The 115,854-nt window shown below is 39.5% G+C and overlaps 1 protein-coding gene across 1 annotated transcript; it reads right to left on the minus strand.

Moving 5' to 3' along the window:
* Positions 1–16,351: 16,351 nt before the first annotated feature.
* On the minus strand, positions 16,352–105,572 carry EIF3H (eukaryotic translation initiation factor 3 subunit H). The gene is made up of 8 exons (XM_065629100.1): positions 105,425–105,572; positions 83,534–83,690; positions 33,216–33,383; positions 31,601–31,700; positions 30,056–30,205; positions 21,991–22,111; positions 19,250–19,382; positions 16,352–16,612 (listed from the first exon to the last, which is right to left on the minus strand). The coding sequence occupies exons 1-8, from the start codon at positions 105,542–105,544 to the stop codon at positions 16,515–16,517; spliced, it is 1,047 nt and encodes a 348-aa protein (XP_065485172.1). The 5' UTR covers positions 105,545–105,572; the 3' UTR covers positions 16,352–16,514.
* Between the last annotated feature and the right edge of the window lie 10,282 nt (positions 105,573–115,854).

Genomic DNA, 115,854 nt, shown 5'->3' on the forward strand with positions numbered 1-115,854 from the left:
TCATTAAAGAAACCAGCATCTAATAATTGCTCAGATGGAGAAAAAATGTAGTTCAGGGGTTTGTTTTGGTTTTTTTAAATGACCATTCATTTAAAGAAAAGATGTGCTTTTTTTCCCATTTGTGTGCAGAACCAGAACCAGCAAGCTCCCTGTTTCTCCTTATTTGGAGCTAACATCAAAAAATTGCCTGACAGTTTTTCTTAGAGCCAAGAAAGTCAGCTAGTAATCATGTGGGGTTGTGTGGCCAAAGGTACATAAACTGACTTCACGTGGGACCCACAGTAGATCAGATTGCATTGGGTGGAATGAAATAAAAAAATCCCAGAAGTCTAGTTTCTTTGGAAATGTACCAAAACTGTCTCACTACACCAACCTGGCACATCATATGTAAGAAAGTGACTATTTCCTAGTACAGTATATGGGGTGTTTTATAGAAGTCAAAAAATGAGAATGGCCTTAGTTTGACATCGTAAACACAATATACTGTAATGTCATTGAGAGACTACTTGTTAACCTACTTGTCCCAAGATTAAATGCTGAAATTGAGCATGCAGACCTACCTACAGCTTGCCTCCAAGCACAGACATGCCAGAAAAAAAAATCTCTTTGCCATACAGCTTGGAAATAATTACAGTAACTACGTAATAGTAGAAACCACTTCTGTTTAATCCTGATATTATTTACATCAGCCCGGAGAGTTTACAGCACTGAAAAGCAATGCTATGAGAATGACACCTTTCTGTTCAGCAAATATTCTCCCTATCTGCATCTACAGATGTTCTCCTGCTTGCTTTGAAAGCAGGGCTGTGTTTGTAGCTGCAGGTCATCCCTCCTCCCAGGGTGTTGCTCCCCACAAGGGTCTGGGGCAGCGCAGCGGGGACAGGAGCCCATCACCGCTGCCCAACAAACAGGTCTGCAGTGGTCACTCCTCAGACTGGGGTGGCACACCTGGTGACCTCCAAGATTTTTTTTAACTCAAGACCAGGCCTGCAATGGCAAGTTTGTAGGTTAAAAGGTTGCAGAGGATTAACAGGTGTCTATGCAACTGATGGAGCTTCAGCTTCAGTTGACAATGAACAGAAGCATTTGCTGCACATTGGGTGCAGTTGCAGGCAGGATGGAGGGAGCTGTCATTGAACCCCATGACCCCAGAGTCACAAACTTCAGTTGTTAAAGTTAATGCATAACCTATTAATGTATTTAGCAAGATTAGACTATCTTTTTCAACAGGCTGCACTTTGTATTGGAGTTAGTACATCATTCTTGCTGAATGAGATATGTTGTCTCCAGTGTAACTTAGAGATCACCAACAGCCTGGATGCAGGGATTATTTTGCTTTCAAGAATAAGAAACAATGATAATTAAAAGGTGTTGCAGACAAAAAGCTAATATGATTTTATGCAAATCAAGTTTTTTAGAATGTAAACCAGTATTTGTTAAGATTATTTTATCATAAATTGCCTTGTGAACTCCAAAAGAAAAATAGGATGCCTTCAGCTCTCATGTGAGATGCCTAGCCTTTTTAGAGATATAAAATATAAAATTGAACAACAGCAGCTTGATCTGATGATGCTTGCTCCAGATGTTAGTCACTAGGTGCCCATGGGCATGTAGACAGCAAAAAAAGTGAGAAAGCACTAAGAAACCAGTATGATCAACTGACTTCCTAAGTAGCACAGGACCTATACCTAGAAGTGTCTACCCACAGCTCCTGTGTGCCTGGCTTTCAAAATAACTTTCTGTAGTTGCATCCAAGTGAGGGCAAATCAGTCATGCTTGTAGGAGGGTTGCTCCCACAGTTAATGGTTAATGAACGTGGCCTTCCTTGCAAAAGTGATCCGTGCTATGAAGAGTCTGAATTCTGCTTACGACACTTGCTCCTAAAGTGAAAAGGTATTTCTGAAAATGGGAGCCAGACACAAAGATTTACACACTCTTTTTTTTGCCTTGTATGGTTATTAACATGCAGCAATTAACTCAGTCGCATTCTCGTTGCTGCTGACGGTCCCCAGTGAGCGTTACTGGGTCTCAGTTTGCTCTCATTGCTGTGTTCCTCAGCTGTACCAGATGTCGGTCCCTTCCTTTTGGAAGGGCTGAAAGCCCATTCCAAGAGAGAGAAAGTCCACAGCCTCTTTCAACCTCCTCATGGCTGTCTTGGGGTTTTTTCCTTCTCTAGTCATGAAAGGGCAGAACCCTGAGGAGCTTAGCTCAGTACAAGGTTATTCGGGTTATCTGCTTGCCATTAGGTATCAGTGTGCAGCACTGAATTATTTATTCCAGCTTCTTAGGCAGGTGTGTGGCAAATTTCCATACAGCTTTAATGGGAATCAGATTGTCAGCTTCAAACCCAAATTCTTCATCTGCACCACAGCAGGACTGTGAAGCGTTACTGAGCAAGGGCGGGGTAAACAGCTCTACAGGAACAGACCGCATGGTCACAGCTGGAAGAAGTATGTGGGTCTCACTTAATAAAACTTGATAGAAAATATTTGTAGCTATACAAAAATACCGACAGAGCCGGCAACATGATACAATTCATGCAACCAACACGATTCTCTCCCTACGACAGGCATGTTCCATATTTCAAAGCTTGATTATCAGTGGGGACTCGATTTTCAGAGCATGCAGGAGCACATGCAAAGCACCTGCTGGCAGATGTAGCTGAGGGTGGCACAGCTCAGTGGGGACACTCCTCACATGTGGACTTGCTCTGGTCCCATCTCCAGGTGGAAATTCAGAGTAGTACATGCCCAGGATGAGGAGACAGACCTCATCTACACATAAAGGGCATATAGAAGATATGGATGAGCCAGGATAAACCAGGTGGGACCCTCAACACTGATGTGATCTTGTTGGAAGTACCAGAGGCTACATTCATTTGACTGAAGGTCTGACTACACCTGAACATATAACCCTGTGCCTGCTATGCAGTCAGCAGAGCTCAGGACAGAAACATCTCATTCAGAAGTAGGTGCTGACATCTGGTCCCCTGACCACTGCACACTTCACTGGGAGATGCCCAAACGATCAGGTCCAACACAGGCAGCAGAAGCCACTTGAGATAAATTGCGCCGTGGGTGAGTGATATACAAGCACCCTTTGCAGGTGGTAGCCCCTAGATGAAAGCCAACTTGTGTGGCCTCATCAAAGTACTTGCCCAGGCCAGCAACCCAGGTGGCATGGCAGCCCGGATCCTGGTGGTACCGGTACTGCTGGATCTGGTCAAGGAGTAGGTGGTGGAGTGCTCCCTGGGTGGTGGCTCCTGGCAACACTTCCCCTGCCAAGTCGATTGATAAATATTTATCCTACCCAGCCTACAATTAGGAAACTTTTTTGAGGAACTGTGAGATGCACTTTCTGCAGAGTACAGTGCATACCTACATGTCAGGAAAAAAAAAAATCATCTTGTTTCACAGGGAAACAACAGAATGCTTTTATTAGTCGCCTGCCAATGCTAAACATGACTCAAAGCCAGATGTTAAAATAAAATGGCCTGATTTTTGCTGCCATTACTACTTTGTGCTGATTTTAATAAAAATTAAAACCCCTTAAAAACGACAAAAAACTGCACAGCTCTAGAACAAGCTAAGTGCAGAAGAACAAAAAGTTGGTACAAACTCACAGTGTCTGAATTTGTTTCTTTTAATAGATAAATGCCTGTGATTATCACAAATGGGGTAGAGCAAGCAGTTTCACTGGAGTCCTCAACTGAAGGGTCCTCACTGTCTCCCTAGGCTTGCAGAAACTGAACAACTGCAATGCCAGTTTATCTGCTTGCCTTGCCAGTGCGGCACCGAGGGATGGCTGAGAAGCGATGGTCTCAGTTATGGATGGGGAAAAGGACAGCTCTGCCTGGACAATAACTGATTTTGTGATGCCATAGCTTGAAAAGTTACAAAAGATGGAGAGGGACTTTTTACAAGGGCATGTAGTGATAGGACAAGGGGTAATGGCTTTAAACTAAAAAAGGATAGATTTAGATTAGATATAAAGAAGAAATTCTTCACCATGAGAGTGGTGAGGCACTGGAACAGGCTGCCCAGAGAAGCTGTGGATGCCCCATCCCTGGGAGAGCTCAAGGCCAGGTTGGTTGGGGCTTTGAGCAACCTGGTCTAGTGAAGGTGTCCCTGCCCGTGGCAGGGGGGGTGGAACTAGATGATCTTTCAGGTCCCTTCCACCCAAAACCATTCTATGACTGCATGTCAATTGCAGGCATACCATTAGCACAGCGAAGCAGACAGAAAAATTCAGTACACCTGAAACCTCCGAGCTGTCTCAAACAACCACGTCTTTAAATGAATTTAAAATGCCTCTAAGGTGGCTTCTATGGGTCCAGCTGCAGTGTATCATGCAGCCTCAGTTGAAACAGGTACTTGGGGGCAACCTTACTCACCTAAATGAATAAGAAAATAAAATGGAAATAGAAAGAACAAGGTAAAGATCCGTTTTGGTTATTATTTCAACACACAACATGGAGTTCAATACCTGCTGTTGTCAAATCTGAATCCATCTCCAAATGAGATGTTTCAAACCGTGATAACTACCTTTGCAAATTAACTCATTGAGTTGCATAGTGAAAATAGAATGCAAAAGTGAAGTGGAAGCTCTGCAATGCTTTTAAAGCTTATTCAGAAAGGGACTTGCACACGTAAACAGGAACAGCAACCACTGGACAAGACAGGATGGTACCAGGAGATGTGATGGACATGGCAGCTTGGAGAAGGGGCTGGGCTCCGGTTTTGCAGATCTAACTGGTGAGGACACACTCCGATTCTCCAGAAGAAATAGTCATCTGTGAACTAAATAGCTACTACCTGGGAAAAAGTTTCCTATTCCATCAATTTTATTTCCATTTAGCATCACCTCTGCTCAGATCTTTACTTTGTCTTCCCAGCTCACCAACATTGTCCAACTGCTTGCAGAAGACTGCTCATCTTTGGCTCCAGTCTGTTCACGTTTATGATTTTGCTACCAAGTTTCAGCTTCCTCCATGCAGCACACCTCCCACTTAATGTGAAAATCCACATTTGCATCTGCCTTTAATGTCTTTCTCACATACGAGCATTTCTTCAAGTCAGTCAATTTGCTAGGGCAATCTGTGCCATACTCATTCCTCCTCTTCCCTCTCCCCCACCAAAAGGCTTTCCGAAGTCACCTATTCTTTGCTTATCCTCTCAATGATCAGCTTCCTACCTGTGCTTTCGAAACATAACCTGTTTCTGAGTAGGCCTCTGCACCCCCATCTCCGCTGCCCTCCGACATGTGGGCCTGGCCAAAGCGCAGGCGTTCGCTTCCCCCAGTCCTCCCAGTACCCCCCGTGTCCTCCTGCCACGAGCACAATACTCGTGAAAATCCAAATCCAGAAACATGGGCCTAAAGCAGGTTTTTCAACCCTTCCATGTCAGAAAAGACCAATATTATCAAATAATCATTAACCTTCTTATACTTTTTTTATAACGTACAGACTTTTCACTTCATGTCTTTGGCAAACCAGTCTTCTCAAGGCAACCTGTGATGGGCATTCAGCTTATTAACCGCAGTAGGAATCTTGGTTTGGAGACGGCAAAGCTCTTCACGAACAGTAGGGACAAAATCACCCCTTGCTGAAAAAAAAAAGAGGAGTTCAAAACAAAGGCCATTAAATGAAAATTTCAGGGGTTTTTGTTTTGGTTTGGTTTTTTTGTTTGTTGTTGTCATCGGCTATTTGTGATGGATTAGAAAAGGCCCGTTTATTCCTGTACATATCGCACTTCAGAGACAAACAGAATTCAGGGCTGAAAAGACCACAAGACAACAGAAGACCAAGGTATTCATCTTCATAAGATGGATACAAGAGACGAGGTACATATTTGTCAAGAGGTTTCTCCTCTCGTGGGATGGGAGAGGACATCTCCTCTGGCCACTGCCTCTCTGCTTGCCATCAGCACAGTCCACCCCTCAAAAACCACCCTCTTTTACAAGCTGCCTGACCTGAGCCCACTTTTGACACTTGGGGAAACCCATCTTTTTATCCCATCAGTTGCTGGCACCTATTCTTCAGGAAAGTGAGCCCTCCTCGCTTCTATAAGCCCAGTCCTCTCCTGGTTTTCCCACCATCACTCTTTCCTCTGCTCATATTTAAAGATCCTTTTTCCCATGTGCCACAGCAGCTCATTCCTTGATGTGCACACACACCTTCTCCAGGTGCCCCCTTCTGTCCCTGGCCTCCCTGCCCGGGGGAAGTGCTGAGTACAGCTGGGTTTCCAAAAGTGATGGTAAATTGTGCTGAGAAACAGAATAGCCCTACAGCACCTTCTAGAACTCATAAGGAGAAACAATACAGAAATTGGTGAAGCCTACAAGATTTAAAAAAAAAAAAAAAAAAAAAAAATAGAGGTTATCTGTATCAGGCTTCTAATGACTCTCAGGAGATGGGTCCTGCCTTATTTTTTTGCCATGCTGAGCAACAGAGACGGAGAAAAGTGTGAGTGGTCATCTCAGGGCATGGCACAGAAGAGGCAGTTATGATCTTGAGATGCGAAGACTCCATTCAAAGGGACAAATAGAGTAGTGAATTAAGGCATCCTGGTGGCAAAAGGGCTATTACACTTGAAATAAACAACTTTAATGAGGTTGTAACCCTAGATTTATAGTCTCATCTCCATGCGCAGGACTTCAGGTGCGTAACTACATTAGCACTAATGGGACGTGCACAATTAAAGCCCCACACACCATGATGAGACTGCTGCTATTAAAATCAGCCACAAAAAAGCCTCAGAAGCATCTTCCTGTTTAGCTCAGCAGAGCACTCCAAGAGAGACATGCTCATTTGTAGCTGATCTGATCACTTTGCTGGATAGTCAGGTATGAGCACACACTGAATTCTCTGTACGATGGATACGAGCATGTGGATAGTCTGTCTTTTTTGGATCAGATATTACTGCTGTCCCTGCATATTTTCTGGGACATCAGCTTTCCTCTGCCAGGCATAAACCCCTGCTCTCCAGGCATGGTCAGTAAAACTCTTGACTTCAGTCATCACCACCTCTCACTTTCAAATTGGGGAGGCGGCAGCACAGATTTCCCACCTGAGACGTACTGAAACCTCCCACATCCTTCTCCACTCCTTGGCATGTTGCGGGGAATGAAGCACAGGCTGAGCAGAGTGGCTCAGCTCACAGATACCTCACATTTTGTCTGCAGGGATTATCAGACTGAAGGTTGTCTATTTATGAGGGTGGTAAAACCCTGGCCCAGGTTGCCCAGAGAGGTGGCAGATGCCCCATCCCTGGAGACATTCAAGGCCAGGCTGGACAGAGCTCTGAGCAACCTGATCTGGTTGAAGATGTCCCTGCTCATTGCAGGGGGTTGGACTAGATGAGCTTTGAAGGTCCCTTCCAACCCAAACGATTCTATGATTCTATGCATGGCAGAACAGTGCAAAACTACTCCTGGTAGTTGGGACGTGACAGAAGCCCAGTGAGGCGAGTTATCTCATCCCACTGAACCACTTGCTCTGGCCTGGCCCATGCCCTGGTACAGCAGTAGTTAGCTCTGAAAAAAAAACCTCTGGGAATTTGTAAACCAACAGGAAACAGCATTGAAGATACTCTAGACTTAAATGAGGACAAAAAAATTGGCAGCAGATACGAAATACAGGACAAAATAGCTCAGTATTTTAAATCATAAATATCTCACCTGTACTTAGGCGCAGAGCACATGTTACTACGCCCAAGTGGCAACACGCCAGCTGAGACCCTGGGATGCTACCTGTTTTCTTCTATTTAATAGTGGCACCAGGCAGAGATCACCAGCTGAAAGTGCAGGAGCTTTATATTATCCTGGTTTTTAGCAAGCAATGCAGACAACATTCTTGGAAGGGCTTTCTTGTCAGTGAGTGGTAAAAGCTATTTAAATCTGAATAACAACACAGCATATCTGAGGGTGATGGAATAAGATGCAGAGACTGCAATCAGAACTACAATGATAAAACATTAAATACCAATATGACTTTAGACATTATGTTATGCTCTCCCGAGAGCTGTAATTCTTTGGATACAAGAAGCATTCAGAAAAATAGAATTGAACCCTTCATCACACATTTTATTCTACATTAACAATGTAATTTTACCAGAAGCCATGGGGACTCCTATGTTCTTAATATACTTCAAGATTTTTACAAGCTAACATTAAAACTAACTGAAATGCCATACACTTTCTTGTTCACACTTAAGTCTGTTCTGAAAGCTATTCACTTTAATTTTGTATTGTAATGTCTTTATTCTTGTAGTCTTAATATTCAGAGATTTCAACAGTACAAAATTCTGACATCATTCCTGAAAAGTCCATGTTCACACAGAATCCAACAGTTTCACCATCAGCTCTAGTGGCAGCAGCCTTAAGCCCAGAAGTCTTAAATGTGATAAACATTAAAGATGGAGGAAATTTACTGGTTAATCTAATTTAGCTAGCACAAGAACATTCTCTACAAGGCCAAGGTTATTAATGGCAGCACAAGTAGCCGCATTTATGTGGAAGCTACTTAACATTTTCCATTGTAATACTCTGCTTCAGGATAACTTTGAACAATTCAGGCTAAACATTCCTAATGTTAGCTGTCTGACTAATAGGATCTTTTTTTGGGAAGCTTTTGCTCAAGGGATTCAGCTGTTTCCAAGACTGAGGTTACAGAAAAAAAAAAAAGGGGGGGTGGGGGAGAAAAAAACCTACAGTTTCACATGAAAAGCTCTTGTGCTTCCGTAATGTAAAACAAGAGTTTTGATTGTTACCCTGCAGATAATTCAAAGAATAACCAAGGAGGAAAACTGAAAAAGAGCACAGAGCATGGCTGAAAACAAATAAAGTGATAAGCTAATCACAGGATTAGGAGATATAATAAATTAAAAGCAGGTGCTAAGACAAGACTAGGCAGAACAACCTTATCTGGCTGGTAGGGTGATGAGGACAGGAGTGTTCGTCGCATCTGCGCATTTTGGCCTCAACGCTGCTTTGGTGTCTAGTAAGTAGCAAACAAACCCACGAGCACCTCTCTGCTGTCAGGTACGGACAGCAGGGAATTGCATTGTGCTGCTGCTTTCTACTCTCCGCTCTGAGAGAGGGGAAGTGTGCTTCCAAAGCAGCCTCAAAAGACAGCTGGCATGGCAGCCTACACAGATTCGTACGATAAAATCTTCTTTACTAAACTTTGGAAATTTGAGCCATCAAGAGACAGGAAAAACTTGAATCGTCAGTGCAATCTTCATCCAGTTAGTCAGCATACAACCTTTTAATGGCCTAATCATGTCCTATTTTCTCCATAAGATGCAATAATCAGGCAATTATACTTAGATTCTCCAAATGATATCAAGGACCTGCTGGGCATGTGCTGGACTGAGCACATCAAGCACTTTAAATACATATGACAGACATGGCATCTGTCTTAAGGAGATTACACTCTGAAATACAGAAGACAGAGAATCACTGCTTATTGTGCTGGGACTCAAGGACCCACTCAAGAGGTTTATCCAGATCCAGAATCATAGAATAGTTTGGGTTGGAAAGGACCTTCAAATGTCATCCAGTCCAACCCCCTGCAACGAGCAGGGACATCTTCACCCAGATCAGGTTGCTCAGAGCGCCGTCCAGCCTGGCCTTGAATGTCTCCAGGGATGGGGCATCTACCACCTCTCTGGGCAACCTGGGCCAGGGTTTCACCACCCTCATTGTAAAAAATTTCTTCCTCATGTCTAGTCTGAACCTCCCTTCTTTTAGTTTAAAACCATCACCCCTTGTCCTATCAGAAGAGGCCCTTCTAAAAAGTCCGTCACCACCTTTCTTAGAGGCCTCTTTAAGTACTGAAAGGCCAAATCCAGGTTCAGGCACAGGATTCCCCGCTGGGCTCATGTCTACATTGCCAGACTGTTGTCAATGATGAAACAGCTCATGTGCTTCCTGTCAAGAAGAGCTGCTGTTTACGTAAGGGAATTATTCACCTTTATCTACCAACGTCACTACTTCTACCAGTGCCAGGAGTAGCAAGTTCACAGTTAGGGCCTGGGCGGCAGGCAGAGATGGTGACAGGGGCAGCTCATGGCTAGAGGGCCACCAGACAGGGACAAGCTTCCCTCCAGGCACTGCGGTTTCCTCCTTCAGGACTGCTCAGATCACAGCCCAAATCCCCTTTCACCTCTTTCAACAAGGAAAGTCCTCCTATGCTTTGTAGGAGAAAAGCAAAACCTCGGTTGTCCCAGGAGAGGAAGCAGCAGCCACCTACAAAGGGGATGAGAAGTCTCAGATAGATGCCAGATTTGTACCACTTCAGTTATTTTAAGATAGCTGAAAAATACCGTAAATATACAAAAAGAGTATCTTCTAATAATGTTGTGATCTAATGAAAATTCTTACGATTTAAGAAATATTCACACCAACAAATGCTGTAGGATTTGACTTTCAAGCCAGCGCATTTGCAGGCAGCCACAAGCCAGTGACTTTGTGACCACATAACTAGTCGTGCTCGATTCAGAAGCCTCTTTTATTCTCGTAAATCATCTTATTTCCCTTCTACAGATATATAAAATTAAAATGTCTGCATCTCCTTCCCAAGTAGGCAATTTTCCTTTCAGAGTGGGGATTCATTAAAGATTCATTGAAGTCTTATGAAAATCAGTTAGCAAACGGAGAGTTCTTCACTTCCAAGTCGCTCAATTGCGATCTGTGTTATCCACGCAGAACAGATGCTGGTGGTCCACGCAAATCTTCTTCTTCACACACACCCTGCAACATGCGCAACCGTTGATATGGGCCTAAGTAAAGGGTTATGTTTAGTTTTTCTGAAGAAACAGGGCTTATACAGTTATGCTGTTGCTGAAACTTCACTCTGGTAACTTCTAAACTCATTGGCCAAGTTCAACGAGCAGCAATGGAGCCCCTGGAACAGCCTGGCAGGAGCCGGGCAGAGCCCTGGGCCAGCGCCCCCTCCACAGAGGGAGCTGGAGATGTAACGTGGGAGTTGTGTATAGGAGTCATTGTGAACGGCTATTTGTGGCTGAACTAAAAAAGACCAAAAAGCCACAAGAAACCAAGTCCGTGACTACTTGTGCTCACATATATAACTATAGAAAGTGCTGTTCTATAAACTGATAGGGCTTCCCTCCCCCCACCCCATTTGAGACCCTAATTACAATAGAAACCTAGATTGTCTTAGAACGTGACCTCAGGAGTCATGTTAAAAATTATTAAATCAAATACAACCTTGCAGTCCATGTAAACAAGTTGTTAACATCATTGAAGCTCATAATTGTTAATCCTTTTTGGAACTGTTTTTTTCATAGCTGGTAACAACGGATTTGCCTGACTACTGTTAAATGTTACAGCAATTAATATGACCATGCTTTTTGTGCAAGGTACACTAAAAAAAAAGATTTAAAAAAATTAAAACTCTGTGTGGAAGACACATATTTGGTCCAAGGCAGAACTGCTCAAGTGTTACAATCTGTCGTTAAGATGGATCAGCCTTGATCATCATATTGCTATTTATCTTAAAATATATATATTAGTCATTATTAGACTTCACTTTCAGGCATATTTATTACCACAGCCTGAAACAAACAAGCCTGTTGCCACTGGTGCATTCCAGTTATATCTTTTCCTGCCTCAGATGCAATCTGCAAGCTACTAATTAAATTTGCTAACATTAAAGAAGCCAAGTGAAAGACTTGTGAACCAAAATAATAACCAATTTTGAGACAGACAAAAGCTTCTTCAAACCCTTCAGTGTTTTGTTTTGAAACATCAGGATATACAAGCAAGTAAACATTGCACATGGGATGAAACTTCTGAATCCTTCATTTGGTTTTCTAACCTGTTGGATACAAGTCTCACTCCACCAGTTTTACTGAGCAACAAAAGATGAAATCACACACTGAATGATGAAAACAGGATGTTTTTTTTATGTAAGACTAAACACACATTGCTCAAATCCATTAAAGAAAGATCAGAAGATTGATGTATTGTATGATATTTAAGGAACACCATCCTCAGTAATAGTGACAGATGGATAAATTGATCATTTAAACCAGAATGGAAATCCTCATTGTACACATTCTTTTCATCTTAAAAAGCTTTTGAAGACTTAAACTGTGTTTCTGCTGGATAAAGACATTGCTAGCCTTCCTTGTTTATTTTACTGACACCCTAATGCCTTTTAATATAATTGTAAAATGGATCTGGCCATTTTTCCCACATATAAATGTTAGCTTTAATTTAAATAAGACATTGACTTTTCTCTCACTAAGGAGCATTTGCCAAAGCTGTTGTTTTTAATACCACCCTCTGTGTGATTCGCTGCCCCTCAGCGTATGGTGAGTTGTGTCAAGAGCAATCTGGTCCGTCAAGTAAAAGATCAAAAAATAAAACACAGACCCAAGTTTGTGTAAATCTCTTTGCAGTCGTAAAGCTTGTGTGTCATTCCCTCTGGACTCACCTCAAGGAGCAGCCCTGGGTCTCCTGAGCAGTGTCCATGTGTTCAGTCCCAGCAGCTGAAGACCAGGGGCAGAAGAAAGTCAGGACCATACCTGACACCAGAGCAACCAAAACTTTCACCACGAATCCAATGTTCAGTTCACAAAATTTGAAATATCTTTCCAGTTGCAGACAAAGTTTTCTAGACGGAAAAGCACATAATGACAGAAGGCACTGGATTTAGAGCAGCATGGGTTTTTTTTTTTCTTAAAAATCAACAAGTTCTGGGCAAAACCTGAAGAAAACTAAAAGGAAGTATAAAACACAGGGGAAGCAATGCACAGGCATGGAAAATCATGAGGAACATATCTTTCTCCCCACGGCTGGCAAACTGGATGAGAAGCAGTTCTACAGAGAGCAATTCAATTCCTCTTACTGCACACATTGCACATATTTTGGCTGGTGATATTATTTGCATCACTAGCTCCTAACGACTTCTTAATAGAGCACCAGGACTCCTTTGACTATCAAGTGAGAACCATTAAATAGTGCTCGCTTCTTAAAGATGTCTCAGATTGTCACCAGCTATTTGTCATATCAGACAGTTATCAGAGGGCAAAAAATCAGGCAAGACTGATCGACGAGAAGATTAACGAATGACTCCATACTCTGGAATTTGGAAAGCATAAAGAGCATAAACACAACGACGCTGGATGCTCTTTACAAGTGTTACTGGTTTCCACCGCCAATCCCATCCAACATCTCTTCTAGCACCTAAAAGGGCATTTGCAACCTCACCCAGACCTTCTCTGCTCTGTACTCTGTGTACCTGCTCACATCTGCACAAACGCTGCCCATTCCCACCTGCACAGAAGTCCAAACTTTGACAGGATGCAGAGGAGTAGAAATTCAGCCTCTAAAATGTTTAAGTATTTGGGGGAACATTGTGTGGAGCTGTGAAGAAAAAGGACACGATAGACTGTGTAGAAGTGGGGACAGCACCCGAGCTTTCCTCCACGTGGGCAGTCAGCAACAGAATGTCTACAGTTTAGATGGAGTTTGGTCCGACTTTGTAAACACCAAAACGAGAATGGCAATAGTGCATTGTACCTTGATGTTGAGATAAGGGCACAACAAGTATGTTTGGATTACAGAAAAGCTCTCCCATTTGGTTCCGTTTTCCTTAAATATTAATATTAAAGGTTAGTCTGACAACAACTGTGGCAGTTAACCACGTCTGAGGAATGACACTTAGTTTTCTCAGTTAAGCAAGTAGATGGTCCAAAGTTTCACATCCTTTCCTATTGCCTGTCCCGAAGACAACCTCAGGGCTGTCAGTACAACCAGACACATTTCAGACTCTCAGAAAGGCTGAGATGAACCTGTGCGTTGTGACCGAGGAGGAGCAGGTACCGCCCATTGCTGTGGCTCCTCACTGAGAGCACTACCTCAAACTGCAGGAGCACTAGCTTTCTAACTATTTATGCAACGCCAAGTTGCATGCACCCCACTTTGCACCAGCAAAGCCCCTTTTTTTTGCCTGCACATGGAAAGGGAGTCGGGACAGAGGATGGCAGCCTCTGGTGAGCAGGCAGTCGTGGCACTGCGACCAACCTCCTGCTACGATTAAGGAAGATGGCACCTCACATCCCGCACAGGCTTAAAGTATCACTACAATTAGCGTATTTTACAAGTAGCACTGGAACAGAGGCAGTAAATGTCACTGGTCAAGACTCTAAGTATTGACGAACTAGGAGAAATACTGTTCCACCTTTCGCATCGAAACGACAGCTTGACGTGGACTGTGTATAACTGCTGACAGCAGGGAAGGTTTCCCCTCACGTGCACATTTTGTCTCCTGTCTGCACCCGTTACCTGTGGACACGTGATGGAGATGGAACCGCAGGGCAGAGACCTCGCTTTCCTCTACAGTGACAACAAACTCACTGACCAAAAAGAACTTCTTTAGAGGTGACTTTTGACTACTCTAGTGTCACTACTTTTTTATTAGTATACAGAAAAGCCTTCCACAGCCAAGAAAGGAGAAAAAATAGGTAGTGCTATCACAATTAGAAATGGAAAGGACACATCTTATGGTGGACGAGCTGCCAGCTCACCCACATTAGGATGAGCAGATGTAAAAGTGAAGTTCCAGGAACACAAAGGTAGTGGAGAATGCTCATACCAAGGCCAGCATGGAGCCACTCGCCCATCCCTTTTAATTCCTGATCTCCACAGCTGTTGATTCTCATTTATAGACCAACAGCTTCAACTGAGCTTCAGGGAGGCTCCCTTTAATTATCTCCACCCTGACAGAATACCAAAGTGTAATTCAGAACAGAATATTCAAATCACCTCCAAAGACTACTTACACCTCACCTACTTTTGTATCTTGTCTGACTCAGACCCATACCTTTAAAAGATACAAATCCCTACTCTTCATGGACTTCAGTCGACACTTAGCACATTCGATCTAGCTATATAAAATTCACCAATCTTGTTAAACTTCAGAACAGCAGAATATTACTGCCCTCTTTCTCACATTTCCACCCTCAACCTTAAAGAACTAATCCAAAACACACAGCCTGGTTTTAACCCCTTCCAAGTATTTATTTTGCTAGCACCTCCTCCGCAGACCTTCCAGTATGTATAAAGTTACTGCTGCTTCCTTCAATACACAGTCACTACAAAGTTGGTCTTCTGTTCCCAGTTATCCAGAAGATCATTTTTGCTATCTCAAATGTCTCATCTTAGTATAATTATCTGCTCCTACTTCTGTTCCCTCGTGCTTATTTTGGTCCTTCAGAAAACTAGAAAATTAACACAGTTTGAATATTATTTGTATAGGAAACGAAACTCAATCATGTGGCACTGCAGCAGGATACTTCACTAATCTTTGATTTCAGAGCAGTTCACTGTACGAAAGCTAACACAAAGGTGCCCAAAGTTTCCAAGGCAAAAGGTAAGACTGGCAATTTGCCAGATATGTGAGGGCTGAACAAAATTTGCATCCATATTTACATAAATACCGCAATCACTATAGTTTAGACTGGAAATGAATACGTTTTTAGTCTAATTCCAGTTTTCACACACTTCTGACTTTCCAAAACATTCACCTCGGAGGCTGAAATATCCCATGCTAGGTCCATATTTAGAGGATGTTATTTATTTTAAAAGACCAAACCACACTCCTGCACCCATTTTAGGCTCTCAGAACTCATCATCACACAATGACATGCAAGAAAGAACTCAAGAAAAAAACCCAAAACAACAAACGAATCAATGTCAGTAACATGTGAATTGTGATGTATTAAGCCTTTAAAATGACACTCTCGTTAAAAGGATAAGTAGCCTGAGTTCAGGAACGAGGGCACATCCGGATGGCAAAGTTAATACAGAGCAGGTACGGTGGCCGTTTGCACCACACCAGCTGCGCCAGGTTTAGCTACTGCTACAGCTTCTGTCACAAACACTTCAGCAGCATCACTGGATTCCAACCCAGTTGGTGGCAGCAACAGAAAATGGGAACACAGCTTCACGTGATATAGTGGGGACCGGTCTCCACATAACACGAGTTTTTTGTGTTCTGAATGTGAAGCCTATGAAATATTTGTGATGTGGAAGGTCCGTCGCACCAGACTGTCCAAACAAATTAAAGTTCAGTAACTGCTCCAGGTGACTAGCACCTTATGGTTTTAAGTTCTCAATCAAAACTGGGAAATCTGAAATTCCTTCTGCGAAGTCAGCTATACCGAACATTTGTAATAATTTGTTTTTATTTCAGATCCCAAGTTAAATAAAACCTGTATTATTTGCTATGACTAAACATCAATAATTGTCCAACATTTAGAAAACCTGAGTGACCACAGAAAATGCCAGTCCAACAGGGCCAACAAATAAGGAAATACTAAAATATCATTAAAATTTGCCTTTATTTTTCTTACAGGAGAATTCTACACAAACCAAGGTGACTGTTTTACAAGACTCTTTTCCCAATACACTAAATTTTCAAGAGGATCATGAACAGCATAAAACTGTAAATAACTTTTCCTGTTGATGGCTACAGCAAAGTTTCTTCAGTTGTTGTAATCTTGGAGAGCCTGAGCCATGAAAAGCTTCCCTAGGTTCTGTGCATTGAACTCCTTAATATTCTGGCAGTAGGTATTAATTTGACCTGTCAACAAGAAAGAAGAGTAAACGCTTGTCAGTTTTGAAATTCAGAAAGATATCCTAGAATACCATTTTTAAAAAGCCAAATGTGCACGAAACATTCACGATTTATACAGAGGAGCAACCAAAACAGCTCAACTACTCTACACTTAGGAGTTTTACACTTTCAGTATTCCCAGATAGCTTCGGGAAGAAGAGGAAACTAAATGAGCCGAACAGGTAAACTGGTATGCTCAAAAAAACCCTTAATTTTCTTACAATTCTATTACGTACCATTTCTGAAACGACATATAACAATAAAGAGAATAAACAATTCTTGCTGCTGTATTGGAAGCTTAATCAAATTAACTGTTCAATTTAGTTGCTCTAAAAATACTACAAGACTGAATTTCAGTTCTATTCTTATGGATCTGCTGTCCCTATTAAAATATTTGTAACAACTATTTTTCAGTAGCAGACTAAAAATTGTGGCATTCCTGTTTGACATTTTGCTAGCCTTTTTTTCCATCTAATATTATTAGCTATTTCAAAAATCATCGGGGTATGAAGACTTGTCAGTGCTTTACAAATCAAATGTGCCCATCAAAACATTTTTATACACATACTGCTACAAGTTATTTCCCTTGTTAGCTGGGAATAGCAAAACATGAAGCCAGTTTAATCAAAATCATGACTGCTTAGAAGGCAAATAAACTCTCAATTTAATGCTCTATTTGAAAAGCTTTTAAATGCCTCAGAAACAAAAGAGTGAAGTTTTATTCTTTATCCACAAACTTCATCTAAGTTGAAGTGGATGCTTTCAATTCTTCCCTTGACTACGGTAAAATAAAAAAGGAAGAGAGTGCTTTGGTCAAAAATTGCTTTTTTCCTTTAAGTATAATAGTTTTCAATTCCTGCTGTTATAAGAGATGATTCATCCTAAACTATCACTTTCATAAAGCACACATGTACACACATATACAATTCTGTTGTATTTTTAAGCTATGCTAAAGCTAAATGTTTAAATACTTTAATGCTACTAGGAGTCATTAACTGGTTAAAACTATCAAACCAATATATTTTTTTAAAGACTCCAGAAGGAATAATAAATCAAAAACATTATTTCTTCTAAAACCAGCACTTATTAGCAGTGTGAAACAATATTAATATTAAAATAATAATCTCTTGGTCACTCCAAAATTTGAGAGTGGTAGTTCAAATTTACTTTTTTTTTTAAAATGTCAAAGCACTCTTTTCTGTACACTAAATGATCAGGACTTTGGTTTAATTTTCTCTCAGTGCAAAACAAGGTGATAGCTAACAGATCCAAAAAGCCTGCTACAGTTAAACAATTTGCATTTTTCTGACATTTTCCAAATTTAGACTATTTAGCAGGGCATCTAGGGTTTCTGCTTTGTGTTGCCATTGTGAGGTCCCAGATATTTTTATCCTCCCAGGAGGCTCAGGACAGGCACCGACTTTTGTACCAAACTGCGGCCATGTACTGCAGTGTACCAGCAAACTGAAGCAGTTGGGAAGGTGGCATCTATATCTATGCTTCGTTCTCATTTACATTTTCATTCACCTTGGGCTGCAGGAAAATGGGGATATTTTCCCTAAAATTCTGGCTGTAGAAATCAAAGACATTATCTCAATCCTCTGCGAAATTAAAATCTCCTCAGCTGCTGCAACAGTCAGTTCAACCCTTTGGGATGTTCTTCATAACTCGGGGCTGTGGAGAACTGCTCTGCTCAGAATCGGAGCCCAAATGTTCCAGCCCAAACAGCCTGGCCCTGCCTTGGGCTGCTGGCCCAGGTTGCCCAGAGAGGTGGTAGATGCCCCATCCCTGGGGACATTCAAGGCCAGGCTGGACAGGGCTCTGAGCAACCTGATCTGGTTGCAGATGTCCCTGCTTATGGCAGGGGTTGGACTAGATGAGCTTTGAAGGTCCCTTCCGACCCAAACTGTTCTTTGATTCTGTGATCTTGGGGCTGTGGGAGGGCTGGGGTAGGGGTGCAGGGAGCAGCTCAGTGACCGCCAGCGTCCCTACAGCCAGTCCTGCAGAAAACCTGCTCCCTGGGGCATTGCTCCCACTCGCCTTAAAAATCCCATCTCACCTTCTCAGAACGGAGCCAGACGAGGCTCTGGCTGCTGCTCCTGCCCTTTCCCACCAAGCCAGGAGGCACAGATGGTCAGCCAGGAGCTCGGTACCATGGCAAAATATGAAATAAAGGGAGAAAGTCTCCATACAGCAAGTCTAAAGCTTTATGCAGCCATCCTGGTTAAACACAGTGACTTGCTTTCAAAAAATTACATATGTTCACCTCTGCCTGGGTAACATGGCTCTGACACTTACCTAGACGGCTCGAAGTTCTTCTACGTGTGCAAGCTGACTTTCTAACAGAGGTATGGGCTGCATACTAGTGTGTTTTTCCTTAGCTAATTTTTTTTTTTTAAAAAACTTCAGACACTAGGGCTGTACATCACAGGTTGAAACTGCTGCCTTTGACCAAATGAAGGACAGTATTTGGAATACTACCAACGTCAAAATGTCACACTATAATGGCAAAAGTAATGAAAAAATTAAGATGCTTTCTAAAGTAACAACTGCACTTTTTCCCATATACGAAAAGATGAGTTGAAGAGGCTGCTAGAACGTTACCCGCAATAAGGAGTGACTCCATTCTTGGAGGCGGCTGCGGTGGTTTAAAAAGTTTATTGATGTCCTCCTCAGGAAGAGGGGGTTCTCCTCGGCTTTGACGCTGCATATTTTCCTGCTGACGTCTCTGCTGGTACTGAAAATAAAGAAACAGAATGAAACAGAACTTCCAAAGCAGCAAAAAGTTTTTCTTTTCAGATGCTCTTTACCTAACCCGCAAGCATGTTTTAAAAATTATACTTATTCAGTGCAATACTGTTAATTTCAAATAATGCAAACGCAATTCACAGTTTCTTTCAATTCACTGGTAACAAGCATTTCCCTCCCCAAGTTGGCACCTAAAATAAGTGAGGCACTGGAAAATTACGTGGTACTGGGGTTAATTTTTAATTTTTTTTTTTCATAGAGATAAACACAGATAGAAAGAATACTGCATAATAGATAAAGGCCTCCATTTCCCCATGCTAAAAAGGAAAACCAGCTTGGAATATGTAGGTATGAGAAGCCATTAGCTCAAATAGTTAAATAGTTATACAAACCAGAAATACTCAATTTTATGCTCATTAAAGGTCAAGACAATATTAATGTGAAAGGGGAAAAGAACCTGATTAAACAAGGTATTTTAAGCCAAAAAATATTAACTCTAAACTGAGAACAAAGTGGTGGCTGAAACAAAGCATAATGGTTCATTTATCCGTTCCAGCAATTTAGATATTCTGCCACTTCAATGCCATTTCTTTGTGGGTTACCAGAGGATATACCAGAGTAGTAGTTTGTAGAAATTATTCTGCCATAAAAAAAAAGGCAAGAAAAGACAAAAAAACAACCAACAAAAAAACCCCCACAAACACCACCACCACCACACGGATTTCTTTTCAGTGCTTCCCTTTGTCATGTAGATAACTCAAAAAAGACAAGGCAGACCATTTCTTCAGCTATTGAATAAACATTTGTTCTTGCAGAAGTACATACATTCCAAAGAACATATGTGAGATTTTGTACCGTATGTCACAGCCAGAGATTAGTTGTAAGGTTTGTCTATTGAAGCCTTCATATCCAACACAAATCTTGAAAATAAAGAGGCCAAAGAGTACAGAGTGTTTTCTCTCACTTACTTAAATGTATCTGTGCATAAGAGTCTGAAAACAGTTCACACTTGGTGGCATACTCAAATGAAGTAATTTTTTTTCCAGTAGTAGTGACAAATTCATGTTTTTGGACAATGTTAAAAATAAAATCTTAAATGCCCATATTTGTATGTGAATTGCATGCAGTTTCTTCTTTCTTTGCATTACCCCATTCGCTTCTCAGCAGTCTGCCTATTATTCTCTATTGAAATGGTTTGCTCTTAATCACAATTGCTCCACTTTAAAAATGAAGTTAAGACCACTAACTATGCTGCAATGAGCCACTACTAAAGCAGCTATAGTTAGTAAAGAAATGAAGTGAGACACCATGGAACCTACTTTGCTCTGCTTTTCAAAATAAATAGATCCCCTTGTTAATAACAAAAGCCTTTGAAGTGGATGCCATCTTTCTATGCAAATTAGGCAGCAAAGGAAAACAAATTTTCTGAAGATAACACACATGAAGCTTCTATGTCCTCCTGAATTACAAAGCCCAGAGAGCCCACTGCTGCACCACTGTGCTGCTTCCCTGAAGTGCTCCCTGTTCAAGCTACGCTCAAGTGAAAAAACCCAATTAAACTTTAAAATAGTCAGTGATGAAGCATTTCATATGAACCACAGGTGCTCTTTTTAATAATTAGCTACTTTGTGTAGCAATATCTGCAATATTTTATCTTTAAAGTGGCCTGGCCCATTTTCAGTTGGCCAATATTAAATCTTGTCATATCTCTGTCTGCTAGATTAAAGAGTTCAAATTTATTTTTCATGCAGGTACTTCTTGAGTAAGCAAGTCACTCGTTAACTTAATTTATCATGTGAAGTGAATTGCGTTCACCAAGATCTGCTTTCCAAGCTTTTAAATCATTCTCACAGTGCTTTTTTCTAATTTGCCAGCATTCTTCTATAATTAGACACGGTATTGCTTTATCAAATGCAGCAACAGCAAATAAAGTAATACCGCCCCAGATCACAGAGGGGTTGAGGCTGGAAGGGACCTCTGGAGGTCACCTTGTCCAACCCCCCTGCTCAAGCAGGGCCACCTACAGCCAGGCTCCATACCCAGTATTCTCTAATCAGACTATTTTGGATTTTAAAGAGGCTCTTTGGCATCAGGAACTAAAAGTCAGCACCATCTGGACAGTATCACTATTTACTGATACAAAATATGACTAAATTGTCATTTCCAATCAGAGAACAGTGCGTTGTCTTTTACATATGGACTATGTTCCTTTATTTCTAGATGCATGGCTATATGTGATGCTATAAAAACACAGTTTGTTTTGGAACAATTCACTTGTAGTTTCAGCTCTTTCATTTCATTTACTAAACCCCTAATCCCTGTGTCCACAGCATATTTATCAATGATTTTGGTTTATCATAAATCACTAAACCCATGTAAAATAGCAAAGAAAGACCACTCCACACTACACGTCAGCAGAAGTGAATGCATTTGATTAATTCCCCACTGACTAGCACATTTGATAAATCTACTTAATGGATATGTTTCTGTAAGAATTTTATCTTGCTTAAATCCAGATTCATCTGCCTTAGACAACACCACCCAAACCATATTTTGTGGAACAAAATCCTCTCATTCAAGTTTTCCATGTTACTAACCTGGTGTTTCTGCTGCTGCTGTTTGCTTACATTCCTCAAGTAGGTATTGTATTTAACAATGTCTTGACTCATCTCATCCACTCTGTCCATCAGCAGCTGCAGACTCTTCCCTAGGTGATTACTGAAATACAAGAAACATTCAGGAAAGACTGAATTTATTAAAAACAAACAAAAACTTCAAGTCACTTGACCAGCATTTTTGCACTAATGGCACAGTTTGCAAATTTTCAAGTTCCTCGTTATCTTTGTTCAAATATCTATTTGACGATACTTTACATGGCATCTCCTCCACATTGCAAATATCACATTTGAGTGTTTTCATCTTTGCAGGGAACCTTATAGTTATGAAAAAGCAATGCCTTGTATGAATTTACTGATACTGCTGATGCAGGTCAAACATTTTAAAAAAAAAAGTCCGATGCTTTTGTGACATGAGACCCCGAACAATGTTCCAGGAGATGTGTTCAAAGAGTTTGGTTTCAAGTTACTGCTAGCTTTTTCACAAATATTTAACTATTCCTCTGCAGGGATAGTTAAATATTCTTCAGAACTCCATCTTGTTAACTACTCTATCAATCCGTGCCTGGAAGCTCAGCAGACATGGCTCAATCTTGGTGTTGAGAGGAGCGCTGTGTCCAGCCCAGCCAGCTCCACATTCCGTACCGTAGGCACTGGGGAAGCCGCCGCGCTGGGCGCGTCCAGCTCCAGTTACGCGATCTACTGCCTTGGCCAGACAAACGCAGTCTGTTAAATAACTTTTATTGTACCCATTTTTAGCAATGGATTCGGTATTTTGCAGGAGCGTTCAACGTAAGGTATAGCTTCCAAGTTAAAGTTTTGGAAGTTTTTAGGTTGGTGCCCATGGAGACGGTATTCATCCGAAATGGTGTTTACAGGGTAGTGCAGTGAAAGGAGGACACTCGCTGTTCTCTATTGATCCCTTTGATCAGAAGCAAGTTTGTTGGCTGAAGATCAACAACTTGAACGGCTAATTCTCCATCCTTCTCCTCCTCAACTGAAATGCACCATTATTCATGAGAGTTTCTTTCAAGTAAAAAGTTTGGAGCACTTCTATGTCAGAATCACGTCCTTCAGCCACCACTTCTCCACGTTATCTGAGATTCGTTCTGCCTTTTACAACACATTCCCACCATCCTACAGCCTATGGACTGGGAAAACTCTAACTGGAAGAGATGGGCATGAGCTGAAAAGGGAACCACATAGCATAACACTATGCATATCCCTTTTTAAGTATAAATTATTCCCCAAATCCACAGAACTCAGAGCTGGAGACAGAAGCTGGTAGGGCACTGAGGCACTAGAGGACACCTGCTGAGAAGCTGGCTGTAGACACCCTTACCTTCGAAGCTGTTTCACTAACTTCAGACCACAATTTATTTACAAGTTAGAGTTTTAAATCTCAGCTGCACACAGGGGCAGATGGTGGGGAGGATTTCAGCTACACAGCAGCAAAAAAGGTACCACTATGATAATTACTTTTAAACTTCTTGGGGTTTTTTTGGTTGACCATTTCAAGCACATGATGTTTATGATTGTGGAATAATGTCATGGCCAGGGGGTATGCATATTTTCATTTTTTTATAGAGTTTATATTCTACAGTTAGTGGTAGAACTGGATATTATCAGAAATGCCTATGTAGGTACATACTAATAGCCTTATACAGAATGTGGACATCAGGAATACCTAATTATTTTACAGATAGTGTCCATATGAAATATAGCTGGTTACAAAGAATGATTTTATGTGAATCTCTTTGGGACCAACTTAGTACAGCAGAATAAAGAAACAGAGAGTTATTGTTAAAAATTGCAGTAATATAGTGTTTGCTCTCATTGCCAGGGAAACAAAAAGCTAAAACCAGATAACTTAAGCAGATGTGAACTGAGGCATGAAGTGATAAGTATACTGCAAATACAGGACCAGCTTCTTCCTCAGTTCTCATGTGGTTGATACGCTTTTTTGCTCCACTTCTTAAAAAAAAAAAAAAAAAAAAAGCAGACAGATCAATAGGAAGAAATTTGTAAAAAAAAAAAAAATATATATATATATATGAAACGTTTAAGCAAGTTTTATTCGGCTGAAGTTTATTCTGGTGAGATTTAGGAAGTTAAATTGCATAAGACTCGTCACAGACTTAGCCCAAAGGCTCTCTCAGGTACCTCCTTACCTTGTGCACTCCCCTACAGAACATCTCAAAGATCGCCCTGCTTGGTACCTAAATGCCTCCTACGCATCAATGGAACTGAAAAAATTAACATTTAATGTGGGTTTTTTTTTTCAAACGGGTGCCAGTAAATACTGCTTACATCCTCATCAAGACCCACTTTCCTACAAGGCTCTGTGGTAGTCAAATGTAGAAAACGTGGAGCTCTGTACCTGCACTTGTCCTGAGGGTGTCAGTAATAAAGCAACTGCATTTTCGATGGATTCATTTCAGCCAGCTGATTCAGCAAAAGAGTAAAATAAATCCAGTGTACATTTAGGTTAGCAAATAGTGTAGACCAACAGCAGCAGTCCTATTGAGAAACCAATGTCCATGCTTCACGTGTTTCAGGGGGTTTCTTATCTCTAGTTCTGATGTGGTCCAGTGGCCTGAAAGCCCATTAGTGGCCGGACCACAGCGGGCACCCTCCTAAAGCCTATTTTCAGTTTAGTTTCATCTGAAACGAGTCAGGTCTGAGATCGCCCTGTGTTGATGACCTGAGCACACTCTTGAATTGAACTACAAGACATAGCTCCACCTTATGATGGCACCAGAGGTCACCACACCTCAGCCATCGGTGAATCTTCATGGTGGAAAACATCAGCTGCAGAACTGCTATCATACTAAGCATGAGAAAGTCATATGACATAATCAAAAATACCAAAAAAGGATGAATACATACACACTGTCACAGTGAAACTGTCAAAGCCTGCTTAGAAATAAAAACAGATTAGAAAGTATACTTGATCCTTCACTCACAAGGGCAGATATGAAATGAAGTCCTTGACACATGGATTACTTCTGATTCCCTGTTTAACAATTATTAAATACGAAGGTCAAATAATTCCGAGGGTGAGAAGCAGAAACCTGTGAAGAGAGTAACCCAACCTGCAGGTAACAGCCCTGGGCCTTTCTGCCGTGTTTCCCGCTGGCCAGCCCTGCGCTGGGGTCTGGCACCACAGACGCAGAAAGCAACAACTCGACAGTAACTGAACTCATGGATCGCTCGCTACGCGGGGGCATCCTGTTGGGATACGGATCTGCCTCCCTCCTCCCGAGGGAATGCTCGGACCACTGGAGCCTCCCTTTAGGGATATATTTTAAGGAAAGCAAAGGTGCAGTTTGCTGTTGCCAGCAAAGCCAGTTTAAGAGGTTCCTGCATGAGCATCTTCCTGCCTCCCCCTCCCTCTTTGCACAGGGATTACAGCACTCTCAGCTGGATGGATTCAGCTGTTTGCGTGGGCACACTTCAAACCCTTTCAGTGAAACAGTCTACTGTAAATGCAAAACCACCCTGTGATGGGGTTTCTTTTTTTTTTTTTTTTTTCAGGAAAGCTGAGGGAAAGGCTGGAAGGGAAGAGTGAGAGCCTGACTTTTTGACTTTTTCCACCAGACTATTCCACAAAGCTATTTGTACAGCCATATTCCGAAACAGATGAGGGAATACAAATCTTTGAGGGTGGGAAGAGTGTAGAGATGAAATGGGGGTAGTGGGGAGGAATGATGCAAGCAGCTGGGGCTGGAACCTCAAACTGGCTCTGCTTCTGTAGGATTCATCACGGGGAGCTACACATGAAGCCCACATTTACTTCAGCATCTTTAATCAGGAAAGGACTCCAGACACACACCCGCTAAAGGTCTTAAACATCCAAAATGCGGCCCTGAGTCAGACACCGAAGCTTCAAAGAGAAGCAGCAATTCACGTCGTTCTCAGCTTCCCGTGTCCTGCTCCTTAGTTTGAGCTGTCTCTACACGGAGCTCACGGGCCTCAGCTTCGCTTCTGGAGCAGCCCCGACCTGCACTGGCCCGGGAGGGACCAGGGGAACCCAGACTCCGAGATCAGAGCCCCCAAGCTCTACCAAGGCACCTGATTCTGGGGTATAACAATTTGAAGCTGGAGGTGTCCGAAAAACAAACAAAAAAAAAAAGGTGGTCCCCTAAACTTGCCTACAATCACCATAAACGGACTACTTATTTAATTTTATTTCGCTTGCACCCGGGCTAAGGAAGATGAGAACAGGGAGCAGCTAGAGGAAGCGTCAGAAAGTGCTGTATCTGCTGCTCGGTTTTGTCACTTTCCATCGGCTCTACCGAGGCCCCTCTCAGAGTCGCTGTATTTCAGGAAAGGTGCCACCCTGTGCAGGGTTTCTGCTCCTGGTGGGAACAGCTTTGGGTGGATTAGAGAGGTACCGCTGGGCAAAGCGCATCTTTTTGATTAAATACTTCTAAGAAACATTCCCACTGCTTAGCAGAACTTGTTTACATCTCAGCATTTCAGCCCGAGTTCAACCTGTGCTCTTTTTAAGAGGATTTTGTTTGAATGAGATATGTAAGTCAGGAGTCTTGAGCTCCATTCCCTTTTCTGCTCCGACTTTGATGTGTGCCTTTGGGCAACACACTTACCCTCTCTGTGTCAGCTTCTCCCATCTGCAAATTAGAGACTTGCATAATTACCTTAATAATCCGTTAAGCACATTGAGATTTCTGAATAAGCAGTACAGTGTATAAAGGTTAATATTGTTTTCAAAAGCCAAAGTAACCCTTATGTCATTTTTGCAAAAATACTGCATCTGACGTTTGAAAAATATATCTGCCAAGTAGATGTTATTGCCGTAAATGTTCAGCACATGTTTGCTTCTACTGACGCACACTATTAGAAAAATTGCTTGAGACAAATTCAGATATTATAGAACAACCCTATTATGAAGCTAAACCACAAAAAAGCTTTTTCTAATTTAAAACTAGATCATCAATAGAATAGGGAAGAGATGGATGAGAATGGGAAAGTTGGTTGCAATTATTCCTCTGAAGATCTGGAACATTATCTGACAGGATTTTAATTCGCGAGTCTCTATCAAAAGACTGGCAGTACTCCAAGGTCTTCAAGACATTCTGGTCCTTAAGGGTAGCAGGAGGATAACAGCCCGAGCAAAAGGCCTTTGCTTGCTATTACTTGCTAGCCTTGTGCTAGTCTGCCTTCAACTTCTTTCCCTAGAATAGTCCAGTCAATTCAAGATTTCACAAGAGAAGCACAAATGTATGCCCCCCAAAAGTAAACTACTCTATACAATTATCACAAATGTACTTCAAAAGGAGAAAGATATTAAGGTGCAGACAAAGTACCTCAAATAGGTACAGCTTCAAACTCAGACAAGGTGGGTGGCTGAACACGTGAGAACCTTGATGAAACAAACTCTCCAGAGGAGAACTCTGGTTAAATCATTTCATTGCCAAAACCATTGCTTCAGAAGATTAAAAAGGGTTCAGAGATGCTCGCAAAGGACCAAAAAAACCCCCAAAAAAGCCCAGACAACCCCAAACCCTAAAAAAAAAAAAAAAAAAAAATTCTACAACAGCAAAGTTAAGTGAGGAGGATATGCACCAAAATTAAAGTTGATATCTGAAATGTTTTAGCCACAACTATTCGAAGACAAAAAAAGAAATGCAAGGTGAAAATAAAACTCCAGAACAGTGGGGGTTTGAACTCCCCTACTTCAGGCAATGTATTCTTTGACAGAGAAATCTTCATACTTTAATTCAAGTAAAAACTAGTTAAATATTTCAGCAGGCGCCATAAGTCACAGTACCTTGAATAAACAAGAATTAAAATGTTTTAATTTGCCAGCTGCTGAGTTATACCAATGTAAGATATCACTGAACATATCCTGCCTGGTAACTAAAAGCAGCTATCAAATATTTTTAAAAAGACACATACAAAAACCTCCAAATAAACCCACTGGGGCAGTTTCCAAAACTTTCTCTCCCTCAAACCAAACCAAGCATCTTAAGTTCCTCAAACAGACCAGGTGATCCCGAAGAATGCTATTGGAGACATAACTCAGAAACACCTCTGAAAACTCATGAATCTGCAGAATTAATTCTCCATTAGTGGGAAATTCTAGACTTCAATAAGCTCAAGAAATTGCTGCCTGTATATAGGACAGTAACTGGGTAAGTTCAAAGAAACATGCTTAACTGAAAAGGCACTTTTAACCAGGTTTATCAAGAATCTAGTTCTACCTGTGTCATTGTCAAGAGCAGCACCGTGCTGCTCCAACACCCACTGAAAAGAAACTTTGATTCACTAAAAAAAGCATCCCTTTTTTTCCCTGTTGTAAAGGACTCCTAAACACAAATGATGAATTTTCTTTTTTCTTTTGGGATCATATTTTTCTTCTTCACTTCTTATCCCATTTACTGATATGCAGACCAACACAAAAGCCTGTCTTGCACCAGGCTATTAACACTGTCATTCCAGAAAGGAAATTAATTTGTACAGTCCTTATCTTTTATCTTGAGTCAGGGCAGTGGTGCGGAACAGTTACTACGCAAGATGTAAAGCTGATGAAAAACTTCAAGTGTGGTTTGTGATCTGTTCAAATTAATTTCCATTTCCAGAATTGTATTGCGTGCCTAGCAGCAGCCCTTGCTGGGTAATGCCAACCCTTTTTTTACGGGAGCAAACCCAGAGAAACAATCCTGGGCAATGCTGCCAGGTCACCTGGAAATCAGCTGTATCCTCGGCACAGTGCTCCTTTTCACAGGAAAGTGGTAGAACTGATGAGGAGTCACTGTCACCTCCTGCATCCAGTGTCCCCTCGTTCCTTGGGTGCAAAAGCTTTGTGATCTTTGCCCAGGGAAAGAGCCTCGCAGAAAGGCTGCAAAGTCAAGCAGACTGAACATCCCAGCAAAAATTCTTGACTTCGTTAATTCCAAGGTGCAAAGTCACAAATTTACTGGACAAAATTATTGACTAAGTATCTTTTGCAACATGTGTAAATTCCCTGGCAGAGTTCAACCTGTTCTCTCTTGACCCATTTCTTTAAAAGCGATCAGCTCCATCAATACAACCACATAAGCTCAAGTAAAGAAAATAGAGGGGAAAATTTCTGCTAACTCAGGCAACGTACGGACCACTAGCAATATGGGCCCATTAACAATAGCATTACATGATGGAGGACGGGAAGCAGAAAGAAAAGAGGCTGCAAGTTACCCAGCTAACTTGGCTGTCGGAGTCGGGGGGGATCAGAATCTTGGCAGACAATACCTTGAAATAAAAAGAAAGTGCTACACCCCAAAAACCTATCAGTGAATACATCCTAGTTTCTACATAAGAGAAACTGCATCATTCTTCTATATCTGTTTTTTTTTGGTCAGCCCAATAATAATAATCCAATTAATTGTACTGTGTTAAGATTTAATTTCTGATCATAATGCTAGAGGTCATGCCTGCTTTGTTATCACAAATGAATTTTCAGGGCAAAGTGCTACAAGAACAGAAAGTTATTCTTTGATAAAGCTATAGGAAGATCATTCTAGAAACTCTTACACAATTTCTAACATCATGAATGCTGGCTGTCATGACAATCAGTCAGAGCATTTTTGCCAGTTTCTCAGATAGAGGCTTTATTTTATTTTATTTTCTAATGCATCCTGCTACCAAAGTAGAGCAAATGTGATTTATTTTTTATTAAAATAATTTATAGATTTACTTGAGGCACATTTAACAAAACCAATTTTTATTTCCAGATCTGTTTGCCTGAATTTTCTGAACGTCAGTATTTTCTTGAAGCAATATACACTACTGAAAAGATTACACGCTTCAAGCAGTACAGGTATATGTGGATTACAGTCTGACTTTAGTCCTTGAATCTAATGTTATAGTTTTACCATGCAGTTTTTCCTTCAGCAAAAGAACATGAAGGGTGAAGTCTTAACCCCATTAAAAGTCAAGGCAAAGCTTCCATGGACTGTAATGAGACTGGGATTTCACCCAAGGTGTTAAACTGTGGTTTGGGAAAGCGAATAAAAATACATCCATTATTGTAACAAGTACTTACCTGCTAGCCAGACTGAGCAATTCATGTCTATCGGCTACTGCGGACTTCTTTTCCAGTTCCCACAACATCACATTGATCAGGTATGAATTCTTAATTACAATGGGCACTTCTTCAAACATGTTTTCATAACAAATATTTGCTTTTTTCAAGCTGTGAAAAAAATTAAAAAATATCTATCAATATAACCAGTAACTCTCTTGTTCTTTTTGTTGAATTGTTGCTCCAACAATTGGCGATTTTAGAAAAACTCTTGATTTTCATAGTTCCACAATCAAACAAGAGTCAAGTTTTGGTAAGAGAGCATTTGCATGGCAAAACCTCACATTTACAAAGACCAGGAAAAACTGCTCTAGGAAAAATTCTCAGAAGTCAAGCAGCCGCTTCGCCTGGTAATACATTACTTACATGAAAAAGCCTCCAGCAAAAGACTGTACTGACAGGATTAACTCTGCCCCTTCCAAAATATTTTACTGATTTCCCTGCCATCCGTGTTTCTTAAGTAGAAGTGAACAGTTACTTACCGAATGACACTGAAATATCTTTAAAATCATAACTACTACAATGAAAAAAAATTTCCCCAATAGCTGAATAATTGAAATTTTTACTGAACAAAAAGGAGATTGACAAAACTGTGTGTTTTGGAATACTTAAATTCTACAGTGGATATTAAAATATAAATTCCCAGTGTATATTTTTTACAAGATACATAAAAAAACGATTGTTATTGCTTTACAATAAAGTACACAGTAATACCTTTCATAAAATCTGGAAATAAAGGTATGATCCATAAGCTTCTAAGGAAATATATCCTTAACTTCTTTGTATGCCTATTGGATTTTGGAATAACAATTTTTGCTTTTTGCCTCCCCCCCCACCAGCTTTTTTTTTTTTGACCAAGCACAAATTTGTTTGTCCATCATGGAAATGTTTAGACACCAAGCAATGAAATGATTCCATTCTTCCTCAAGGAACAACTTCAACAAGTGCATGTGTTTTTGCCATGGAAGACTAATCTGTTTGAGGAAAAAGATGACAGCAAAGGCCTACATCTATTACAAGCAGCTAATCTTCTGAAACAGAGTAATTATCCTACTTTACTCCAGAAGTCTGCGTCCACACGGGGGAGTTAATTTGGAATAAATACAGAAGAACAGCTATTCCAGAATACCTGTTCCATTTTCCTTCTGGAAAAAAAGAGCTTAAAGGCAGACCAGCTATTTCCCCTTCTCTGTGTCTTTTTTTATATTTTTGACTCTGTTCCCAGCTACTGCTATGTTCACCATGGTCCCTACAGCCAGCCCACTGACCATCTTCAAAATCAGCTCAAGTTCTACCGCTTCAGCCCTTATTTAGATGCCCAAAGACAGACTTTGACGCCTTCTCAGCCCTCTGCACATCTATCGCTACCCATATACATCCAGTTTCCCCAGTACAAACTATAACATGAGATTTTAAAATAATACAGTATTTCATCATCCTGTGTAGCCTTCTGCCTCCCAAATAATCCAGCAAGCCTGTAAGAAAACACTGTTTTAAGTTACTTACGCCTCTGGAGAGAAGTCTTTTTCTTTGCAAACTTCCATCAGTTTGGGAGTCAGTCTATAAGCCTTTAGTGACAAAGACCCTTGGGCAGTCTTAATGGGATCTATAATTAAAAATGGAGGAAGCATATTATTACTAACCTCAGATTGCCTTTTTTTTTTTTTTTTTTAGTGTCTGAATGACATAAACAGGAGGAAAATAACTAAGTAGTCATACAAAAAAAAAATTAAGATAACCAACACAACAAGACACTATAGCGAAAGTAACCCCGTCGTACTGAAATGTAAAATATATCCAACTATAGAAAGTGAAGCTAATTAATTAAGCTTGGAGAATATGGGGGGGATCTAGACCCATTCTACTCACAACATTATTTCCACATTAAAGGTCTAATTCACATTTTCTTTTCTTTCACATGAACTATCCACAGAACTTATGTAAGATCTACCTCATTTAAATAAAGATTTTCCCCTCCGGTCATTATGCAGTAAATTAAAATATTCATTAAGCTACATTTTATGCAAAAAAAAAAAAAAAGTAATTTTAGAGTAGCAATAAGCTAAATTCAGATCAAGTTGCCCTGCTGCTTCATGCATAACAATGTAACTGGTATATAAAAAGGTTAGTTTTGCTTTGACATACTCTGCTGAATTTAGGGGGAAATTTTCTAAACAAACTGTTACATTCCTAGGACAAAGAAGCTTAACACTTGCTGCATGATAACGGCTGAAGGATGCCAACATGAGAATAAAAGCTGTGTTAACATTCATGTTGTCTGAAACTTAACACAGTAAAACTTTTAGCAATCGGTGATAAAATGAGAACCAAAATAGACTGAAACAAGTGGAAAATTCATCAAGGTCTGATGATGCAATGTTTCCAGCCAATATAAGTATACTTTAACAACTTGTTCTTTACTGTAATCCAATTGTTAACATACTGAAACAATTTCGGGGCAGCTCATAAGATTGATCGTATTCATTAGTATTTTTTCTGACAGATACTCAGGACGTTACATTTACTTCTCAGCTGGAAACTATATGCAAGTCTGCCAGATACGGCAAACTGTGAGTGTTTGGGGAGGGGGAGGCTATAAAGCTGTTAAATTGCCTACAGTTCTGATACAGCACAGAACATCTGGTCTGGAGAGCTTGAGGAAACACCATTAAATAGGCAGAAAAGAAAAAAATCTTTGTGCTAAGAAACAGTCCAGGTTTTGTATGCTTCTGTCAGAGGTATAAAAAAAAAAACTTGGCAATTCGTGCGATGATTGGTCAGTCACGTACAGAGCCAGACACGCCAGCAAGCGGGGTTTGTTAGACATCTGGTCGGGTTCCACCAGCCCCTTCCACCAGGGAGGGGAGATGAAGGAATAAAAATGAAGCAGCTACTCCAGCATTCCAAAACGTACACATCAGGGCTCTGATAGCAAGAAAAATAAACAGAAAGAAGGAAACCCTGTCTAGACTTAGCTGCTGCTGAGGCTGCCGTAGACACAGGGTTGGTATTTACTCGAAAAGGCCTGCCAGGCTACTCTTACAGGCAAAAGACAGAATACAAAAATAGTAGTAATAATATTAAGAGGGGAAAAGAATAATAAAGGAAACCTCATACTAACCGTAAATGAGAACTACAGACTCCTCAATTGCGTGCTGGTAACTGAACTGGGAGTCCAGGAGGGCACGGGTGACAAAAGAGCCATAGTACGTGGACTGGTACCAGCCAACGTGGAGATGATCAATGTTTACGTGGCGAAGGCTTCGCATCATTTCCATCTGGTATTGAACTAGATTCAATAAAAAAATACGTTTAAAAAGTAAACTTACGCAATCTGTGCTATTTTGAGAGCGAGCTTGATATGAAATGAGTAAATTGAATTTTTATTTTCCTTTTTGCAACTGTGCAGAAGTTTGTTTATTCACTGCTGGACTGTGGTCGTTAAAATCCAGAGCTTCCTCAGAGAGTGAGAGTAACACTAGCCTGAGTAAGCAGACTTTTTTCAGCTGCAGTTAATTGCTAAAGTGATCAACAAACTGTTACACGTCATTTACAGTGTGCGTTACCTTGCTCATTCATAAAAAAAAATCCGATACTGGCTTTCATTAAGCAATAATATTTTACCATTTAGTAACAAAGAAATATTGTGATTTAAGCTGCAATACTGTCCAGAATTATATAACTTTCGGAATCAAAAGGAGAATTACTTAATGAGTATATGAAACAGAAGACAAACTATGTCTTTTTCACAATGTAAAAGTACATTTTCATATCAGAGTCTGGGGGACAAGCCATAGCTGTCAGATGGTTATGACTGCATTTGTCTTCAATTTTTCAACACTGTTTCTTTTTAGATGTACATGAATGTGTAAGTATGCATGTATATCTTATACATAATTCACACACACTTATAGACAGTAAGTTACCTTAAACAGTAGAGAATATTTTTTGTCAGTCTTTTTACACCAACAGCTGTAATGTTTCATTGTACCAACGCATAAATGCTGTTTCTACTAAATGCTTCATTCAAACAGATTTCCTTGACGGAACAGAATTCTATTTGGGAATGTTTAACATAATGCCATGGAGCAGATCAACACACCTTATCACTTATCAGACCTTTTAAACAGATGGACACTGTGCCTGCTGGTTAAATTTAAGGAAACATATTTCAGCATGATTATCAGATGAACCAACACTCACAGCCAATGACAGGACATCAAATGCAACGACGCTGCACAATCCCTAAGTTTTGCCTGCAGCTGCAAAATTCGCAAAGATAAACAATCCCCTCCTATGCATTCATTTTTGTTAGGTCTTTTTTTTCAAGGCTTCTCCTTGAGCAGATGAAAATACGATACTCGTTATAAAAGACAGCAACATAAATTGATTAGAGAACAGAATATGCTACGTTTTCAGACCTCACTTTGTATCTTTTCAAGAGGAAAAAAAATCCAACCACATTCTTTTAAGATATGAGGAGACATTTTTCAAGATTGGACAAATATTTTTCCAAACTTATCACACTTAAAGCACGAACTACATTCTGCAGTCTGCTGGCCCTTTTCATTAAATTGCCATATCTTACTGATTGCATTTTTAAAGTAATCTACATACATTTATATACACCCTTGCAGACTTTTTCCACTGGCATATGTTGGTGATTGCACCCAATTTCATAATATCTTAATAGAAACGCCTTGCAATTTGTGTTCCATCCAGAATACCATGATAATACAGCACCCCAGCCCTAACACAGCAAATCCCATAACACGAGTGAGGAAAAGGCACCACTTGGCTGCCTCTAAACCAAGGCCAATCTAAAGCCACCACTGCACTCTTCAGGACAGACAGTCAGCAGAAGTGATCAAACAGCTGGTTTAAAGACAGTATGAAAACCTTCCCCCTTGCCAGATCAAAATGAATTTTAATCTCACTTTTAGTGCACAACTTCCAGAAATAGTGGCCAGCTTCAAGCATACTCCCTGCACAGTAACCCGAATGCTTTAGGTAGCGTCTCGATGTTTCTCACAAAAGGAAAGCTAAGATCTAGTTTTTCAAAGCAGCTCCATCCTTAAAGGTTTTGTTGGTTTTTTGGGGGGAAAAGACATTAAGTTTCTAAATTTTACAATTAAAAGAACACAGACCTCCCATGGAACAAACTAAAAGACTCCTGCTGGGACCATGATTCTGAATTGAAAAATCATACGATGCATTTATCAAATGTAGCTAGAATAAACCATTTTGGTTCAAAGAAGCTTTTAAAAGATATATCTGTGTGAAAAACAAGTAAGACTGGCTCTTGACATGATGTGCTACAACATGCTAAAACATGAAATTATGGTTAGATCCTCTCTAGCCAAATGAAGTCATGAAAAGGAAAAACTAGAAAGGGATTTTCAAAAGCAGCTGAGAGAGATAAAACATTTTTTGAAAATTAAGTAAAATGTGGGTTTCTAGACAGATGAACTAGACTTGTCCTTGCAGTGGCAATTCTCTTGTAATTGAGGACACTGTCAAAGTAGAGGTGGTCATGCAAGGATGGGAAAAAGATACTTACATATAGATTCTTATGAAATCATGCGGCTGACCCATTCAGATAATTTCTCCCCTAAGAGATGTAATGTTCAACAGAGGGAATACCCTAAGAAAACATTCAGATCTTTTACAAACTTGAATAAAGGTATATCGCGCTCTTAAAAGTGTTCACACAAGAGGTAACCGGTAACCGAGTTCCAGGACGACTTCTTTTCTTAAACACGGTGTGTTCAGTTACATATTGCTGGTTGTAAGTGCAAGCAGTATCACCTAGAGGAAAAAGGACTCACTGAAAACCATCCAGATTTCAAGTCAGCAATTCCTCCTCTCATGACTGTTAGCGGTTAGATGATAATGAAGGCAACAGCAGAAAAATCTCAAAGAACCAATAAAGCATCAATAGCTAACATCTCTGCCTTGGGAAAACAACTGCAGAAATTAAAACATGATGCAGTCCCCACCAGGGAGAAATGGAAACTCTTTTAACCAAACGTATATATATTATAACATCTATTAGTAGCTAGATAGCTCCAACAAGCTGCCAACTTGCACAAATGGATAACAGCCCCCAAGCTGCTTTTGTTGGTATTGTCACCACTGTTTCTTTACATCTTTTGCCCAGTCTACGGAACGTCTTTCTACCTAGAAGTTTAGCACAGACTAGGCAAGAGCTCTCTCCTCTACCCACTCCTCAGTCTGCTAGGACTTGGGATGGTCACACACCTCTTTCCAATGAGGAGCTCACTATCTCAAGTCACAGTCCTTCCCAAGCCACGTGGCAAAGGTGCCACTCAAAAGAGCCACCAGGTCTGAGAGTGCCCAGAACTGAGCTGAGCAAGGAAAAGGGCAGGGGAACAGCCAGACGATGATGCTCCCCCACTCTCTCCCACATTTAAACAGTGTACCTATATTTTTAAGCAAATTATTTGTTCAGGAATGTCCTTACGACGAGGAAAGCCAACAGTCACGTTTGCACTCCCCAGTGTGCTGCCGGCACTCACAGCCTCTGTCTCCTGAGCCAGTACGCATCTTCTGAGCATTCAAAAAACCTCCTTCCTCTAAAAGACTGTTTTATTAGTTTGTAGACAAACACACAAACTGCTTCCCTAACAGCAGCTAGAAGGTGTTACTGCAATTTGTCTAAAGCCGAAAACATGCAAAACTATACAGTATGGGTGTTTTGCTTGAATATGACTGACTTGTGTGAATTTGTACTAATAAAATCCCTTGACTGAAAACAGTAAACCCGATTACAGTAGTTTGGTGGGTATTTTTTTCTCCTGAATTGCACAACGTCTTAACAAACTTGTAAAAGATTAAAGAAAATACTAAAATAACGTAAGTACTTTTTCCTTTTGCAAAAGGTATTGGCAACATTAGAAACTTTATCTGGGCTTAAACATATAGGAGGTACATCCCCTACCTTTTCAAGAAGAAAATAACATACTCAGAATTATATAATAAATCAGAGACAATGCCAAGAACTGAACACTAATGTGATGACCCATTCAATACTGGAACAACTCGGCCACATTGTCTAAATACCTTAAAATATCCTCAGTCAATAACTTCACTGCTTGAAAACCTAATTTAACAATAGGTCAAATCAACTGAAGCACTGCAAAAAAGGAAAAAAGGTCCTTGTGATGATTTTAAAATGCAAACAAATCTAAGACACCAGAGTTTACAAATGGCAAATTCACATCCTTCGTGAAATCACAGCGTATTTCTGAAACGCTTCCAAAACAAGCGTTCTTGTAGCACCCTGATACATGACACAAGTTAATTTATCGTTAAAACTGTATTATTATTTTTATTTCTTTATAAACAATTCATTAAATCGAGCTCTCAGGGGGTCACACATCAATGTACGCGTTGCCGAAATTTAGTCCTTAAATAGTTACCGTTACCATCAGATGAGATGCGTTTCAGCCTGGCCACATTCAGGCTGCTGGTAAATGTTACGACACATGAAACCCTGACCAAAGGTGGCCTGGAGGCAATATATCTGATGGCACCTCAGATGCTCAAGGCCTTAATTTCCAATCTTCAGTTGATACGCTCTAAGAAATCTGGTTTTAAGAGCAGCAATTAACGTGCCTCCTTAAAAGCCAAGCCCCACCAAAGTGGAGGAACTTCGTACCCAGTATCCCGTGCCAGACTGGTTTTATGTTGCTGGAGCACCCACTGGCCACAGGAGGACAAGGAGGTAACAACCCACTCTGTGCTATGAACCACTAATATCCGCACAGCCTTCGGTCTGGATTTTACAATTAAGGGTTTGTCTTGACTCACGTTTCACACATTTGTCCTTAAACTATGAGCTCACACGGCAGAAGTGACACACGTCCTCATGAGGACAGGTGACTGGTCCCAGAACAAGGTAAGGCCTCACCCACAGCAGCCTCCTCAAAAAGACTCTCGAGCATCTGAGGCTTCACATTGTTTCCTTGCAGAATCTTGGGTATCCAGAAGACAAATGACCTAAGCCGTGCAGTTGTCACTAATTAAAATTTACTCAAATGGGGTATATTTTCCAAGAGGCACAGAAATCCATCATAAGAAACACGATCCAATGTCTGCACTAACACTCCTCTGAATTTAACCGGCAACATGAACATGGCAAATTTTGGTTATTCGGGTGAAACAATATTGAAAAACAGCTCAAATATTCCTTTTACAGCACCACTACTAACGTGGATAGTATTTTTAAGGCAACAATTTGTCTCTTTTGAAGTGCTACCATGTGGTAGCATGCGTACTGAACAAGTGCTGTACACTACATGGGACTATTTAGCAGCACAAAAAAATTCTGCTTTTTCTATACATATTAAGCTTTGCCAAACCACATATATGCTTTAGACAGTATCTTCAATGACTAAAACAAGTTAGCAGATGCTAGTTCAAGGAACCAGCGTCTGCATTTGAAAAGAAGGAAAATTGATTTATTTAATTTAATTAGAGTACAGAGCATTATGGAGACAAGAGTTTAATTTGTTTCCCTCCACACACACAATCACAATTAATTGTATAAAAAACTATGAATCACAATGACTGCATCTATTGATAACAATTCCAATTGTGAAGATACAAATATAATTAGTACCGCAAGCAACTTATTCTGGTCAAAAAATACAAATAAAAACAATGGGTAAAGAGAAACAAGAATTCATAGTTAATACCAGCAAAGGCAATGTTTTATCTGAAAAAGCCTTTAGACACTGCCAAAATATATTTCTTAAGTTTTAACTGTGCAACACACATGCATGCACATATTTGCAGATTTGTATCTATATCCAACCCCCCACACACTTCTCCCAAGACAAATGCACAGGCTCAGTAACTCAACAATTCTCCTATTCAGGGAGAAAAAAATTAAAAGTAAATATTGCCTTCCTCAATAATATTCATTTCCTCCTCTGAAATATCAAGTCAGGGTTACAAAACAGTACTCTTATTTTATGCACTTTTGCTATACTGGGCTGAAAGCACCTGATCTCCACTAAACTTGGAAGTTAAGCAGACCAGGGCCTGTGAGGAGCTGGATGGGAAAAAAATCACCTGAAAATAGGCAAAAGTCCAAAAGTCATAGTCAACCATAAGACCACAAAACTAAAAATGAGTCAAATGACTTAATTCGACACCATTTTAATTGCTAAAGTCAAGGATAAAAAAAAAAAAAAAAAGGGCCAAACACATTTGTCCAAAGTGGATTACATTTTTCTTAAGGAATTGTTATATTTTAATAAGTTAGCAACTGTGGTGGAAAAACCGCACACCACCTGAAAAGCATGCTTTACAAATCTGGCTTTTCTTTATGGGCTATATTGAAAAATAATCTGTAGCAATCACCTCCATCTATGCCACCGATGCTACTGCTCTAGGAAGAACAAGCCCAACCGGCTTCTCTGAGTAGATGCTCATTGCAGCAACTGAGGCTTTGCTGGTGTCTCAATGCTTTCTAAGGCAAAAAGTCCTTCATTTTATGAGTAAGAAGGGGAGAAACAGTAGAAGGAAAACTCTAATGTAACTATTCATCGTGTACGCTCAGTGAACTCATTAATTTTTAACCTGATTACAATTCAATGTTAGTTTTACTACAGCACTGTGTAATATTAATTGTGCCCTGCAGAAAAAGTATGGGACACCCAGAGGAGGTATCACAAGCAGCAGGTGAACAGTGAAAAGTGACAGGAACATAATAAAAATAAACCAACGTGTTCGGACTGCTTCTGTCTGGAGACGCTTACCCAAGGTGCAAGCAGGTATCTCTAGACTGCTCTTTATGATATTATCAGTTTAGACGGCAGCTGCCCACACGGAGTCTGTACCAGAGTCGCCGACCAGAGGTTTGGCAGTAGGGGCAGAGTCACCGTCCTGGAGCGTGGGACACGCCAGCGCAGGCAGCGACCGCCCATCGCTGCCTTGGTGCTCCACAGAGGTGGTTCCAAGCCACGGGGCAGCACAAGGACACGTGTCCTACCGATGCAGGGCAAGGCAGGGAAGGGAAGCTCTGTGGCTGGTGGGAATAAGGGAGGATGAGGACAAGATTTCAGAGACAAGGAGTAAAACAAGGGGATGGGGAGCACGGGGATGTGCGTGACGGGACAGGGGGAAGCGGCAAGTGGAAGCCACCACTTCCTGCACATGTGCTGGCACCCACCCAGTGTCTGCTGACAGAGAGCAGGGGGCTCAGGGCTACGCACATGTCCTCTGAATTAGGAGGCAATCAGACCAATCAAGCTGTCATTTCATTTTATTAACACATGAGCAAACACTCAGATGAGCCTTTGGACAAACTAAATAAACCTCACTGACCACACGATTCTCTACACAACTCAAGATAATGGAAACTGGCGCTGTTTTTAAATAAACACACCCCAGCCTCAAGAATAGTCTAAAGATGATCGGCAGGACTGTCAAGACAACTTGCAGAATTGTCTTATAAGGTATGCAACATTATTGCAAAGGGTAAAAGCATTATAATACTATCTTCCAGAAATATTTAAACACTTGAGTCTTCTAAAAGCATTTTTTAATTCGGAGATCCAATTTAAACTAGCATCTAGAAATTAAAGTTGAAATCATACAATATAATTTCACTATTTTGTTGACAATGATCTTTAAGAAGTAACTATCAGAAGAAAATGCAATGTATTTTGAACATTTTCTGCCATATATTTGCGGTAGTTTTCTTGGAATTTATATAGAAAGCTCCATCTTCACAATATCTTACGAACACTCACCACTTAACCCTCAGTCTCCTCCTATATGGCAGGTAAACATTATCCATACCTAAGCATTCATTTAGCTTACTACACTACTGCTTTTATGTTGACCGAAGATGGATTTGATACAAGATTAAAATCTTTATCAAGGAAAAAAGTTTCAGTCAGCCTCCATTGTCATGACAGCAGTAAATTAAACTACTAAAAATGCCATCTGGGCAACTTAATTATTGTTTTCCTTGTAAAAGAGCAAGGAGATGCTATCTCATTTCCTAATAAACATCAAACGCCTAATGAAAGCATCAAATGTTTTCTATTAGGAATGCATTCTCATGAACTTCAGCATCTTCAAGTCTTTACTTATAAAATTTTGTCCAGTGAACAACATTCTAGCAACTAAAATGCAAAGTAGGATTAAAGGCACGAAAAGGAACCAGAATGGTCAAAAACTGGTTAGAGTAACCTCACATTTGACTAAGCACCATCTTCAAAAACAAACAAACACCAAACAAACAAAAATTTCTAAAAACTGAGCAAGGTTTCCTTAAGTTTCTTTACTGGCCATGGATTTTTGCTTGTTGCTTGTTTACTCTAGTGAGGCTACATTAACAGGTAAAAGCTCTTTTTTGCAATATACTATTGACATATCTGCCTTAGCGCTACAAGTTACAAAGCAATTAAACACACAATAAAACAAGAATGTGTGTTGAAAGGCTAATTCCCTTCCTACATAAATATCTATCAGATTACTATATTTTTATGGAATTTTATATTACATGCATGCTGAGAGAGGTTATTAAATTATCTGCAAAAAAAACCCTGGAAATGTCTGAAGATTAAGGAATTACACGGTCATTTTTACTTTTTTAATTTAATACAGGTTTTCATATTCAACAATTTGAAAGTGGAATGGGGACAGATGCTGAAATGGAAACATCTGAGCAACCTCTGCATTTAAAAAAAAAAAATCAGTAATGTCATAGAGTACACACCACAAAAAAGTCATTCTCATATTATTAATAACTTTTCAGAAAGTGAAATAAAACAAGAATGACTTCGCATAATAGATTTCTGGACTTCTTTCCACTTGAAAACCAGAGGAAGATTTTTCTTTTTTGTAAAACTTCAACATCTGGGTACTTTGTACAACTCTTAGTGTTTGCATTGCAAAAATTCAAAGGACAGGGGGACGAGAAGGGGCATCTTCAACAGCTTACTTAGAGCCAAAACACCCGTCTTGGCTTACCAGATACAACGAAGCAATTGGCTTTCTGATGCCTTAGGACTGAATATCCACGTGTCTGCTTTGAAGAATCTTGCACACTGTTCGTAAGTTTTAAGCTCACAAAATGTTACCCAAACACTGAAGCAGACGCAACCCCCACAGAACAATGTTCCTGAATTGTCTTTATAATAAATCAGGATTCATTAAAAGAAAAATGATTGTTACAGACTGTTTCTTCAGTTGAAAGTTACACAAGCTATTTGTTTTCTGTGACCTCCATCAGCTCATCATGTAGGGATAACACTGTTAAACATTCGGCAGGGAGAATCAGTCAAGGGAAGTTCTAGTTTTTGGCAAAACAGAAGAAGATTGCGGTAGCTACTCCCATAAACTCATCTTTTGAATCAAAATTACACAAACATCTAGCTTTCAAATGCATCAAGTGCACCTGTGAAAAAAAAAAACACAAACAAAAATTCGTGCTGAGCAAGATCTCCCTGTGTGGCAGGAAGGTTGGAAGCAGTTATTATAACATCCTCTGCTCCTTTAGTTATTATAACATCTACTGCTCCTTTAAGGAAGATAGCAGGACTCGACACAACCCTCAAAATTCACATTGGTTTTACAAAGTCTACCAGTTTTATCTAGCCCAGGTGCTGTTACTCACTGATCAAAGAGCAGTAAAATGCCATATTCATTTCTTTCTGTTCAATAAGAACAGCGCTTAGCTCTCACTCATTTAAAGCAATAACTAGGAGCTTTGCGTAATGCCTACATGAATGCAGCGTCACCAGAACATTTCAGTGTAACTCCTAGGACACGTACAACACCGCCTGACACCTGTCCGTAGCACAGCCCATTGAGCAGGCAGTCATTTAACTGTCTGTGACACAAAGAAAGACTCAGACATCACATCTGACCGGCTCAGAGAGCAACGGCTAAACCACGTGAAAGCTCCAACCAAGGGCAGCTCCACGTGGAGCTGTGCTGCACCACCGCCTGTGTGCACTCCCAACACCGTCAGCCCGTCCTCGAGCCATGACCAACATAACTTTTAATTCACACAAGGTATGAGTAAGTCAGAATCCAGGCAAAGTCCTACCCAGATCCAGGGTCAGCCATTCTCTTTGCTGACTTTCAGATAAAATGAGTCCTCTTGCTTGAGAGCCCTGCCACAATAAAAATCTTTACCCTTCTTTATCCTGCAGGCAGAAAGATCTGAGAGTGACGGGTTCCCTGCTGGTTTGGCTCTCGAGCTACAGATCCAGCCACCACAGAGGAGACAGACATATTCAACATCACTTACTATCACTGGGCAACTCTTTGAAAGAGAGGGAAAAATCAACTTTTACTGTCCTAGTGCTAACACAAAAAATTCTTAACATGCACGTTTCTAAAAGGATAACTAAATGGTCCCTCCACCTAAACATTTCTATAGATGACATAAAAGGCTTGTGTTGCACATGTGAAGGCTGTGGATCCACACTGAGCTGATGCCTAATGAGAGCCAGAACTGAGTATCTGAAATAACTTTTTTTTTTAAAATATATTAACATATTCATAAAGGATACACATTACACTAGCATTTTATTGCAGCATGTTGGTTACCAAGAGCTGTTCCCAATTATCTCTTACGATAGTTTAGGGTTCGTGAAACAATATGAAGGAAACTCAAGATTAGGGCTCAAGAGTAGAAGACCCTGATGAACATTTCCTAGAGAGCTTGAAGGAAAATACTCAGTTTTGGAGGAAGAATAGGACCTGTGGCTCAGACCTTGGGAAAGCATTTGCCCAGAAGACTCCTAAATTATTGCAATTAGATGACGAGACATTTTCACACCTCATGAAATCCTATGCCTTTTTATTAGGTCCTCCCTGCCAATGGCCATGGCACAATCATTTTGGAACCTGCTGGCTGCACCAAGAAGTAGCAGGTTAAATCAAATTCTGACAGAGCCAGTGTCTTCCTGCATATGAAAACCAACCTCCCTCGATTCCTGAAGCCAAATAATATTATATAAATGTCCACATGACAGGTGATAGCATTAGCAGGGTATTGGAGATGCAAAGAGTTATTCAGTGGTCATGGATGCCAGCAGGCAGCAAGGGCTTACCGTAATGAGGGACGTGACATTCTGACCAGAAAATCATCATCCAGAAACAATGGCATCCAAATTTTCAACACATCTCATCCCATACAGCTTAGCACGTGTGTGAGAGGAAAAACAATGTGTTAAGAATTTTGGAGCTAATCAATCGAGGAAGTATGTTACGCTTCATTAGGTGAAACATTGCTCTTCTGTCAAATCCAACAGAGATGTTCAAGAACATCACTCCTATATTGTTGTACTGTTTCCTTACCTGACTGTTACCACAACAGCTATTGATTAAGTAGCATATGCAACATTTACTTAGTAAAACAGTATTAAGGTAACGTTTTAAAAGCGCAAGGTTTCAGGCATAACAGTACAGATTTCTAAATAATTCCAATATGATGCTTTAACACAGGGTTAGCAACTTACAACACAGGTGCCGTGGAAAGCCAGCAGGCAGTTTTGAAAGGTTCCCTGGAAGCAATCACACCATTTTGACACAAGAACCATTAAACTATTTTTTTTCCCAGTTCCCACTAACTTTCTACCAGAATGCTTACTCCTTAATCTGGGGAAGAAAAATACAATTTAGCATGCAACACTTGGGAGGGAGGGAAACACCAGTCCTTGTTTTAACACACAAGAATCTACCGAAGTACTTAAGCATTGTTTAGTCTTCAGAGGCTTTCCAGACAGATGTGAGTAAAGTAAACAACAAATTGACATTTCACCTGGCCAAGACAGATCCAGCCCAACTGTGCTGATGCGTTAACATTCTCCAAATCCTAAAACTATTTTTCTGTCAGACTTCCAACCTTGTCTTGAACAACCTGAATAGTTACCTATTACAGGTCCCATTTTCTTCCCAAGGAAATCAGATTTCTCAGCATCACTTACTGCTTCCTTGTTTTCGCTTATGTGTGTATGTATGTGTACACACATACACAGCACTGGGAGCAGCAGGAACAGAGAAAATAACAACACCTATATTTAAATATGCATTTTCCCAAGATTTAAGGTGGATACCATGGTAAACATTAATGCACATGGCCCTACTTTTATATACATCGAAAAAGGGTGTTGTAAAGCAAGTTCAACAACAAGTAATGGAAAAGCAACTTCTCAGTAACAAATGAGGCATAGAAACAGCCTTCCAGTACCTAGAGGGGGCCTACGAGAAAGCTGGAGGGGGACTTTCTACAAGGGCATGTAGTGATAGGACAAGGGGTAATGGCTTTAAACTGAAAGAGCGTAGAATTAGATTAGATAGAAGGAAGAAATTCTTCACCACAAGAGTGGTGAGGCACAGGGACAGGTTGCCCAGAGAAGCTGTGGATGCCCCATCCCTGCTTGTTCAAAGCCAGGTTGGACGGGGCTTTGAGCAACCTGGTCTAGTGGAAGGTGAGCTCCAACCCATGGTCAGGAGGTTGGAACTAGATGATCTTTAAGGTCCCTTTCTAACCCAAACCATTCAATGATTCTATAATCTCTACCCACTCCCTACTCCCAGAAAAAAAAAAAAAAAATATATATATATATATAGGATAATAACCTGGCAGTTAGGGAATTCAGACCACGGTAACTCAAAACAGAAACCCCCATTTCATTGTGTGTTAGTGCTGCAGTGAGGAGCTGTAACACTGAATGGCATGACCACTGGTATTGCTCAGCAGAGTTTCTAAAGCCCAGGCTAACACTAGCAACGCCTGTCGTTAGTATAACTTCTTCAATGTGTCCTCAAAGAAACAATGAATTCAGGCCACTTCAAAGAGTCGTTTCCATTGCACAGCAAGACGAATAATAAAAACAGGAGTGGTTAGATATTTGAGGTGGAAGACAGTCATGTCTTCTCATAAGCAGCCTTTGGCATCTAAACAACTTGAGATCATGCACTGTGTTTGAATGCAAAAGATAGCAAACAATTTAAGCAAAACTAAACCCCTCAACAGTTCAGGAATATTAAATTTAGAAAATAAAGCTCATGGCTTTTCGATCAAGCTACACAAGGCAGAGTTAGGGAGAATTTCTCCCCTCTCTAGGGCTTATAACATCATATGGCAGGATTCTGCAAGCCAAAGCTAATATTTCAGTAACATAGCACTTGCAGTTTTTATATCTAACTGTGGCTTGTTCTTTTAAAGTAGCCAAGAACTAAACTCACACCCTGTTTAAACAGGCAGAAAAAGTGCTTTGTGCCAAGGAGGAAGTTATAAACTTAAAGCAAGTTTTGTACATGGGAAACAAGTTGGGAAGCCCAACTCTGTCCCTCTGACGGATCCACTGCAATCAATTCTCTAACGAGTAAGAGACAAAGCTCAGTGTAACACGCGGTGCATGGGAGCTGGAGCCAGCTGCTGCGGTTCCACTGCTGCTCAGCTGAAGGACTCCCTGATGGGGGCTGGACAAGTCAATTGCTTCCATTCCTTCATCTTCTCTGAAGATTATAAACCCTTGGGATGGCATTCACCATTTACTCTGAACATAGCCCCAAAGCAAAACAGCCTCATTTGAGGAAAAGATGAATCATTGAATCACTTGGTGGTACCTCTATTTCACTGAGTGCCAAAATGCCTTCATAACTAAATTATATTTACAAACCTAAAGTATAGCTGGAGGAAAAAAAGATAATCAAGATTAATACTACCCAAACAGACTTCAGATAAAAGACAAAGTGATGATGAGTCATGCAGGGTTGGGATCAGTAGCATCAGAGTAGCATCAGTAGCATCAGTCCATCTAGAGGCCAGTCATCAGTGCTGTGCCCCAGGGTCCAGTACTCTTCTGTCATCTTCATTAATGACCTGGATGATGGGACAGAGTGCACTCTCAGCAAGTTTACAATGATACAAAACTGGGATGAATGGTTGATGCACCAGAGATTTGTCCTGACATCCAAAGGGACTTCAATAGGCTGGAGAAAGGGGCTGACAGGAATCTAAAAGTTCAGGAAAGGGAACTGCAGAGTCCTGTCCCTGGGGAGGAATAACCCCGGGCACCAGCACATGCTGGGGCTGACTGGCTGCACAGAAACTTTGCAGAAAAGGCCCTGGGGGTCCTGATGGACACCAAGCTGCCCACGAGCCAGCAACGTGCCCTTGCAGCAAAGAAAGCCAAACGCTCTCCTGGGCTGCATCGGGCAGAGCGTTGCCAACAGGTCGAGGGACGTGACCCTTCCCTCTGCTCAGCCCTGCTGACACACACCTGGGTGCTGTGTCCAGTGCTGGGCTCCCCAGTACAAGAGAGACACGGACGTACTGGAGGGAGTTCAGGACATCAAGAGACTGCGGACTGGAGGCATCTGTCATACAAGGAGAGATACAAGGAGAGGCTGAGACAGCTGGGGCTGTTCAGCCTGGAGGATAGAAGGCTCAGGGGGATCTTATTCGTGTTCATAAATACTTAGGAAAACCAACTTAAACATAAGAGAAAATACCTTTTTTTTTTAATACTGTGAGGATGGGCGAACTCCACCACAGGCAAAGCTGTGCAGCCTCCCTCCTTGGTGATTATCAAAACCAAGTGGACAACCTGTTGTAGCTGATCCTGCTTTGAGCAGGGGGATTGGACCAGAGACCTCCAGACATCCCTTCCAACCTCAGTTGTTCAATGAATGACTCTATGACTGGAAAAGATGGTTTAATAAGAACAAAAAAAAAAAAAACCAAAAAAAACCAAAAACACACAAACAAAAAAAACCACACAACACACCAAACGTTAATTCGAATCACATAAGAAAATTATTGGATAGTTTGGGGTTTTTTTAACGGGGCCAAGATCCCAAAAGTTCTGCTGCACACTAAAGAAGAATTATGGCAATCTAAGTAACCCAAGTTTAGTGTGAGTAAAATACGAGCTTTTAGAAACAACCAACCATAGTGTGAAATTTCATCAAAGGAGACTTTTTGTGTTTCAAAAGCAGTTATTTTCATTCTGCATTCATCTTTTTGTTAGTTATTGAAAACGTTAAAAGCAATTATGCAGAGCACTATATAATTCTCAAAGGATTCTGCCTAAATACTTTTTCAAATGCAAACAAGACACTAGTCATAATAGGTACAAAATCTCTGGTTAAAAACCACAGACTATTATTTATTTAAGCCACTCACACTGAATGTAAAAAAAAAAAGTAACAGAAATGGTTTCAAAAAATTAACATGGGTAAGCCAGTCTGAAAATATTTTGTTTCACAAACTGTGCTTAGATTTGCGACTGCAGTTCAATATGGTAAGCAAACATTAAAATACAGAACTGTCAAAGGACAGAAAGGAAACAAAGCCAAGGACTGAATAACACTGAACTGCAATGTCAAGAGGACTTGAAAAGAGAGGCCTAGAGAATTTATGTTGTTCAACAGATGAGGAAACATGGCAGAAAAAAAATACAAATTAAAAAGCATTTTAGTACATTGACCATGATCTCCTCTGTTTCAAATTGCACTTAAATCAAGAAAATTGAGAAATATTGTTGTAGCCATCAACAGTAAAGTCAGTAAATTCTCCTGAATAATAATATAACTAGAATACAATCTAGATGAACTGGTGAAGATCCTTTCTCTGCAGGATATTAAAAAGAATGCTATTTTCTGAAAAACAAAAATTTACATGTGCCACAGTTATACATTCATATCAGAAAAGAGTTCTGAATAATAGAAGTTTAATGAACTCAACAGTGGCAACTGAGGTATTTGGCAATAAGCTCAGTATCTGTTTACTTAAAATAATTATTTTAAACTTCCCAATTTATTTTATATTTTGTATCACAAATCATAGTATCAGGTGTCAGCATGAAATACTGCCAACTTTGTCAAAAGTTTTCTCTGCCGCAGGAGAAAGATGTTTATATTGTTCTTAGTCTCCAAACAACTACTTAAAAGCTGCAGTTTGTGTTCCCAACATCATTTCCATATTTTATCATAAGAATATACTCAAGGGGACTGGGGGAAAAAAAAAAAATCCTTTCTGTGGGAAGACTGTGAGCCCCAGTGCTGCTTATAAAAGAGCATTAATAGACACAGAGCTTGTGGTGTGTGTGCACAGTCCTCAGCCATAAAACACCAAATACGTTATGCTGGTTGGTAGCATAGTAAAAGAAGACTTTTTTCTGCATAGTAAATTATTTCAGTTACTGTTTAGCCTAAGAGTCTAATACACTGCTTCTACAAACAGTCTTGAGTTTTTACACTTAGAGTTGAGGGGTCTTGGAAACCATGTCCCAATGGCCTTAACAGAGTCCTGCGAGTTAGAAACACTCAGCAAAGTGACAATTGCGCGACCAAAACCTCCGCATGGGAGAGTTGAATCCACAAAGATTTCACAAACCCAGACTTCAGTGGGGACTCAGCACAACCCAGTGCACAGGAAACTACAGCATTTCTACAGCAGACAGCCCTTCGATGAGGTTTGTAGGCAGGTGGCTAAATTAGCTGTATGATCACGCCAACACAAGCCAAACTTTGCCCGTTCCACTCTTGTATTTTAAAGGCGATGTGGAGCCCGGGCTGTTCTCCCTTCTCTACTCCGCTGTCACCACAAGGCCATATGGCAATGGAAGGCTCTCCTCAAGGCCTCCTTTCTTAGGCATTACTTTGGAAGCACGAGAAGGAACAGAAACACTATCCCAGACTGAAAGATATGCCAATTAGCTTTTAAAATAGACTTGCAAATTCTGTTTTGGAAAGCAATTGCTGATCGCATCACACTGGCTCTGGTAGCCAGCTGTTGTTTTAAAAGATAGCTATAAATAAATGAAATACTCTCCTGATATTACTTTCCTGTGCAAGCAATTGTAGCTGTTATAAGGAGGCTATGTAATTGTAATTAAGTCCCAAAGGGGAGAGACATTTGCACAGCCACAAAGGAGAGATCTACCAATGGAAGAGTACATAAACAGAACAGTCTTTGTTAAGACCTGCTCCATGTTACACAAGAGTTCACAAACTCTCGATCCAATGTGTTTTTAAAATGACGGTCTCTACTTCTTCTTTCAAGGACAAGAGCAATAAAGAACTTGTTTTCCAATGCTGCATTTCAAGTGCAAGAGGCGTACTCAATCTTTGCTTGATTTTGCAAAGTTGGACAATTTTTCTCCAGGACTCAAGCCTAATATTCAGATCTACAGAACAGAGCCAGATTTAAGTGTTTACTTGTTTCCTTCTTACTGTCTAGTTGAAGTTCAGTAACAATTCACTCCGTTTTTTTGGTACGTTTGCCGCTGGGGTATTTCTTTTTCGTGGAACTGACATGGTGACAAAAGAAAAGACAGAGGGTAGAGGCGGTGCCTGATGAGCGACACCATTAGTTGTGCCTGATGAACAACAACAACAAAAACATCACAAACCAGACTTTAAGAGACATATCACTTGCTGTCCCCTACAATTTTCACTAGTAAAACCTCCCAAAATGTGTTTTTGTTGTACTCCTGAACCATGAGTCACAAGTACTGAAATTTTTCTTAACAGATACCAAACACACACCAGCTTTGGGACAATCTTGTAACTCAACCATGGCAAGGACAGCGCACGGTTTTAAGCCCGTGAGCAGGTGCAGGAACACAAGAGCTGAATTTCTGACCTCCCGTCCTGCACAGAGGCGATGGCCGCTGTGCCAAGGCAGGGGCAGTGAAGCCACAAAAGTGTCCCAAAGATCAGTGCCCTTCCACAACTACCAACCGAATCAGCCTAAGGGCTATCTTCTTGCGATTCACAATTACTGCTGAAAATGCTGAGGCTTCTTCAACCAAAAGATTATTTTAAGGTGTAAACAAATTTTAAACAACAAATATGTAAGATATGAAATGGCATGAATTGTTAATAAAGAAACAAAAGTAGGTAATGAGCTTACATAAACAAACAAAAGCTGCTCAGTTTGGGTTACATTATCTTTACAAGCATGCTTAGTGTAAATAAAAATAGATCAATACATGAAATTATAAATTATCTTGTTGAAATATAGTTCAAAAGAAAAATATATTTAATACGAGACATTACAATGCTTCTTCAGGTTATAAAAGGGTTCCTTTATCTCCAAATACCCATAACATGTTTAAAATACATTCAGAATTTTGATTTCTCACAGTGTTTGATATAAAAAACAAACCAGAAGGTTGCCCTAAAGATAAATGAAACATCTGGTGAAACATGTAATAAGCTTCAGGCTCACATCTGCTACTGAAGTTAGTACTCCCGCACCACAGCTACGAATTCTACGCAAAGCTCTATAAGAATAACTGAGAACAGGGAGGATTATAGGGAACACATTCCTCAATCTAAATTGATATTTCCTCTTCCATCTGAATCAACATTGTGCTTCCACATGTATGCATTAACGTCCAGCACTAACCCTCAGCGGAAAATAATTTCTAAAAGTTGTCTCATTTAAAACTTATCCTATTATTTTATACCATAGGGGGTTTTAGGCAGTTTTATACATGTGCAACCATTTATTTAGGCATATTTACATACACATATATATGTATGTATATCTAGACAAAGCTAGATATACATACATATAGTTTTCACTAGTCTTTGACCACAAGCAAACTTACAACAATTGATTCATCCATGTCATTACATTTGACAAAACTTATTTATAAAAAACAGGAGTAGACAGTAAAAAGCATAGTTACTGTAATTATATAAAAGTGAAACCCCAAGTGTTTTCAAGCAGTAACTGGTAAAACCAAATGTAAGATATTTCCTAAGGAATAAACTATCTGTAACTCGCATTTCTGTTTCTATAAGAAGGTTGCTCAATATTTATCTTTTTTTACCCATTCGCTCCTCAACTTTCAATTTCTTTCATAAACAATGACAGCAAAATGTTTACCTTTAATGCCAACATAAATTGCTTTGTATTTGTGACATTTTAAAAAGGCCCTTTTGTGCCACAGAGAGTTTAGAAAAAGGCAGATATCTGCACAGCGGGGAAAAAACCCACTTACATTTTGCAACAGCTGTGAAAGATCAGTCCTCCGGAGTAACCGAAATCAACGGCAAACTGCGAAGTGTTTAGGAAATAAAATGTTTCCATCACCTCATACTATCATTCACTTCCATTAGTACTGATGAAAGAGAGACTGGATTTTACACAGTGTTATAAATGGTAGGAACATTACTGACAGTGCAAACAGAGCTTGGTCACTAAACAATCCTAACATCAAACCTGGGACAAAAATCAGAAGAATAAATACCCTAGTGGGCATTTGGTTAGTCAAACTTAGAAGATGAAGAAGTGATATCCAGAGCCAAAGTTATTTTTTCTGGATAAAAATTTCATGGCAGAACAGAAAGTGATTAAAATGGTTAATGCCATCACAGGAACACTGAAACTTTTCCACAGAGCAGACCACACGTTAACACAAACTGTGCTGCAAAGAACTCCCTCAGTACGGGGCCCTTTTCTCCCACTTACCTTTGCATAATAGCCTTTATTATAATAATAAAAAAAGTTTTACATGCACTTAATGCAAGACCTGAGACAAAAACCGGGAACAGATGAATTTAATATAGCCAACTAGGGAAAACAGATTAAGAACTGGCCACGGAAAATGTGGTTAAGCGAGCAGTGTCATGATATAAATCACGCATGATACCAACAATCTATCATGCAGAAATCAAATTGTGATATCAAGCATAATAAATTATTAGGTGTTGATATTAGGCTTGTGTCCTGCTCCTTGACACCCTGTAGAAAAGTGACGAAAGGTTCCAGGAGAAGAATGGATGAAGAAAGGGACCACCTCTGGTACAATGTGAACTGAGAGGCTGCGGGGAGAGGCACTTGTGTTTGTTCGGTTTTAAGAAAAAGCAAGCAAGCTTCAACTTCTGTTCCAAATAAATGCTGCAAATAGTCTACCTTGCAATATAACTTCAAAATACTTGAAGACAAGTGTGATGCAAAAGCTTTTCGTAACTCAGACCAGCTGGGAATTGGAGCAGGCAGGGGGAAAACATGAACAACATCCAAAAAAAACCAAAACGAACCAACCAAACAAAATCAAAAAAATCAAAACCACCAAAACCAGTACAAATCACTAAAATGTTATTCTAGATGGATATTCCTATGAAATTTGTATGCTAGGGTCTATAAATCATTATCTGTTTACCTTATCTGCATACAGCTGTTTGGAGGAATATCAAGCAAGGTATCAATAAAAGACAAACAGTCAGCTAACCTGTCTTCGTGAGCTCAAATTTATGTCTTCCTTTAATGAGAAACACAACAGTTGCTCAGATTTTGTACATGATTTGACAAATAAGTCTACAGCTGTGATACAGATAATATTTTGCTCAGGTTTATTTCAGAATTACTGTGGCTAACGTGTTATTTTGATATTTAGTGAAGAGTAAAACAAGTCACTCCAGTAATGTTTACAGCTCTTGATCATTTTATGATAAAATAAAGTCCACTGTGTTAACAGACAACAAAGTAAAAAAGATGGGAACAAAAATGATGCTGTTTCATGCTACACTCAATCCTTTACCCCAAAATGCTGCTGAAAGGGGTGATTGCTGCTCATTCCTCCTCTTCCTCCAGCTACATGAGCTGCACCAACTTGTTTTGGGTTCCCTCTCCAAGGGATCAACAAACTGATCCGACTCACGTCGTGGACTCGCGATCGCTGGATCCTGCGCTCGGGGGGCGGTAGGAACACGAGGAACAGCCAGGAGCCCCCCCAGCCCTCGGCTGCTGGATTAGATTACATGGATTATGAAAATTCACCCACAGACAACAAATCACTCTGAGAATGAGCAGCATCGTAACTAGAAACACCCAATCTTTTTTTTTTTTTTTTTTTTTGGTTATACATCATTCAAAAAACCTGTCCTACTGAAATAACAAAGAAGGGCTAAATTACATGTTACAACTAATTTACCATTCTTGAAACCATCCAACTTAATCAATACGCTGCTGCTTTCAGGCCACAATATAAATGTCTCTATTACCTAAAATTTGCTTTGGTGGGGAGTGAGCTCTGAATGACAGGTGCTTGAATTACAAAATCTAACAGCCAAGAGACTGCTGTAAGAACATATTCAAATTAAACACTACATACAAAAGTCTCCCTGTAAAAATGATCATTTGCTTCAGCAAAAACTGTCTGCTCCTGGCAATGAGCACACTAACAAGAACAGTAACTAATTAGGAGAATCACAAGGAATAAACTTAAACAGCATTAAAATGATTTAAAGTCATCCAGAACTTACAGAGTTTAGCAAATAATACATACGTACAGCCTTACTATGTTTTTCACATATAAGAAACTGAAAAAATATTGTAAAACTCAAAGCGAGACAAATCCATACTCAGAACGCCCTATGTATGGATACAGATTTATGCAGTGAATGATTAAAAAGGAGTGTCGTAATATCATAAGAATAAATCTTTTCTTAAAAAAAAAAAATCTTGTATATAAAAAGCTGCGTAAAGGGTAAGCACATGCTTTGTCGACTAAAACAGATATTTTGGGGGTAGCATGTATCAATACAGAAAGTACTCTAATGATAAAGGAAAGCTCTAAAACAGCTTGAAATAGAAAAATATGCCATAGAATAATGCATTAATATTCAAGGTCTACTGGCTGCTCGGAGTTAGAATTACTGATTTGAGTATTTTTATATGAAATTAAATTATTAGGAAATAGTTCCTCTGAAAAGTTATATCACCAAGTAGAGTTACAGAGCTTGGAAATGTTGACATATCTTGCTTTAAGTCATTCTGCACTTTCCTCCCCATCCCGCAGCGCAGGCAAAACCATTCCCCCCATACACACAGCTCTGTGGTGCTGTTGGCAGGTTGAGTAGGATCAAATTATGCAGAAGAAATAATGGTACACATTGTATTGTACTCTATGACAAATTATAACAACAACTACATGAAATAAGTCAAGACAGGAATCATCAAAGAAAATGTCTTCCCCTCTGCAGAACTTTATACCGACAAGATGAATCACAAAGAATATTATTCAAACTCCAACTGTGAAATGCATTTCTTGTGAGACAGAGAGAAAATAGAGATTTCTATTCTTGGGAGACCAGTAAAATAGCAGAACAATTAAAAGGACTGAAGCATATGTTTAATCTTGCAGCAAACACAGGATCAAGTCCTCAAATTGAGTTTGATCCTTCAGATTAGATCACAACAGCGTGAGTTTTCGCACAGCACCAGCAAACAGCTCCGTGCCCTTTCTAAACAAGTGACATCTTTGAGCACCTTCCTCTTGAATGAAATTCTGCTCCACCAGCTCAGGCTTTGTACCAACAGTCTGAGTCATCTTTGCCCCACTTCTCAAAAACTCTCAATTTCCTCTCTGAATAGGACACCTGATAGAAACTAGCCAGTATACTTTCTTCCTCTTCCTTAGCTGGCCTTCTTCCTTAGATTGACATTCCCTACTGATTATTTTCTTGTCAATCCAAGCGAACTTTACTTATTGAAAAAATCCAACCTTGGAAAACATTTTTTATTGATACCTAAAGCTCACTAAATACACTGCTTACAGTCAGCACGTGGGGATCCTCTCAAGGTCTATCCTAGATCCATCCTTAAGAGACGTCAATCAGAACTTAAAACAGTCATTCCTATGTACAGGAACAACAAATGGGCAATTAAATGATCCAGTCTCTTGATACTTTCTTGATTATAAATCTGACATTTGTGTTCCTTTGGCTTTGGCCAGTATAATAATAATTTCTTTTATATCAATTTACAAAGCTGATATAGACAGTTCTTCTATGCAACGCCTTTAATACACTCTAATCCAGCATGAGGAAGTATGGAACAGAAGGGAAGAGGGGTTATAGTTACAACAAATGCTTAAGTTGATCTCTCCACTTTTAAGGCTTTTCTCTGCCTTTCCATTTTTTGCATGTAAATGGTCATTCATTACTAAAAGGCTCATTTCCTTTTTGCTGTTCCACACCCCCTATGCTTATCCCCACTACCTTTCCACAGTATTTCAATTAAACTTATGAAGAAAAGCACAAACAGTGCCCTTTTTGCTTATGAAGAGCTGTCCAAAACCAGCTGCAAATCCTTCTCATTATTCTTTGAGAAATCACTCCTCTGTCAGGATGCTGAAGAAAGTTTGATAAAAGTCTATTAATTTATCAGGTCTATTCTAATTCCCATGCTGAAGTCGCTAATGCTTCCCAGCACGGAAACACAGCAATTGGTGCATCACACAAATGCAGCGTGACCACGTTTTGGTTTGACAAATATGTTAACACAAATAAGCAATCGTACAGCAACCCCTTTGGGCCCACCTTTTTAATATCGGCTTTAACAGCACTGAATGGATGTTGCAGGGAGGAGTACACCTTCCTATTCACTTAAGAACTGAAGGACCTATTTACACCTTCTGAGTCATTTAAATGTAATTTATGGAGAAAAGACTGAATTCTGTGAAAAATTAGTGAGTACTTTATGAATTACTGTAAAACACCTCTGAGACATCCAGCATTTAGGCACATAAGAAACAGCAGAGAAAACATGCTTGTGTTTGAATGGAGATAGTTCATTAAACTGGATACTGGGAAGGACACAAATAGTAGAATATTTTTTAAAAACTGCTTCAGTATATAATTAAAACAAAACAAAAAACACTCTCTGATGCAGTCTCCTCCATCTCACCATAACATTAAGTGCAATTACAGTTTAAAACATGTGAACTCATGAGGGATTTTGCAAAAAAAAAAAAAAAAAAGAAAAAGAAAAAAATCAAAATGTATCAACTAAAGCACAAGAAAAACTTGATTAAAAGCTAGTACTTTGTTTTAAAATAAATGGTGCTACACTGAGAGTTTGTTATACCTTAGAAAATAATTCCTGTCTTTGTTAAAATACCATATACCCTACTTTATTTTGTCTTTGCTTGCATGTCTGTGAGGATGTAACATAGAATCATAGAATGGTCTGGAAGGGACCTTAAAGATCGCCTAGTTCCAACTCCTCTCCATGGGCAGGGACACCTTCCACTAGACCAGGTTGCTCAAAGCCCCATCCAGCCTGGCCTGGAGCACTCCCAGGGATGGGGCATCCACAGCTCCTCTGGGCAGCCTGTTCCAGTGTCTCACCAGCCTCATGGTGAAGAATTTCTTCCTTCTGTCTAATCTAAATCTCCCTTCTTTCAGTTCAAATCCATTACCCCTTGTCCTATCACTACATGCTCTTGTAAAAAGTCCCTCTCCAGCTTTCTTGTAGGCCCCCTCTTGGGGCCACAATAAGGTCTCCTTGGCTGAACAACCCCAACTCTCTCAGCCTGTCCTCCCAGCAGAGCTGTTCCAGCCCTCCGACCATTTCTGTGGCTCCTCTGGCCCCTCTCCAACAGGTCCATGTCTGTCCTGCGCTGAGGAACCAGAGCTGGACACAGGCCTCCAGGTGGGGTCTCAGCAGAGCGGAGCAGAGGGGCAGAATCGCCTCCCTGACCTGCTGGACACGCGCCTTTGGATGCAGCCCAGGGAGTGTGGCCAGCAGGCTGAGGGAGATAGTGCTGCCCTATAAACTTGGAAAGAAGAATTATCACCTCTTTCAGTAAATACTGTCAACATTTAACAGGTTATGCGCCGCTTTAAATATTTATTTCTACCATTTGTTGTTTAATTCCATTCAGTGATGTGCCTTTATTATGGCCAGATCAAATATTCACCTTCTCATTCTGAGGTAAAATGTCAGTTGAGATCTTCCCTGCCACCAAACTAGACACTCACTTTGAGATTCTCCCTCTCATAAATGAAAAGCAAGCCTATAGAGATCTGTCTCAACAGAATAAATTGGGTCCCTGAGATACTGTCAAGGGACATTCCTGAGCTGCTGCCCCATCCTTCCTCCACCTCTGTAACCTGCTCCCTTTGTCTGCATTCACCCATCACTCCCACAGCAGCTATCGCTGCCAAGACACCCAAAAGACTAGAAGGACCACAAAAACCTGCATGTTACTTAAAAGTAATTTAAGAAAGTCAAAAAAGGAGTCTGAAAAACAGGAGGATTCCTTCTGTCCACAGCGTTAAGTGTGACTAGATTAGGGACAGTTCCATTTGCCAGTGTCCTTTTGCTCGGTTATCTGAGACTAGTAAAATTTTCAGAATTGGGTAGGTAGATGTCTTATTCTAAAGGAATGCTTAAAAATCCTGCTTCAATCCGACCACTGCAAGGAGCAGTTACCAGATTTCATTAATCATCTTTTCTGGAATTTTATACAAAATAACTGAAAATCTGTTGGTTTTATTTTTTGTTTTCCATTAGTTGCAATTGACTTATACAAATAACATGGGGAAAAAATAAGTCATTAGTTACACTTAGAAAAACAAGATATTAAAATATTTCTAAAGATTTTACTCCCCCCGCACCCTTCAGTATCACAGTAAGAACCACAATCTTTATTTATTTTGGAATAACTTCTAACCCATTTTCTTCTAGCTGGTTATATTGTCCACTGTCTTCTAATAGCTGTGAAGCATCATTTTTTTCCATAAAAATTACACAATCTGTTAGCAGGTCAGTTGTTTTTCTTCCTTTTTCAACTTGCATGAAGGCCATCCAGCTATAGTAATTTACTGCAAGTTATTCTCTTCTTACTTGTAAAGAAAAACTCTTCCTACAAAAAACAGCAGACAGAGAAAACTTTAAATACTGTGACTGATATCTGTTCAGGTCTTGCTCTCCAGTTGGTTTTACAACATAGTTAAACACCTCAGACAAAATTTTTTAAAAGCGTGTTTCTGTTGGGGGCGGGGGGGGGGGGGCGGTGGTGAGGAGCACTATATAAATGCCCAGTTTCCAGATAAATTATGTTTAAAATAAAATCTGGCCCGAACATCAGAATACTACTAAGTATGGTGTGCCAAAAACACGTACCACCATCTGATGGCACCTCAAACAGATTCATCTAGTCATTAACTTCATATGTATCCTGAAGTGACAATATTTTGTATAAACAGCTCTCTTGCTTAAGAAAATAATCTGGTTTTGTTGAGTTGAGGCAAACATCTTTCCTAGTACATAGACAGATCACATTCCGTAACATCTATGCAGTACACTAAGCTTTCGTAATCTGTACTTTATATGTGTTTATCATTAAATACGGTCTGCCATGATGGAACACACAATGATAAAGTATTTTTATTAATTTTAAAAAAGCATACAAAGCACATTGGTCTGAACAAAAGGTAGGGGGCTGGTATGCTTTAGCTCTTCACATGAAGAACTACTTAATGCTCAAGAAATGGGACATTTCGCAGCTATTTCCTTCGGTTTTAGAAAGGGAAAGCCATAGTTTAAGATGAAGGAAACGAATTAGTCCATGAAAGTCTAAGGAAAAAAAATTTAGAAGTATTTTAACAGAAGACACAAACTGAAAATAGAAATCACTATTAAACAAGAAATCACTAAATGTTCTAGAACAGAGGCCCACATTTCAATTTTGTAGTGTTTACGTAACTGAAGAACTGCAAATCAGATTAGGTGATGCAAGGCAAAAGATTACTATCCTCTTCTATCCAAAGCACAGATTATTACCAATTTATGGTGAAATACATTCATTCCTGTCCGATGTTCAGCAGTTGTGTTACTGGGAGCCACAGAAAAGCTGACATGAAACACCATATCTGCATTTCTGGCACGACTAAGAGAACACATATATTAGGTTTCCATACAAAAGTTCTCTCTTTACTTAGGTTAGCAGCAGGAGTTATTTTAAAGAATTACACTTTTTCCTCAACGTCAAAAACTTGAAGGTCCTCAGGGTCTCTCGTGGAGGTAAAATAATCACTTAGCACACAGTTCATCAAATTTCCCCGGTGCTGTATTTATGCACTGAATCAAATCCTTTGGTTTTTACAGCGTAGGAAGCACACTACCCATTTTAGCCTTATCTTTATGAAAAGAGAGACTATGCTCAAAAAGAAATACGAATGCTTTGCCTTATAACTTCTACTTCCCATCACCATTTCACTCTCAGTAACACCAAAATACAACTCACACCACAGTAAATACATTATTTCTTCATGCATAAATTCTCATCTCTGTCCACTTATTGCTGTGATCTCTCTCTTACCCAATTTAAAGCCCAAATTTCTTTCCACTGTCCCTGCTGCTTAAGCTTTCCTGTTTACTTATGCAAATCTCATCGAGTAAATACAAAAGTAGTAAATTATTATCTGGTAAACATAAAAGTAGCAAGCTATCATCTTCTGCATTTCTCTTAAGCATTACTCTCCGATATGTTTTGCCAATCTTTCTTTGCCTTTTTATTTACCATGGGGTACGGGGGCTAATCCATCTAAAATTTTCTCCAAAAGCCTATTAAAGACATTATTTTTCCCAGTATAAATTGGAGGTAAACATTACCTAGTAGCCATTTACTACTTAAAATTAATAACCTACTTGGCGTGTTCAAGTCCCAGTAGGTAACTGTTTGCTGTGCCTCTATTCCTCAGCAGAATGAATTTGTAATACTGTTTGACTGCCATGCTATCAATTAATTACCACAAAAAGTCTTCATTATATAGAATCATATAGCTTCCATTGCATTATATAAAAATTATTTATTATCAATAAAAATAAGAACATCTACTTCTAACAGCAATGTTTCTTAAATAATGAAAATGTATTTATTTTACAGTATAAATTAATAAAATGTAATCTTCAAATCAATACTGAGCTGCAGTGAGATTACTACTATCTTACTCTTCTTGTGAGTAAAATCTAATTTACTTGCACTAAAAGTAGCCAGTTCAGTTTATTAAAAAAAAAAAAAATCTCCTCCAGGGCTGAATCATTAAATACTAAAAACTTAATTTCCAGCCTACTGTGAAGGGAAACAGCAAATACATGTTTCAAATCGGTCAGCTGGATTATTTTCCATAAAGACAAAAAAACTACCTGCAAAGAGGTACTTTTCTTGGGCATTATTATTTTGCAAAATCTTTTGTAGAAGAGGCAAAGCACATAAATAAATCTCTCCTTCAAATGAGCCATCCAAGCCTTTAAAAGAAGTCTCTTCACATTTCTGGGGTTTTCTGCATCTTTTAAAAATAATTGCGTAAAGCATTTGGGAGGCCCTACTACTTAGCATGATACCAATTTAAAAGAAGGAAACAACGTGTTCTTTTGCCAGATTCCAAATCAACTTGATGTCCAGGCCAGGAACAAAGAACCATGATGCTCTCAGATAACAATTTAATAAAATTTGTGGCATTCAAAGTAGCAATCTTTACCTCAGCATGATACTCACAGGCATCAAATTTAATAAAATGACCCCAATAAAAGTTAATCAGAAGTGTTTAAATGTATTGGCAATAAAACAAGTTTTATGGCCAGCAGTTATCTTCTGCGTGACAAATTAACTGAGCACTGAAAATGGGTGACACATCAGTACCATCTGAACAATGAAAGTACCATTTCAACAAGGAAAAATGCATGTAAGTCACTTGGGAGAGAAACCCCACACAGAAGGAGCACGTAAATGAATATAAGCCCCACGCACCACACATTTTGTATTACACAGAAAAGAAACCAAAGGTGTTTGTTTTTCTTCAAGACAACCATAACTTGACTGAGGCTACAGCAACAGGTACTCCAGTAACACCTGCTCTTTAATTACATCCCCAATGCAGAACAAGGACCATTAAATACCAGAAGAAAACAACCATGGTCAGAGGTTTGCAGGTAGGAGACAAGGGATTAACTCTGCTGTCTATCATGCCAGTTTGAACACTTACCAACATGAACCTCCGATATTTGTACCAGACCTAATGTGACCCTAATTAACTTTCTTGGAGTTAGGATGATAAACCAGAGTGATCCAGTTAATATTACATGTACACAATACATTACAGGAGTAAAAGCATATTTTTTAAAAAAAAACCAGCATCAGCAGATGCATCTAGCTCAAAACCATTCAACTTGGTTTTTTTTAACTTAAAGGTGGTAAATTTTCTCCCTGGAAACAACCCATTACCTTTCCCATCACAACAGCCCCCCTTGCGCCATATAAAAAGTTTCTAAAACTGTTCACTGTAACAAAGACAGGCTTTGTACATCTGTTTCAAAAGATCTCTCTTTACGGAACTCGTGAAATTATGTGCAGCTCTAGTTGCTTTTATTTTAAGGAAGAAGTACTATACTGAGACACAGATCAGAAAAGTAGAACTACTAAACAGTAGGTTTGGGGTAAAAAAAACAAGTAAATAACAAAAATATTGTCTACCTAGAATACTTGACTTGATGATTTTGTCTTGCAGTATGAGATCTATTAATGCCTATTAAGAAGCAGAAGAAAAAATGCTTTATCTTACGAGGCAACAGTAGCTAAAATGAAAGATTAAAACGAATTATCAGTCTTGCCAAGTCTGCAGTATCTTAAGGGAAAGTCCTGTTCACTTTTTGCTTTTGCTTCTCCAAAGCCGAGGACAAAAAATGTGTTTTGCTGATTCAGCACATGGCTAATACCAGCTTTCTTGTGCCACCTCTCACTGTCCAGTGTCTTAAAACCAGAAGAAAGTCACTACTAACAAGAACTGGTACACATAACAAGGAAATCACATTTCATGAAGTTGGGAGGTGTAGGGGTGTGTAGACAGTGTCCATTTTCATCCATGTGTACTTCAAACCAGAATATAAATTGTCATAATTCCAAAAATATTTGAAGTACTTTTCTATCTTAAGAATTACTACTCCCAGTTGCCTTTCTAAAATAGCTTTTTATAGATACACTACTAAGAAGGATGTAGCCTGTAGCACTGTTTCCCTAAAAGATAAATTTAATTTTCATACTCCAAAACCTCTTCAACCAAATACCCAATGTATCCTTTCCTGGCATATATTAAATACTACATACTCCTGTCTGTATAACACTATAGACAAGGAGGAATTTTATACAGACATGGTTAAAATAATTAAAAGGACAGCTCTGATTATTTTATCCCTAACGTGAAAAAAGGTCAATTAGGAATACACTGTGAAAGTTTTCTTCAGGCCACAGAGAGGCACGTTCATATGCTAAAACAGAAATGGAATTTTATGTAATGCTTTTAAGTTCTAACAGAGACAAAGCCATACCTTGCCCTAGCATTACTAGTTAGTCATGTCTAGCTTGCCCGGAATTGCCAGACCATCCCCAGTTACACACATTTAGCGAACGAGCATGGTAACGGGCACTATGGGATTACTGGTTTGTGGCTTCTCTGACAAGGACAACAGGGAATATAGGGAGAAGCTTTAAGACGGCTCTACGTTGAGGAGAATGGGAAGAAAGTCAAAAGACTTGAGTTCTTTTCATGGAAAAACTCTGCTCTGCAGCATCTAAAAAAAGAGGGACAAATTGCAGCACCCGTAACTCTCAGTTATGAGGGAACTTTGCTTCCCCTTCCAGCAGTTCCTACAGCCGCCACCTGTAAGGCCACAGTTCAAAGGAACACGGGAAAAACATACAGGAAAAGAACCCACACAACTGAAGAGCTGGAGGAGCAAGAAAGAGCGAGAAATCAGTGACTACCTTTTGTTTAGGGAAATTCAGTGTTGTGAGGTTAGGCATTCCAAAATTAGCATGAGACAAACTTCACAGGTTTCTCCCACAACTACCCAGCCATCCCAAAGAAGTTACTTAAGTTCTTCTATGCATCAGTTTCTTTAACTGGTGATAGTTTACCTCACAGAAAGGTTATGAGGCAATTAACTGATCATAAAGTGTGCCAAGATGCTCAAATGAAAGGTGCTATGCAAGTGCAGGGTATTAATCTCACACTCCAGGTACAAATCATTCTCTTATCCCACCTTCTACCTGGTGTTGGCAGCTTTACAACCACGTAAACTCTGCTCCATAGGCTGGCTGGGTTCCCCGCAGCAGACATCGCAGACACAGCGCACTTTTGTGGTTCGGCTACCTACACTTTCCTGCATAAAACAGGGCATTCGGTTCAAGACATCTGCAGCTTCAGGTAGACTGCCCAAATACACAGCCTGCGAGCTGCCTACAGACACCGAGGTTTTGGCTGCGGTTCTACAAGATCCGTGAAACTTCTGTCAGCTGCATGTAACAGATATGTTGTCAGATACCATCTAACTTGCATAAACGCTGTAGTGTAGGAGGAGCGAAAGGATCACTGGCCATCTTTGTAAGCCTAACTTTTAACCGCATGCTTTTCAAAACGTGCATTGGATCTACAACCAGTTTTAATGCTTACACTTTATTTGTCATAATGTTATTTAAATAATATATTAGATGGAGATTTCCCTCTAAATTAATAAAACAATCTTAACTTTGGAGCATGCAGTAACATAAACACTGGAAAATTTGCAGTCACGATTCGCTGGCGATACGGATCCAGCAGACACAGCAAAAAGGACGGTGCAGCAAACAGATTGTGCTTTTATCAGCCTGGTCTGCAGGTCAGAAGATCAAGTAGAGAAAAGGTTTCAAAGCAGGAAGGGCAGGAAAAACGAACAGTAGAGCAAGCAAGGGCAGATCTGCTCTATGTTAACAGGACAAGCTGGGGGAAAGAAAGAGAAAGATCAAGGAAGAGCGATGAAAATAGTCATAAATCAACTGTTACTCTAATGCCATAATCTGGATGGGAGATGAGAGGGACTTTAGAGGTGACAGTAAAAATTAATTTACCATAAGGCTAGATTCCATACAAAAGACGGAAGAAAAAGCAAAACACTTTGGAAAGTTAAAGAAAATACAGCATTTGCAGTGTTCCAGATAGGACGGAAGAACAGCAGTTTCGGCGTCTGCACGTGTGGGTGACATGGTGACAGCCAAGCCGATTCAAAGACAGCCTGGTGGGACACTACGGAGGAAATGCAAAACAAACCATAATGATGATCAAAGTTACACAACACTGGCTATATCCACTCGAGTTCTGCATTTACTATAGCTTCTCATCATGATTTACTAGTATAAACAAAGCCCTTTTTTTTTTTTTCCTCCTTCCAGCAGCTCAGAAGTGCTTTGCCGTTCCCCAGGCCTGAAACCGAGGTCCTTTTCCATTCTCTTCTTCCAAGTCTCCTTTGAATATTTTTCCCTTTTCACCGAGCCAACAGCAATAGTGTTTTATAGATGTTCAGTGCGCTATACACCTTTCTGCTATACAGAGACAAAAAGAAGCACGCATATACATTTACAGAAGTCCTGACTGGAGAAGAAAAGTATTCTGGGAAAAAAAATACCAACGGCACTTCTAAGGATTTAATACTTTTTAAATTAAAAGACTGCTGAAGTGTTTAAAAACACCTGATCAATTACGTTGCTCATGTCACAATATATTAATTCTATTCCTACATAAAAAATGGGAGTTTTTGTTAACTTGTAAGAGTCTGAATGCGTTTATAGACAAAATACAGTTAGTATGAGTAAACTTCAGCGAAAGCTTTAGTTATTCAACCACATCTGCAATTCTCTTAACACTTTTAGCCATTTCTTGATAAAACAAGAATGGTGATCTCATTTTTATCAAGATATGAGGGTGATCTTCCGTGACAGTGGAAGTTGTGTTACTTTATTGCCAGAACTTTTAAAGAAACGGGGATGGGCCTTTAGCTGAGCCAAAGATCTGCAAGACCTTGCGAGGAAACGAAAACAAAGTCTACCTGAGCCGAAGGCCCAGAATTCAGCAGCACATTTCCTAACAACGGCTTATACAAAAGTGTGCTGTTAAAAGTACCTACCACAATTTTAATCCATATTTACAATAAACAAGTCATTTGATCAACTAGTTTCCATACTTTAAACACATACATTTGGCAGAAAGACTTAAGAGTATCGTGGAAGCTGTGTCGCTGTTTCAGCTAACTTAAAAAAAGAGTTAATGGGGATTGGGAGTGCATACTAATACTATGCTTTGATGCTTGAATACAAAAATTGACCACTACTCTTTGCATTATTTGGTCAATATCTTTTCAACATTAAGCGTAGGACCACATCTGAGAACTGAACCAGACAGCAATAGACTCATTCTGTAAGAATCTGGAAGGCTCTAAAATGCACGGGCTAGGTCCAGATAACCACGGGCAGTGGCAGATCCACGCCCATGTATTCAGCACTTTCCAGGTCACTGTGTCCAGGCGAGGGCTGCGGATTTGTTGGGAGCTGCCGCTCAGCAAAGGGACCCCCAGGACCCCAGCCCGCTGAGCCCCTGCCCCTCACAGGAGCAAAACGGGCAGCAGCTACAGCACTGAGCTCCACACAAGTCCCATGGACAGGCTTGGAGAGGTTTGCTTAAGCTCTGAAGCGAGTTGAAGGACAGTGACACAACGAAGAGAACTTCTGAAGAAAGGAGACATGAAATAAGCCGGAATGGTATATACACACAGCATGCATATGACCTGAAAATACAGACCTGCTGCTGTTCTAATGAAGATCGCAGCATTTCTTTTTATGAAAAAAAAAAAAAGTCTACATTAAAACTAATTAAATATTTAGCTTAACAATTAAACTTTATTTGTTCTGAAAAGCATGGATTAAACAGTTGCTTGTATATATTTAATGAACTTTAAATTTTACATGCAAATTCCTAAAAAATGTCAAGGAAAAAAACAGATTTTACAGGAAAAAATATATACAAAGACTTTAACTTTTGAATGCAATCTAGAAACAAGAAAAAGAAAAATCAAAAGTGGGGAGGATTTGCCCTATTTCCCATCCACCCTGCCATTCTCCTCAAACAACATGTTCTTTTTTTAAACACACCCTGGATCTCAAAGACATTTGGACATTACACTGTGCTTACCGTGTTCATATCAACTACCTTCCCGTCAAAAGTGAAAAAAATGCAACACATACAACCAAGTAAAATGTCAAATAATGAAAAGTAAAACATTATTTCTTCTTTATAGTGTTCTGAGACACTTGAACTACAACGCTTAAGATGTTTTCATATAAAATCCAGTTTTCCATTTTGTAACTCGTTTCAGGGAAGTCAAACCACCTTCACAGCAATCTCTTCACAAATGAAAACTGCCACATATGGAGGGTGGGGTGCGTGTGCAGGGAAAATATTACCACACAACTTGATCACATCGCAGATGGTGAAACGCATAGATTTTGGTAATTTAAGTCTTTTTCGAATTCAGGATAAATAGGATACCAAACTCACAGCGACAGAGCTAGAAGTCATCTGATAGCTGTTTCCTCCCATTACACACTGTTTGCAGCCAGCGTTGGGCTAGCGTGTCGGTGGAGACCCCCCCAGGCTTCCCTCGCCCCACCATGCGTACACCACCACCCCCGCACAGAGCTTCTGCTCCTCGCTCACATAACCCTCCCTTGATAAAAATAAACGCACTGCTGCTTCTTAGCCATCTTAGACATACACGCACACACAAAAAACCCCACAATACACCACTGTTGTTCTTCTGCAGAAACCTTTTTCTTAAAGGAGACTTAATGAAATGTCCCTTCACCCCGTCTACTCTGAAGAACTCCAAAACACACAAGAGAAATGAAGGAAAGCCTAATGGAGAACTACGGCCATCCTTATTATTAAACATTAGCAGTTATCCTGTTATAATCTATTAACCAAAAAAAAAAAAAAAAAGAAAAAAATAGTTATGTTCAGCAGCAGTGCTGAGTAACTGATAAACTCTGCACGAAAACCAGTATCGTTAGAGGCTGAATAATATGCTAAAGTATCCACGACTAAGCCAAATACACAGACGCTATCAAACAAGCAGCTCTCTTAACTCTGCCAATCTGCAAAGCCTCAAAAATTTACAACCTAGACATTTTGTATAAAGTGATGATTTTATTTCATCTCTGCAAAAATGCCTTATAGAATCATAGAATTCTTTAGGTTGGAAAACACCTTTATGATCATTGAGTCCGACCATTAACCCAGCACTGCCAAGTCCACCACTAAATCGTGTCTTTAAGTGCCACATCTTTTAAACACCTCCAGGGATGGTGACCCCACCACTTCCCTGGGCAGCCTGTTCCAATGCCTGACAACCTTTTCCATGAAGAAACTTTTCCTAAAATCCAATCTAAACCTCCCCTAGAGCAACTTGAGGCCATTTACCTCTCATCCTATTGCTTGTTACTTGGGAGAAGAGACCAACCCCCTCCATGCTACAACCTCCTTTCAGGTAGTTGTAGAGAGCAATAGGGTCTCCCCGAGCCTCTTTTTCTCCAGGCTGAACAGCCCCAGGTCCCTCAGCCGCTCCTCACCACACTTGTGCTCCAGACCCCTCACCAGCTTTGCTGCCCTTCTTTGGACTCATCAAAATTTTATTAAGAATAAAGAGAGATACTTGCCACGTTCATGTTATTAAGATGGATCAGAATTTATTAATTTATTAGCAAGAAAGAGCAGGATTAGACGACAGACCCAAGCGTTCCTTCTTTCCTGTCAAAGTCACTCAAACGTGTGAAAGGAAAGCAAAGGAAAATCATAAGGAGCATGTCTGCATCGTACAAGGGGCAGCACTGGGAACACGAAGCTGGACCAGAAGCCGGCCGCTCCACAGGCAACACAGAGCTGCGTGGATGGTGCTGCAGCCGCGCTCGCTCTTGACAAATTCCTGAGGGACACGGCAGCAGCAACACCAACGCACACACGGCCCCATGGAGTCCACCCTCATCCCTCCACCCAGGACAGCAGAGCTCTGCTCTGCTGCACGTGAAAACCTGTCTGCTCCCAGCAAACCCGAGTCATCACCACTGCTCTCCGCAGCATCATGCAGATGTGTCCCACATCTGCTGAAAATCATCTTCTACCCTACGTTCAGCTGACAGGGCTCATTTAGCAGGTGCTCTTATTCCAAAGTTGGTAAACGGACTCGCATCTCTCCCATACCAACTTCTGATTTGAGCACTGCTTTGGTTTTGGCAATCCTTCTTTGTATTGTGTCAGATTAAAATCTAAATCACAGCAATGATAAGGAACATTGACACTATAAACAGACAACTCTTGAAATAAAGTTGTGATCAAAGCATCAAGTAGCCTAATAAAACCCAGGTGGCTCCAGCTTATCATATGCCATACTCATTATTTCAAGTGGCCCATTTAACAGACTGCCAGGTGACAACAAAACAAAGTTTCTTACCAGTTCTTTCATTTCTGGCTCTGCTTATATATCTGGTGCCTTTTGATAATAAAGTCTAATTAAAACAAAAAAGTTAAAAAATACTTATTTTAGGAGTCAGGCTTTTTGCCGCAGTTGGCAAAACCACAGAAATCAATGTGGCTTTGTATTGTACGCTATCTATATAAAGCTTAGCTAATTACAAAGGAGATACCAAATGACTCATGTTTGCCACAGTTTTTTGTAGGTCAGTGTGTTTGTCCTGGAGAGTCCGAAAAATTTAATGGCAACTTCAAGGGACTTAGCCTGCTAGTTTCAATTAAAATAGTCAATATTTTCAACTACTTTTAAAAGTTTTTACCTTTAAAAGGAGTATAAGCTCTGACAGCAAGCAGAGAAAAAATAAAAAATATAATTTGACATTTATTCTTTGTTTTAACTTCGTGCTTTATGCATCCAAATACATCAACTAATTTTTCACTTCAAACATCGTTATAAGAAAAGTGACTTGGAAGATTCAGTCAAACATCACAGAATGGAGCACTGACTAACAAGAACCCATTTTCAAATGTCATTTTAAAAAGTAAAACCAAGAGCTCAAATTTCTACATTTGAGGACGGAGAGACTTTTTGTTTTTAATTCTACACCATTGCATCAAAGAAGAATTTTACAAGGAACTCTGTCATCCCTCACCCTGCCATTTATTATTTCAAGCAGTGTCTTGCTTTTCCTCCGCTCCAAGCATATTTTAATTTCTGACCCACTATTTCAATTCCTCTTCAAACAGAGTGGATACATTTTTTGCATGGAAATCAGATTTGGAAGTCTTGCATTCTTCTAAATGCTATGGCATTTAGCGTTCCAAAGCCCCATTTGCCTTTCAGTTATAACCGAAATTTCAGTTTCCAAATTAGATAGGTAGAGATGCCAATATTCCACTGAAAGCCATTAAGACCTGGACACCTAACCTCCTGTGCCATTTCGAAAATGTTTGAGCAAACATGTGTTTGTACAATGTTTAGGACACTCAGAGCCAGCTGACGCCTCCAGGCATGAGGACAGTGAAGCACAAATCACGTTGTGCGTCCCAGTTCAAGAGCTACGCAGCTCTCAGGATGGTCCAATTTACACCTAAACACTTCTTATTCCTGCTCTTCGCTCCGTCTCTCCAGCATTTCTTTTATCTTCAGTACTTGCTACCTATTGGAATCCATCACTATATGCCTCCAGTTCTAGTTTCTTTAAGTCGATCAATCCCCAACCATCTTTTCATCTGGTTTTCCATCACCAACATACCATTCAATGATTTTCGACACTGTACTATTCTAACAAGCACATGACCAAAAGACACTCCCCCCCTCCAAAAAAAAAAAAACCCACACCAAACAAACAAGACTTGCAAAGAGACATTTCATTCCTTTTTTTGTTTGTTTGTTTCAAAATCTTTCTTCCTATTCCTGAGGAGAATTGCCATGTTTGGTCTAGTTCCTGAATACTTGGTGCTGCAACCTTGTCTTTCTTGTACGTGATGAGAGCTACATACCTAGAGAACAACATACCGAGTTTAGAAAAATCACTCTCAGTAAATCAAAATAATATTTAAAAAAACAAAAGCGTGCCCTTGTAGCTTTAGTTACTCCTTGTAGGACTCAGGAATATGTTTTTCAACTAGAAGAACCACTTGGCTCAGGGGACAGAGAACTCCAGAATTTCCTGAGTAACAAAGACCTCCATTTTTGAGAGCGCTCGTTGCTCCCGCGTGAGAACGGCTTTGGAGCCGCAGTGCGTACCAGGAGTGGCACCCAGTGTCCAAACTGCATCCCTACAGCAGCGGCTCCAGCTCCCTTCTCCACCGCGCTTCCCTCCGTCCTTCCTCCCAGGCTGCAGCCACAGAAAATCAGCAGCTCTGTGCTTGAAATGTACATTTCATAAAGTAGCCTTGAAGCAAAGCAGTTTACATAAAGCTTTTGCCAAGCTGTTTGAATCAACAGTGCATACATGAATCAAATTTTCAACTATTTAACGTGGAGAACAACTATGAAGTCTGATAAAATTCTTCAATTAAGCCACAGAGCTACAAATTTAAACCCTGAATGAAATCAACATTTGTGCAGACTATGGTCTTTCAACTGTACTCAACAACTGCCTTAACAGCCACAAGCTGATTTATTCCCAATCACTGGTATTGCTTTAATAGCCCACACCGATTTTCCTAAACACGCTTTGTCAGAGCGGAACTAAAAATCACTTAAAAGAATCAGGGAAAAAAAAAGTATTTTCATGTTTTGCAGCTACACGGGATTTTAAAGATCATCTGTTGTGCTTGGCTAAGACAACTGAGTAAAAATTAGAGTAACAAATCCAGCAAATAACGTCCTTTTGTTTCCTCCCAAAATTGATCAGAGGAATAAGACTTTGGTTTAAACAAGATTCAACACCTGGAGGAAGATATAAAGTAAGCTGCCCTCAACCTGCTGCAAAAGCTACAATTACTATTTTTTTTTTCTTTCACAATCACTAACAGTTCAGAGTTGCACAAACTGGATTAAGATAAAACACTTAATGATTAGAACGATTATCCAAAAGCATTAAACAGGTATTACTCTATCAGTAGGTAAGAACACGGTATGAGGCAGTACAAACTGCTTAAAAAAATAAAGGAGGGGCAAAAAAAAAAAAAGTGGAAGTCAAATTGCAAATACCCCTTTCAGTAATTTTGCTAGACTTCAGCTGGTCAGTTTTCTTGTTTTACCACTATCAAAACCTAAAACTCACCATAATCTCTCTCCCCTCCACAGCCAAGGCTGGTGTTGCCCATCTCGCTACCTGCTGGTTTGCGGAACTGCCCATGCGCCTCTTCAGGAGTCAAACACCTGACAGCCGAGTGAAATTCTGAGTTCGTGAGAACGTAAAAGATCAGATCTCAGCTATACTGCAAAGATCTGCCAAACGGCTTTTCTTTCTAAACCAGAGGCACAAAGCTCAGGCACATGGTTTATCGAGAACTCTGAAATCCTCACCTTCAGTGTCTGCAGTGCCTCCCTGACTTACCCTTCTCATTTCTCTGCTGCAAAAATGCACACTGCAAAAGCTTCAACATGTATTACATGGATTAGGTTTTTATACATATAAAAAATACACACACACATATATATTTACAATATATATTCACATACACATATTGAATAGCATGTTCAAATCTTGCCGAATTTTCTCTCTATTAAGATTTATTTTGTTTCAACAAGACTTCCACTTGCAAAAACATGCACACATTGCACAGCAAATATATCTCTGTTAGGTGACTAATATCACCAGGGAAACAATTTTGATTATTCTGTGCCCGCTTATGCATTGTCCTACAAAACAATACGAGAGAACAGCAAGAAACTAGCAATTAAGAGAGCCTGAATGCACATCAGGAATCACTAAAATCTACACTAGCCAAGTCAGGAACAATATGACTGATGAATAGGCCATATTATATTAGGATTGTTAGCAAGTGTTAAAAAATTATCCTTAGCAGATGTCCCTTATGACCTAAATATATCGCACAAAGAACATGCCTGTCTTATTTTCTAAAAGTTTTAAGAAATCTTTCCATTTCTATTATTGAATAAAACTCCACAATGCTCCATGTTGGCTATAAATATGTGCAGAGGATTTATCACACTAAATCTACAAAAACATACGAGCATTCTACTGAAGAGTAAACAATCTATTTTAATGTGTATTTTTCTACTGCATGAATTTACGCTGAGCTGAAGCATGTAATCCAATAAAAGAAATCAAACTGTGTATCAGCAAACAGTGAAACAAAAGAGAAGCTGCGTACTCCAGCAACTTCTCGACCCACACACCAAAAACCAAAATATAGTAAAAGTCTTGAAGTTAGATGGGTAGGAACAACCTTATCTGCAATAGATACATTTTTAGATACAGCTGATAAAGAATTATATAAATTTAACCTACTACACACTACTACATGTGCAGCTGTGCACATCCTGCTCATTTTCAGTAGAGCTTTCAAGAAGTTTTTATTTCTTTACATTTTGCCTTTATCAAGATTCTATACACTGGCTCACCACACTACAGCTAAATGCAAGATTTGCTCAGTTTGAGCTTTTTCAGCTCATCACTGGATTTAACAACATATATTAATCATAAATAAATAATGCTAACATATAGATCTAAACCTTAAGTGTACTAAGGATTTTTCTCTTTTCTATCAAAGACTAGTATTTCTCAAGAAAATCTTTAAAATTTAGTAATATTTATGAATCAATTTCTTATCCCTTCAACTTCACTGCTGCAGTAGGGTTCCTATTAGCAAAATAGATTTCGAGTCTGTTCCTCAAGTATTCAATTCAATATTCAGTATGGAACCTCGAGCCAGCAACACATCTCTGTCTTTCCATCAATAAAATAAACGCTATAAACAAAAAAGGTGCAACTTGGGTTTAATGCGTTCTACACCTCGCGTATGTATAATTTTCTTCTAGAAAACAATAATGCTACAGGATTTTTCAAGATTATTCAGTTGAGAAATCCACAAAGCATTACAGAGCCAGAAACGAGAACCAAAAATATTTTTCTTAATTTACTTCTTATTTCCATCAGTTTCTACTATTTTTTACCCAGACGTATTTATTTGAATTGTTGTTCGTTAGAACTATGGGCATTTTCTCTATTTTGGCTCTCAGAATAAAACGTTAGCACATGAAATTTGTTCATTTTGCTGGGCTTTTCTTCAGCTCCCTCAAGTTTATTGCAGCATTCTTCAGGGAAGGAAATGGCTAAATACTTGCATTAGCAAAAAAGGAAAGGAGGGGGAATGGAAAGCGGTAATAAGGAGGTGTTAAAAGAGCACTCTCTTCCTCTTGGTTCAGCCACACTGAGAGAAGTGTTACCAAAAGAAAAAATAAAAAAGAGCTAAAATAACTGTCCAAAGCTACAGGGGAACGAACACAAGGACCACAAGGAATCGGCCACTTAAGAAGGGACATGCTACAGACCAAAACACACAAAAAGCAGAGAGAGAGATCTGGGCAGCCCAGTGGAAACAGCCACTCCTGTGCCTCAATGAGACTGACGAGTCATAACCAAGGATGAAGAAGCTGAAAGTTTTTAGCAGAGCTGACACCACCATCTTTCCAGGGTTTGGGCTTCCCTCTGGATGAAGCTTTGCTCCCTCCAAACACAGAGGCAGCCTCGAGCTGCTGCTTCTCCAGCTCCAAGGCGCCCAGCTGGGGGAGAGGACACAGGACACACCAGGACGTCTATCAGACCTTCGGCGATTGCCTGAAAAAACTCTTTCCTTAAAATACAAATGGCTATATCCAGACTTTCTTCCCAGGCTGTAGTACACTACAATTCAAATGCTCAGTAAATAGAGTACTTCTGCAGAAAAAAAAAAAAAAAAAAAAGCCAGCAAGTTTCACCTTTGCCACATCTTCACAGCAATATCTTTTCATAAACTAATCTGTAGTAGAGAAGCTAAAAGAACTACTTGACAGTCTCTGCTTTTAATAGAAACTAGCACATTATATATTGTTTACCATAACAGTTCCACAAGTTAATGACAAAATATAAACAGGAGGTCATTTGCATCTGTGTGATTCGAAGTGTTGGGAGATATAGAATATTTTCATGTTTCAGAGTTCTTCCATATTCCTGAACCCAAACAAATGCATTAAATTAATCTGTAAAAATCAAATAACCTCTAACTCATCAAAAATCGTTTTTAAAACTTTTGAGTACCCAAAAGTACCTGTACATTTTCTCTCCCCTAATAAACAGTAAGAACAAGGCTTAATGTTTTCAAATCATTATCACAAACTATAATATAGGTATAAAATTCAGAGATTGATGCCTGAAATCAAAGAACAGATATTAAATAACTGAATATCTTTTATTATTTAATTGGTCATCCTCTTTTGCGCACTTTAATGTCAGTAATCAGAGTTGAGTTGATTATATTAGTAAGAAAAATAAAATTCAGAATAGCTCACTTCTAGTATTTTACCTAAATTGGAGAAAATTAAAAAAGAAATCAGGGTTTCATATTGCTGATTACATAAAAATAAATGAGTTTCTGCAAATTTTACAAAACTACATGAAGTATCCATATAGCAAACTTAATGATCATATCTCATTATCATAAACAAAGAATACAGTTAAGATAGAACACGAAGTAAAAAATCTCCCGGCTTCAAGTTCAAAACTTGCATATAGTGAAATGGCTGAATGCAAAACTGAGCTGGATCCAGGATCTTCCAGCTCCTTCTAATGCTGCTACAAGATAGTTACATACAGCAAACTACCTATCACTTAAAATAGATGCTTCTCTAACTTCATTTTTAGGATTACTAAATTATTATTCTTAAGCATTATTTTCAGTAAAGTTTAGCACAAAAGTTTATTAGATATGTTAATGTCCACTGCAATAGTGGATTATTAAAAAAAAAAAAAAAAACAAAACACCACACCAGAAAAAAAAAAACACGACACAAACAACACTAGGACTGAATCTTTCAGAACGTAGGCAGCCACAAGGTTTTTAGGTTTAAAATTACTCAAGGAAAAACGACATTAAATTTGTTTTCAAAAAAAAAAAAAGTAGTACAGCATTTCTGCTTTTAAAAGCAAATTACACTAACTTCTTTTGCAGCGAAATCTTAATGGAACTGGATTTAAATATATCTTGAGTATGCCTTCTGCTTTAAAAAGCAAAATTATTTCTCTTCTTTGATTCAAAATTAGACACTGAACAAAAAGATTTACCTACCACTTTAAAGCATTGCCTCTACAGGAAAAACCAACTGAAAATCCAGAAATGCAATGAACAAAGTTTTTCAGGCATTTCACACAATACTATGAGAACAGGAATAGTTTATCTGTAGTTTTTAAGTCTGCCCAGTCCAGCAGTATAAGCCCACTTAATAAGCTGTCTAAGAAGATCCCTCCAAAGTGCTCTCTCTCCTTTCTTAGTTACACATGGTAGAATTGGGAAGTGAAGAAGAGAACCTGCAAAACAAGAAAGCTCTCATCCTGCTTTTAGGATACACATACACACACAAAAGTCTCTGAATCAAATTCTACCAACCTACATAGTTTCTTGGAACATCCAGCACATTTCAGCTGATTTAAGAAACGAAAAAACATTGAGTCAGTAGAGCTGTATTTAATTCAGTGCCCTTTGTAACACATTTTTGGAATTCGTTTGTATAAAATAGTATATGAAGCTTATCAGATAGATGTAAATATTTTCTGTCCCTGCTGTGGCAGCCCCAGGTCTGCGGGAGCGCCGTGCGCTGGGGACGAGTGCCCTCTAACGGGGGCTGCACCCACCCTGCAGCCCCAAAACTGCCTTAAAATCCAGATGGGACACACACACGTACCCTTCGCATTCCCCTGTGGCATTTCAGATAATTAAAAGCACTTTTTCATAGGATTTATATTACAAAAACATACTTTGGGGTATGTTGCTGCATCTGATGCAGACAGGTCCACGTATCCACATACACACGGCGCTTTGGACGCTGCCATGAAAAGTGGCCTTTTACCTGAATTCCTCCTTCTTTGCCCAATAAAGACAAAAACTTCCAGCAGAGAGAAGTCTGCACAGTATGAAAGCTTATGCAAAACATTTAACATGCTGTATGCCTGCTACTGCACTGAACCATTACAACTACAAGAACATTGCCAGGATTAGTTTCTTTTTGGGAAACAAATCAAGAACTTGCACCAGTGGCAGGTAAAGTACAAAATAACTCAGGTGTGATTAGCAGCTTTATTAAAGAACCTTGACTATATGATACATCTTATTATGTGACAATTAAGTAGACCTAATAACCAGCCTCTCTGTCAATCAGTATATTCCAATATCAGATCTGGCAATCCACAAAAAAAAAAACCAACCAAAACATGGAAGACAAGACTGTTTTGCATGTTTAATAAGCGACCATCCACTCTATCATTATCATTTGAGTTCCTTACATAAATTAATCCTTAAAAAGTCCACAGACTATTTCATGAATCTTTACATCCAAATGATAATGAAAAAAATCCAACTTACAAGTCAATATTCTTTTTACATAGAGCATGAAGTGAAACTTCATAAATGCACACACAAATCAGATGGGCTTTTGCCAGCACTTAGTAATTGAAAAGTCAACATTTATATAGTATAGCTTTCTTCTTAAATCACGATTGGAACTTCGGAAAAACACAGTTGAGGAATTCAGATAAATGGACTACAGCTGGAGCCAGAACCAAGACTCTGATTTAAGAGCTTTTGGGTCATCTGTTCTTGTCCTTAGCGAAATAAAACTTAAATTCCATATATCTGGATTTCTGCATTTCCTAAACGTTCCATTTTCTTACAATAAAAGACAATACACATGATCTTCTCTATTTTTACCAACTGTTATACCTAAATAAACCTAAATTTAAAAAAATACAGAAAAAAAATTCAGCTAAAATTGCATCTGCCTATTCATAATAAAGAATAAACTCATAAATAAAGAATGCAGTTAAGATAGAACACGTTCTGCCCTGCAACAATACAAGAGAAACAAAATATATACCTACAATGATAGACTTTTGAGTTATAATACTAGCAGATTTTAAATAGGAATAACTGGAAGTTGCTTTCACAAGAAAAACTGACAAAATTTAGCCTTGGCAGAAGTCTTGACAGAAAGGAGATGAATCAACACAAATAGGGGGCTGTGATTTAACGACGTTGGAACTTCTACAGCCATCCTAGCAAAAGAAATGACCCTTCACATAGTCCACCTGGTCCCTATAGGGACATACATACTCTCTGGGAGATTCTGGTTTGACCAAAAAGCAGTTTCAAGCAACCCTTACGGGTTCTCACTACCTTGCCAGTTGTACTCAAAGCTGTTTGTGGAGCTACGCAATTATCCTAATAAAAGAGAAAACATAATTCTAGAAGACAGCAGCCTCCATTGGTAAAATGCATCTTAAAAAGCCAAACGGCTCCACCAAACACCACCACGCTTGTGCACTGAGACAAAGAATGCTGGAAAGCGCAAGAACTCACCTGCCTTTGGACCTGAAGCCCCTAGAATGTCACACCACGTAGCAGACCACGGGCTTCACCTCAAGGACAAATCTTCCGATGACACAGGAAGGGCCTTAACGCAGCCAACGCTCACCTCATTTCCACCGCAGGAGGCAACAGTTCAGAAGCACACACTTGGTCCACTGCTTTACCTTAATTTAACTTTTCCGAGCATGTTCATTTTAGCTACCTGAAGCCCTCTGCTTCTGCAGGGATCACATAGGGCAGGTCACTGTACTGGCAACACTGGAGATAAGGCTCAGCAGTACGAACTGCTGCTATCTGGCCAATTAAAACCCTGAAAAAGGACTATGTAGGAGCTACAACATGTTTCTCAATTTGCAACTGCCTTCACTTCAGGCTAAACGGAAGCCACGAAAAATGGTGTTTTTATGGAAATACTGCACTATGTTATTTCTAGTTGTTATTTACTGATGATACAACTAAATACAGCCTACAGCACAGAAAAATACAGGTATTAGAATCTTTAATCATCCAGATACTTCCAACTTTAAAACTGAAGAACAGAATTAACCTTCTCTGTTAAGAAAGTAAAAGTCATGCTGGGGGTGGCGGGTGTGAGGAAGCATTTCAGCAGGAATCTAATGAAAACTCTGTATAGTTACCAAAAAAAAAGAGTTACAGCCTTCTAGAACTTATTTTGATGTATAATTATGTACCTGTCTCAAAAGTTTCTATTGGCACAATTACCACAGCACTTAATTTACTATCCCAGTTTTGTAAATAAAGTACAGGTTGAAATAAGGTTGAAATAAAATGTTTGAAAACACTTTATCAAAGTAACATCTCACATGATCTATGAATAATTACGAGATGTATACTACATTTTTAACTATTGCTTTCCATGAAAGGAAGATAAATTCCCTTCAAACAGGAAAAAGATCTACTCAATGCATAGCACTGAAGATAAAAACCATCAAGTGCAAAGGATTGAACATAACACGTTGCTTAGAGACACAATTTATAGTCAAAAATAATACATTTATTTCTTAAGAAGAAAATGTACCTCATGCATTGCACTTTTTTTGTAAATCTTAAATAAAGCAAAACTATGCTCAGACAAAAGCCTAGGAATGCCCTAAAGTGAAGGTATCAGAAAACTACCCTCGCAAAGATGAGCTGGGGTACGGCCTCATTTCAGAGCAGTGCCTACGCCAAAAACCCTTACAGCAGAAATCTGATTTTCCCTAAACCAGAGTTGAATCCATCGGGTGGAGGATGAGAGTGAGCAGGGGCACAGGAAGAGGGGCTGTACATGTAGATAACTGAAGGTACCTTCTTAAAATTAAAGATCTATGTTTTAAGAAATAAAAGCAGCACCTATGAGGATTTAAGTGCACTACTAATAAGGAAATACGGTTATCTAAAAAAGTAAACGCCTGCCCAAAATCCAGAGTGCAGCCCCAGAATATCAAACATTCATGTTGAAGAATCTCTTGCTGAAGACTCAACTACAACATATCCTTGTTTGGCAGTTTCCCTCCATTAGCTCACACATCATCAACTCAACTTCACCCACGGATTTCTAACACTGAGCTGGGTTAAACCCTCCCACCCCTCCAAAAATCTTGTGCTGCAGCAGGCCAGCCTACGTGTTTAAGACTTCCCTGACAGGAAAATCTTACCAAAAAATTGCACTTTGTAAAAAGAATCATAGGAAGACGACACTGCAGGAGAAACTTTCTAAGATGAAAAACACCTGTGGATTCATAAACGGTAGACAATCCTTCCAGATTTATAATAAGAATTACTTGAAGCTAAAAAACAACTCCTATTTTCTGTAGTTTCTAGAAATTGTCCAAGTCAAACTGCACTAAAGAATGTTCCTGCACTAAAAGAACAGGTTTGGGCATGTTTGTTTCTTTTAAATCAAAAATTTCATTTTTGAAGGAATTCTGTTGCAGCAAATACTCAAAATTTAGTATTATCTCAGGCATTAGCAGCAAGAGACAAAATGGCACCGTAACAAAAGCGTATCTAAGCATATCTGAAGAAAGGCTGTTGCTAAAAAGTTAGAAATCCATCTTTATCAAAATGATTCTTAAATGTCATGCATACCTATTTCAAGTTCAAATTAAGGATGTTTTCTTAGCACCCTCAAAAATGTGTTTTATTTTACATTTGCTCAGTTTAAAAAGGAAAACGTTAGCTTAAATGTCTCTTGCCAATTATTCAACAGTTTGTTTGCTCAAATATCACCCTCCTGTATGTAAGTTCCATTCACCTAACAACGATCACCTCAAGACCACCAGGCAAATGAGTATTTTTCAGGTGACCTGTTCATAAAGCTCCTGCAAAATGATACAGAAGAACAGAATTTTTCGATGTATTCATTCAATTCTCAACACAGCAGACTAGGAGTTTGCCAAGAGATAACCATACCACGGTTTCTCCCCGTTTCTTCCCCTCAGGAGAAGGGCAGCTGGGGTAGTGTGGCAGGACAATAGTCCCTTCATTGACACAAGATCGAGTGTGACCAAAGTCTGCTAGGAAACGCTTTCTGCAGGCCCAGAAACTTGGAATCTCAATAGGATTGTTCCTATTCCAGAATCTTAGACAAGGGGAAAAAAATATAATTTAAAAATATATATATACACACTAAGCAAAGACGACAATAAAATGCTATCCTGACCAATGAGAATGCTAAATATCATTCTGGGTGATGAAGGCACTGAAGTGCCAAGACCATTGTACTTTCCTTTCATATCTCTGGACCTGATTTCGTGCATATACATAAAGCCAGATGTGATACTGATGTAACATACAAGGCTTTGGGGGAGGGAGGTGCCCTGTTTGGCTTTTAACATCTTGAATTTTAAGGTTCTAGTATATAGCAAGAGACTTCTTTGCTGGAATATCTGTATCTAGAAGAAAATATAATCTTTTGAAAATCTGGCAGGATGCTTGCATAGGGAAACACAGCTCCAGGGAAAATAAACAAGGAGTATTTATAAAATATTATTGTTTTTCACATTGGCAAAACAGAAACCAACTCAATATAGAGCCTAAAAAGGTACCTAATGCTCAGCTGGCAACCTCAAGAGCCATTTTGTTTGGGTTTTCATCTTCCACGACCTTCACCACATAGGTCAAGGAGCTGAACAGGCCCCACGTAAAGGGAACACAGCATGAACACGAGCGCTGTGCGTTTCCTAAACGGTTCAGTCTATTTAAGTGTATTTTTTTGAAAAGAATGTTGAGAGAACCTCTCTGTGACCCGGGTGGCAGAGGCTGGGGAAGATGAAAACCAATAGAAAATGGCTCTTGAGGTTCGCTTACACAGCTCAACTACCTGAAAGGTGGTTGTAGCATGGAGGGGGTTGGTCTCTTCCCCCAAGTAATAAGGGAGAAAACAAGAGGAAACGGATTCAAGTTGCATCAGGGGAGGTTTAGATTGGATATTAAGAAAAATTTCCTCACAGAAAGGGTTGTCAAGTATTGGAACAGACTGCCCAGGGAAGTGGTGGAGTCACCATCCTGGGAGGTATTTGAAAGATGTGGCGCTTAGGGACATGGTTTAGTGGTGGACTTGGCAGTATCAGGTTAACGGTTGGACTCCATGATCTTAAGGGTCTTTTCCAACAAAAATGATTCTATGACTCAGCACAGACAAGCTCCCTGACCTGGCTGCAAATTCGCTGTCCCTGCTAGAGACGCACACATCAGCGCCACCGTCGCAGGTTCACTTTCCACTCGGGCCAGAGTTTGCTCTGCTTTCTGCGCCTGCAGCCTGGGAACAGAGGGTGGACGAGCTAAGACATCCAGGTGAGAGAATGTCCACAAGCATTGCCTTTTGCACCTTACTTAATGCCAGGATTAAGGCCTATGTGCTAAAAAGAAAGACTGGTAACAAGAGTCACTCTTTTGGAATAAAGTTTTTCCCAAACAGAAAGAGTTGAACCTGGCATACAAGATCACAGGCCTACAGCTTCAGCATGGTAGTCATCACGTGGTGAGATGAATCCATCCTGGAAACCAAGAAATTCATTTCACTCCTTGCTTGCCTACCAGCTACAAGGAAACAATTCAGCCGTTTTCTACAGTAAAAATTGTAGCAAGGGCTCCAATTAAAAATTTAGATTACTCCAGTCCTTTGAAAAGCTCCAGAAGAAAAGGAATCTTTAAAAGATCTTTTAGGCTTTAATAAAATATAGTTCTGACTCAAGCACCATGTTAATGTAGGACAATTAAGATTCTCTTTTGTTTTGCCTTTTTTTTTTAATACAGCAAATTGTATAATCCCACAACAGAAGCAATAAACAGCTAAGAAACTTTACCAAGTTCCAAAGATTTCTTAAAATGATCTGTTTTAAAGGCAGAGTCCAATATTCTTTTATAATAAGATTAAATATTTATTTAACAACAACTAACTTCATTATAAGCAAGAAAAGGCAGTTTATACTTTAAGTAATCTCGCTTATACTGAATTATCAAAAATAGATAAAATCAAGCTTCCAACTGCAACTACTTTGACTACGTTGCCTCTTCAGTTACTCTTGAAATAAAACTCTCTCTTTAAGCCCCAGCAGAGAAGCATTTCTCCCACCATCATTAAACACACATATATATTACCAAGAGTACAATTCTAAGCCTTTCCAGTTCACTTCATAAATTTTACACCATTCTGTGCCAAGTCAATTATACTGACTTTCAGTGGCAGTACCAAAACATTAGCAGGACCAGCAAGGAAACACCAAGACAGACAGAACCCACCAATGCTACTTGTACCTAACTTGGAGAAGCAAAAATATCACCCAGATTTCACGTTAACCAGTGCCTCTTAAACTTACAAAGCTCTGCTCTCCAGGCTTTCAATAACTACTTAACACCTACAAATAAATCTACAGAGATGCAGTCTATATGCCTGACTACAGACTCACGTACATGTATGTATATATACACACACAGCCATTTTCATAAAAAGCTTTAAAGTCTATATGAATCACAGTCTGGAAACTTACGTAACTTCCTGTGTGGACGGTCTTACTCTAAAATAAGTGTGTCCATATAAGACAGGATTTATAACTTTCCTTACATAGACAAGATTTCAGTTGGATATGCAGGACGGCATTGTGATAACCCACTGCTATCTCAAGTCAAATAAAAACACTCTGATCATACACAAACTTTTGGTCATTATGGAAAGAAAAAAATCCTGGTTTGCACATACGGATTTTTGGATTTTTTTTTTTTTAACCTAAAGTTTTGCAAAACTGCAATCATTACCTTCATCGAAGTCTGCATCATCTTCTGTATGCTGAGGGAAGGGGAAGCAATTTGTGATTTCAAGTCTGTCATCCACCACAAGACCCAGCAGCACTCCCTGGACCACTTCATTCCCCTGTCCTTCTTCTTGGTAATGTTTAATGATCTTTAACACAACCTAGAACACAAACACAAGAAAACTGGATTATGTAATGGGGTTTTTTGTCCTCATACTATATATTGGAACTTTTAAATTGCTGAAGTGTTACATAAATGAGAGCTGCAAACCAAGTGTGCTACTGGCTTAAACACCAGCAATTTTAATACAGGTTGAAGAACAGGCGCTATCCTACTATTACAGGAGAATAAAAAAGACCATTAAATGAACAGTCAAAATGCAGTTCTAAACCAATTTTCTGAAACACCCTTCTGAAATGAAATATTGATCTTTTCTAGTTTACCTTGTTGCTGTAACTGTTAAAAGCTATTTTGTAGGGGCAATAAGCTCCCTCCTGAGGCAAACATTGTACAAGAAACTATCAAAACATCTTTAAAGTAAGGACGCAGACATTGGTAGGAAAATTTTTAAAGGCATAAAATGCATCAAATTTCAGTTGCATTAACCTTCAAAATTACACCTCATTGCAATTTTACTTCAGATGATAATGTAATTTATATTTTGTAAACTATGTGTCATAGGACATTTAAGAATGATTAATAAGAAATAAAAAACAGACCATGAATTACTCATCATATTTTTAATATAATTCTCACTTCCTTCCCTAAATGTGAATAATTCTCATGAGGTGATACTGTAAATTGGAACAGTATGAACAAAGACACTCAAAAGTAGCCAATCGTTGCCAGAAACACTTGAGAAAAATTTTACACTTAAGTAAAATTTTATGCTTAACAACAAGAACCAGATCAAGATAAGACACTAACCACGAACACATACTTGAAAGAACTTATACTTTGTGCAGCATAAGTGGGTTTTATTTCACTAAATCCTAATCCATCCAAGCAAAATGCACCAGAAAACATCTGATGACCACGTTGTCATTAAAGCAATAGGACTGTAATGTCTGTTGGCAAACAAACTAGTGTGACGGATTTCAGCTCAACCACCCTGAGGACAGACTTTGTACAAATACTGGTATTTCGTGAACATTCTACAGGTGAAAAACCAAAAAAGTTAAGCTCATATTTACACATCAGGAACATACATTTGTGCCTAGTTTTCTCCTTGGCTCATTAGCAGAACTTTGTCACAATTTTAAAAACTCCAGTACCACAATATAGGTTAAATGGAACAAAAAAGTGACTAGAAAATAAATCCTTTACAAACACATTGCCTTCTTGGGGTAAAATGGGAAAACAAGACCTTCATATATATCCTGCTTGAATATGAAGGGTGGAGGAAGGGTGGAGGGAGAATGGAAAATAACTACCTTTTTTCCAAGTAAGTTGGGTATAAGTATTGAACGGGACTAACTTTTACTGATTCTTTGTTTATTCACAACACAACTCACTTCTGTGTTCTGTTGCATCCAGATACACTCACACTGAAGCTTCTCAGTCATGAGTCGACAACATTGTTTCACCCCAATACACACCCACATCTGTCCCTCAAGTCCCTTGAAGCCATGACTCTCTATTCAATTTGTTAAAAGAGGTCTACAGAGCGGAGAGACAAAGAAATGCTTTGGTTATATCAATCTCATTTCATGTGAAAATAGTAAGGAAATTAAGATCAGTGGGCAGCAAAGTAGAATTTAACAATGCTGAAAGCAGTACAGCAAACACCAGCTCGAAATCACGTACATGTAGAAGATGGATGCCTTCTACCACAGAGCCATCATGTAAATAATATTCAGTCTCCGTTTAGTGTGTCAAGTTAAGGTTTATCATATATTTGCCATAAGCTCTGTCTTCTACAGTCAGGGGATCCGTACGTAACCAGACAGATCAGAGCACAGTTGCTCTCTGCCTACTGCACAGCTATTCTCAACAGCTTTACAGTCTTGTTAAGCTTCACCTTTCCCAGTATTTTTCTCCCCATTTACTCTTGAGTTTTCTATGCACACTGACTGTGCACCCTGTTTGCCTCTTGGTTCTGTTCCAGGAGCATTTGTGACATGGTGCCAATTTTATCACGGCATTTCTGATGATAATTGCTCACAGAAAGCAGCAGCAGATGAAAAGTACATGGGGCTGCCATGGAGTATCAATGGTTTTTCAGGAAGATAAAACCCGGAGTTCAAAACTCTTGCATGCTGACCAAATACAGAATGAAGTTATTACACAAGTCTGCAGTTTTCAGCATCCGGCCTGAAGACCACAGCAGATATTATTCAGATAGATACAGGCCCCAGTTCAGGCCTACCCGCAAGCTTGTGTTCATACCGAGTCTGAGAAAGGCAGCAGAGAAGGTCATGAACTTGCTAACGGGTGTGAAATGTAGAGGAGCAAAAGCTGCAGAACTTCAGGTTTATGACTGCCCTGGAAAATACATTAGCTACCGAAATCATTTATTTAAAGATAAATGAACAAGTCTGAGAAATGCATCCAATGACACATGATTCTTGTTTTTATTTTGTTCTTTGCTCTGGAGAGTTTTATTCAGCACATAAGACACAAGTCTTTAGTTTAGCAGGCTCTTAAAAGTGGATTGAAAAACCTGCCATCAAAATACTACCATATGACCAAGAGGGAAACATGCACTGGAACTTGTGTTTCAGTACTAAAAACAGACCTTTGAGTGTAAAGTACAATTATTTCTCGAGTGATAATAAGACCAGTTTCAAACATTTAAAATGTCATTTCCATTTGTTTGCTACAGGAAGAGCTGATCACTATAAAAATGGCAATGCCAAGACATTTCCTGATCTGACTGCACAAACCAACACTTCATACTAAATAAACCACACACACACACAAAATTAACATTAACTTGTATCTAGACTTTTCCCAAAAAAGGTGTTATGTTTATGAAGCATCAGAACAGAATCAGAAGACTTTTATTGGTCTGAAAATAAATGTAAGAAGTGTTAATGTAAATAATGTAACTAACACAACACACTGAGAAATACAAATCAATTTTTCCATATGACACAGTAAAAAACATCCCAGAGAAATCTAAATGAGCACGAGTATAACCCATCTTTCATCCAATGCTGATTCACTTTCCAAATACTATTTACAATTCCCATCCACCTATTAAACTGAGATACTGCCTCTTTGTACAAACTATAATTGGTTTATAATACCCTTAGACCCTTCACTGTTATATCATTGCTGCATGAAATTAACAGTAACCAAAAACACATTTCAACTGTTACTGTTATTTAAGTAACGTAGCTGGCCAACCAGGAAAGGCTATGTACTCAAGTGAAAAAAAAAAAATGTATCAAGTAATTTGACTTACTGTTAAAAAAAAAAATCCGATTTCTAAATTCTGATACCTCAGAACACACAAGTCAATAACAGCATGCAGCTTGATTTAGTAAACCCAATTAGTATGTAAGAAATATTTAGGTACACAAAGGCTGTTTAGAAAAGGATATACAAATTCAGGAGTCCCCAGTGTTCAAAATACCAAATCAATTTAATTGCTTGGAATAGTCACTTATCAGATTTTAATGGCCATTAAACCTCAACTAACAACAACAACAAAAAAAGCTCACAGTTCAGCAGTGTTTCTAGTCTTCAAATCTGCAAAGCACTGCTCAAACATTAAGAATGAAGTCATACTACGGAAAAAAAGAACCATTCTAAAACTACTAAAAACTTCAAAGATACATATTGTAGCTGTAGGAGTATAATGCCAAATTTTAACTTTGGCTACATGCTGAAATCACTGCTGTTAATTTCAAAAGTTTGTATTTCATTACAGAAATACCTATAACACGAAGTATCGTAAGCCCTGGAGGGTCCTGGGAAGATTCTGCTGTAAGAACATGAATATGCCAAGATGTACATTCCTGTATTTCTCTTAAGAGAGACACCAGCAAATGAAAGCACAGAAGATTCATTTATGAACGTGTTCGAGAGCTGACAGTCACCACACTGAAAGCAGATTTGCAGTACCTGTGCTCTGTCTTACAGATGTGGCATCAAACAACAGGGAGCTTCCGCGAGCCCACTAGATAACATGATGTAACAAGCTGATTTACAGTCTTAAATCAAGTATTTAAACCTTTTGGAATGCTTAACATTCTTTCCCACCCAAGAAAGCTTTGTCGGCACAACCACAACCACTAGCACCAATTGCCAGCATGTGGGGAGAGGCTGGGGACAGAGTGTAAATAACTGTGTTATGTGGATGTTTTTCAACCAATCGACAAGGGCACCAAATGTGGAAGGTGCTGCGATGTCCACATCCTCTCAACATTAAACACTACTGATTCTATGATTCCAATATTTAGCTTGGCAAAAAAATTTGAAAGCTATTACTGCTAATAGTGTCCAATACATTTCAAATAGCTCCATATGTGATACGGATGTTTCTCAAACTCAAACCATCATGAACTTCTACATTTAAGTGCTACTGCATGAGCAATTTTACCTAAACTCCTACCACAAAGTTCAAGAGAGAACTGTTAATGTAGTTTTGTAAATAGACAGATCTCAACTATCATTACTAACAACAACTCATGCAAAGGAGTTTGAATTGTGCTAAACTCAAGGATGCCTAGAAGCAAGACATCTGTGTGATAAATATAAAATGCATATATGGCACCTCTGCAAAAAGTGAGCTGGTTATCTGTTTAGTAATATCCAAATGAAGACATACCAAATTTTACACATCAAATTTCTTATTAATTTAGTGGCCCTGCCTGTTTCCCCAGTTCAAACTACACCAAAAGCAAATCTACAACCGGTGTTGTGCTGAAACTTAACCAATTAGTTATGCAAAAAAATGAAATTTAATGAATCAGTTCTGAAATCTTCCAGTAAGCACAGAATGGCTTTGTTTTTAAACAAAGACTTAGGAAAATGAAAAAAAAAAAAAAGAAAAAATAGAACTAGAGTAATATCTAATGAAACGTGTGCAATGTTAACATTTTTAATAGTTCCAGATGAGGTTCTTGCACATTACAGATAAGTGCTTATCCTATACTTACAAAAGACAAGTTCTGGAAGCTGACCAAGCAAAAAACTTGCTTTGAACTCATCTGTCTCCTGGCTATAGAACCACTTGATAAGACAGTGACGAAGTCTCTCAACTTTCCTGCCAGGAGAAAAGCAACTCTGAAGTAAATTAAAGATACCACTGCAACAGTTAAGAGTAAGAAAGCATATGTGTAATACACATAACACTCTCCTCTGGGTGATTAAGGAGACAGATGTTTACATACAGACATAAAAAATTCCAACTTAATCAGTGCTGTCCACAGAAACATGTTCTAGAAAGCCCTGTCGCACAGATAGCACGTTAAAAGCATAAAGTCAACAGGTGCTTGAAATGAAGCTTCATGACACCAGGGCTGCCACCACACAAAGTCGTGCCATGAGGCGAACTGAAGATTAGAAGTGAAACTGAATTTTCCACATTATACTGATCTTCAGAAATGTGACAATCTCTACTGATAATAAAAACCTGAATTCTCATTATTTGAGATAAGCTGAAGAGATTTTTGAATTCTTCTAGATTTCTTATTCAACAGTACCGATTTTTTGACCATTCCTGACATGATGGATGTCTAAACATTTGTTCTTTTCTTCCTTATGCTTAACTTTGGAATAAAAGCTCTTAAAACTGTTAGACCAGTTTTATCTCAGAAGTAAAAAATTGTGTTCTGTTAAGACCTTCAACATCTTAAAGTAGTTGTTTTGACAGCTATCTTAAATCCTAACTATGACTGGTGGCCGAAAAAAAAAAACCACAAAAAAAAAGTATTTTAATTTCCTGACAAGTAATCAAAAAGATACTTAAGTTGAACATACTGTACAAAATCTAAGGCCAAAAGGACAAGACTGAGTAGACCTGAAAATCAAGGTAACTTTAAAAAATGTTATTTCTGAACAGCAAGTTCAGAAATATGGAGTCTTAACCCTCGCTATTCTGTCTAACAAGTACAACAGTCGTCCTTTGGACAGAAGGCCTCAAATGCCCCATAGTGTTTTACATTTATCTTGACTGGCGAGAGCCCTGACACCAACAGTTACAAAGCCTTTGAAAATATAGTTCTTGGAACAGTAAGTTTACATTTTATGTCACTCAACAGCTAATAATCACCAGATGTTAAAATCTTATTTCTGAACTTGACAGAAATTTGGGCCTTAAAAACGGTAATTATACAGGAGGCATAACAGAACGATGCATGTCATTTTATACCATCTCAATCAGGTGCAAATATCTGTATCTCTTTTTTACAGGAGGATGGATGTTTCCTGGAGCTAAGCCTGAACTCAACTATTATGAACAATGTGTATTGATCTGAGGTGGTCCTCAAACAGGGGGTATTACATATATTTTCACACAGAAATTATAAATCATAGGGCTCTGTTGGTTTTGTCTCATGTAGGTCCTCAGTACCAAATCATTTTTTAAATCCATGCTAAAGTAAATGGAAAATATTCCAGCTTGAACTGTAGGGCTTTTTTTTTGGTGGGGTGGGGGGGAAGCGGGCAGGATGTTACATGCTCCTGTACTATTTGAATACTTTTGAGTATTAGAAAGCATATGAAGAGCATCCAAAGCCTTTTGTTCACTGGGTGACTAATTACACCAGTTTATACCATATCAACGGCTTAGTTTGTAAACCTCAAGATGTCAGATGATTTAACTACAGAAGGGAACATCAGTAACCTTCAGCTCCACAATATGTACATTAGGCTGAAGAATACTACCCAAATCATAACAGATTATTGATTTAACATCAGTATTCTCTGTCACTTCTGCTTGGTTTAGGAAACATATCACCCTGTAATTATACGAATCTCTATGGTTTTCCATATTACCTCCTGCCTCATAAAGTTCTTATAGCCATCTAACTCAACACCTTCCTGTGTTTTCCGAGAGGACAAAGAAGGTGATAACACCTATTCACAACACTAAGCTAAACAGAACATAGCTTCCCACTTTATCTCAGTAAGTGCCTGACTCAAAGCACAACTCAAAGTCAGTGACAGGCCCATTTTATCTTTCCTTCCTGAACATCAGCTGGTTATGTTCGCTCTTCGGGGCACAGCTGGAAGAGCTGTATCTCACTTACCCTGAAGCTCAGTCTAGAAAAAGCAGACATTTGGTTCATTTTTCACTTTCTGTAACTGTTACTCAGATTTTGTCTACCTCAGCAACATGTTCAATACAAACTGAATGCAAAGCTTAAACCACCACCAGAAAATACCCCATTTAAATACTTAATAAGTATCTGCTCTTTCAGTTGCTTTGGTAGTTCTTTTTAAGAAGAACTACTTCCAAACTGCTGTGATTCAAAAGCTCTAGAATTTCCCTTCAAGCAAGAGGCAAAGTCCAGTCTAACAAGAACAGGGCCTATCTGGCCATATGGCCTTCCAGCGAAGGGGGGTGGCTCAGAGCGCGCAAGGCCAGGCTTAAACAGACACCACCAAGTGACTGACATACACACGGTACTTACTGGAAGTACATCCCATGCTGTACACATGGGTTCCCTTCTCATTTTATTACTGGGACACTTCAAAAGCTGTAGGGATTTAAAATCATAAAACAAAAAAACAAACCACACCCAACTCTATTCCAAATTATTAAAAAAAAAAAAAAATCACTGATTTATATAAAACCAGACACAGAACATGAAAAAAAAATTAGTTAATACCTAGAACTAAAACTGGTAAACACCTTATCTAAAATATAACATGGAAAAGATTTTGCTACTGACATAAATACGTAGGTGGAACTCAGCCTGAAAAACTGAAATAGCACAGACATGAAGCCTGGTTTTGTACAAATACACTAGAAGGGGATATTTACTGGGTTTTTCTTAGAGGTCTGTTAGTTTTTCATAGGCTGTGGTCTTCCTTGACTGTATCAGGAACTTAGGTTAATCAGCTGCTGTCTTGCACGTACCATGAAATATCTGTTTACATCATTTATTTACTCACGTCCAAGTGAGGTGCTCGTTCTTGCAAAGGAAAGAAGTTAAACACAAACTGCAGTGCACCAAAACTCATTAAATAGTGGAGAAAATAAAATTTTATTAAAACACAGAAAAAACCTGAAGGTGTGTTTTACCTAACAGACCAATCTCTTCCTGATTTTTATCCCACTATATTTTCATTCATTTTTAGACTGCACAACAGTTCAGGTTAACAACCAACTCCATGGTTGTTCACAAGCCATTAGTACACTTTAAATACTGCCTCAACTGAAGTAAAAACGCACCATTACATTTTGGTATTTAAATTCTCCACTGCTGTGTTCACACACTGGTACAACGTATTTTGCCACAATACAAAGTTTCGTTACACATTTCACAGTCCATGGATTCATGCTCATTCCCATGGAAACCATGAGGGCCACAGGCACCGCAGACTCACTTCTTCTAGAAACATTTCTGTAAGGCAGCCCCAGGATTTCAGTCCTGCGAGCAGCAGGGCATTAGATGTTATTAGCACACTCTTAGGAGGCAGTAATAGGGCTGTGATAACATCCAAAATTCTGCTACAAGTGGGATAGAGCATTTCCCCAGGACTACTTAGCATATTATTTCTCCTATTTCACAAATCTCACTGAACTCAAATCTTTTGAAAACATTCAGTACTTTAGGCAATTTTTGTAAATTGCCGATACAATTTATTATTTCTAATGAATTCAATAGCCAACCATCATCTCAAGAATGAAATCTGATGAATATACTCCTTTAGAGCACAACATATGGAAATTATATAGAAGCAGTAAAGGCAGGCACAGTTTCAACATTTTCCACTTGATACACCAGAGCTTTATGGTTATACTTCAACACACAGTTGATATGTATGTTCTGTGTATTAACGAATCACCATCATTCAAATATTCACAGTGCTCATTGAGCTAGTAGCGTATTTGCAAGCAAAAGGTTTTCTCTTCACCATCGACTTCTAGCAGCTTCCTCTGAAAAGATTTAAAGATGACAGCCAAAAGCAGCAGTAGCAAATTCTATTTAACAGCCTATTTTTTAATCAGATTGTGCCACACTGTTATCATTTTGAAGCTGAAGAGAAACTGCAAGACAGCTACGCTTATCTATCTGACCTTCAAAAATTAGTAAAATAGGGCAGAGCCAAATGGGGAGGAGGGAGCAGGGGCTGATCTGAGGCTGCGGATATTTTCCAAAGCCCACACCCTGCACAACACAACTGGAATACATACACTATTTCAGGGTGTGTCTTCACATCATGACTTCCATATGCAGTCAACAGATGCTTCCAAGTAACCAGTAAAATCCCTACTGGACATGACTTCCATGTCACTTTAATAATTTACAACCTTTTGTGCAACAGTTTTTTCCACATTCAAGCACTTATCCTTTCTGGCAAATGCCTGGTTATGTGTGAAGGGGCTGCGGCAGAGACAGATCCTCCTCCTCACAGGTAGTGCAATCCAGAGAACCGAGCTTGGGCCGAGTCTGTTCTCCTGCTGACTTAAGAGTATAAAATTGAGGAAAAAAATATGAAAGTCAGTTGTTGCTGGTAAGCTCCAGCTTTCCCATCTTTCAAATAAAGATAAGACTTGCCTTTGTATCACCAATCTGAACATAGTCATGTGAAAACCACTTCCAGAAGAGCTCCATTTCTAATAACAGCTTCTGTGACAGTTAAATTAAAAACGATCATTCTGATTTTATCACTGAGAGTGCCAATGAATAAGGTAGTATGGCTTTCAGATTGTTCCCAAAAAGTAATATGATAACTGTAATAAATACCCAATATGCCATCTAAAGTTAAAAAAACAGTTCAGTTTTTGCATTGATAATAATGTAATAGTAAAAAATAACCAAGCTTTAAGTGTTCAAAACTCAGCTCTATGTTAATGAAGAATTTTGCCAATGAGATTGCTTATTTTTCTCAGGTATGCATTAAAAAATATATATATATATATTGACAAGAAGTGACTTACACCTCCAACTAAGATCCTAAACACCGCATGGGCACTACACTTGACAGAAATACTCTATATTGCCTGTTGCACAGATATAGGGCTCCACTGAATGGGAAGGATGCACAGCAAATTACCTGCAAAGCAGGATACAATGTTTAAGCAGAACAAAGGCAGAGACTGACAAGCCTTATGCGCTCGAAGCACCATCTTAACTCCCCTTTTCCAGTAGAAGACCAAATATTTATAAAAGAGAATTAGCCTGTTACTGCATGCACGCAGCAAAATTGAGGTGCATCTTCGAACTCCAGTGAGTAAATAAACCCCTCTATTAACTTTAAAATTAGATTAAGCCAAGGAAAAAAAAAGTGAATGAAATGCTTATCTTAAATATGTACCCACATACAAGTCATTCAAGAATATTTGCATGCTTATCCCTAAATAACTTTGTCTATGTATGCTACAAAAGACATAAAAGCTAAACCAGTTACATTGTCTTTATTTTGCAGTGTTGATTTTAGGTTATTGGATAGTCTTACAAAATACTAATAATATTTCTTAATATAGAGACATGAAATTTTCCAATTTCTTACATTAACAATGTATTTACTTTCCATTATGATACACTTGACATGCGGTAACATAACTGCTAAGCATTGTTGTTAAAGCAAGCATCACATCTCTGTAATCTTAACAGTGCCTGAAGATTAACAAATATGAAAGAACAGCATGCTCAAAACTGTATCGTCATTGAGAATGTATTTTGAGCACGTGTGTAAATATGGAAAAACAGCACAAAGTAATCACATCCAAAAATGCCTCTGGCAAAGAAAGATTAATAAAAAAAGACTACGGCAACAATAAGTTGAAAATATATTATCTTTTTTTCAAAGACTAGAGAAAACAAAAGACTTGTTCCTCTTCTTACAAGGCCTTTCATAAAATCTGTAAGATTTAGTTAAAAACTGTGAGAAAAAGTCCCAAGACATAATAGGGCACAAAAGATGCTCATTTTATACAAACACAAAGGGCCTTTCAGTATCTGTACATGTCGTTTTTCTGCTGTGACCTGCTGTAGGCTTCCCTAACCCACACCAAGCTGCACGTCAGCCGCAAAGGTCTACTTTCGTTACCATGAACTGAAAAACAAAGGAGAATATTTAAGAACATTTCAGTGTGCAAGAGGACATAAAGCATTGTCTCAGCAAAGCCAGCAGCTGTCACCTCCACACTCGTAGATACTAGAGTCATTTTACACCTAAATAATCACAAAAATCACAGAATCACAGAATGTCAGGGATTGGAAGGGACCTCGAAAGATCATCTAGTCCAATCCCCCCGCCAGAGCAGGAACACCCAGATGAGGTTACACAGGAAGGTGTCCAGGCAGGTTTTGAATGTCTCCAGAGAAGGAGAATCCACAACCTCCCTGGGCAGCCTGTTCCAGTGTTCCGTCACCCTCACTGAGAAGAAGTTTCTTCTCAAATTTAAGTGGAACCTCTTGTGTTCCAGATTGAACCCATTACCCCTTGTCTTACTGTTGGTTGTCACCGAGAAGAGCCTGGCTCCATCCTCCTGACACCCACTCTTTGTATATTTATAAACATTAATGAGGTCACCCCTCAGTCTCCTCTTTTCCAAGCTAAAGAGCCCCAGCTCCCTCAGCCTTTCCTCATAAGGGAGATGCTCCACTCCCTTCATCATCTTTGTGGCCCTGCACTGGACTCTCTCCAGCAGTTCCCTGTCCTTCTTGAACTGAGGGGCCCAGAACTGGACACAATATTCCAGATGAGGTCTCACTAGGGCAGAGTAGAGGGGAAGGAGAACCTCTCTGGACCTACTAACCACCCCCCATCTAATACACCCCAGGTACCATTGGCCTTCTTGGCCACAAGGGCACAGTGCTGGCTCATGGTCATCCTGCTGTCCAGCAGGACCCCCAGGTCCCTTTCCCCTACACTGCTCTCTAATAGGTCATTCCCCAACCTATACTGGAACCTGGGGTTGTTCCTGCCCAGATGTAAGACTCTACATTTTCCCTTGTTATATTTCATTAAATTTTTCCCGCCCAACTCTCTAGCCTGTCCAGATCTCGCTGGATGGCAGCACAGCCTTCTGGCGTGTCAGCCACTCCTCCCAGCTTGGTGTCATCAGCAAACTTGCTGATAGTACACTCAATTCCCTCATCCAAGTCGTTGATGAATATATTGAATAGTATCGGTCCCAGAACTGACCCTTGAGGCACTCCACTAGATACAGGCCTCCAACCAGACTCCACCCCATTGACCACGACTCTCTGGCTTCTCTCCTTCAGCCACTTTGCAGTCCACCTCACTACCCGATCATCCAGTCCACACTTCCTCAGTTTTGCCGTGAGGATGCTGTGGGAGACGGTGTCAAATGCTTTGCTGAAGTCAAGGTAGACCACATCCACCGCTCTGCCATCGTCAATCCACCTTGTTACGTTTTCATAAAAGGCTATGAGGTTGGTCAAACACGACTTCCCCATAAATAAGAAACAAAGGTGATGCTTATTATCTCACTTGCTTCTGATGTAACATTTTAACCACCAAAATGTAGTAAATTATTTGAAAGCTATTTGTTAGAAATATTTTTTTCCTTGATACTAACACAACCAAATAGATACCACAAGAGCACGATTTACAGTTTTCAACAGCTATGCATACACAATTACAAGGCAAGAGACCAGTCTGATATGCACATAACAGGAACAAAAAATAATGAGAAGTGTAACTGTTAATGACAGTAGTGTAGAAGGCAACACACCATTTCTCCTTGCCCACAGCAAAAAAGGGTGTTTTGAAATAATATTTTCCCCTTCAAGTCTCGAAGTGTAACACTGCTCAACACATTAAACCACATCCACATTGAGATTAACTCCCTTTGTCAGCACACTAGTTTCATGGTATGAAGTGATACCAGATGTTCTAGTTCTAAATGCCTCACTAGAGCACACTTACCATGACACTTAGTAGATGCTGAATGCACCAATGCACTCTTACAAATCATTTAAAGTTTGTGCTCTGTTAGCAAGTATACCTGCTACCCATTGACAAGACACACTGACATTTTAATCCTAAAATCGCCATGATGTGGGTACTTAATCTATTCCAGGTTAAGAAATCTCAAAGGACATAGTGTCTATATTTAAGAATTAAATCAACAGCAAGAATAAGAGTTCACAAATTAAAAAAAAAACCTAAAAAATAATAATTAAAAAAAAAGTATCTTCCTTGCTGGAAGAAACCACTTACGGATCCAGAACAGGGAGAACCCTAGATTAGCAAACCAGCAGCAAAAAAAATAATATTTTTTTTTTTAAATTTTGCTTTAAATAGAAACATGCCAATGTAAAAAGAGGCATAAAGAACACAGAAGAACAGATTGTGTACTTGGAACACTTCATTCAACTCTTTACCACATTGATTTGTACCACTGTTACTCTGGTAACCAACAAAGGTAACTCATAAAATCCAGCAGGTCAGACACTGTGGGATATTTTCCATCAAGTGCTATTAACTGTCCTGCTGAAGTGTCACGAACAAGGCAGCCAGCTGGGGAAGAAGGGGTGAGAGAGCCAGCGCAGTGTGATGCCTCAGAACTTCACTGGCTCAACTTCACTAAGCCTGAAAATTGGGAAATCTTTATTCCAAGGAGATTCTTCCCCTTTCAACTTGCTAGTACACATCAACGCTTTCTCTTCTGAATGTAAGCACAGATTATATGTCAAAAGTTCCTGTCTGGTTAGATGCATGTAGCTCATAGTACCTGATGATTAATAGAAAGTATATACATATCACCCAACTGTTAAAAAAATGCTTCTATCATCTCCATGGTTCAAGGTATCCATGAACACATCAAGCTAGGATTCAATTCCCACACTAACTCTCAGTGCCAGCGTAATCTGATCTAAATTTTTAGGGAAACATGTCAAAGAAAAGTCAAACAGATTGAACTTCAACTTAAAGTTCCACTTGAACTCCTCTGGAGGACACACAAAACACAGTGCAGCCTGAAGGATATTATATCCTGAAATTCTGTTTCACAGGTCTGCAATGTCAAGAAACTGTACAGAGAACAGCAGGCAGAACACACAGCCTGGCGTTCTCGCAAAGTCTTCAAAAAGGGTAACAGAGAAGGCAAGAAACTACAATAAAAGCTAGGAAAAGCACAATCTTCACAACTTAAGAAATGTCAAAGATTTTTAGCCAATTCAATACAGGCTTCACTGTTATTCCCAGTAACTCAAATACCATGGAAATTGACTGCTTTATTTCCAAGAGTGCCAAAAGTTGTCATTTTAAAAAGTGCTTAAACAAACATTTGCAAGATGAGTCTTAAGAACTGATGGTCAGTACACATGGTACCTTATTTCATTTACTATGACCAAACATATTGTACCAAAGAGCTCCTCACCCAAGAAGCCAACCAGCTTTCCCTGTGAACAGCTGGGGAGATAGTCCTTCCTCTCTCTCATAAGCCTTTAGGACAAAAATGGCTGGTAATAAGAAAACAAGGCACAAGCAACTTAAATACCATAACTGTGAGTAGAGTAACTATTGAAAAACAATTCAATAATGTTAGGGTGTTTTTAAAAACATAGACTAGCATGTTTTTATCTATGGTAAAAAAAAGCCCTCTACATACCATAAATGAGAATACAAACCATTAGGCACACTACACCATCACCAAATCAGGGATGATGTAACCAAGCTGAGAGTAATAATCTTTGATTAAATCAGTCATATCTGACACAAGAGAAGCATCTGCACGATAGCACACTGGTGCAAATACAAAGGCAGACAAGGCCTACAACTTCTAACCATCTTCTTGACATATTTATGTTTTAGCCAATGAATGTTTGTATTTAAAATAAATAAACTGACAAGGATATCTTAAGGTTTAACATAAGTTCTACACAAATTTTAATAAGTACACCTAAACACATATTCAAAGACTCACAGAATTAAGTACCTCAAACAAATATTAATACCTAATACTACCTGGCATTAGAAGATCATCTTGAGTATTAACACGGCCTCCAACCCTCACCTCAGAGTTTGATGGCCTGAAGATTCAGGTAAACCTCATCCACTGCTGTCCATAAAGGCTTCTGTTGAAAGCTCCAGCAATATCCTTTAACTATAGGATGGTAATTGGTTACCAGTATTGAGTCTTTCCACATTAGCAGCTATGAAGATAAAGAATAGAAACCTATAGTCGTTTTGAGAAGCCTACATAGCTTTTACTACTTTCTACAATATGTAAAATTTGTGTGCAATGAGTGTAAGTATAAAATGACTTAATATGCAGTACTTTAATAAAAAAGGAAACATCATTCCCAGGAATGAAATAATAAGAGCAATGTGCATATTAATGCTTTAGCATGTTGTTAAAGCTCCAAGTATGTTGAAATGCAAGAGCAATGTATAAGAAAACTTTATTCAGTCAGTCAACACTGTGTTCTCCAAAGCATTACTAGGTATAAATTTTTTAATGCATACATAACTTCGAGGAGTTAGGTTTTTAAAAAAGAAAAAAAAAGTCATATATTGGTGCTTAAGGATTTAGCCGGATAAGAAATTATTTTCCTTTACTTTTACTCTCCTTCCCAGAATATCCTCATGCAGAGGATTTGCAGAGAATGAAACAGCATACTTCCATCTGACTACTCTGAAGGCAAATTTGATTAATAAAAAACACTTATTTGGCCTAGCAGCCAGCACACTTGCCTTGCTAAAAGATCCCAGTCTCCCAACACACAGCTATATTATTTTCCCAAAAAAAAAGTTTCCACATACTCATTATATACATACTAGTGGTCAAAAACAACCCATAATTCACCACATGGAGTAGCCCTAGTTTTTAATTTTAGTTCATAGATACATGTATCTTTCCTTTTGTAGATTAACACAGGTCACTTGACTGTACAGGTAGGTACTCATAAAATTGTCACATCTATTCAGCTAACCTGAAAATTTCTTTCCATTCAAAGGAATAACTACTGCTTAGGTTCTAAAACCTATCAGCTTGCAGTCTGAAATTTATTGCACCTTCCTGAAGGAAAAATATATCACGTCAGTGAACCAAATCTGATTAATTTCAGTAGCTAATTCCAAAAAGATTCAGCCCCCACTAAAGAATTCCTAGAAGTACAACAAACAAGAGTCCATCAACACCTCTTGCAAAAAAAAAAAAAAAAAAAAAAAAAGAAAAAAAAAAAAAGAAAAAGGTAAGCAAATTATGGCATTGCTTTACATTTATTTCAGAGAGCACGTGATAATTATTACCCCTTTGGGAAGATCCTGAGAGTGGCTTTTGAGGGTCATACAACTGTGAAACTGAAAATCCAGCAAGCTTATAAGCATTGAAGAAACATCTCACAAAGTCATGTACAACCTAGTCTAAACTACACCCATGGATATTGTCAGAAATCTAGAAGTGTTCAAGCTATAATATGGTTCTTTTACATACCTGGACCCAACTAGCTACACAAAAAATCAGAAGGGTCTGCACCAAGTGTAATAAATGCTACACTTTACAACATTTGTTGTATCTGTTGATACCCAGCAGGATAAACAATGGGACAATCTGCTGCACATGAACAGCTGGGAAGAAAGCCCAGGTTCTTTCGTTCCACGCATTCCTCGCACACACGCCAGAGCTGTGCCACCCTTTCTCCCCTCTACAGAAGCTTAGAAAAAGCCTATGTTATATATCCTTTATTTCAATGAAAAAGTGAACAGAGACAAAATTTCATTATCTACAAGAGATTCCTCGATGTCTGGTCACGATCACAACTTTTCCACTTAAATACAGTTGCAGTCAACCGGGAATGCAGCCGGTACATCTGGAAATAGCTGCCCTGCTCTACCACCAGGCAGGTGAGAATATGCAGAAGCTCCAGAACTAATAACAAACCAAAGTAATTTTTAGTCTTCATAGGTCTGAATTCTCTTTAAATTTACATTCTCAAGTGGCAAAAGATGATCACAGAGTGATCTTAACCCTGTACTTCTTTTCAAATGCAACTACAAAGCAGTTAGAGGTGACCACATCAGAAACATACGTTCCAATACAACACTGAGTCAGTAGAATTATTAGCCTAGTTTCCTACAGAAGGAAAACTTACAGGATTTCCATGCTCATATATGTTCTTCCACTTGTACTTCCAAAGTTGCTGGTGGTTTTACTAAACTTAAGAAACTAAACTTCAAGAGAGCTCTGTTTCTTTTCTCCATGCAAGCAGATAGCTGAGTAAAGAGACTATTTGAAGACTAAGCTCACTCACATTCTAAAAATGCCTTCAGAAAGCAAACCATACAATAAAAAAGCTTACGGTTCTCCAAATGGACAAATAGCTTTAAGAAGGTATGAGCTTTAATTAGGTCCAAAAATCTACTGCAAACCAAGCTGCAAAGATCCATTCATGCTTTTTTTTTTTTTGGTTCTTATATTAAAATCATAATTTGTTCTTCTGTGCTTATCACAGATGGACACTCATTATAAAATTTACAATTACTGTTTCTAAGAACTCCAGAAGGCATTTAAGAGTCTTCATGAAGCTCCTTGTAGTCATAATCATCATACATTTGAGTGATCAGGTTACGTGCTAATCTCTCAAAAGAGCAGAAATATGAAAAGGCTGCTTACCCACAGACATACAGGAAAAAAAAAAAAAAGACAAATATCCTGTGCATGTGATCCCCACTACTGTGAACAGAAGTTTTCTTTGGGCTACTTGAGTGGAGAGAACACAATGGAATCTCCATTCAAATTTCTAAAACAGGAAGCAAAGACAACAAAATGAGATATATTGCACTCATCTTCTGATCTTTTAATCAGGATGGCCAAAAACAAATACGTGAAATCTTACATCTCATCTGAAAGAAAAAGTACATTACAAATATGAGTTTCTGGAGGATTTTTTTTTTTACCTTGCAATTTCTAATTTCTTAGAAAGACTAGACCACCTACACTGGAAACTGCTTTCACTATAGATTTATTCACATATAGTTTTTCTGTCACAGTGCTATATCAACAGAAGTTCAACATAAAAACTTAAACACGTGGCATAATTTTTTATCTTCACCAACACAAGCTGGATCAGCACGAACGCTTTATGATGGCATAAACCAGTGACATATTAGGACTTTCCATAATATGCAACTAAAAGCCTGTTATCTCTTAGTGGTACAAAGTCTTATATAGAGTACATATCCCTAATCACTAGGGATGAGTGAAACACAGTGATATGTAGAACAATCATAGGCTGCCACTACTCATCTTTATTATTAAACAAACCCAAAGCAAATCACAACATTGTCTTAAAAGGAATAACAGAAATCTTGTATTTTTATTCATCACAGTCTAAACTGCAATACCCGCTCGGTTCAATAATCCAGAAGATGACCATTTCCAAGAAGGGAGCACCTCAAAGACGCCTTATTTAACAAATCTCTTCAACATCAGTGGCTCTGAATCCACATGCCATCAGTGCCTCTTTCTGTGTTGTAAAAGCAACTGGATAGAGTCAATTTTCTTTGATATTGCAGTCGTTCCTTGTATTCTTGAGCTGGATGAAAGATACCACCCACTTCTGCTTATTGTACCTTACAAAAGACATTCTTAATTTGAAACTGCCCATGTAACTGTATACACTGATAATCTGTCTGCTACAGATCTCTCAAAAATGATTCAGAAAATAAAACCATGCTCAAGCTATCAAGAATAGAATAAAATACTTGGAATCACATAATGATGCTGACACAGTAGATAGCCGTACGTATCATTTGATGACTGATACCCGAATTATCTAGCAGAAAAGCTGACAGAAAAAGGTACAGACTTGTATTTTCCCCTCCTTCTTGTCAAACTGTAAAGACTGGAAATCTACATTCATATTTAATTTCAGAAGCATTTTATAAACAAGCATTCAGGAACATCAATCAAGTTATCAAATATCTCCAGTTCTCCCTCAATCTTCCTAAATTTTGATGCTATTATTTTTGTAGAATACTCAATAGTACTAACATTTTTTAAAGTTATATGAATTTAGCCTATCTTATTAGTTAGGGTTTCATTCATAACTGAAAGTTAGCTTTTACTCTTGCCATGGCAGTGCTTTTTATTTTACTACTGTGTTACCTGAAATAAAACTGTACTTGATCTAAATCCAAATTACACCATTATGTAACAAAATAAGGAATAAGTCAGATTAAAAGAAGTTAACTACAGGATGCTCTATAGTTGCACCAAATTTAAAAGGAGGCCAGAAAAGCAGGTATTGCTGCAGAATTATGTAATATGTTTTAAGCTAACATACTGACATTTAGAACTTCTCTTCATTACTAATATTTTATTTTACTGTTTCCCTGAAATAACAAGCTTTCTAAAAGTATGTTCACACTCTTACACATACAGAAGACTGATGCATCTTCTATTTTGCACACACAGACCTAAAAGCAACATCTATCGCACGCCTTTGCTTTCAAAGCAGTCCCATTTGAAAGGATTGGTTATGTCACTGCCAAGAGATAAGGCACCAGTGGAGAGAACGAGATCGCTAACTGACCTGACACCCACCAGTTTTGGCACATGATCACCCTGGTCATCATCAAGATGACTGATGAAGTCTTGTTACTTTGTGAGAGCACAGATGAGACATTCAAATCAGCAAGATATTAGAATGTTTTAGCAGAATTTCAGTAAGATATTCTAAGGACTTGCAATGGGAGCCACTTCATTTGCAAAGCAAGCAAATTTATGCAAACACTTCACCACAGTTGTCATGAAGTTTGTGAATGACACTGGCTGTCCTGAGAACACTTTGCATAAGATCCATTGGGAGACATCTTCAGCAGGTGGAAAGGTGAAAGCTTTCCACTGTTTTCAGTAAGTTACCTTCCTCCATACAGACTCCATGCAAGAGGCACCACTGTGCCGTACCAGAAGAATACACAATGGAGAAAAGAAAAAAAAAAAAAAAAAGGCATAAAGCAAGAAGAATTCACAGGTACTTGTTGGACTGTCAGAAGCAGCCCATCAGAGCCACTCACAGCTGATCTGAATGAATAGTAGTTCACAAAGCAGATTACACATCTGGGAAGGAACAGTTTTGAAACATCTGCTCTCTTTCTTTCATTGAAGCAGGAACAAAAGGAATCCAATTTAACAGTTGTTACTAAGTCCAAAACTGATAAACCAGGTTTTATACCCACAGAAATGGAATTAAAGGCGCCAACCTGTATCCTGCTCTTAACTATTCCCTTTTTCGTTGTTCTCTCAAACTTGCTAATAAAAAGCCACACACATACCACTGTCCATTTGGCTCTAACCTGCTTGCAACAGCAGCAGTCTGCTGTCAGCTCCTACATTTTTAGGGCTACATTTCACAACTGGTCAGTTTCCACCACTCTTTGAAAACGCTATGTGCACCAAAGGCACAGATATGCACACAGTTGAACAGAATACTGCAAAAATCCACTAATGAATTCAAATATTCTCTTTCATAAGAACCACAACAGACAACTAAGTTACTCTTTCTCTTCCCAAACATTTACTATACTGTGTAACTCCAGGATAATGACTGGAGACTATCACTAATAAACACTGAGTAGGCTTCAAAGCTTGCCCCAGAATTATGATCTTCCTTCTCATTACCAGTACACTGACTCCTTCATGCTTCAGCTGTACATTGTTCCAGTGACACTTGGGAAAGACAATGAAGAAGTAAAAAACAATGCTTCTGTCCTTAAGAAGCTCAAGTAACTATTTTTGCTCACTCTGTGCATTGTGAGTAGTATCCATTGTATGAGACATGAACTGACACATGCACAGAAACATAGAATCATTTCGGTTGGAAGAGACCCTCAGGATCATCGAGTCCAAACATAACCTAACTCCAGCACTAAACCATGTCCCTAAGAACCTCGTCTATGCGCATTTTAAGCACCTCCAGGGATGGTGACCCCACCACTTCCCTGGGCAGCCTGTTCCAATGCCTGACAACACCTTCCAGGAAGAATTTTTTCCCCAATATCCAATCTGAACCTCCCCTGGTGCAACTTGAGGCCATTTCCTCTTGTCCTATCACTTGCTACTTGGGAGAAGAGACCAACCCCCTCCACGCTACGACCTCCTTTCAGGTAGTTGCAGACAGCGATAAGGTCTCCCCTCAGCCTCCTTTTCTCCAGGCTGAACAGCCCAGGCTCCATCAACCAGTCCTCATAAGACTTGTGCATCCAGCAGCAAAGCCCAGAACGCACTTTAGTAGACACTATTTCACTTAAGGTCTGCATGGATCATCCCTATTAGGGTGGCTTCATTTTCTGCTATACCTCTTCAATCCATCAATTTGTTTCTTATTAATAAAAAATGGCAGGTATTCGCAGTCCTAACAGAGAAGGTAAAAAGCACAACAGATGAAGGAAAACCCCACCGCGCTCACCACCTCTTACACCTGTGCAGTTTCCAACAGTCTGAGCTATGAAAGATGGGAACAGAAAACCCGGGCACCAGGGCAGCGGAGCTGAAGGAAAAACGGGAATGTTTAAAAGCAACTAATCCCTGCCCCGTCCCTGCGCTGACACCGGCTGGGAGCCACAACCCGCCTCCGGGATGGGCCGACGGGGAGCCCGGCCGCGGGGTGGGGAGCTGGGGGTGGAGGATGGCACCGCTCCGGCCCGTCGGTTCGGACACTGTCCCCGGGGCGGACACCGGCCCGGCCGCGGCACCGCCCGCACACGGGACCGGGCCCGCCGGCGGCTCCACGCGGCCGCGGCCGCCCCGCCCGCCCCTCCGCCAGCGGCAGCCCCGGCCCCTCCGCTCACCAGCCCGTCGATCTGCACTTGCTTGACGGCCGAGTCCCCCGTGGCGGCGGCCTTGCCTTTGCCCTTGGAGGCGCCGAAGCCGCTGCCGGCAGTCCCGGAGCCTTCCTTGCGCGACGCCATCTTTCCCCTCGCACCGGCCGGAAAGGGAAAAATGAAACACCGGAAGTGGCGGCGCAGAGAAAGGACTCCGGGTAGAAACTCGCCGGGAGGCGCATGCGCGTTGCCGCCGGGGCGGCTCCTCACGGGCTGGCCCGGCCGCCGCTCGGCCTCGCCACCGGCACGGCGGGAGGAGCCCCGCGCTTTGTGCGAGGCGCCTGTGACCACCACAGCTCCCCCGACCTGGGACGGGAGAGGGGCCGAGCAGGCCCGGCCTCTCCTCCCCACATGGCGGGGGCGGCTGGCGAAGCGTGTGTGACCCCGGGAACGCCGGATCTCGGCGGGACCCAGGGGTGGCCCCGCTCAGCGGAGCTTTACACCTGATAAACCAGCTGGATACGAGCGAGAAGCACTTCCAAGAGACCAGAGAATTGAAAGCTTTGGATTTTAGCTTCAGAAACGTAGAGCGGTGTGAACATCCGTCTGTCTTGAGCACGAACAACGAGCCGTCAGCGCGGGGGTTGGACTGGTGACCTTTGAAGGCCCAGCCTGAGCTGTTCTGTGATTCTATGACCAGAGCACTGAGAGGGGCTACCAAATCTTATCATTAGATACAAACAAAACGCTGGACTATCAACTACTGATGACGTTCCCCGGAAAAAGTTTAAGTCTTGTATTAAAAGTTAACTGTTGGGTTTGCCTTTCTGCTCTCATTTGTTTTTTAAAGTATTTCAAACACTACACATTCTTCTGAAAAACAAAGTGGGCTGTGAAAGGCAGGTATACCAAACACCCCAAAGCTGTCCAGGTACTATGCCGAGTATGTGACCTCATAAAAATTTACCTTTTCAACAATGTAGTTGACAATAATTTCTAACTAGGGGAGGAGAACATACCAACCAGCGCCAATACAAAGATGCATCTGCATTTTCCCGCAGACACACACCCAGCATTTGTCTGTGCCTACAAATGGCTCTAACATCACTTAGAATATTCCCCACCAGCTGCGTGCATTGGGGCTGGCACAAATTCAAGCAAGGAATCAAGTACAATAATGATGACCACCATGCAAATCGTATCCTAAATGCTACTGATTTCACTGACTAGATCTGCACTGACCAACAAGAAAACTGGATACCCATCTTAGCTAAGAACAGCCTGCAACAGATGTCCAAAGTTGGGTGAGATGAACTGCACTTTACATATTCCATTGGGGAAAAAAAGTTAAATGGAGGTTGAAGGGGAAATTCACAATTGCAGCATCGCTGAGTTCAAATGTGCCACAAAGTGACTGAAGGGTATCTATGCAGCGGGATTAGGGAGTTGTTCTAAAAAATAGGTTCGCAAAGAGGGTGATGCAACAATGAGCCAGAGTTTCAAGGGAGGATGCCATGGCCAACGAGCTCAACCATCACATAGGAGCTGCAAATCTGCGTCCTGCCCTTCGCAGGTTTCCATGACTGAATGTCGCAATCCCACTGGCATTGCCTTTTGAAGATTTTCTAGACAACAAAGTTGCTTAAGTCAATATTAATATTTCACTTTGCTGTTATATACACACACGCATATCCAGTTTAACTTTGCAAATATGATCAAACAGCTTTAATTAAAGAAAACTAAGATTAAGAAACAGGATTATGGTAATATAGTGGTTTTCAGTTCCACAGACTGCTGGAGATCTGTGTGATACTTCAAAGATGTTGGTGAAAGATATTTAAACAGAAAAAAACATGCCTTCTGTCGGTAAATGCACAGTACTTTACCACTGGCCAATTCTTAGGGATCTGAAAGAGAGTGAAAACTCCTGGGATAAGACAAATGTGATACGTTATTCCTGTCTATCAGTTTTTGAATAGAAACTAAATGTAATTGAAAAAGAAAAAAAAAGAAGAAAAAAAAAGAAAGAAACAAACAAAAAGTAGCTATAGCACAGAACATCAGCATATTCAAAGAGGTTGCTGTGGGCACCCAAAATAGCCTTATTTGAGGGACTGGCATAGGGTTCACATTATTTAATGTGCTGCCAGAATAATTCAGTCAATTTGGTTAATTATGATTTACATGAAAAATGAAACACAAATATCAACTTTCTGCTTTACAGAACTTACCAGATCCAGGCAAGAGGCCATAGAAAATGTCACCATTGAAATACTGAATTCTTGAAAAGGAGGCCATAAAAAGGATGTCAGACTGAAAAAATTTAGTAACATTGCCCAAGCTACTCAGGAAAACCACAAAACAGAAGACTTCCATCACAAAATATTTCAGAAAATTCAAGTAGTGCACAAACTCCATTAATCATTTTTAAATGATACTCTAAATCAAAAGACAGCTGGAACCAAAGAAAACCTTTTTACTCCCCCATCCTGCTTAAGTAAAAAACCTTGGCAGAATTCAGATGTGTCGTTTATCTCTACAGTTCTGCTGCACCCTACCAATGCTACGAGCAGAACTAGCGTTGCTAAGTGGAAATTATCTGATTAAGGGTTCAAAGATGTAATCCCTTCCAAATTGTCAGGCTGACTTTACCTTAAGGGCTAAACCAACCTGAATTGAGTTTGCTTGTGCTGCAGGCTGAGACCACGCACATGAAAAGTTACCGGAGACGGGCTAACCTGCAATGACTTGTTACCACTTGGTAAGTGGGTTATGTCTGAATTCTGTTTTTCCTCCCTACCCTCTCAGCAATTCCAAATATTTCTAAGCAAAATGAAGACCTTAATTTCATTATCACACAGTATAGAGAAATAGGGAAGAATCACTTTGGATACACATAGAGCAGTCTGTACTTGCACTGAGACACAACAGCACCCCAAATACAAAGTTGCACTAATAACTACAATTGCCTAAAACAATATTAATTACCTACAAAAAGAAATTGTTTCCAGTAAAATTATCTCTAAAACCTGGTGGATTCACCTAACATAGACTCAAAATTGCCTTGTAATATCTTGCAACCGTACAGAAGTTTCAAGTTCAGAAAAGCCCAGATTTCTCGCAGAAACCTCAGACACACAAGCACTTGGCGCATCTCCATAGGAATATATCACTGACCCTTTTCAGTGTGCCATTATAGGTAACGAACCTACTCCGCCTTAGCAGGCAGGTGCACTGCTTAAAAATGAAGTAAGTATCTAACATCTTTTCTTTGTAAAGTAAATCTTGTATTTGGGAGAACTGTAGTGAGTATAAGGCTCTACTTAATCCCTACGTTCTAGTACAAAGCTTATTCCATGTAATTCTATATATGGCATGGGCTCTTTGCTCCTTTTGAACTCCCTCTGTAATTCACAATACGTCTTTTGGTAGTAGCCTCTCACTTACATACCAATTCCATGTCCCACAGGGAGGGTGACAATCCTCCTGATGAGAAGGTCCCCCTGTGTCAGGGGTGTCTGTGGTGGGCTGACCCCAGACAACAGCCAAACACCCACCCAGCCTCTCGCTCACTTGCCTCTCCCACCAGATGGGGAGAAAATGGGAGGAAGGCAAGAACATTTGGGAATGGAGTTTCAGAAGCCATGGAACAGACAAGATCTCTTTGATGCTCATTCTTTTCTTTCCTTTGTTTCCAAAAACAACAACAACAACAACAACAACAAGAGGTCAGAAGATGGGTCGGGGACTTTCAGGTCTCTCCACTAGATGTAGTTTCACCCAGTGCATGCATTACTCTTCCTTCCATCAACTCCAGTAATGCTCAGTAGCACTGCCTGCCATGTGCAGGCAACACAAGTGCTGACTGCAGCTTTGGGAAGAAGAACTGTGTATAAACCTGGCGTAATTCAGGGTTTTCAGCCATTTCTGTTCTGCTGACTGCAGCACCTTACATCTAAAGGAAATTAAATTGCCCCTGGCCTATCAACCCTTGTTAAGAAGGTTCTCCCTGATAAATAAGGTAATGTTCTACACCTGCTTTGTTCAGATACCACTGATCACTTCACCAGATGCAAGTCACTGAAGCCAGGACCTTTGCATGCTTGTTTCTACAGCATCTACAAGATGCTGTTTCACTGATAAATAATAATCTTCTGAACTGTCAGGTATTCATCCAGTGCTTACTGCTTTCCACAGAGGAGCTCAGTGTGAAAATTTAAGATCAGGCTATGTAACTGCATGGGCATTTTGTGTCAAAGAATTTTTCATTACTAGTATTTGTTGTGAGGCTAATTGTGATTACAGATGTTATTGGTGCTGATACTGAAGTTCATTCCACATTTTTTTCTAATTTTCTTCAAGAGAATCAAAGAGAAGAAATTGGTTTTATTGGATTTTTTACTTGAAACATGAAGTGGAAAGTAATAAGGTGCAGGAATGGTAGAAAAATGGTAAAGGTGGGAGCTGCAAGAGAACAGAAACCCCCAGGGACAAACATTGAGTGCCATAAAGGAACTATGGGACCAGAATGTGAGCTTTGAAAATTCAATTAATTTTCTGTGAGAACGGAGGTTTCAGAGGCCAGGTGTGGTTTCAGCCATGCTCTTAGACAGGCAACCTTCTAGCATTTGCTTGACAAAATGAGAAAACATTACTGTAAAAAAATGGAGCAGCTATCATGGATACTACCATAGTAAGGTATTTCTGCACATTAAGGAAACGTTTTAAAAATATAAGCTCTTTTATTGGGAAAGGGGGGGGGGGGGAGTTTCACTGTTCAGCTTTTTGTCTGCTTTTTTCAATAATTATTTTCCAATAAATGTTTTCAATTACCTTTTATTCTTATCTACTGTTTTTACATTCCAGGTGTTCAGACATTTTTTATTATTAATGGGTCATTTACTATAGCACTTCAAAACGTCTAGCATACAACTAAGAGGAACAAAAAATTACATAGGAATTAACAGTAAAATTGCCTAATGGAAAATGTATTTGATAAAAAAGATTGAGTGCTAATTTTGGGCTGTAAAACAAAGAGAAGTTATTTGCACAAAATTATTATACGTTTCTAAGGAGATCCAGACCCTTGCTATAGTATCAAGTTAGAAAATTATGTAAGCATAGAGAGTATATATCATTTATTACCACAGTGTAAAGATTCCAGTTCTCAGTTCCTAGTTACTGATTTCTCCCTGAAATCAATGTAAGGGTGAAAAGATATATATAGTATCTCAGACGACTGAACTGAATTCTCTTGCACAAATCAGAACTTTGGCCAAAAAGTTAATTTCTTGTCTGAAATAGGTTTCCCACGTAATATCTCTTCTAATGTCAATTTGTTCTGCCTTATCTTCATAATCAACTAATGGACCTTCAAATTGTTGATGACATGCAAGCTATCACATGTGGAAGGTAGCAATCTTCTCTAAGGAGAACAAGAAATGAGGCAACAAGTGAAAGCAAACCTGCCAAAAATTCAGAATATTTTATGTCTTCCACCTTCCTGTAATCTCCAAAGTAAAACTATGCAGTTGATTAAAAGAACTAAAATGCACCTGATATATTTACTTTCTATCAGAAATGCTAATAGGGGGAAAAGGATGTTCTGCTCAAAAGGAAGCATATCCATAGGCATAACGGGAGACAAACTGGAAAGCTTCACTCCGTTCTTTCCCTCGATCCACCCAGTACATCAACTATCACACTATCACTCTTTGGCAAGATATCTGCCTGTTGGAAGACAGCTCCAAGGGATGCCCTTGTCTGTCCTTCCAGCAGCATGAAACCAGCTGTTTAACAAGTCCATCTTATATAGCTGCGTCAACCAAAAATGCTGCATGAACTAAACGATGTCTATCAGTGATGTGTATCTATTCAGAAAGACAAAAGATTTAGTTAAGTTAGATAAGATCTGATTTTTGTTCAGCATTCATGTGAATTTAGCTCAAGGTCAAAAAAAGAGAAAAGCTGCTATGACATTTGAGAAGCTGTCAAGAATCTCACTGGTTTCAGTCCCGTAATTTCTTTCAGCTATAGCAAGAAAGCTAAAGTTGCCTGCAAACGGTCACTTAAAAGTCTGTATGGATCCATTGTATTCTATTTCTTACTATGGAAGTCACTAGTATGTAGTGAAACTAGATATCCTAACTTCTACATTAAATGTGTGCTTTTTATGAATACAACTTAAAGGACAGTTAATGTGGGACATACTGCAATAAGCAGTTATGGTATTTAAACCCAAAATAATTTTCTAGGTAAGGAGGCTGGTACTAGTAGAGCCAGAAAGGTGCAGAAAGCTTTACCATATACAAAATTCTCATCCTCTTGAGTTTGTAACAACCCATAAAAAACAAACAGGACTTGTGACAGCCATGTTTGTTATAAATCCAGATGCTGCATTCCAATGAGATAACAGAAAAATACATTCTGTAAAAGGTGAATGTACATGATGAAGGCTAAAATTCAAAAGCTCAAAACAAGCATCAAAGCGATGAAAGGAGGAGCCAGCAATGAATAATAAACATCCTGACAAATTTAACTTAACACATTAAATGCTGGTGAATCTTATTCTGTGGCCTACACATATTTCAGAAAAATTCTAAAATACACCCAGGAAAGTATTTTCAGACACACTCCAATAATGTTTTACTGTCCTATGTTTATTAATTACAGTTTTGTTTCCAAACCTGGTAATTTAAAACCCTACCCTTTTAAATTTTGTAAATCAGTTTGATTTTTATATTTAAGCATGTCTGGTGCTAAGACTTATTGCAGATAACCACAGAGCACAACATTTCTCCAGGAGCAACACAGATTGAAAAGGTCTGACACAGGACAAGTTTGGGAGAATCAGGAGCTGAGATTTTTTTCTCACAAAGCTACAAGCATTTACCAAGTGCCAGCTATTAAGGAAAATCTTTATTAGGCCGACATCAAAGCTCTTTTGATAAAGAACAGCTTTCGCTTCAAGTAATCCACATGTCACAGCAATTTTCTGTTATTTAATTCTATTGCTGCTTTACCTAGTATCTCAAAAGCAGTTGAACTTGCCTAGAGATGTCTTGTCTCAAAAAGCTGATACTCTGCTGAAGCAAGTTTTGTGGGCAGCAGAGCGAGTACAGCCAGTTTCCTAAGATGCCTGTCATTGCTCAGATTTGTTAAGTTCTGTATTAACTTACTTTGGATATATAGAAGGTCTCCTTCAGTGTGATAGCTTATTTTCATAAATACTGTATATTTACTCACAGGATATTATCATTATTAATAAAGTCACAGGAACTGTTTTGTTAGATCAGGACTGTACCCTAGACCAGTATCCTGTCCAGCAGTGATCAGGAACTTGTGTTTCAGCAAAAGAAATTCCTCATTTCAAATTCTGTTTTCTGTCTTTGCAAAACCAAGTCACGTTAACAAAGTTAAGTGCTTCAACACCTTCCACTCTCCTCCTCAGGTTCGTTTCCACAGTGATACTGCTGGTGGACAATCTACTGATCCTGTGAGTGGTGTGTTAGTTCTTCGATAAAACGGTCACTTAAAAAAAACCAAACTCAAAGTCTTTTAGTGATGCAGCCAGATAACTGATGAAACTTCTTAATTAAAAATATAATAGCAAGTAATTTCAAAAAGGGATCTTCCTCTGAGCTTTATGACAAGCTTTACTGTGCGACAGTTTCTGTAGGGCTATGTGGAATGTAAGAGCATTTGGTTAATTAAGTCATCTGGTTAAGGATTATTCTATATAAAAGAAACAAGAAATAAGAAGGAAAGTGATATATTAAACACACACAGACACACAAAATTTGCCAAATGAGCAGGTGGTAACAAAGACAACAGTGAAGAGCAGAACTCATCAGGCCATTAAAGGAGCTACTGAGGAAGCCACCCTGTGCAAAACTTTCAATGGGGTATCAGCAGGGGCTTGTGGGATTGTGCAAAACTTACTATGGGATGTTCACAGAATTGGCCCAAGGCAGGGAAAGGAAGGTGGGGGTTCACACGTGAGCAGGCAGTGGTTCACTTCACTGTCTATACTTACATTACGTATGTCCTCTGTGTGCGTGTGTGCATATGCTTGTCCAGGACACATGTGAGCCTAAAACCCCTCCCAGGTCCAAAGCGTGTACGTGGATGGACTTCAGCAGCCAAGAGCAGCAACCCCCAAGTCCCGGGGACCACTGGATTCAGCAGCTCCCATAAGATTCTTAAACTTATTTAAAAAGAAAAACAACAACAGCAACAACAAACACTCTACAGAGTGCTCATGGGAATAGTAAAATAATTGAACTTAAAATGAAAAATTATGAATTTTATTATATGTAAAATACTGTCAAAACATCAAAGAAAATGTTGAAAAAATTATACTTCTCTACACTGCTATACTATTCTTACAGACATTACTTGTAACATTTAAAATTTATTAAAAAGAAACTTTAAAATAACTGCATAGAAGTTAAATATAATTTACAGAATGGTACTGCAAGTAGTTTATCATACAATTAACACGATCTTCTACACAATGAAGGAAAAGTCTGTGCTGCTGTTTTGCCTGCTAGCCAGCCTGCCGAACAGATTTTACCAGACCAACTGCATTACAAACGAAAAGCGAAAGAGTATCTCATCACAATGGCATTTAACACCCTACTCTGGATTATATCTTACTTTGCATTTAGTTCAAAATGGTGACTAGTTCAAGCTCTCATTTACTTTTTTCTCCTTTTTATCTCTGTTCTGTAATAGCAGCTCTTACTATTGCAGATTCCACATTCTAGCTGACAAGTCCACTGTGATATGTGCTGGCGAAGTGTTCTTAATAGGGAATAACTACCTGTCTTTGGGCAGTTAATTTTGAAAAAAAAAAAAAATCTAATAAGGTTTTACTTTGGAGTCCTGCTGAGTGGTTTTGTCTAATTTTTTAAATAATGAAACTATGAAGTTAGGGGAACTGAGACACCACGCCAGGATTGGAACACATTGGCCACAGGACTGAGGTTTAATAAAGACCAATGAATTCAACTTATCACTTAGCTCATGGAATAAGGCGTGTATCCTTATATGTGCATGACACTCATGATCACGCACAAGTGTGCCCTGAAGACAGCTGGAAAGAAGGATTTATTTAATGACAGAAATATACTGTCGACAGCACAGTCATATCCCATGGAAAATAGTCACCTGTTCTTCCCACTTTTCATCCTGTAGCCACTTTAGAATACCTTCCCACTTAAACATTTCAATTTCTAGAATAGTAATTACATACAGTATTATTCAGTTTCTCTTACCACTAGCTAACCTGCTTTGAAGCAGATGTTTCCCATGTCTGTTTGGTAGCAAAAAGACCAATGTGACAGGTGGGTATTTGCTTAAATGCCCTTAGAGCAGTCTGACTGATTACAGTGAGCTCACAGGCAGGTCGCTGCAAATTTTGCTTGCAATACTGTTGTCCCTGGCAGAAAGATGTGTGTCATTGCACCTGCACAGCGAGACAGATGTCTCCAATTACCATTTTGATGGTGTTAAGATACCACATCCCTTTGCCTGCCTAAAATACAAGCATTAAGTTCAGTTTCTTAACTACCAGATGTCTGGTGCGCTCAGGTTTTCTGATGAACAGGGAGGTGTTTGTGCAGTTCAGCTTTCTGAATGACAGCTATTTCACCAGACTACAGTGAAATTAAATTTTCTATTTGTCATGGGAAAAAAAAAAAAAGTAGTAGTAAAATGTAGAATATATGATTTTCAACTTTATGTTGAACTTTGTGCATGTAGAGCTTAAGTTGATGTACCTAATACAGGCAAACAATAAAATCAGGCATTGAATAAACCTTCTTGAGGAAAACATGCTGATGGATGATAAACAATACTGACGAAATGTCAGAGACAGTAAGAGCTAAGAGAAAGAAATCTCTGGCGTATTTCTGATCTCAGCAAATGGCAGGAGCCAGCACAGCACCACAAAACCCAGGATCATGAATGGGTGTTCAGGTATCAGTGTGAAGTGCCCGATGGCGAGTGGGAGCCCAGGCAGGCCCCACGCAGGGCGGGCAGCACAGTCCGCTCCCGGTGACCCCCAAGGCACCGCTCGCCCCCGCCACAGTGCATGCCCGCCTGGCCGAGGGATCGCAGAATCATCTGGGCTGGAAAAGACCCTCAAGATCCTTGTGCCCAACCATTAACCTGACACTGGCATGAAACCACATTCCTAAGAAACGCATCTATGCCTCTTTTAAATACCTACAGGGATGGTGGTTCAACCACTTCCCTGGCAGCCTGTTCCCATTCTTGACAACCCTTTTTGTGAAGAAACCTCCCCTGGCACAACTTGAGGCCATTTCCTCTTGTCCTATCGCTTGTTACTCAGGAGAAGAGACCAACCCCCTCCACGCTCCAACCTCCTTTCAGGCAGTTGCAGACAGCGATCAGGTCTCCCCTCAGCCTCCTTTTCTCCAGGCTGAACAGCC

The sequence above is a fragment of the Caloenas nicobarica genome, chromosome 2 (genome assembly GCF_036013445.1).
Source record: "Caloenas nicobarica isolate bCalNic1 chromosome 2, bCalNic1.hap1, whole genome shotgun sequence".
NCBI lineage: Eukaryota > Metazoa > Chordata > Aves > Columbiformes > Columbidae > Caloenas > Caloenas nicobarica.

Coding starts and splice junctions, on each gene's coding strand:
- EIF3H (XM_065629100.1), bottom strand. CDS start 105,544: ATGGCGTCGCGCAAGGAAGGCTCCGGGACTGCCGGCAGCGGCTTCGGC. Junction 83,691..105,424: donor AAGTGCAGATCGACGGGCTG/GTGAGCGGAGGG, acceptor TTTGTGTTCTAG/GTTGTGTTAAAGATCATTAA. Junction 16,613..19,249: donor GGAGTCACTCCTTATTGCGG/GTAACGTTCTAG, acceptor TCTTGTTGACAG/GTCAAATTAATACCTACTGC.